Source organism: Jaculus jaculus, chromosome 8 (genome assembly GCF_020740685.1).
Source record: "Jaculus jaculus isolate mJacJac1 chromosome 8, mJacJac1.mat.Y.cur, whole genome shotgun sequence".
Lineage (NCBI taxonomy): Eukaryota > Metazoa > Chordata > Mammalia > Rodentia > Dipodidae > Jaculus > Jaculus jaculus.
This window is the reverse complement of record NC_059109.1, coordinates 129,111,670-129,253,139: the sequence shown is the minus strand read 5'-3', so window position 1 is coordinate 129,253,139 and position 141,470 is coordinate 129,111,670. Positions and strand designations below refer to the sequence as shown.

At 48.8% G+C, this 141,470-nt stretch overlaps 4 protein-coding genes and 1 non-coding gene across 7 annotated transcripts in view; 1 reads left to right on the top strand and 4 right to left on the bottom strand.

Moving 5' to 3' along the window:
- Positions 1–349, bottom strand: part of Snai1 (snail family transcriptional repressor 1) — a 4,681-nt gene extending 4,332 nt beyond the window's left edge. The window contains exon 1 of the mRNA XM_004663869.2: positions 211–349. Coding sequence (XP_004663926.1) covers positions 211–292 — 82 coding nt within the window. The 5' untranslated portion in view covers positions 293–349. The remainder of the gene's footprint in view (positions 1–210) is intronic.
- A 27,718-nt stretch (positions 350–28,067) lies between these two features.
- Rnf114 (ring finger protein 114) lies at positions 28,068–40,092 on the bottom strand. The gene is made up of 6 exons (XM_004663803.2): positions 39,926–40,092; positions 35,810–35,960; positions 32,517–32,623; positions 32,129–32,243; positions 31,014–31,121; positions 28,068–29,787 (listed from the first exon to the last, which is right to left on the bottom strand). The coding sequence occupies exons 1-6, from the start codon at positions 40,090–40,092 to the stop codon at positions 29,722–29,724; spliced, it is 714 nt and encodes a 237-aa protein (XP_004663860.2). The 3' UTR covers positions 28,068–29,721.
- A 13,761-nt stretch (positions 40,093–53,853) lies between these two features.
- Spata2 (spermatogenesis associated 2) lies at positions 53,854–69,326 on the top strand. Of its 3 annotated transcripts, XR_006638549.1 has the most exons (4): positions 54,075–54,214; positions 59,558–59,992; positions 60,829–63,865; positions 66,849–69,326. XR_006638549.1 is itself a non-coding variant. In XM_045156900.1 (3 exons), exons 2-3 carry the CDS (start codon positions 59,657–59,659, stop codon positions 62,032–62,034), a joined length of 1,542 nt encoding a protein of 513 aa, XP_045012835.1. In that variant the 5' UTR covers positions 53,854–53,990; positions 59,558–59,656; the 3' UTR covers positions 62,035–63,982. The 3 variants fall into 3 exon arrangements, 2 of the variants coding, with proteins under 2 accessions (XP_045012835.1, XP_012805412.1); XM_045156900.1 differs by lacking the exons at positions 54,075–54,214; positions 66,849–69,326 and adding an exon at positions 53,854–53,990 and having other exon boundaries at positions 60,829–63,982; XM_012949958.2 differs by lacking the exon at positions 66,849–69,326 and having other exon boundaries at positions 60,829–63,982.
- Positions 66,818–131,345, bottom strand: Slc9a8 (solute carrier family 9 member A8). Its single transcript, XM_004663870.2, has 16 exons — positions 131,232–131,345; positions 126,590–126,768; positions 117,104–117,184; positions 107,999–108,057; positions 104,575–104,658; positions 103,202–103,303; positions 101,725–101,759; positions 94,992–95,135; positions 89,161–89,299; positions 87,030–87,135; positions 80,314–80,430; positions 77,743–77,825; positions 75,635–75,746; positions 72,409–72,629; positions 71,009–71,155; positions 66,818–69,814 (listed from the first exon to the last, which is right to left on the bottom strand). The coding sequence occupies exons 1-16, from the start codon at positions 131,255–131,257 to the stop codon at positions 69,707–69,709; spliced, it is 1,743 nt and encodes a 580-aa protein (XP_004663927.2). The 5' UTR covers positions 131,258–131,345; the 3' UTR covers positions 66,818–69,706.
- On the bottom strand, positions 118,672–118,793 carry LOC123463212. Its single transcript, XR_006638803.1, has one exon. It is a non-coding gene; the product is annotated as a small nucleolar RNA SNORA36 family (small nucleolar RNA).
- Positions 131,346–141,470: the final 10,125 nt, after the last annotated feature.

Sequence of the window (141,470 nt, the reverse complement as noted above, 5' to 3'; positions counted from 1 at the left end):
ATCCGGGGCTCTGGATCCACCTGCCGCGTCCTCCGCGGAGCCTTCCTCTCACCCATCTCCTTACAACGTCCTTCGATTCTCAGCTAGCTCGGCCCCGGACCTCCTCGGGAGGTTCACCCCCCCAAAAAAAAAATACGCTGCCTACTCCCGTGTCCCCGTCTTACCCCCGCCCCCCAATCCTCCCCGAGGTCCGGCATCCCCTCCACTGACCCAAAGAAGAGTCCTGCAGCTCGCTGTAGTTGGGCTTCCGGCGGGGGTCGGAGGGTTTCCGAACGAGGAAGGAGCGCGGCATGGTGGCCGAGGAAGCCGGTGGGGTCGCCGGGTCGCGCAGAGAGCTCTACCCGCTAGGCCGGACGACGGCGCTGTGAGCCGAAGGGGCGCCGCCAACTCCATTAAATACGCCGACCTGGAGAGGGGGCGTGGCGCTGCGCGCGGGCCCCGCCCCTTTGTCAACGCCGAGCCAATCGCAGGCTCGCCTCCGCCGGAGGTCACGCCCCGAGCAGGTGCGCCCGGGGGGTTGGCGGGGGCCCGCGCGCCGCGTGGCGCTGGGAGCCGACCGCGGGCTCCTCCTCCCTTCCCGGCTGGGAACACAGCGTGGCTGGTCTCCGCAGCTGGCTGGCGGGGGCCCGGCCCGGCCCGGCCCGGCGAGGACGAGGAGGAGGGGGGATCCCCGCCCCCCGCGCCACCCCGAGGGACACCCGGCGCTGCCCGGCTCGGCTACCCTCGTCTGAGCGCCTCTGGTGCCCCCTGGCGGCCGCGCTGTCCGCGGCGGCTTTCGACACCTGACCTGCAGCAGCCTGAGCCTCGGCTTGGGGGGAGGCGAGGACGTGTCCTCGTGTGTGGCTGGCGGGCACAGAGAGGGGACGAGACAGACGCTGGGCTGGGGAGGACGCGAGGAGATGGACAGCCTACCTGGCCGCTGGCGACATAAAATGCTTTTTTTTTTTTTTTTTTTTTTTTTTTGCAATGCAGTCTGGCATAGCAAAAACACACACACACAGAGCATCGGTTGATTCACGTTGCAGATGTTTTCCGAGCTCCCTGGACGATCTGGGGGCTCGGAGTTCCTGGAGCTGGCGGTGGGGGAGGCAGCCGAAGTAAGCACGATTATAATGCAAAGGGAAGTGCCCTTTGATGGAGAGGTGCTGGGGAAGACGCTGGACGCTGTGACAGTCGAGAGAAAAGAGGCGGGTCACCTGACGGGGTCGTGGGCGACTTCCCAGAGGAAGTGCCACACCGAGGGGAAGACCCGAGGGAAGAAATCAGTAACGACCACAGAGCCTCGGAGAGCAGCTCGGGCGGCGGGGGGCGGGGAGGAGGTGGCGTGGGCAGGCCCGGAGAGAGAGGATTTGCGGTGGGGGACTTTGGACTTTGTTTCAAGGGCACTGGGGACCCACGGAAGGGTTTCACCTGTTTAGAAACCCCACTTCGGGCAGGTGGGAGAGAGAAGCAGCGAAGGGCAGGGCTGTGGCCCAGATCTTCACTGAGAACAGTGTGTCCTGTGTTGGAAGAGTCGCAGGTGTCGTGGGCGGGTGGGTCCAGGGAGGCCTGCCAGGCCCCAGAGTGACCACAGAAGTCAAGCCCACAAAACTGGATTTCATCTGCAACTGGGGGACTGTCAAAACCTCTGCGTCCCACTGACCAAAAAGAGCACCTGCGGGACTTATTGTCAGTCTTGGTCACTAGGTGCTGGGGAGAACAGCAGTGAGTAAAAAATCACCCTGTCCACAATCTAGCCGGTGAGTGGGTGGTCAGACCACAGGTGGCTGATAGAACTGATAGAACATGCTACCCTCCAGGTCAATTTAGTTCAATCATGGGTTTCCATCAGAGGGCCCCCTCAGAATCTTCCCATATCCCCTTCTCCCAAGTAAAAGCCGAAGTCCTTGCTTGCCAACTGTCCTTGCCCCCACTCCCCCACGGCGTGATGACACCTCCATTTCCTCTAGATTCCTCCAGCGCCACAGTCCCTTCCCACCACAGGACCATGGCACCTGCCCTCCATCTTCCTCTCCCCTTAAGCCGCTCTCCTAGATCTTCACCTGGCTCCTTTTCATCCTTTGTTGCAGCGGTAATTTCACGGACCCCTCGGCCTCATTAGAGAAGGGAGAAATGCAAATGAAAGCCCCAGGGACACGCCATTTCACACCTGCCAGAGGGGTCCAAAAAGAAAAGCCTGGTGACTGTCAAGTGCTAATGAGGATGTGAGGAACGGGGAGAGTGTGAATGGGTGAAGGCGCAAGGCCACTTGGCTGTGGCGTGACTAAGCTACCAACAGGTGACTCTGCTTTCAGTCCGTCTGTTCTTCCCAGGCTGACGGCCGCCCAGGGGTGCTCGGCCTGGTGCACGTTAGTTGTCCCCTGAGAGCTTCTAAAAACATGAAGTCTGCCTCCCCTCCCCACCCACAGAGGCATCCTGATTTAATTATCTGGGGTGGGGATGCTTCCGCATTAACAACAACAAAAAAAAAGCTGGGTGTGGTGGCACACGCCTTTAATCTCAGCACTGGGGAGGCAGAGGTAGGAGGATCATCATGAGTTCTAGGTCACCCTGAGACTCCATAGTGAATTCCAGGTCAGCCTGGGCCACAGGGAGACCCTACCTCGGAAAAACAACAACAACAACAACAAAAAAAAAGGACGGGCTTAGTGGCACAAGCCTTTAATCCCAGCACTGGAAAGGCAGAGGTAGAACAACCACCTTGAAACTACATAGTAAATTCTAGGTCAGCCAGGGCTAGAGGGAGACCCTACCTCAAAAAACAAACAACAAGCCGGGCGTGGTGGTGCACTCCTTTATTCCCAGCACTGGGGAGGCAGAGATAGGAGGATTGGGAAGAGTTTGAGGCCACACTGCGATTACATAGTGAATTCCAGGTCAGTCTGGACCACAGTGAGACCCTACCTTGAAAAACCAAAAATAAATAAATAATTTTAAAAAAAACAAAGTGGTACATGTATCTGGAGTTCGTTTGCATGGCTGGAGGCCCTGGAGTGTCCATTCTGTCTCTTTATATCTCTCTGCTTTCAAATAAATATTGAATAAAAAAATTTAGGAGCTGGGCGTGGTGGCGCATGCCTTTAATCCCAGCACTAGGGAGGCAGAAGTAGGAACATTGCTGCGAGTTCGAGGCCACACAGACTACAGAGTGAATTTCAGGTTAGCCTCGGCTAGAATGAAACCCTACCTTGTAAAACCAAAAATAATAATAATAATAAAAAAGGGAATAAATAGCAGGGCATGGTGGTGGCGCACACTTTTATTCCCAGCACTTGGGAGGCAGAGGTAGGAGGATCGATATGAGTTTCAAGTCAGCCTGACACTACATTGTGAACTCTAAGTCAGCCTGAGCTAGAGCAAGACCCTACCTTAAAAACAAAAACATTATTATTGCACACAAAACATTTAACATCAAGGAAGCCCCAGGTCTGATTTCCAACACCACCAAAAAAAAAAAGAGAGAGAGAGAAAAGTCACCCCTTCAAGGTAGCTTAGCCCAATGGGCTCAGCGCCACCTCAGCAACCCCTTTCCACACCAGGGAGTAAGGAGGTAGCCCAGTTTTTTTTTTCCGCTGAATGACTGTTTCCAGCTCCACCTCTTCTGGGTGAAGACCCCAGCTTCTCGGAGCTACTTTCCTCCACTGTGAAAACGAAGCCTGTAACCCCAGCACTTAGGAGTGAAGGCAGGACCCAAGAGGTCCAGGCTAGTTGACTGTTGGTGGTTTAGTTGTGATCACAGCTGCGTCCCAGAGTTCAAGGCTACAGCAGCAAGTTCCAGGTCAGGTTGCATGAGACCCTGCCCTGGAGATGGTAGACAGGTAAGCCCAGAGCCTCCACCTGTTGAAAGCATTTCTTACTCTTTTTCCTCACATTTGGGGCACCTGAGCCAGGCAAAGCAGCCTTCTCCCATGCGGGCTGAGATCTGACTGAGTTATTCCGGCAGTACCCCTCTGCTGTTGAGGCTGCCTCACTGGTTCCCTCCCTCTTCCTTGCCAGCTCCAGCCTCAGGTGCATCCCTCTCCCAGGGCTGTGGTCCTCCTCTGCCCTCTGGTGGTCAAAATGGCTCTCTGCGACTGTCACCAGCGCTGTTTGCACTGATAACAGGTGCACCAGCTGCACCTGACTTCTACATTATTTATTTTCTTTACTTTGGGGCATTTTTTTTTTTCTCAAGTCATGGTCACACTCCAACTCAGACTGACCTGGAATTCTTTCTGTAGCTCCAGGCTGCTGTCAAACCCATGGTGATCCTCCTCCCTCAGTCTCTCAGGTGCTGGGATTAAAGGTATGTGTCACCACGCCCAGTTTGCACCGGACTTTTAGATGGGTGCTAGGGATCCGAACTCAGGTTATTATGCTTGAGTTAAGTTATCTCCCCAATGCCCCATCTTTTTACTTATTTTAAGACTGTGTTACCCAGACTTCCCTTTAAATTTCCACTCTCCTGCCTCAGCCTGTCAAATAGCCAAGATTTTAGGCCTTTGGCCCCAGGCCTAACTCCATGAATCTCTGTGTCTTTTATTGTGGGGTTTGGGTTTTTGTTATTTAGCTGTAACAAAAAATATTTTATTTGTATTTATTTATTTGAGAGAGAGACACACACAGAGACAGAAAGAAAGAGAATGGGCGTGCCAGAGTCTCCAGCCACTGCAAACAAACTCCAGATGCATCCGGCTTACATGGGTCCTGGGAAATCAAACCTGAGTCCTTTGGCTTTGTAGGCAAACACCTCAATCATTAAGTCATCTCTCCAGCCCAACTTTTTTTTTTAAAAATATACTTTTAACACTCTTTATTTCATTATTTATTTATTTGAAAGAGAACCAGATAGCAGGGTGTGGTGGTGCACGTCTTTAATCCAGCACTTGGGAGGCAGAGGTAGGAGGATCACTGAGAGTTCAAGGCTACCCTGAGACTACATAATAAATTTCAGGTCAGCTAGAGTGAGACCCTACCTGGAAAAGCCATAAAGAAAAAAGAATGAAAGAGAGGCAGATAGAGGAAGGGAGAATGGGTACACCAGGCCCTCTAGTTACTCGAGGTTTTTTTTTTTTTGGATGAGCTCTAGATATATGCACCACTTTGTGTGTCTGGCTTACATGGGTCTGGGGAATTGAACCTGGGTCCTTTGGCTTTGCAGGCAAATGCCTTAACTTTGAGGGTAGGGTCTCACTCTAGCCCAGGCTGACCTGGAATTCACTATGTAGTCTCAGGGTGGCCTTGAACTCTCAGCTATCCACCTACCTCTGCCTCCCGGGTGCTGGGATTAAAGGCGTGCACCACCACGCCCGGCTGTAACGCTCTTCTTGCCTCAACTTCTCAAGTGTTAGGATTACAGGTTTGCACACCTAGCACCTGATTTATTTTGTTTATTTGTTTTGGGTACTTGGAATTGAACTCCAGGCTTCATTAACATGACCTATACCACCAAACTTCACCTCCAGCCCTCCCTTAGGACTCTGTTAGGCTGCAGGATGTTTTTTGTTCAAGGTAGAGTCTCCCTCTAGCCCAGGCTGACCTGGAATTCACTATGGAATCTCAGGGTGGCCTCGAACTCATATCAATGCTCCTACCTCTGCCTCTCGAGTGCTGGGATTAAAGGCATGCACCACCATGCCTGGCCTAGGATTTTTTTAAATCATTTTTTAAATACTTCTGTTGTTTTTAATCTTTTTTTTTCTTTTTCTTTTTAGTACTGGGGATTGAACCAAGAATCTCACACATGGTAAACAAATGATTTGCCACTGAGCCGTATCCCCAGTGCTTTCTTTTTCTTTTCTTTCAATTTTTATTTGTTTGCACACACATGTACATTTGTATGTGGACAGGGAGAATGCCAGGGCTTCTTGAAAACAAATGCCATACCCTTGTGTCACTTTTTTAGCACTTAATTTAATTAATTTTCTTTTTCGAGGTAGGGTCTCACTCTAGCCCAGGCTGATGTGAAATTCACTATGTAGTCTCAGGATAGCCTTGAAATCATAGCAATCCTCCTACTTCCGCCTCCAGAGTGCTGGGATTAAAAAAGTGTCACCACGTCCAGCTTTAAATATATGGATATATAATATTGCTGTGGTGCCGGGTGTGGTGGCGCATGCCTTTAATCCCAGCACTTGTGAGGCAGAGGTAGGTGGATTGCTGTGAGTTAGGGGCCGCCCTTGAGACTACATAGTGAGTTCCAGGTCAGCCTGGACTAGAGTGAGACCCTACCTCAAAAAACAATATTGCTGTGAATTCCAGGTTAGCCTGAGCTAGAGCAAGACCCTGCTTCAAAGTATATATATATATGTTATTGAGAGAGAGAAATGGGCATGCCAGGGCCTCTATCCACTGCAAACAAACTCCAGATGCATGTGCTATCTTGTGCATCTGGCTTTATGTGGGTCCTAGAGAATAAATAAAACTCAGATCTTTAGGCTTTGCAGGCAAACGCCTTAACTGCTGAGCCATCTCTCCAACCCCCTCCCTTTTCTTTGAAGACTGGGCTGACGTGGAACTCACTTGTAAAAGGTGTGTGCCACAATGCCCAACTTGATCACAATTTTTTTAAAAAACATATTTTACTTATTTATGGATGAGAGAAAGAGCCTGATAGAGAGAGAATGGGCATGTCAGGGCCTCCAGCCAATGCAGATGAACTCCAGATGCATGTGCCACCTTGTGCATCTGGCTTATGTAGGGCCTGGAGAATCAAACCTGGGTACTTAGGCTTCACAGGCAAGTGCCTTAACCATTAAGCCATCTCTCCAGCCACAACTTTTTTTTTTGGGGGGGGGGTTCAAGATAGGGTCTCACTCTAACCCAGGTTGACTTTGGAATTCACTCTGATGGCTTAGCAGTTAAGCGCTTGTCTGCGAAGCCTAAGGACCCCAGTTCGAGGCTCTATTCCCCAGGACCCACGTTAGCCAGATGCACAAGGGGCCGCATGCATCTGGAGTTCGTTTGCAGTGGCTGGAAGCCCTGGCGCGCCCATCATCTCCCCCCCCACTCCCCCCTCTCTGTCACTCTCAAATAAATGAATAAATAAAAATGAACAATAAAGGCCTGTGCCAGCATGCCTGGCTATGTAGCTCTTTTGGTGAATGACTTTGTACTGCCCACCCCAAAGTGATATTGATACATTTGTCTCAATGTCCTCCAGAAGAGGTTGTTACGGTAGCACCTTCTTTCAAAATTTAGCCGAAACAAGTTATTGTCTAACTTTTTGTTGTTGTTGTTGTTTTGAGGTAGGGTCTCACTCTGGCCCAGGCTGACCTGGAATTCCCTATGGAGTCTCAAGGTGGCCTCGAACTCATGGCAATCCTCCTACCTCTGCCTCCCAAGTGATGGGATTAAAGGCGTGCACCACCACGCCTGGTTAATTTTTTTTTTTTTTTAATTCTTGTCCAGCTGATAAGGACAATCTGTTTTCCTCTTTCCAATTTCTCATTCTCAAGAACTGTCTGTTTTCCCAGAGCAGTTTTTATATATTCTAAAAACCACTTCCGTTTCAGTGTATTCTAAACTGTTTGGCAAGTCCTGTTGGTCTCCAAGTTGATGAACTTCTTTTTTTTTTCCCCTCTTTTGGGGAACTGGGATTTGAACTGAGACTGGGGTTACAAGCCTAAACCAGCAGGACTAACTATGAACTTCTAGTTTCCAAAATCCCCATTTATTTGGCTAACTGGCCTCTAGATGATTAGCTCGTGAGTCAGAGAGGAAGTCAGTGAGAAGGGAAGAGCTACCCTTGACTGGAAGGACATATTTATTGTCTCTGGAACTTTCAGGGACTGAGTCAAGCCTCAACTTCCCCCTTCATCCTAGATTGAGAGAACAGTCTGTCCTCCAGTGTCTCACACTTGCCTTGCCCAGCAGCCTCTGGCCAGGGATACAAACTGCTCCCAAGGGAGGCTTTGGGGTCAGGGTCCATGTGCTTTGGGCCTGGCCCAGAGCAAGGAGAGCCAAGATAAGATGGATCAGCCATTCCCATTCCCTGTTTCTCAGCACCTGCTATGTGGAGGAGGCCCATTCTCGGCAGGTTCCTAGAACATTCTAGAGAAGTTCCAGGGGGATCAGTTACCGCAGGACAGAGCCACCTGCCAAACAGGAGGAAGCTCAGCCAGGACGTCATCCCAGTAGGCCACAGGCCGCATGAGTATCAGGATAGCCCAACATGTTTGTAGATGACGTCATGTCGTACTGGCAGACTGTTGGATGTCCCGGAGGAGTGTCCAATAATGAGTTTAGATATAATGAATATGCAAGTATCAAAGTTCACTTAAAGACAAAAGGAGGACTGAGGAGATGGCTTGGCGGTTAAGGCACTTGCCTGAGAAGCCTAAGGACCCAGGTTGGATTCCCCAGTACCCATGTAAGCCAGATGTACAAGGTGGCACATACATCTGGAGTTTGTTTGCAGCAGCTAGAGGTCTTGGTGTGGCCATTCCCTCTCAAATAAATAAATAATTTTTTTTTTTTTGTTTTTTTTGTTTTTCGAGGTAGGGTCTCACTCTGGTCCAGGCTGACCTGGAATTAACTCTGTAGTCTCAGGGTGGCCTTGAACTCACGGCGATACTCCTACCTCTGCCTCCCAAGTGCTGGGATTAAAGGCGTGCGCCACCACGCCCGGCTTTTTTTTTTTCATTTTTAAGTACTTTATTTGCAAGCCGAGAGAGGGGAAAAAAGAGATAAAGAAGGAGAGAAATGGGCACATCCCAATTGCTTTTTTCAAGATAGGGTCTCACATTAGCCCAGGCTGACCTAAAGCTTACTCTGTAGTCCCAGACTGGCCTCAGACTCAAGGCACTCCTCCTACCTCTGCTTCCCAACTGCTGGGATTAAAGGCACATACCTAACACACACACACACACACACACACACACATATGTTTTTCAAGGTAGGGTCTCACTCTAGCTCAGGCTGACCTGGAATTCACTATATAGTCTCAGGATGGCCTTGAACTCACGGTGATCCTCCTACCTCTGCCTCCCAAGTACTGGGAAAATATTTTTTTAAGAGGAGAAGGACTGGGGAGATAACTTAGCAATTCAAGGCACTTGCTTATAAAACCTACCAGCCCTGGTTCAATTCCCCACTATCCACATAAAGCCAGATGCACAAAGTGACACATGCATCTGGAGTTTAAGGTGGCAAGAGACCCTGGTGTGCCCATTCTCTTTTTGTTTCTCTCTATATATATCTTCTTGCAAATAAATAAGTAAATTATTTTTTTTCTTTTTTTGGTTTTTCGAGGTAGGGTCTTAATCTATCTCAGACTGACTTGGAATTTAGTATGTAGTGTTAGGGTGGCCTTGAACTCACAGCAATCCTCCTGCCTCTCCCTCCCAAGTGCTCAGATTAAAGCTATGTGTCACCATGCCTGGCTTAAATAAATAAATTTTTAAAAATTAAAAAAAAATTATTTTAGTTTTTCGAGGTATAGGGTTTCGCTCTAGGCCAGGCTGACGTGGAATTCACCGTGTAGTCTCAGGGTGGCCTCCAACTCAGGGCAATCCCCCTACCTCTGCCTCCTGAGCACTGGGATTAAAGGCGTGCACCGCCACACCCAACTCACAGTGTTAATTTTTAAGAGGATAACAGAAGTCCATCCCAGAGTGCTTGTTAAATAAGTAACAATTGATGAATGGAATTTTTATCTTTTATTTATTTATTATTACATATGGACACATTTTGAATGTAAGCATCACATGTTGGTATCATCCTTTCCCTCCTCCCTGCCCCTTTTCTGAAGAGGTCTTCCTCATTGGGGATGCAGGTCAACCCCATGGGATTTTGGGTCATGCATTATGGGATCACCAGTCAATTATGGGGGAGAGGCAATGTCTGTGCAAAATGGATGTAATCTTTTTAATTTTTTTAAATTTTATTGTTTTGTGTTTTTCAGGTAGGGTCTTGCTCTAGCCCAGGCTGACCTGGAATTCACTGTGTAGTCTCATGGTGGCCTTGAACTTACGCGATCTTCCTACCTCTGCCTCCCAAGTGCTGGGATCAAAGGTGTGGACCACCACGCCCAGCACCCAGGCCAATTTCTATCTGGATGATTGCATTGTAAGCAGTCCTACCCTTCCTTTGGCTCTTACATTCTTTCCATAACCTCTTCCACGATGGACCCTGAACCTTAGAAGGTGTGATAGAGATGTTTCAGTAATGAACACTCCTCTGTCACTTCTCAGAACTATGGTGCCCTTTAGGTCATCCCAATGGTCACCACCATCTGAAAAGAGAAGCTTCTCTAACCAAAAGTGAGAGTAGCATTAATATATGGTGTGAACATTAAGTAAAGTGCTTACAGGGCAGTTTGGTGAGCATAATACATGCATTTAGCCAGACAAGAGCAGGTGTTACACTCCTAAGGCTCATGACCTCCCCCCACGATAGGCTTTTGGTTAGGTTTTCAGTACCAGGCATGTATTCCCTCCCATAGAATGGCCCTCTAGTCCAGTTAGAGAGCAGTTGTTTTCCTCTGTAGCAGACATGTCACTACTACACCCTTTCGGTCACTTAGCCTAGCTGGCCAATCTTAAAGCCTGCAGTTTCACAACTTTTTTTTTTTTTTTTTTTTTTTTTTTTTTTTTTTGCCTGGCTTAAGACACTTTTCTTTTTTTCTTTTTGGTTTTCCAAGGTAGGATTTCACTCTAGCTCAGGCTGACCTAGAATTCACTCTGTAGTCTCAGGGTGGCCTCAAACTCACGGTGATCCTCCTACCTCTGCCTCCCGAGTTCTGGGATTAAAGGCATGTGCCACCATGCCAGGCTCACAACATTTTTAAAAAGATTTAAAAACAGAACTGTCGGGCAAATCCTGGAGGCTGAGGAGACCTTTGCGAGAGCCCTCAGAACCTTCTGAGGAGGGCAGTAGACCGGGTGGGGAGGAGTAAGCTTTTTCTGAGGAATGCAAACATTTTACTTATATATGTTTATATCACCATTTCAAGTGATAGGTTTTTTCAAAACCTATCTTATTTACTTACCTATTAGCAAGAGAGAACGAGGCAGATAGATGAGACAGAGAGAGAGAGAGAATGGGCATGCCAGGGCCTCCAGACACTGAAAACTAACTTCAGATGTATGCGTCACCTTGTACATTTAGTGCTATATGGGTACTAGGAAACTGAACCAGCACCCTTAGGCTCTGCAGGCAAGCACCTTAGTGGATGAGCCAGCTCTCCAGCCCTCAAGTGGTATACCTTCTTTTCCTTAGTGTTATTATTGTTATTTTGTTTTTCTTTTCAATGTAGGGTCTTGCTGTAGCCCAGGCTGACCTGGAACTCCCTATGTAGTCTCAGGGTGGCCTTGAACTCACAGTGATCCTCCTACCTCTGCCTCTTGAGCGCTGGGATTAAAAGTGTGCACCACCATGCCTGGTTTGTTTCTTGTTTTTACTAAGTAGAAAGTTGTATGGCTACATCATATGTTAGTACCATCAAAGTGATACTCTTTTTTTTTTTTTTTAAATTTTGAGGCAAGACCAATAGACTTGTCTTTTTTATGCAAGAGAGAGAGAAAAAGAGAGAGAATTGGCACACCAGGGCCTCCAACCACTGTAATAAAACTCCAGACACGTGTGCCATCTTGTGTGTATGTGTGACCTTGAACACTTGCATTATGTTTGTGCATCTGGCTTACATGGGACATAGAGGGTTGAACATGGTTCTTAGGCTTCAAAGGTAAGTGCCTTAACCGCTAAGCCATCTCTCCAGTCTCTTGAAATGCTTTTAAAAAATACTTTTAAATTTTTGTATTGTTTTATTTTTATTTATTTGAGAGACAGAAAGAGGCAGAGAAAGAGAGAAAAATAATGGGTATACCAGGACCTGTGGCTGCTGTAAACAAATTCTAGATGCATGTGCTACCTTGTGCATATAGCTTATGCAGGACCTGGAGAATTGAACCTGGGTCCTTAGGTTTCATAGACAAGTGCCTTAACCACTAAGCCATCTCTCCAGCCCCTAAAATACTATTTATTTATTTGAGAGAGGGAGAGAGAGAGTGAAATAGAGAGACAGAGAGAGAATAGGTGTGCCAGGGCCTCCAGCCACTGCAAAGGAACTCCAGACACATGCACCACTTTGTGCATTTGGCTGACATGAGTCCTGGGGAATAATCTGGGTCCTTTGGCTTTGTAGACAAGTGCCTTAACCACTAAGCCATCTCTCCAGCCCTTAAATACTTTTTAAATTGGTTACTTTATTTGCACATGTTGCAAACTGGCTGATAGCACCTTGGAGAAAAGGAAGGTGTCCCAGCTCTAGTGGAGCATGTACCTGCAGGATACGACCTCCCACCTGTGTCAACTGGGAGGGCCCAGAGAGGCCACCTGGATGTCGCTAAGGTACACAGTGCCCTTCCCCCAGTCAAGCTGGGGACAATTGCATGGCGGCCTCTTGGTACTGGCTCCCGCATGCTATCTCCAACCAACCCGAAGATGCTCACACCTGGGCCGCCTGGTCCTCAGCCTGGGTGGGTACAACCCTCCCCAATGTTCCTAACAGAAGGCTGAATCTTTCCAGGGGTTTCTTTCTCCCCCTCAGACAACCAGCTTTCCAACCTTTAGACTGTTGCACAGTTCTGAGCCACAGAGGATATGAGCTACTAGCAAGGAGGAGATGCCAGGAGGAGCCAGAGCTCAGCATGTCACTCACAGGGTCGTGGTCAATCCCCAGACTCCTCTCCTCACCACCACCCCGCCCAAAAGACGACAAAGTTGAGCAGCGTGTGGTCGCTCACCTATATAATCCCACCATGTACATGCAGGAGCATCAGAAGTTCAAGGTCATCCTTAGGTTCATAGTCATATGAGGCTAATCCTGGCTACATGAAACTTTGTCTCTGGGGGAAAAAAAAAAACCAGAAAGAAGGAAATTAGGGCTGGAGAGATAGCTTAGCAGTTAAGGCGCTTGCCAACAAAGCGAAAGAACCCAGGTTCGATTCCCTAGGACCCATATAAAGCCAGATGCACAAGGGGACGCATGCATCTGGAGTTTGTTTGCAAGTGGCTGGAGGCCCTGGTGTGCCCATTCTCTCATTATCTGTCTCTCTCTCTCTCTCTCTCTCTCCCTCTGTCTCTTTTTCTTCTCTATCAAATAAATAGATGAAATTTAAAAATTGTAAAAAGAGCCAGGTGCATGCCTTTAATCCTAGCATTTGGGAAGCAGAGGTAGGAGGATCACTGTGAGTTTGAGGCCACTCTGAGACTACATAATGAATTCCAGGTCAATCCTGGGCTAGAGTGAGAACCTACCTTAAAAAATAACAACAAGGGCTGGCTTAGTGGTTAAGCACTCACCTGTGAAGCCTAAGGACCCCAGTTCAAAGCTCGATTCCCCAGGACCCACATTGGCCAGATGCACAAGGGGGCGGACGCGTCTGGAGTTCATTTGCAGTGGCTGGAAGCCCTGGCATGCCCATTCTCTCCCTCTCTCTCTGTCTCTTTCTCTCCCTCTCTCTCTCTGCCTCTTTCTCTGTCACTCTCAAATAAATAAAAATGAACAAAAAAATTTTTTTAAAAAGAAAAATAACAACAAAAAAAATTTTTAAGGGCTGAGGAAATGGCTTAGTGGTTAAGGCACTTGCCTGTGAAGCCTAAAGACCCAGATCTGATTCCTCAGGACCCATGTAAGCTGCACAAGGTGGCACATGCATCTGGAGTTCGTTTGCAGTGACTGGAGGCCCTGACACACCCATTCTCTCTCTCTCTCTCTGTCAAATAAATAAATAAAAATAAAATATTTTTTTAAAAATTTAAATAAATTATAAAATCTGAGCTGGAGATATGCAGGCACATGCCTGCAAAGCCTAACAACCAGGGTTCGATTCCCCAGTATCCACATGAAGTCAGTGGCACATGTATCTGGATTTTATTTGCGGCAGCTAGAGGCCCTAGCATATTCATTCTATCTCTCTCTGCTTGCAAATAAATTAATGAATTTTTGTTGTTGTTGTTGTTCATTTTTTATTTATTTAAGAGTGACAGAGAGAGAGAGTAAAAGAGGCAGATAGAGAGAGAGAGAATGGGCGCGCCAGGGCCTCCTGCCACTGCAAACGAATTCCAGACACGTGCTCCCCCTTGTGCATCTGGCTGACATGGGTCCTGGGAAATCGAGCCTCGAAGAACTGGGGTCCTTAGGCTTCACAGGCAAATGCTTAATCACTAAGCCATCTCTCCAGCCCCTAAGATTTTATTTATTTATTAGAGACAGAGAGAGGGAGAGAGAGAGAGACAGAATGGGTGCACCAGGGCCTCCAGCCACTGCAAATGAACTCCGGACACACGTGTCACCATGTGCATCTCTGGCTTACATGGGACCTGGAGAATCGAATCTGGATCCTTAGGCTTCACAAGCATACGCCTTAACCGCTAAGCCATGTCTCCAGCCCCCCCCCCCACAAATTTCCAAAGGAAAAATAGTGGCTTTGCAAGGGACAACCGTAACACACTGCATTTCAGCCATTCATCACGGGACAAACCGCTCCTAGGACACCACACCCCGTGCGCTTATCCTGCAAGCTGAACTGAGCCCAGAACAGCCCAGTGTCTTCCAAAGAGTCAAGCTCTGAGTAAAGGTGACCAAGGGCAGCCAGGCAGCTCTAGGTCCCACTGGTCATGGGCGTGGCCACGCCTCCACCGTCTCTGGCCAGCCAGGTGGAGGGATCAGTTGGGTTGTCATCCACGTCTTGCGGTCCAGCAACTGTACTCCCATGAGTCCTTGCACACGGGGCTCTGGCCTCACCTTCAGCCCTATCTGCAGGGTGTTTTCCTCGAGTTTCTTAGTCGTCTTCCTGCCTGGATTCCTATGGTCTGGCTGTTGGGGATTCTATGGACAGCAGCTCCCTAAGTGTCTTATGCCTCCCTTGGGCCTGGCCCTCTTATCTCTCTCTCGGGCCCTGCCTCTGGGTATCTTCCTGACCCTCACTGTCCCTCTTCGGGTGTGTGACTCTGGCTATCTCTGCAGACTCTCTTATCTGTCTGGCTCTTAGTCAGCCAGATGCAAAAAGTGGCACATGCATCTGGTATTCATCTGCAGCAACAAGAGACCCAGGTGTGCCCACACACACGCACACAAAATAATTTGTTTAAGTGTTCTAGCCAGGTGTGGTGGCACATTCCTTTAATCCTAATGCTTGGGAGGCAGAGGTAGGAGGACTGCTGTGGGTTTGAGGCCACCCTGAGACTACATAGTGAATTCAAGGTCAGCCTGAGCTAGACTGAGACCCTACCTTGGAAAACCAAAAAAGAAAAGTGTCTTAAGCCAGGCATGGTGGTGCACGCCTTTAATGCCAACACTTTGGAGACATAGGCAGGAGGATCACTGTGATTCCTGAGACTACATAGTGAATTTCAGGCCAGCCTAGGCTAGAGTGAGACCCTACCTACCAAAAAAAAAAAAAAAAAGAAAGACCAGCACTCGGGAGGCAGAGGTAGGAGGATCACTGTGAGTTCGAGGCCACCCTTAGACTACATAGTGAATTCCAGGTTAGCCTGGGCTAGAGCGAGACCCTACCTCGAAAAACCAAAAACGAAAACAAAAAAAGAAAGAAAGAAAAAGTATTTATTTTAGACAGATAGAACAGGGCAGAGAATGGACATGCTGCCAAGGCCCCTTAGCAGTACAAATTAACTCCAGAAACAGATGCCATTTTGTGCATCCAGCTTTATATGCATATTGGGGAGTTGAACGCAGGCCGTCAAGCTTTGCGAGCAAGTGCTATTAACCGCTGAGCTGTCTCCCAACCCCGAGAGGCCTCAGCATGCCTGGTATGCCCATTCTCTTTTTGTCTTCCTCTGACTGCCTCTCTTTCTCTCAACTAAATAAATTAAATTTAAAAAATATTTTTATTGCTGGGCATGGTGGCACACGCCTTTAATCTCAGCATTCAGGAGGCAGAGGTAGGAGGATCGCTATGAATTGAAGGTCAGCCTGGGACTCCAGAATGAGTTCCAGGTTAGCCTGGACTAGAGTGAAACCCTACCTCAGAAAATAATTTTTTAAATATATTTCATCTCTTTATTTATTTATGAGTAGACAGAGTGAGAGATAGAGAGACTGAGTATGAATACACCAGGGCCTTTTGCCACAGTAAACAAACTCCAGATGCCTGTGCCACTTTGTGCAGCTGGCTTTATGGGGATCCTGGGGAATTGAACCTGGACGAGCAGATTTTCCAAACAAGCACCTTTAATGAATAAGCCATCTCCCTAGCCCACATTATTATTACTATTTTTAAAATATTTAATTAATTATTTATTTGAAAGAGAGAAAGGCAGATAGAGAGAATGGGCGCACCAGGGCCTCTAGCCACTGAAAATGAACTCCAGACGAATATGCCACCTTGTGTATCTGACTTATGTGGGTATTGGGGAATCAAACCCGGGTCCTTAGGCTTCGCAGACAAGTGCCTTAACTCCTAAACCACTCTCCAGCCCACTATTTCTTTTTAAGGTAGCATCTCACTCTAGCCCAGGCTGACCTGGAATTCACTCTGTAACAAACAGTCTGAGGCTAGCCTTGAAGTTACAGTTATTCTCCTGCCTCTGCTGGGATTATAGGTGTGTACCTATTGGCCAGCTTTTATTTATTTATTTTTCTTTGAGAGAAACAGGGGGGGAGAGAGAGAGAGAGAGAGAGAGAATGGGCGCGTCAGGGCATCCAATCACTGCAAATGAACTTCAGATGCATGTGCCCCCTTGTGTATCTGGCTTATGTGGGTCCTGGAGAATTGAACCAGGATCCTTTCGCTTTGCAGGCAAATGCCTTGACTGTGAAGCCATCTCTCCAGGCCCATGCCCAGCACTTATTGAATCCTGGCTTTATAAACAAGTGCCTACAACCGCTGAGCCACCTCCCAGCCTCATGTTTGTTTTTATTTTTACTTATTCTTTGTGTGTGTGTGTGTGTGTGTGTGTGTGTGTATGCATGTGACACAGGGTCTCATGTAGCTCAGGCTGACCTCCAACTCCCTAAATAGAAGAGTATAACATTGAACTCTGACCCTCCAGCCTCTGCCTTCTGAGTGCTGGGATTACAGGTGTGGCCCACCATGCCTGGCCTGTTATTTTCTTTGATGTATGTGTGTGTGTGTGTGTGTGTGTGCAGAGGTAATTTCCCTGTGTGCATGCAGAGGCCAGAGGAAGAGGTCAGCTCTCCTCCTGGTCTCTCCTCTGCTTATTTCCCTGAAACAGAGTCCTTCACTGAATCAGGAGTTCCTCATTTTTTGGTTAGACTGACTGACCAGATTGTCCCAGCAATCCTGTCTTTGTCCCTCTTCAGTACTGGGCTTACAGGTATATGTGGTTGTGTCCAGGTTTTGATCCCGTGTGGAGATAGAACTCGGTCTTCTTCAGTCTTCCTGCCACAGCCAAGCCACCATGCCTGGCTGGCTGATAATTTTTAGAGCTGCATCACCTTTTTGCTCTTTTTTTTGTTTTGTTTTGTTTTTTTGTTTTTCTAGGTACGGTCTCGTTCTAGCTCAGGCTGACCTGGAATTCATTATGTAGTCTCAGGGTGGCCTCGAACTCATGGTGATCCTCCTACCTCTGCCTCCCGAGTGCTGGGATTAAAGGTGTGGGCCACCACGCCCAGTTACATCACCATTTTTTATTTATTGGTGTATTTGAGAGAAAGATAAGAGAGAGAGAGAATGGGCACATCAGGGTCTCTAGCTATTGCAAGAAAACTCTAGACACATGCATCACTTGTACATCTGGCTTTACCTGGGTACTGGGTAATCAAACCTGTGTCCTTACATTTAGCAGGCAAACACCTTAACCATTGAACCATGTCTCCAGCTCTACATCACAATTTAAAAAATATATTTTATTTGCGGCTGGACAGATGGCTTAGCAGTTCAGGCACTTGCCTGCAAAGCCTAAGGACCCAGGTTCAATTCCCCAGGACCCATGTAAGGCAGATGTACAAGGTGATGCATGTGTCTGGAGTTTGTTTGCAGTGGCTAGAGGCTCGGGCACACCCATTCTTTCTCCCTCTCTCTCTCCTTCTCTCTCTATCTGCCTCTTTCTCTCTGTCTCTCAAATAAATTAAAATGAAATTTAAAATTTTTTAAATATTTTATTTGGAGGCTGAACATGGTGGCCCATGCCTTTAATCCCATCACTCAGGAGGCAGAGGTAGGAGGATTACTGTGAGTTCAAGGCCAGCCTGCGACTACAGAGTGAGTTCCAATTAGCCTGGGCTACAGTGAAACCCTGCCTTGAAAAAACAACAACAACAAAATATTTATTTGACAGAGTGATGGACAAGGAGAGAGAATGCGGGCATCAGGACTTCCTGCCTCTGCAAACAATTGGCAGGCACATGCGCCACTTTGTACATCTGGCTTTTTGTGGGTATTGAGGTATCAAACCCAAGCTTGCAGTCTTTTCGAGCAAGTACTACTGAGCCATCCAGGTGGCACAGAACTTAGTATGTACCCTAGGATGACTTGGGACTCCTGTATCAACTTCCAAAGTGCTGGGATTAGCCTGGCATGGTGGCGCACACCTTTGGGAAGCAGAGGTAGGAGGATCACTGTGAGTTCAAGGCCACCCTGAGGCTACATAGTGAATTCCAGGTCAGCCTGGACTAGAGTGACACCCTACCTCGAGAAACCATAAAAAGGGCTGGAGAGATTGCTTGGTGGTTAAGGCACTTGCCTATGAAGTTTGAGGACCCAGGTTTAATCCCCCAGAACCCACATAAGCCAGATGCACATGGTGGCACATATGTCTGGAGTTTGTTTGCAGTGGCTAGAAGCCCCGGTGTGTTCTCTCTCTTGCCCTCTCATAAATAAAAATAAAAATAAAAATAAAAATAAAAATAAAAGCCAGGCATGGTGGCGCATGCCTTTAATCCCAGCACTCGGGAGGCAGAGGTAGGAGGATCACCATGAGTTTGAGGCCACTTTGAAATTACATAGTGAATTCCAGGTCAGCCTGGGCTAGAGCGAGACCATACCTTGGAAAAAAAAAAAAAAAAAGAAAGAAAAGAAAAAGAAAAAGAAAAACCACATATACACACACGCACGTGCACAAAACCACCTCAACATGCTGGGATTATACCATGACCAGCCATATTATAATTTAGCACTGGGAATATTTGCCTCACATCCTGTTTCTGTGTGTGTGTGTGTGTGTGTGTGTGCGTGTGTGCACATATTTCATACACATACCCCTGCACTGCTTTTCCTGAACCAATTGGGAGTTAATTAAGGAGCTCAAGGCCTTTAAACCCCGCTGGGATAGCCTCACCCATATAGCTGCTAAAAACAAGGCATTCTGTTACGTAACTATAATATAATTTCTACCACAGTCCATTCTTTCTCTCTCTCTCTCTCTTTTCCTCTTTGGTTTGTTTTCAGCGTCTCATGTAACCCAGGCCAGCCTAGAACTCTCTCCGCATCTCAGAACGACCTCCTGCCTCAGCATCCCAAGCACTGGGTTTACAGGTGGAAGCCACCCATAACTCGTTGGAACCAGTTTCTGAGCAAGGCCCAGCATGAAACAAAGAACCTGCCAGACCGGGTTCTGGTCGGATTTCAGATACGGTGTATGCTTGGTGCAGTCTTATGCTAAAATTTATTTATCTCAAATTCTAATTTCATTGAGAAACTGTATTTTAATCTGGCAAGCCTATCTCTAAGATAAGTGAGGAAAGAAAGATGTAGTCTGGAAAGGGGCTCCTCCTGAGGGAGGCAGCCCAGAGCAGATGGGTGTATTTTTCTTACACAGGAAGAGACTTCCCTGGGATCACACAGCCAGTGGTGGCAGGGATAGATGCCACCCAGGCTATGTCTTGAAGTATTTCTTTTTTTTTTTTTTTCTTTTTTTTTTTATTAAATTTTTTTTTAAATTTTTATTAACATTTTCCATGATTATAAAATATATCACATGGTAATTCCCTCCCTCCCCACCCCCACACTTTCCTGTTTGAAATTCCATTCTCCATCATATTACCTCCCCATTACAATCATTGTAATTGCATATATACAATATCAACCTATTAAGTATCCTCCTCCCTTCCTTTCTCCGCCCTTTATGTCTCCTTTTCAACTTACTGGCCTCTGCTACTAAGTATTTTCATTCTCACACAGAAGCCCAGTCATCTGTAGCTAGGATCCACATATGAGAGAGAACATGTGGCGCTTGGCTTTCTGGGCCTGGGTTACCTGACTTAGTATAATACTTGAAGTATTTCTTTTTCCTCAGGTAGGGTCTCATTCTAGCCCAGGCAATTCTTCTTCTTTTCTTTTTGAAAAATATTTTAGAGAGAGAAAGAAGGAGAGAGAGAGAGAGAGAGAGAGAGAGAATGGGTGTGTGCAAACTCGAACTCCAGGTGCATGCACCACTTTGTGCATCTGGCTTTACGTGCGTAGGTATTGGGAAATCAAACCAGGGTTGTTAGGCTTTGCAGGCAAGCACCTTAACTTCTGAACCATGTTTCCAGCCCTTTTTATTATTATTATTATTTTTTTAATTTTTATTTATTTTTTAATTAATTATTTATTTATTTATTTATTTTTGGTTTTTCAAGGTAGGGTCTCACTCTGGTCCAGGCTGACCTGGAATTAACTATGTAGTCTCAGGGTGGCCTCAAACTCATGGTGATCCTCCTACCTCTGCCTCCCTAGTGCTGGGATTAAAGGCATGCACCACCACGCCCAGCATCTTTTTATTATTTTTGTTTTGATTTTCCAAGGTAGGGTCTCACTCTAGCTCGGGCTGACCTGGAATTCACTGTGTACTCTCAGGGTGGTCTCGAACTTGTGGCAATCCTCCTACCTCTGCCTCCCAAGGGCTGGGATTAAAGGCATGCACCACCACACCTGGCCTCTTTTTCTTTTTCTTTTCTTTTTTTAATTTTTATTAGCATTTTCCATGATTATAAAAAAAAAAATCCCATGTTAATTTCCTCCCTCCCCCCCACTTTCCCCTTTGAAATTCCATTCCTCTTTTTCTTTTTAAACAATTTTTGTGCATCTCCTGGCAAATTGAACCTGGGTCCTTTGGCTTTGCAGGCAAATGCCTTTACCGCTAAGCCAGCTCTCCAGACCAGGGGTAGGAAGGATTTTTTAAGGGAGGGTCTTGCTGTAGCCCAGGCTGACCTGGAATTCACTCTGTAGTCTCAGGCTGGTCTTGTTCCTTCTACCTCTACCTCCCTAGTGGTGGGATTAAAGGCCTGTGCCACCACTCCAGGCTTTTTTTTTTTTTTTTTTTTTTTTTTGAGACAGGTTCTCACTATGTCGACCAGGCTAGTCTTAAACTTGTGACATTCCTGCTTCTGCCTTCCAAGTTCTGGGATTATAGGCACATCTCACCATGCCCAGAAATAATTTGTTGTGATCTTCACTAAAAAATATGAAAAACACACTCTTTTTTTTTTTTTTTTTCAATTTAGGGTCTTGCTGTAGCCCAGGCTAACCTGTAATTCACTATGTAATCTAGTCTTAGGGTGGCCTTGAACTCATGGCAACCCTCCTACCTTTGCCTCCCGAATACTGAAATTAAAAGTGTGTGCCACCACTCCTTGCTTTGATTTTAGGGTCTCATGAACGCTAGGTAAGCTCTCTACCACTGAGCTACATTTCCCAGACCTCTGTTATTTTATTAATTATTGGTTCTTTTCCACGCAGGGTCTCTCTCTAGTCCAGGTTGACCTCAAACTCATGGCATTTCTCCTACCTTGGCTTCTCACATGCTGAGATTAAAGGTGTGTATAATAACCACATTTGGGTCCTCCTCATTTCTTTCTTTCTTTCTGTTTTTAGACTGACCTGGAATTCACTTTGTACTCTCAGGGTAGCCTGGAACTCATGGAAATCCTACTTCTGCCTCCCAAATGCTGTGATTAAAGGCATGTGCCACCACACCTGGCCTACCTCATTAAAAAAAATATATATATATCTTTTGGGCTGGAGAGGTGGCTTAGCAGATAAGGTGCTTGCCTGTGAAGCCTAAGGATTCAGGTTCAATTCTCCAGGTCCCATGTAAACCAGATGCCCAAGGTGGCATCAGGAGTTTGTTTGCAGTGGCTGGAGGCCCTGGCACACCCATTCTCTCTCTTTGTCTTTAATAAACAAAAATAAATATTAAGCTGGGCGTGGTGGCGCATGCCTTAAATCCCAGCACTTGGGAGGCAGAGGTAGGAGGATTGCTGTGAGTTCGAGGCCACCCTGAGACTACATAGTGAATTCGAGGTCAGCTTGAACTACAAGTGAAACCCTACCTCAACAAACCAAAAAAGAAAAATAAATAAAAAGTTGTATATTAAAAACATTATTTATTTTTACTTTTGGTTTGTTGAGGTAGGGTCTCACTCTAGCCCAGGCTGACCTGGAATTCACTGTGCAGTCTCAGGGTGGCCGTGAACTCATGGCGATCCTACTTGTGGCTTCCTTAATTCTGGGATTAAATCGTATGCCACCACACGAGGCTTCTATTTTTTATTTATTTGAGAGAGAGAGAGACAGAGACAGAGACAGTGAGAGAGAGACAAAGAGAATGGGTGCACCTGGGCCTCTGGCCACTGCAAATGAACTCCAGATACAATGTGCCACATTGTGCATCTGGCTTATGTGGATCCTAGGGAATGGAACCTTGGTCCTTTGGTTTTGCAAGTAAAAACTCCTTAACTGCTAAGCCATCTCTCCAGCTGCCACCTCATTTAAAAAATTATTTATTTGAAAACAGAGAGAAAGATAGAGAGGGAGAGACAGATAATGGACACACCAGGGCCTCTAGTCGCTGCAAACTAACTTCTGATGTATACACTACTTTGTGCATTTAGTTTTATGTGGGTGCTGGGGAATCAATCCAGGCTGTCAGGCATTGCAAGCAAGCACCTTAACTACTGAGCCATCTCTCCAGCCCCAACTCTTTTTAAAAAGTTATTATTTTTTATTTATTTGGCAGAGAAAGAGGGAGAGAGAGAAAATGGGTGCATCAAGGCCTCCAGCCACTACAAATGAACTCCAGACACATGCGCCCCCTTGTGCATCTAATGTGGGTCCCTGGGGAATCAAACCTGGGTCTCCTGGCTTCACAGGCAAACGCCTTAACTGCCAAGTCATCCCTCCAGAACTCCCCCCCACCCTTTTTGAGACAGGGTGCACTGGACTTATAGCTCACTGATGTCAGCTACTCCTAGGCCTGTCTCAGCCTCCCCAGGCAGCGCTGGGATTGCGGATAAACACCATCATACTTGGCTTCCTCCCCACTCGCGCCAGGGAGGATCTTGCTCTAGCCCACCCATCAGCATCTCCAAGGGTGGAGCCTGAGGATTCACTTTGCAGCCAGTGCCTCCAAGCTAGTCAGCTCTCCAGGCCTAGCCTTGGTTAACACCTCACTTAAGAGCCGTGTTTACCTCTCAAACACCCATAAGCCAGCACCAGAGGTTCCAGCAATGGATGAGACTTGCCGGTGGTGACCGGGTGGTTCTAATCTGTGGTGCTGGTACTGGGGCCCCCCTGCCCCCTGCCTCCTGCTTTCAGAGTGCCAAGATGACAGGTGGGCACCACACCTGGTTTACACAGCGCTCGAGGTGAGGTCAGACCCAGGGCTCTGCGCATGCTTGGCAAGTTCTTTACCAAGAGCAACATCCCCAGCCTTTTCTTTTTTTCTTTTTTTTTTTTTGGTTTTTCGAGGTAAGGTCTCACTCTGGTCCAGGCTGACCTGGAATTAACTCTGTAGTCTCAGGGTGGCCTTGAACTCATGGCGATCCTCCTACCTCTGCCTCCCGAGTGCTGGGATTAAAGGCGTGCGCCACCACGCCCGGCTCCCAGCCTTTTCTTTTTCTTTTTTTTTTAAATATTTTTTTGTTCATTTTTTATTTATTTATTTGAGAGCGACAGACACAGAGAGAAAGACAGAGAGAGAATGGGCGCGCCAGGGCTTCCAGCCCCTAACTCCAGACACGTGCGCCCCCTTGTGCATCTGGCTAACGTGGGACCTGGGGAACCAAGCCTTGAACCGGGGTCCTTAGGCTTCACAGGCAAGCGCTTAACCGCTAAGCCATCTCTCCAGCCCATCCCCAGCCTTTTCTGTGTGTGGGCACAAGCAGGCCACCATGGGCATGCGGAGGTCAGAGGACTCGTGTGCAGTAGCTGGTCCTGGCCTTCCACCTAGCCTGAGCCAGGGTTTCTCTTTCTGGATTTTCACCATTGATGTCACCAGGCTAGCTGGCCCGCAAGATTCCACTTGTCTGTAGATGCCCTGGCATTATTACAGATGTCCACCACAGCATCTGGCCTTTATGTGAGTTCTGAACTCAGGTACTCATGCTTACACAGAAAGCTCCTTTTTTCTAGAAAATTAAGATAAGGGTTTTTTTTACTACAAAAATATTGAGGAGCCAAACTAATTTTCTGACCATATCACTCCTTACTTTAAAAAAATAAAAAGTTTTATTCTATTTTATTTATTTGAGAGTGACAGAGAGAGAATGGGCACGCCAGGGCCTCCAGCCACTGCAAACAAATTCCAGACACATGCGCCCTCTTGTGCATCTGGCTAACATGGGTCCTGGGGAATCGAGCCTCGAACCAGGGTCCTTAGGCTTCACAGGCAAGCACTTAACTGCTAAGCCATCTCTCTAGCCCACTTTTTTTTTTTTTAATACTCCCAGTATATTTTTGTTGTTTTTGGGTTTTCAAGGTATGACCTGGCTCTAGCCCAGGCTGACCTAGAATTCACTGTGTAGTCTTAGGCTGACCTTGAACTCACAGAGAATTTACCTCTGCCTTCCAAGTTCTGGGATAAAAGGTGTGCACCACCACTTCTGGTTTTTCAGTGTACTTTTGTCTTTTTATTGGTTTTTCAAGATAGGGTCTTGTTCTATCCCAGGCTGACCTGGCATTCACTATCTCAGGGTGGCCTTTATCTCACAGCAATCCTACTATCTCTGCCTCCCGAGTGCTGGGATTAAAGATGTGTGCCACCATGCCTGGCTTTTCAGTGCATTTTTAAAAATTTTTTTGTTTGTTTGTTTATTTATTTGAGAGCGACAGAGAAAGACGGGGTTAGGGGGAGAGAGAGAGAGAATGGGTGCTCCAGGGCTTCCAGCCACTGCAAATGAATTCCAGACGCGTGCACCCCCTTGTGCATCTGGCTAATGTGGGTCCTGAGGAATCGAGCCTTGAACTGGGGTCCTTAGGCTTCACAGGTAAGCACCTAACCACAAAGCCATCTCTCCAGCCCTTTCAGTGTATTTTTAACATGCAGGTCTCTTATGATGAATAAGGCTTCATAAATCACTTTTTTTTTTTTTTTTTGGTTTTCCAAGGTAGGGTCTCTCTCTAGCCCAGGCTGACCTGGAATTCACTATGGAGTCTCAGGGTGGCCTCAAACTCATGGCGATCCTCCTACCTCTGCCTTCCGGGTGCTGGGATTAAAGGCGTGCACCACCACGCCTGGCAAAAATAAAGTGTTTTTTAAAATAAAAAATTTTGAAAAGATAATTTGCAGAAAAAGTGATTTATGCTGAGCATGGTGGTGCACGCCTTTAATCCCAGCACTCAGGAGGCAGAGGTAGGAGGATCACTGCAAATTCGAGGTCAGTCTGTAGTCCAGAACCAGCCTGGACTAGAGTGAGACCCTATCTCAAAAAAATATTTGGGGCTGGAGAGATGGCTTAGCGGTTAAGCGCTTGCCTGTGAAGCCTAAGGACCCCGGTTCGAGGCTTGGTTCCCCAGGTCCCACGTTAGCCAGATGCACAAGGGGGCGCACGCGTCTGGAGTTCGTTTGCAGAGGCTGGAAGCCCTGGCGCGCCCATTCTCTCTCTCTCCCTCTATCTGTCTTTCTCTCTGTGTCTGTCGCTCTCAAATAAATAAATAAAAAAATTTAAAAAAAATATTTGGAGTGAGTGCAAGAGGCAGGCAGACAGAGAATGGGCACACCAGGGCCTCCAGCCACTGCAAACGAACTCCAGACACTTGCGCCACCATGTGCATCTGGCTTACGTGGATTCTGGGGAGCCGAACCTGGGTCCTTAGGCTTCACAGGCTAGGGACTTAACCACTAAACCATCTCTCTAGCACTTTTCTGCGTCATCTTCAACTCAGTACTGGGATGAAACTGTGACAGGGAGCCTCACTTAAACTGAAGCTGACCACACCCTCCGAACCCCCATGGCTTATGCCTCACCGAAAAGAAAGGCAAGTCCTGCCGGCTGCAAGTCCTCCCTCACCGCCTCCCTCAGCCCACGCCTCCAGCTGCAGAGAGAGAGGGAGGGAGAGAGAATGGGCATGCTAGGCCTCCACCACTGCAAATGAGAACTCCAGACGCATGCACCCCCTTGTGCATCTGGCTTACGTGGGTCCTGGAGAATTGAACCAGGATCTGTTGGCTTTGCAGGTAAATGCCCTAACCACTAAGCCATCTCTCCAGCCTCTTTCTTTTTTTTAATTTATTTTTTAATATTTTATTATTATTATTATTTATTTATTTGAGAACGACAGACACAGAGAGAAAGACAGAGGGAAAGAGAAAGAATGGGCGCGCCAGGGCTTCCAGCCTCTGCAAACAACTCCAGACTCGTGCGCCCCCTTGTGCATCTGGCTAACTTGGGACCTGGGAAACCGAGCCTCGAACCGGGGTCCTTAGGCTTCACAGGCAAGTGCTTAACCGCTAAGCCATCTCTCCAGCCCTCAATTTATTTTTTATTAACTTCCATGATTGTAAATAATGTCCCATGATAATTCCCTCCCTCCCCCCACTTTCCCCTTTGGAACTCCACTCTCCATCATATCCCCTCTCCCTCTCAGTCAGTCTTTTATTTTGATGTCGTGATCTTTTCCTCCGATTATGATGGTCTTGTGTAGGTGATAACGTCATGGATACCCAGGCCATTTTGTGTCTGGAGGGTCTTTTTAAAAATTTATTATTTACTTATTTTTTTGAGGTAGGGTCTCCTCTAGCCCAGGCTGACCTGGAATTCACTATGCAATCTCTCAGGGTGGCCTCAAACTCACAGCGATCTCTACCTCTGCTTCCCAAGTGCTGGGATTAAAGGTGTGCGCCACCATGGCCAGCCCTGATGCCACTTTAAAAAAATTTTATTTGAGGGCTGGAGAGATGGCTTAGCGGTTAAGCGCTTGCCTGTGAAGCCTAAGAACCCCGGTTCGAGGCTCGGTTCCCCAGGTCCCATGTTAGCCAGATGCACAAGGGGGCACACGTCTGGAGTTCATTTGCAGAGGCTGGAAGCCCTGGCGCGCCCATTCTCTCTCTCTCCCTCTATCTGTCTTTCTCTCTGTGTCTGTCGCTCTCAAATAAATAAATAAGAAATTTAAAAAAAAAATTTTGAGAGACAGAGAATGGGCATGCCTGGGTCTCCAGCCGTTGCAAACAAACTCCAGACACATGAGCCACCTTGCACATCTGGCTTACATGGGTCCTAGGGAACTGAACCTGGGTGCTTTGGTTTTGCAGGCAAGTGCTTGAACTGCTAAGCCATCTCTCCAGTCCTCTGTGCCACTTTCTTGACCTGCTCTGGCACTACCAGGTATTTCCTTCCCGGAAACAGCCTCAAGGAGCCAGGCACAGACTGCAACTTCCTGACTGGGAACTGGAGTGCAGGGCTCGACACGTGGCAAAGGTAGGCCTTGTGGGAGTGGCGATGGAGAAGAGTGACTGTCAGCCGGGAGGTCGGTAGTTTTTCCTGGTCCCTCCATGACGGAGTAAAACGACAAGGCAGAGGCCCAGGCGGAGAGCAGAGGCAGTGGGTGATTGGGCCGTGTGTGGGGACCAGAGCATCCCAGTGTACTAACACAGTCCTGGGGTCTTACCAGACATCAGTGGCCCACCCCAGGACAGTGCAGCCCCGACTGTGCCTGGACTCAGGGCCGCTAATGGACCTCTGAGCAACGAGCACAGGGCCGAGGCCTCCACGGGCAGCACTGCCGCCCAGCCCGCCGAGGAAGGGCTGTACGCAGTCTCCAGAGGAGGCAGGCTGGGCGGCCCAGCTGGTGGAGCTTAAGGGCTGAGAAGGCAAGCTGACTCAGGGCAGACAGGAACTTGCCACTGGAGTAACCACACTGGCCAACTTCAGCGAGTGTTCAATGAAAACACACGACAGCCTAGCAGCTGGTAAATTAGGAAATTTATTTATATTTATATTTCACCTTTAAACCCAAAACATAAAAATCTCACTTTCTGGAAAATCATCGTATTAGAAATACATGAAGTGCACTTAACACGAGGATCTATGCTTTAGGTGCCCCCGCAAGATGGGCGTGCTCTCCTCCTCAAACGAAGGTTTGGGCAGACTTCCCTCCAAGCTCCTATCGAGACATGATCTCAACTCAGGGAGGCCTGAGCAAACCTGTTCCAGAAATTAGAGGAAGCGACCTTAACATCTGACTCCTTCTAAATAATATTACACGAGAAAAATCTTGTGCCCCGCATGGGCCCAGCCTCTGGTGATCAGTAGGCATCTGACCTAGGTTTTCCCTGGCAGACAGACAGACAGAAGCCCACTACTGCTGGCAGTCTCAGGGAAAAAAAAAAAAAAAAAAAAAAGCCTCCACAGTCAGACTAGACACACAGGGCATGAAGAACAGGGTAGACCCATCAGAGGACCATTGAGTACAGACGGGTGGACAGCTGTGCCACGGGCTCTGTCAGTGTTGGTTAAACACAGGGAGGGAAGGAACATCAAGCCTCCTGAGCTATCGCGGAGCTTGTCACTGCTGGTGGGAGAGGAAAACGGTGTGAGTCTCGCTCTCCCAGAGCCTCTGCGCTGCAAGGCAGTGTTTTAAACGCAGACCTACACACTGCAGCGTCAGAAAGAATTCACATGTGACAGGAGAGTAATGTTCAGCTTCATCCATGTCACCAAGCAACAGATGAAAGGACCAGTGGTCACCAGAGCCCCCAGCCTCCTTAGTCCCTTGAGGCCTCCTGATCACCCTTTCGAACAAGAACATAAGCAGGGAAAAAAAAAAAAAAAAAAAAAAGAACATAAGCAGAATCCAGTAGACACACACTCACACTCGACCCTAAAAACCTGAAAACACATTAGTTTGAAAATCAGAACCAGAAAGTTGTGGCCCTCCACCTCTGAGCTGATCTCTCCCTACTTACAGATAACGCATTCCAACTCCTAATACTTCTAATAGAAATACATGCTGATAGTTTGTCCTAAAAAGGCACCTGCAGGCATTTCAGATGGAACCGGTTTATTCTACGAGTGTGCAGGAGGCATGGGAAAATACGACTCAGAACCTCAGCACTGCTACGGAAAACCACACTGTCTGCTCCAGAGGACTCGTGAAGTGTTCCTGGAATGCTGCCAAAGGCCCAGACAGCGGCGCAGCAGAAGCCCTGGAGAGCTGACTCCTGGGGGACAAGGGCAGGAGACGCCACCATTTCCTTGTGCTATCATGACCTAGTGAAGGTCCCGATGGCTCAGAGGATCTGAGAGGAATACTGGACAGGGAAGAACAGGAAACAAGGACACGTGGAGGTCGGGGCTGGAATCTCTTCCAGAAGAGGCAGCGCAAACTCTAGGAAGTGCCTGAGGACCAGACTAGACCATGTGAACAAACAACTAACAGTGGGGAAGAGAGCCCAAAGGGAAACAGGGTTCTGACTTAGGAGCCAGTTCCTGTGTGGGGTGACCCTGTCCCGTGCCACGACTCATTTCCAGGTCTGCAGCAGGGTGAGGCATAGCTGTCAACGGCTTCACACTTAATGCGCGCGTGCTGGAAGCTCTGGAACATGGGCGGGGGCGGCGGCTCACTGGTCGAGGATGGAGCGCTGGAGCACCTGGTTCATCACGTCCTCTTCATCCACGTCGTAATCCTAAGGCAGAAAGGACACACATATCTCAACAACTGGCAAGATTCACCTAGAAATGGGGTCTGAAGAGGGCTGTCAGGGGTCCCAGCCCATGCTAACAGTGTAGCTGGCAGATTACCTCATGAGTGACTGTCACCTCATCCTTAAAGCACAATTCCTCCCTCCAATGGGCACTAGGGGGCCAAACAGTATGTGGCGCCTCACAGCCCAAGCACTCAGCAAGCTCAGTTTAGCTCAAACACAGACACACATGTTCTCAGCTGGCTAAGCACTGGCTTCCATGCCCAGGGAAGACCAGGAGGCACAGCAGACCACAGAGAAACTACACTTCTCTAATAAGGCAAAGTCATCCATCTGGGCCATTTTACCAATTACATTCACCCTTATAGCATTAGTGAAAAGGATAATTATCCTGAAGTCTGAGTTTCAAGCACTGAGAATATTCTCTACTTCTCTACTATTTATTTAATTTATTAGCCAGGATTGGCCCCAAAGTTCTGATATTCCTTGCCTCCACCTCCTAAGTGCTGGGATTACAGGTGTTTGCCACCACACCCAGCTGAGTATAAACATTCTTTTTTTTTAATTTTATTTTTTTAAATTTTTATTAGCATTTTCCATGATTATAAAACAATATCCCATGGTAATTCTCTCCCCCCCACACACACTTTCCCCTTTGAAATTCCATTCTCCATCATATGACCTCCCCATTATAAACATTCTTTTTGTTGTTGTTGCTTTGTTTTTTTTTGAGGTTCGGTCTTGCTCTAGCCCAGGCTGACCTGAATTCACTATGTAGTCTCAGGGTGGCCTCAAATTCGGCGATCTTCCTGCCTCCCGAGTGCTGGGATGAAAGGCGCGCGCCACCACGCCCGGCGGTTGTGATTTCACTGTGTGTGGTGCTCAGGCGTTCCACTAGCCACACCCCAAGCAGTGCCTTCCGTCCACCTAACAATCAGCATGCTGTGTCAGCTGGTCAATTCTTGTAAGGGTCATCTGGATCTGTTGTCTGGTCTTCATGGAGCCAAGGTGAATTCAAACTAGCTCCGTACCAGGCAAAAATTACTTATGCCAGACGAAGGGGGCCAATTTACACAGAACAACAGCTCCCCCAGTCTGTCTAGAAGACTGTCAGGTCATCTTAGGTCCCACCCTGGTACCTGCCCAGTCACAAAGACACACAGTGCACAGCTACGTTCCGGGAACAGGGCCACCAGGCCCCAACTCACCACAAAGGTGTCGTAAGAAAACTGGTGGCGGCGCTGAATGTGCTCTATGAAGTTGGCGCTGCGGTAGTCGGGGTCTCCCCAGGGCATCGAGGCGCATATTGGACAGACCTTTCAACGAGGAAACAAGGCGTCAGGTATCCGATGCCTGAGCTTGTCCAGCTTTCCGTGGCTGCTGACCTCCTTTCTCCCAGAACAGCTTTCCTGACCCCCCAGTACAGGTCCTGGTCACTTGCTATGCACGGGAAGCATCCCAGAACAAGTCAGATGACACCTGGGTGAGGCTCTGGTGCCCCCTTCTGAAACCTACTGCAGCCACATGGTCCACTGTGTGAGAGCCTGCACTAACAAGAGGACCCCGGAGCTGACAGTGACTACGCACATGATGGGGCTTGGGCCAGAAAGGGACCTCGCAAAAGCTGCTCTGAGCCCAGCAAGGAGGGGCGTGCCTGCGCGCCAGCACCGGGCAGCGGCGGCAGCGGCCCTGCAGTGCAAGGCCCGCTGGGGCTGCACAAGCCTGGGCGCGGGCTCGGCTCAGCGCAGGATGCCCTGCGTGTCGCCCATCCCATGCCCCCCAGCTCCACAAGGCAGCCCACGGGAGCCGGCACGGCTCAGATGAGGACCCTGGGAGCTCGGCAGCAGCTCCTCCCACGCTGGGGGTGAAGCTTCCTTTTCCTAAGCTGGTACGGACTTCCCAGGTGCCTCAGGGCAGATCCTGAGCAGTGGTGCCTGTAACCTGACAGAGCAAAGGCTTATGGGAGACTTGGTCACGGTGGCTGCATCTCATTCCCAAATGACCCCCAAAGAAGTGCACATACAGAATATGGTGACGTCATCTTGGCAAACATGTCACCTTGTGAATCTAGGTGGACACGTAAGACTATACTGTTCTTTGTCTCTTTTTTCCCTAAGTTTGACTTTTACCCATTCAAAAAATCAAAATAAGCCAGGCATGGTGGCACACGCCTTTACTCCCAGTACTTGGGTGGTAGAGGTAGGAGGATCACCATGAGTTTGAGGCTGCCCTGAGACTACATAGGGAATTTCAGGTCAGCCTGAGCTAGAGTGAGACCCTAGCTTGAAACTCCAACAAAAATAAAATAAAAACAAGTTCTTACCACAGACTTGGTATCTGTGCTGTGAGACAATCTGCAGTGCTCCACAAGTCCTTCCTGGTCAAAGTTCTTTTCGGGACAGTAAGGACAAGGAAAGGTGTACCGGTTTGGGACGTTTCTGGGAAAGGAAAGACTTCAGGAGTAACTCCCCAGTGCCCTCCCGGGACTCTCCCTCATGAGGACAACTCTGATCATCAGAGTTCGACATTGACTCAGGCCTGACACAGCAGGCTGAAGAGCCTCCCCCACCCCAAATGCGTGCCACGTCTAAGCAGCATGACAAACTGCCCACGTACTTTCGCCAGCGCCTGCGCCTAGGCCCTTCAACATGCGTGCCCAGCACCCTTCCAGCAAAAAATGAATCCCAGCCACGGGGTGACTGACGCCTCACCTTGGCTGAAGAGACGCATCCTTGGTGGTCGCCTTCACGCCCTCCATGATGTAATTCTGATACTTGGCACAGGTAGCCACGTGGGCCCGGATCTTAGACAGGAAGAACTTGAAGAGAAAGAGAGGTGCCTGAAGTTAGTGAGGAGCTTCTAGCAAGCAGTCCCAAAGGCAAGATGAAAGCTAATACACGTCACCTGCTGAGCAAGCCCACCCTCCTGACTGCACCAGTGGCAGAAGCACGGCTGTTGAAAGCTCCTCACCAATGCCAAATAAAACACAAGCTTTATTTCCGTATGTTGGGTGTCTAAAGTAAAAAGCTGCCATTGGGTATGGTGGTTCATGCCTGTAATCCCAGCACTCAGAAGACTGAGGCAGGAGAATCACTGTTCCAGGTCAGCCTAGGCTAGAGTAAAACCTTGCCTTGGATAAAAAAGAGCTGCAGCGTTGTTTCTGATACTTCACTCAACCAAATCTCACCTGTGTCCACTCTAATAGACCTCTCCTAGAGGTGCACTTAACAAGCTGGACATGACAGTGCACACCTTTAATCCCAGCACTTGGGAGGCAAAGGTAGGAGGGTCACTGTGAGTTCAAGGCCAGCCTATGACTACAGAGTGAATTCCAGGTCAGCTTGGAATAGAGTGAGACCCTATCTTGAAGAAAAAAAAAGTGCGTCAGGCGTGATAGCACATGCCTTTAATCCCAGCACTTGGGAGGCAGAGGTAGGAGAGTCACCATGAGTTCGAGTCCACCCTGAGACAGAGTGAAACCCTACTTCAAAAAAAAAAAAAGGGGGGGGCAACAGGAGGTTGGGAAGATGGCTCAGCATTTAAAAGGTGCTTGCTTGGGAAACCTGCTGGCCTGGGTTCAGAAAGTGGCATAAACATCTGGTGTTAGTTTGCAGCGGCAGGAGTCCCTGGCATGCTCACATACACACATACAAATAGGTAGAAGTGCAACAAAAATTTCAAAAAATAAAAATGCAGGGTCGGGTGTGGTGGTGCATGCCTTTGATGCCAGCACTTGGGAGGCTGAGGTAGGAGGATCATTATGAGTTCAAGGCCAGCCTGAGACTACATAGTGAATTCCAGGTCAGCCTAAACTAGAGTGATACCCTACCTCGAAGAAAAAGGAAAAACACAGAAATATAGTATTATCCCAATATACAAAATAATACTATATATTTGTATAAACCTTACATCTATGTTTGACTAAGGCTAGAAAATGTCAGGCAGCTCTTTAAATTTAACCACTTAAAAAAATAAAAGTAAAGCCAGGCGTGGTAGCTCACACCCTTAATCCCAGCACTCAGGAGGCAGAGGTAGGGGGATCACTGTGAGTTCGAGGCCACCCTGAGACTCCATAGTGAGTTCCAGGTCAGCCTGGACTAGAGTGAGACCCTACCTCAAAAAACCAAAAAATAAAAATAAAAATAATAAAATAAAATAAAAGTAGCCAGGCGTGGTGGCACACACCTTTAATCCCACCACTCGGAAGGCAAAGGTAGGAGGATCACCAAGAATTCCAGGCCATTCTGAGACTACATAGTGAATCCCAGGTCAGCCTGAGCTAGTATAAGACTCTACCTTGAAAACAAAACAAAACAACAAAAAGTGGGCTGGGTGTAGTGGTGCATGCTTTTAATCCCAGCGCCTTGAGACTGCAGTGAATTCCAGGTCAGCCTGGGCTAGTGAGACCTTACCTTGAAAATCCAAAAAATGGACTGGAGATGTTAATGTGCTTGCCTGCAAAGCCAAAGGACCCAGGTTTGATTCCCCAGGACCCACATAAACCAGATGCACAAGGTGGCACATGTGTCTGGAGTTCATTTGCAGTGGCTAGAGGCTCTGGCATGCCTATTCTTTCTCTCTGTCCCCACTTTTCTCTGCTCAAATACTATTTTTAAGTGATTTTTCTGCCTAAGCCTCCTGGTGGGGATGTAAGTGTGCAGCGCTGTGACTTGCACTAGCAAACCAGACTTCGGAAGTGCTGTCTGGGCAGCTTCATTAGTTTATATTTCTGAACAACCTGGAATCAAAATGGTAATGGGGGAGGCTCACAAGGCCCCGCCCTCCTGGCAGCTAATATACTTGGTGTTGCCACTTGGGGAATTGTCTGTGCTCAGGGAAATACGCCTCACTCATGCAAGCAAATCTACTCATGGGGTCACCAAGAAGAGAAGAGAGACATGAAGTCGAAGCGGGACTAGCTGGGAAGTGGAAGGAGTCACCAGGAGTGGGAGGGAACAGGAGGTAATGGGAGATGAAGGATTGAAATACACTTTATTTATATATACACACACACACATATATGCAAGACATCGTCGAAAAATAGTAAAATTGTGCTGCAACAGATCTAAAAGTTTCAAAAAGAAAGTAATGATTTTAAAACCAGTTAGGGGTGTGTACATCTGGAAAATGTAACTTGTACAGTAAATACAGCTGACCATATGGTGACCGCCCCACATGAGGCACTCTAGATGTCGGTGCTATTATCACCATCACAGGAGTTCAGGTTCTCCTTCCTATCATGACCCCTGTCAAGAGCTAAACACTGAACCATCACACTTTCTAACTCTCATGACAGATGCTGAAGTTTCCTGTTGACTTCACTGTGGAAGATGTTTGCTGAGTACATGCTAAGACAACACCCCGGCTCCCAGACAGTGACTGAGTCAATGACTATATACTTAAATAATAATAATAATAAAAAAGGCTGAAGAGATGGTTCAGCAGTTAAGGTGCTTGCCTTCAAAGCTAGTGACCCAGGTTTGAGTCCCCAGTACTCATGTAAAGCCAGATGCACAAAATGGCACATGCGTCTGGAGTTCGTTTGTAGTGGCTGGAGGCCCTGGCATGCCCATGCTCTCCCTCTGTCTCTGACTCTTTCAAACAAATAAATAAAAATAAAACTTTTTAAAAACTATACCCAATGTTTGAGAGGAAAAAATAAGCTATGGAAGGCCTTGAACTCTCTTATCTTGCTTCTACATCCCTATCTTTGCTGAGATTACAGGCAGGAGGAGCCACCATACCCTGAGTCTTTCATAGAAGGAAAAAATAGGTTAATTGATTTCTATGGCTTTCCAAAGTAAAATATGTAATTCACTAAAGCAACTCATGAAAGAAAGCAACATAAGCCAGTAAGGTTGCCACCAGAGCAGCCAGCCATGGGCACAGGTAACTGGCATGCACACACGCCTTCTCTCGCCATGCTCTAGCTGCAGACAACAAGCCAGCAGCTCTGCAGCGCTCACGGGCAAAGACAGGACTCGTCCGGGTGACTTCCACATACATCCTTACGGCAGCCATGGCAAGAAGTCTCTGTGCTCTCGATCTGCCGCTCGAGCTCCACGGCTCGGACGCCAGGTGCCAGAGCGCTGCGGCACACCCCACAGACAGGCTTCTTCGGCTTCAGACACTCCTGCAGGCATGCAGAGCAAAAGCTAGAACAAGACACGGAGAACCTCGTCATGCATCGTGGGGACAGGACGACCACTGACAAGCAAGGTTTCAAGGGACACGGATGAACAATGGATTATAACCTTCTCTTCCCTGCCCCCAACTCCAACAGGCAGGCCTCCTGGGACAACAGGCTGAGGGTGTGCAGAACACACAGGTCCAGCGACACACACCGACTACCGTGCCGCACAGCGAGGGGCTAGGGCTGAGCCCTCCATCTTGGCCCATCACTGAGGGGCTGTCTTCTCCCCTGGGGCTGCGGATATTAACTCTCACCTGGAGGACTATGGTTAAGTATGAGGCACAGTGTTGAGTGCACACCTAATACCCGGTCCACACAAAGTGCTACCAGTGGAGGGGAGGCAGCCAGTGAGGGGACACAAAGACAAGAGAACCAGCTGTGAACCAAGACCAGGGTTGGTAGCCTTCAGAGACAGCCTCCAGCATCAGCCTTCAGAGTGCAGTTGGCAGAGGAAGGGAAGACTATTCATTCCAGGCCCTCAGGCTTAGCCCCGGGATGTACTCCAGGAAACAAAAATCCACCCCTTTTCCTCAAAAGCAGTAGCCAGAGGATGTGGAAAAGTAACTATGGCATGTTCTAGTAGGGAAAGAGTGACAGGAAGATGCAGTGAAACCTCACAAATGACAGACAAGGCACTGTGAAGCTGACAGACTGAGGCAGTGTGACTTGCTCAATTTGGAGAAGTCAAAGGTGGCAGTTTCCACCCTGAAGGCTAGGCAGGTGGTGATGCTGAGAAAACGGTATACAGAAGGAATGGGTACCAGGCATGAAGACCCCTTGGGCTACTTACCCAACCTAACAGTTTAAGGCAGGATTAACAAAATCGGCCAGAAGAGCTCTCAGAATATATAATTAAGGGTCATCTGCAGTTGACTAAATTTTTACTTTCTCTAAGATAATTTTTCTTCATCATTAAATTTCAGACCAGGTTGGGAGCTCTGAGGGCAGAGTCGAGAGCGACGTCTCTGTCCTCATGATGTCATTGTCAGCTGAGGAAATAAAAGCTGTAAACTTCATAGTGACAGCTTCTTGGAGGAGGTAACACCAGAGACCTGATTATGAAGAAAGTCACAGGCCTGGAGGCGGGATGCTACAGGGAGATGAGCCCAAACTCAAAGGAGTCTCCCAGGGGCAGAGAAGGCCTTTGGGGCTGTGCAGCAGGCAGGCAGACCACACAAAGACAACAGCAATGGGGTAGGGCCTTAGGTCATCATTGCCTCACCTAGATCCTAAGAGCCAGGTATGGTGGTGTGCCCAGTTAATCCCAGCACTTGGGAGGCAGAGGTAGGAGGATCTCTGTGAGTTCAAAGCCACCCTGAGACTACATGGTAATTTCCAGGTCAGCTTGAGCTAAAGTGACACCCTACCTCCAGGGGAAAAACAACAACCCCAAGGGGCTGGAGAGATGGGATGGCTTAGCGATTAAGGGGCATGCCTGCAAAGCCTAAGGACCCAGGTTCAATTCTCCAGGTCCCACGTAAGCCAGATGCACATGGTGCACCCCCATTCTCACTTGCTCTCTCCCTCTCTGTTTCAAATAAATAAAAATTTAGGGGCTGGAGAGATGGCTTAGTGGTTAAGTGCTTGCCCATGAAGCCTAAGGACTCCAGTTCGAGGCTCGACTCCCCAGGGTCCATGTAAGCCAGAAGCACAAGGTGACGTATGCATCTGGAGTTCATCTGCAGTGGCTGGAGGTCCTGGTGCACCCATTCTCTCTCTCTCTGCCTCTTTCTCTGTTACTCTCAAATAAAACAAAAATAAATCTTTTAAGAAAAATCCCCAGAGTAACACTAGAGAACACAGAGCATGTCAGACAGGCAATGGGACCAAAGCAGCTCCTATCGTACATCATTCTTCGCTGTCAGTGTATCTGGGGTGGACTTTCAGTTTCTACTTCCTACTAATGGGCACACTTCTGCTCAGCCTTCAGATGCTCCACCCTGTCAACGCTGTGGTGAAATCCCCTGTTCTTAGGAGAGCTTCCCAGCCCTTCCCCAGCTGTATACACTTGACTGGGCAAGCTGCAGCCACTCAAGGATTCGAAGTTTTATAAAAGTCAAATGTGAGCTGGAGAGATGGGTCAAGTGGTGCAAGCTTGATGACCTGGATTCAATTCCCCAGCACCAAAATAAAGTCAGATACACATGGCAAATGTGTGTGGATTTCATTGCAGTGACTAGAGGCCCTGGAGCTCCCATATCCTCTTTCAAATGAATAAATGAAAATACTAAAAAATAAGTCAGCTGGGCATGGTGGTGTATTCCTTTAATCCCAGCACTCAGGAGGCAGGGGTAGGAAGATCATTGTCAGTTTGAATGCACCTGAGACTACATATTGAATTCCAGGTCAGCCTGGGCTACAGCGAGACCCTACCTCGAAAAACCATGTCAAACGTCCCAGTCAGGGTTTCTCAAGTTTCCCAGGACAAATGTAATGAATTAAGCAGGTTGGGGCTGGGAAGATGGCTCAGTGGGGTTAAAGACATTTGCTTGCAAAGCCTAATGGCTGGGGTTTGATTCCAGACTCAAAATATGGTAGGAATGTTTGCAGTGGCAAGCGGCCCCGGCATGCATGTCAAAACATACACACACACACTCACACAAAATCAAGCAGGAAGAGCAGAAATCACCTGGCTGGGGTTAGGGAAGACGTCTGTGACCCTTACCAAAGAGTCTCTGTCCCCCATCCTTCACTCTGCTCTGCAGGGCTGAGCAGAGAAAACGAGCAAACTTCAAGCCCAGTACTGCTTCTTGCCCTCTGAACTAGGAATGTTCAAGCAACTTCCTATGTGGCTGCTGTTTACTAAAGTTTTTTTTTTTTTTTCCGACGTAGGGTTTCACTCTGGCCCAGGCTGCCCTGAGATTCACTATATAGACTCAGGGTGGCCTTGAACGCAGGGCGATCCTCCTACTTCTGCCTCCCAAGTGCTGGGATTAAAGGGCATGGGCCAGCACGCCTGGTTTAAGAGTCAAGTCTTTTTACAAAATGTTCCTACCCCAACCACAGAGAAGGGCTTCATTCCTGCTACACACTCCCCAATGAATATTCATTGGTACTTATAACCAATTTCCTGAGTTGTAAATGCACGCTGAGGGCAGAAATCACCCCTGTCAAACCCTGCAACGTAGAAAGCGTGCAGGACCCCCCCCCCCCCCAGTCAGTAGACGGTGGGGCAGGAGGAATATGGACGCACCCTGCGCTGGGCACTGGGGCACACTAAGGGGTCCCTGGTGTCACAGCAAGGGCTGTTGTTCCAGGAAAGCGACGATGCCTCAGAGGAGAAGTGAAAGAGGTCAGTGAAACTGGGACTTGAGCTTGAGAAGGATCCGGGAACGGTGGTGGGGGAGGTGAGGATGAGTTTCTTCGGGCTGAACCACGCTGGAAGGAGTTCAGAAATCAACAAAACGCCACCAGCAGCGCGGCTCCAGGCAGTGTCCCCGGGCTGGAGCAGATGACACTGGCGATGCCAGCGGGGACAGTGAAGGCCTGCACCAAGCGGGCCTCAGTCCTCGCTTCTGCACCTGGAAACAAGTCCAGGGACCCGAGGAGCCCACAGGGGGCCGGCGGTGGGGGTCACCACGCACGATGCCAAGGTGACAGGAGATGACAACTTGCAAGAAGCGGGTGGTCAGTGACGTCGGGCGACGGAGCGCGGGCTTCCTGCCGAGGTGCCTGCGCTGGGAAGCGGCCACCGTTGCCCCCGGGCTCTGGAACGGCGGGGGTTCCGAGGACAGCCTTCCGTTGCCCCGGGGAGGCGCACGCGGGCAAGAGCCAACCGCGGCCGCCGGACCCGGGACCCGATCCCCGGACGCAGCCGCCGCGGCCTGGGCCGAGAGCCGGACCGACGCACCCGGACCCACCGCGGCCCCGCTCCTCCGGCGCCCGCCTCCCCTTCCCACCCCTGCCAGGCCCGAACCCGCCACTCACACGTGTCCGCACGGCACCTGCACCGGCTTCTCGTACACCTCCAAGCACACGGGACACGTGAAGCGGCTCAGCGGGTCGGCGGCGTCCGCAGAGGACTTCGCCGACTGCGGAAGGCCCGCGCCCGCCCGCGGATGCTGCTGCTGCTGCTGCTGCTGCTGCGCCGCCATCTTGCTACCGAGCGCCGCGCGACGCCGCAGGAAAAGGCGAAGGGGCGGGGCTGGTGGCTGCGGCGCACGCGCGAGGAGGCGGGGCCAGGGCTGGGGCGGGTCTTGTGGGCGGGGCTAGATGTAGAGGCTGGTGGGCGGGGCTTGCCGCTCTGCCAACAAATTTAACTTATTGTCACCTTTCCGGGTTCTTTTGGGGGGGCTGGTTTCCAGGTGGGATCTCACTCTAGCTCAGGCTGAGATGGGATTCATTATGGACTCTCAGGGTGACCTAGAACTCATGGCGATCCTCCTCCCTTTGCCTCCCGAGTGCTGAGATTAAAGGCGTATAACACCATGCCCTGCCCATTTTTTTTTGACACCTGAGTCTATGGGGGACACACATTCAAACTACCACAGCTAGCTTTCTTCTCTGAAATTATTATTTTATTTATTTATTTATTTATTAGAGACAGCAAGAGAGAGGGAGAGAATGTGTGCTCCAAGGCTTCTAGCCTTTGCAAATGAACTTCAGACGCATGCACCACTTTGGGCACCTGGCTTATGTAGTTCCTGGAGAGTTGGGTCCTTAGGCTTCCCAGGCAGGTGCGTTAACCACTAAATCATCTCTCCAGACTCGGGGTTGCTTTTCTTTTTTGGCGGTGGGTAGAGGGGGGAGCTTCGAGGTCGAGTGTCTCTTTAGCCCAACCATCTCTTTTTAAAAAGAATTTAAACCAGGTATGGTGGTCAGCACGCCTTTAATCCCAGCACTTGGAAGGCAGAGGTAGGGGGATCATGGTGAGGTGGAGGCCAGCCTGAGACTGCATAGTGAATTCCAGGTCAGCCTGGACTAGAGTGAGACCCTACCTTGAAAAGCAAAACAAGAGAAAAGAATTTAAGGCTGGAGAAATGGCTCAGCGGTTAAGGCATTTACTTGCAAAGCCCAATAGCCTGGGTTCAGTTCCCCAGTAACCACTTAAAGCCAGATGCACAAGGGGCACACGCATCTGGAGGTCCTTTGCAGTGGCTAGAAACCCTGACATACCCATTCTCTCTGTCTCTTCTATTTCTCTGTACTTGCAAATAAATTTTTATTTATTTATTTATTTATTTGAGAGTGACAGACAGAGAGAGAAAGAGGCTGCTAGTAGAGAATGGGTGTGCCAGGGCCTCTGGCCACTGCAAAGGACCTCCAGATGCATGTGCCCCTTGTGCATCTGGCTAACGTGGGTCCTGGGGAATCAAGCCTCAAACCAGGGTCCTTAGGCTTGACAGGCAAGCACTTAACTGCTAAGCCATCTCTCCAGCCTGCAAATAATTTTTTTAAATCTTATTTTATTTTTTCTCAATTTTTTAAAACATTTTCCATGATTATAAAAAAAATCCCATGGTAATACCCTCCCTCCCCCCTTTTCCCCTTTGAAATTCCATTCTCCTTCATATCCCCCCTCTATCTCAATCAGTCTCTCTTTTATTTTGATGTTGTGATCTTTCCTTTATGTTGGTCTTGGGTAGGTAGTGTCAGGCACTGTGAGGTCATGAATATCCAGGCCATTTAGTGTCTGGAGGGAGCACGTTGTAAGGAGTCCTACCCTTCCTTTGGCTCTTACATTCTTTCCGCCACCTCTTCTGCATTAGACCCTGAGCCTTGGAAGTTGTGATCAAGATGTTACTTGGTACTCTGGTCACTTCTTTCCAGCACCATGATACCTTCTGAGTCGTCCCAAGGTCACTGCCATCTGAAAAGAGAAGATTCTCTACCCAAAGTGAGAGTAGCATTAATATAAGGGTATGAATATTAAGAGAAGTGCTTACTGGGCAGTTTGATAAGCATAGTATATATATACTTATCCAGACATCAGCAGATGTTACACCCCTAGGGCTCATGACAACCCCTGTTTTAAGTTTTCAGTATCAGGGATGTATTCTTTCCCTTGGAGCCGGCCTCCAGTCCAAGTAGAGGGCAGTTGGTTTCTACCATGACAGACATGCCACTATTGCACCTGTTGGCTCATTTGGCCTGGCTGGCCAAATATAAGGCTTGCAGTGTCCACTGTTGAGTATCTTCACTGGTGGTATCTCTTTCTCCCATTGAACTGCATGCAGAATGGCTTCTTCCAGCTTTCTGTCAGCTGGTCTACATGGAGGAGGTTATCAGCTCAGTTCCAGCAAGATTTCTCAGTGGCCTTGCAGCCCAAATATGTGGAGTCTTCAGCAATAGGGTCTTACCATCTATTCCTGGTGGGAAACCAAGGACCTTGGCAATGGCCTATAATGTTTTGGGGGCATCAGGGACCTCCCTGGCCAACAACTCACTGGAAGGTATCCCATCTCTGGCACTGAAAATTTTCTGGCAATGATCTACGGCTCCTGAGTGTTCCATTGTCCAAAATTGGAGGATTCCATATGATTTATTTATATCCTCTTAGATTTTGATTAGTCCTCCCCGCAAATAAATTTTTAAAAGGCCAGGCATGGTGGTGCATACCTTTAATCCCAGCACTTGAGAGGCAGAGGTAAGAGAATTGCTGTGAGTTCGAGGCCAGCTTGGTCTAGAGGGAAACCCTACTGCCTTGAAAAACAAAACAAAGCTGTGTGTGGTAGTGCATGCCTTTAATCCCAGCACTCACTCAGGAGGCAGAGGTAGGAGGATCACCATGAGTTCGAGGCCAGCCTGAGACTACATGGTGAATTCCAGGTCAGCCTGGACTACAGTGAGACCTTACCTCCAAAAACAAAAACAAAACAAAACAAAAAAAAAACCAAACAACAACAATAAAAGGAGCATACACCCCTGGGTTTACTTTTCAGGCTAATAGGGAGATGAGCCAGTGGTTAAAGGTGCTTGCTTACAAAGTCGGCTTGGCTTGCATTTCATTCTTCAGCATTCATATAGACGAGGATTCACTTCCCTAATGTGAACCTCATAAGCCAGAGTTCAATTTCTTAGTGTCCTCAGAAGGTCAGATACAAGTAGTGCATGCATCTGTAATCCCAGTGCACCTCTAACAACAGGAGGTAGAGCCAGGAGACCCTGGAGCCCATGATCCAGCTGGCCAATACTGTTCTTTGCAGTGGCAAGACACCCTTTCTGAAAGACAGTGGAGTACAGACACCTTGACCTTGTCCTCTGACTGCCACATGTAGGTCCATGACACATGTCCCCCCCAAACATACACACAAGATAAATGAACAAAACAATTGTTTTAAAGCGGGGATGATGGCGCACGCCTCTAATCCCAGTACTCGGGAGGCAGAGGTAGGAGGATTGCTGAGAGTTCGTGGCCACTCAGAGACTACATAGTGAATTCCAGGTCAACCTGAGCTAGAGTGAGACCCAACCTCGGAAAAACAAAAAGTAAAAAAACAAAAAACAGCCAGTATGAGGGCTGGAAGTATGGCTTAGCAGTCAAGACGTTTGCCTGCAAAGCCACAGGACCCAGGTTCTATTCCCCAGGACCCATGTTAGCCAGATGCACAAGGGGACACACGTGTCTGGAGTTTGTTTGCAGTGGCTGGAATCCCTGGTGCGCCCATCCTCTCCCTCCCTCTCCCTCTCCCCCCCCTTTCTCTGTCACATAAATAAAAATATGTATGGTGGCACACAATTTTGTTTTGTTTTTGAATTCACTCTGTGGTCCCAGGCTGGCCTCCAACTTACAGTGATCCTCCTACCTCTCCCTCCTGAGTGCTGGGATCACAGGCTTGGGCCATCATGCCTGGCTCCTTTTTACTTTTACAAAGTTGTTATTTTAGGGCTGGAGAGATGGCTTAGCATTTAACCACTTGCCTGTGAAGTCTAAGGACCCTGGTTCAAGGCTCACATTCCCCAGGACCCATGTAAGCAAGATGCACAAGGGGGCGCACGTGCCTGGAGTTCGTTTGCAGTGGCTGGAGGCCCTGGTGGGTCCATTCTCTCTCCCTCTCTCTCTCTCTCTCTTTCTGTTTGTTGCTCTCAAATAAATAAATAAAAATGAACAAAACAGATGACAAAGTTGTTATTTTATTTTGTTTTCTTTTTGTTGTTGTTGTTTTTTTGAGGTAGGGTCTTGTTCTAGCTCACGCTGACCTGGGATTCATTATGTAGTCTCAGGGTAGCCTCCAACTCACAGCGATCCTCCTACCTCTGCCTCCTGAGTGCTGGGATTAAAAGCACGTGCCACCATGCTCGGCTTTGTCTTTTTTTTTTTGTTGTTTGTTTTGTTTTGTTTTTCTTGAGACAGAGTCTCACTCTGTATTCCAGGCTGGTCCTGAACTTGTGGAGAATTCTGCCTCAGCCTCCTGAATACTGGGATGGATTAGAAGTGTGAGCCATCACACCCCACTTGCTTTTTATTTTGAGGCAAGGCTAAACTGAAATTAACTCTAGTCCCTCGCTGGCCTCGAACTCACAGTGATCCTCCTATTTCTGCCTCCCAAGTGCTGGGATTAAAGGCATGAACCACGGCGCCTGGCTGGCCTTGATCTTTTGGTCCTCCTGCCTCAGCTTTCCGAGTAGTTGGGATGACAGACGGACCTGCATCACCAAGTTCAGCCAGATACTTTCATCTTGATTTCAGCAGGTTCTTTCCACTGGCCAATATAATGGGGAGTGAGGAAGGAGAAGTTCCTACCTGTTCCACTAGGGGGCACACAGGTATCACACAGATGCATCTCAGGTGTGGACACCCCCTCCTTTCCCTTTCTCTTGAAGCAAACGAGCACCTTTAACGGCTGAGCCATTTCTCCTCTTGTTTTGTTGCTTACTGTATTTAGTCTGGAAATAAAAATAAATCAGTCTTGGCTGGGAAAAAATTTAACAGGAAGACGCTGATGTGTTGATGTCCATTCAACCAATAACCTCCAGAAGCCAAGTACCCAGGCTCTCCTGGGAATGTTTCCAGCACTGAGGGGGGAGACAGAGGGAGACACATTACCCGACATGCAGCTTCTAGGGCTGGAATGGTGTTTGCCTGGCATGCACCAAGCTCCGGGGGAACTGTTTGTTATTTGCAAGTAGAGAGAAAAAACGAGAACGGGCATCTGGCTTCATGTGGGTACTGAGGAATTGAACCTGGGACTTCAAGTCTCGCAAGCAAGTGCCTTTAACTGCTTGTCTCCAACCTGGGCCTTTGAAACTAAGCATTGGGACCCGCACTGCAACCTTAGCATTTGTGAATTGGAGCCAGTAAGATCAGGAGTTTGAGGTTACCCTCTTCATCTACATAGTGAGTTGGAGTCTAGCCTGAGCTATGTGAGATTGTCTCAAACCAACAAAAAGACAACTTCAAAAAAGTCAGGCATGGGGCTGGAGAGATGGCTTAGTGGTTTTGGTGCTTCCCTCCAAAGCCAAAGAACCCAGGTTCAATTCTCTGGTACCCATGTAAAGCCAGATGCACAAAGACGGTGCATGTGTCTGGAGTTCATTTGCAGTGGCTGGAGGCCCTGGCATGCCCATTTTCTACCTGAGTGTCTCTCAAATAAATAAATAAATACATAAATGAAGGGCTGCAAAGATAGCTTAGCAGTTAAGGTGTTTGCCTGCAAAGCCAAAGGACCTTGGTTCAATGGTGCACACCTTTAATCCCAGCACTTGGGAGGCAGAGGTAGGAGGATAGTCATGAGTTTGAGGTTATATATTCCAGGCCAGCCTGGCCTAAAAATGAAACCCTACCTTAAAAAAACCAAAATAATAGTAATAAATAAATAAATAAAAAATAAGCTGCTTCTTGCTAGATGTGGTGGTATACACCTTTAATAACCATAGAGTGAATTCCAGATCAGTCTGGCCTAGAGTGAGAACCTACCTCAAAAAAAAAAATCAAAAAATAAAATAAAATAAACTATAAAATTGCATTTCATTTGGGCTGGGGGATGTGGCTCAGCATCCATGAGGCCCTGGGTTTGAGCCTCAACCCTGAAAAACCAACCCTTGATAGGTAGCTTGTGTTGACAGTTCATTCCATACTACGTATTAGATCATCCAACTGTGGATGTTGACCTGAGATAGCTTGTTACACAGATGGGAAATGACAGAGCTGGTATCTGAACTCAGGCCCTTATGCCCCAGAGCCTGCTTTGTCTTCCTGGCCCTGCTGTAGAACAAAGAAAGCCTGAGTGTAGTTTCCCCCTGCTTGCTTCCAGAGGCTGGGAGGGTCAAAGGTGCTTGTTCCTGCCAAAGGCCTTTTTGAAACCCAGTGTTTGAAGAGACTGCCCAGCACACACCAGGAACCATGAGCTCAGGGTACAGTTTCAGGGCAATAAAGTACCTTACAAGAGCGATCCAAGCATGTGGGCTGTGACTCCCTGGAGGTGGGTTGGGCAGGGTGGGTCCCATTAATAACAAGCAGGAGTTAGTTACCTTTGGACTCATGGGTGGAAGGAGGACAGCAAAGGGATCGGCAGGTGGGTTTATATTTAGGGAAAAGAAGGGAAGAAAACCTTTCTTCCTGGTGGTGCAGAAGTCTGACAGCTGCTTTCTTTGGGGTGAGGAGCCTTCCCCAAGCCCTGCCTCTACCCATGGGGAGGGTCAAAATTAATGCATACTTTGAAGCCAGATAGACTCCCTGGCCTCTGGCAAATTTGGTTGCAGAGCTATAAAGCTAATGGAAATGACTACAGCCTGCAGCTGGCTCACTCCTTCACATGCAATGGGCCAAATTCTTTCCTCGTGTTATCTCACAGTGTGCCAAACAACATTATAAGGCCTGGAGTATGGCCCAGTGGGTAGAGTGTTTGCCTAGCGTGTACAAGGCCTTGGATTCAATCCATGCACTGCCTACAAACCTGCCAGAAGGGCTGGGAAATGGCTTAGTAGGGAATCTGCTTGCCTCATAAGGGTGAGGACCTGAGTTGACTCCCAGAACCTACGTGTGGTGATTTGATTCAGGTGTCCCCCATAAGCTCATGTGTTCTGCATGCTAGGTCCCGAGCTGGTGGCAGCTTGGGAATTAGAGCATTCTGGAGGTGATGTATTGTTGGGAGTGGGTTTATGGGGTGTTATATAGCCAGCTTTCCTTTGCCAGTGTTTGGCACACTCTCTTGTTGCTGTTTTCCACCTGGTGTTGGCCAGGAGGTGATGTCCACCCACTGTTCATGCCATCATTTTCCCTGCCATTATGAAGCCTCCCCCGAGTCTGTAAGCCAGATGTATAAGGTGGCAAAGGCACCTGGAGTTCATTCTTAGTTTGTTTGTTTTTTGTTTTTTCAAGGTAGGGTCTCACTCTAGCTCAGGCTGACCTGGAATTCACTCAGGGTAGCCTCGAACTCATGGCAATCTTCTTACTTCTGCCTTTCAAGTACTAGGATTAAAGGCGTGTGCCACCATGCCCAGTATAAATAAATATTTTAAAGGTGTTTTTGTTTGTTTTGTTTTATGATGTAGGGTTTCACTCTAGTCCAGGCTGATCTGGAATTCATTATGTAGTCTCAGTGTGGCCTTGAACTCATGATGATCCTCCTACCTCTGCCTCCTGAGTACTGGGATTAAAGGCATGTACCAACACGCCTGGCTAGCCATAGGCTAGTACCAGGCAAGAATTCCCTCCCGTGGGGTGGGGCTTTTGCCTTGGACTGCTTTCTTCTTTCTAGCTGGAAAGAAACTCACATGTCCACATCACTTGACAGGTCTCCTCCACATGCACTGTAAGGGACCACATCTCGTGCTCTGAGCTCTTCCACTTCTCATGTGCTTGGGACCTACTAGTCCGAATGATAAGGCTTCAGTTATTTTTAAAATTTTATTCTCTCTTATGCTTACCTACTACAAATATTTTTATTTATTTGCAGGCAGCGGGAGATAGAAGACAGATAGAGAGAATGGGTGCGCCAGGACCTCCTGCTGCTGCTAATGAATTCCAGATGTGAGGTTTTATCAAGTCCAGGCTGACCTGGAATTCAATCTGTAGTCTCAGCATGGCCTTGAACTCACGATGATCCTCAAAGGTAGGGTTTTGATCTAGCCCAGGCTGACCTGGAATTCACTATGTAGTATCCCATGCATGGGTCACCTGGCTTATGTGGGCCCTGGGGAATCAAACCGAGGTCCTTTGGCTTTGCAGGCAAGTACCTTAACTTGCTAAGCCATTTCTCCAGCCCAGGGACGTCTTATTAAAACTACCACATGCTGTTTTAACCTAACATTCAATTTGACTTGATCTTGGGACCATATCTCTGAGGAAGAACATTTGCATGCATGAGATTCTGGATTGAATCCTTGGTATTGTCAAAAAACCATACCCCACCAATGAAATAGCACTCAGAACCAAACATGGTGGCTCATGCAGTTAATCCCAGTGCTGGGGAAACGGAGGTAGGAGGATCACCATGAGTTCAAGACCAGCCTGGGTTACAGAGAGAGTTCCACGTTAATTTGGACTAGTGAAACCATAACTCAAAACAAAACAAAAACTCACAAAAAAACTCACAAAACGAAACAAAACCCTGACACTGCTAGCCATGGTGATGCGCCCCAGGGCTACACCTCAGCCTAACGGTGGAGCTCAGTGGTAGGGTGTTTCCTGAGCACGCAGGAGGTTCTGGGTTCAATCCCCAGCACCACAAAAACACAATGAATGAGTGAGCAATCAACCAGTCAGTCAGTCACTTGGCATGTTGTATGTCCTCAGCGGAGGCTCTGGTCAGAAGCAAGCATCACTGAGCCAGGCATGGTGGCACACACCTTTAATCCCATCACTGGGGAAGCAGAGGTAGGAGGATCAACATGAGTTCAAAGCCACCCTGAACTAGATGGAGACCATTCCTCAAAAAAAAAAAAAAAATGGGGGGGCTGGAGAGATGGCTTAACGGTTAAGTACTCGCCTGTGAAGCCTAAGGACCCCAGTTCAAGGCTTGATTCACCAGGACCCATGTTAGCCAGATGCACAAGGTGGCGCACGTGTCTGGAGTTCGTTTGCAGTGGCTGGAGGCCCTGGCGTGTCCATTCTCTCTCTCTCTCTCTCTATCTGCCTCTTTCAAATAAATACATTAAAAAAAAAAAAAAAGAGGCCTGGAGAGATGGTTTAGTGGTTAAGGCACTTGACTATGAAGGACCCAGGTTCACTTCCCCAGTACCCATGTAAGCCAGATGCACAAGGTAGCACATGTGTCTGGAGTTTGTTTGCAGTGGCTGAAGGCCCTGGTGCGCCCATTCTCTGTTTCTCTTTCAAATAAATAAATAAATAAAAGATGGAGAAGGAGAAGAAGGACGAGGAGGAGGAGGAAGCAAGCAGGCATCATGGAGCTCTGGGGCACAGGGTGGTGTCATTGTCAGGCTGTAGATGTTAGTGTGCAACAAACAGATTCCCTCCTGTCTTCCTGGTAGATTTCTATGTCCTTTGCAAGTGACGTAGACTGCTTACATGTCTCTCCCACTGCAACACGAGTCGACTGCATGTTGCATTAGGGACCGTGATGCAACGTGTGATTCTGTGCACTTTGCATGTTTCTCTGACAGACGCCAAGAAAGTCGATTGCTGGGCCACGGGGTAGCTTTTCTATCTCCGTCACTTTTTGTTCTGTGTACATCTATATTGTTGGAAACATGTGCTACTTTTCTGACTTAAAAAAAAACACACCTAAAAAATAGAAAGAGGTAGGTAGACTGTTGGCTCTTGGAACGTGGAGGTGCCTGTCACTGTCACATGACTGTTATATAATCTGCCAACCATTATGTAATAAAAGCTGGAAAAGATGCTCCCATGGTTTCCACATCAGCAAGCAGAGAAAGTCTATGTTTAAACGATGAGAAACAAGCAGCAGGCGTGGTGGCGCACGCCTTTAATCCCAGCACTCGGGAGGCAGAGGTAGGAGGATCACCATGAGTTCGAGGCCACCCTGAGACTCCATAGAGAATTCCAGGTCAGCCTGGGCTAGAGTGAGACCCTACCTGGAAAAACTAAACCAAATAAAATAAAATAAAAATAAAAGATGAGAAACAAGCAGCTGGGTAAGGTGGTTCACTTGGGAGGCAGAGGTAGGAGGATCACTAAGCATCAAGGCCAGCCTGAGACTCTATAGTGAACTGCAGGTCAGCCTGGGCTGGAGTGAGACCCTGCCAGGAAAAACCAAAGGGGGAAACAAAACGATGAGAAACAAGATGAGCTTGGTGGTTCACACTGGTCAGCTCAGCCCCAGGGAGGCTGAAGTAGGAAGAGAGCTGAGTTCCAGGTTCCTCTTGGATAAAGCCCTGCCTCAAACAATAAAAAAGATGAGAAATAAGGCTCTTTTTGTCAGACTTTGGTTCTTTTCTTTTTTTTCTTTTGATTTTTTGAGGTAGGGTTTTGCTCTAGCATAGGCTCACCTGGAATTCACTATGTAGTCTCAGGCTGGCCTTGAACTCACAGCAAACCTCCTACCTCTGGCTTGTGAGTGCTGGGATTAAAGACATACACCACTATGCTCCTGGTTCTGTTCTCTTTCCTTTCCTCTCTTCTCCTCCCCTCCCTTCCCTTCCCCTCTTCTTTCTTTTTTTCCCTTCCCTTTCCTCCTTTTCTCTCTCCTCCCCTCCCTTTCTTTCTTTCTTTCTTCCTTTCTCCCTCCCTCCCTCTCTCTCTCTTTCTTTCTTTCTTTCATTTTTTCCCCAGGTAGGGTCTTACTCTAGCCCAGGCTGACCTGGTTCTTTTGATAGAAAATGTCACTAAGTTTCTCACTACCAGGGCTCTCCTCCTGGTTATTACAGAACCTCACGTGAAAATACAAGCTTGTAATACTTGCTTAGAGATTTTATTTATTTATTTTTTGAGGAGGGCGGATTTTTGGGACAAGGTCTCAAGTAGCCCAGGCTGAACTTCTTATATAGCTGAGGCTGACCCTGCTTTTTCTTTCTTTCTTTTCTTTTTTTTTTTAAATTTTTTATTTATTTATTTGAGAGTGACAGACACAGAGAGAAAGAGAGAGAGAGAGAGAGAGAGAGAGAGAGAATGGGTGCGCCAGGGCTTCCAGCCTCTGCAAACGAACTCCAGACACGTGCGCCCCCTTGTGCATCTGGCTAACGTGGGACCTGGGGAACCGAGCCTTGAACCGGGGTCCTTAGGCTTCACAGGCAAGCACCTAACCGCTAAGCCATCTCTCCAGCCCTTTTTTGTTGTTTTTGAGGAAGAGTCTCACTCCAGTCACCTGGGACTCATTCTCTAGCCCCAGGCTGGTCTCAAAATTGTGGCAACCTTCCTACCTCAGCCTAGGACTACAGGAGTGAGCTGTTCCCCCTGGCTGACTGAGAACTTAGGATTCTCCTGCCTCCCCACGCTGAGTGCTGGGTTCTGACGCATACAACACGGCTTCGTTTTGTGATGCAGACATGGTCCAAGTGGGGCACTCAACTGGGAGCCACGGATACACAGCGCCCTGAACTTGGGCAGTGACAGGTACGGATTGCTAGTTTCTCCAGCGCTCTTCCCAAAGTACTACCAGGGTGGTGGCCACTCAAGGGGCAAACCTTGCAGTCAGAGACATCAGCTGGGAGCCTCCAGATCAGACATGCCCTGGCTTCCAGGCAGGCAGAGATGAAGAGCCAGGGTCTGGTGGGGTGTCGGCACGTACGCGTGTGTGATCTGCCTCGCTGAGGCAGAATTGTAACAGTGTTGTGGGGAACCGGAAGAAGAACGATCTTGACCTTCGCCTGGAGGAATCAGAGGACTTCAGCAGGAAAGCCAGGAATGCAGGAAGAGCGAAGGCATGGGAAAGACATCCGCATGGAGGCCTGGGGTGTGCAAGGGCAGCATGGTGGGAGGGGGAGGAGTGAGTAGGTCAGTCTCTCGATCTAGTCTAATTTATTTATTTATTTTTTCCTGAGGTAGGGTTTCATTCTAGCTCAGGCCGACCTGGAATTCACTATGGAATCTCAGGGTGGCCTCAAACTCATGGAGATCTGCCTACCTCTGCCTCCCGAGTGCTGGGAGTAAAGGCGTTCACCACCATGCCCGGCCTTTTTTTTTTTTTTTTTTCCCTTCTGTTTTTTTTTCGAGATAGGGTCTTTCTGGTCCAGGCTGACCTGGAATTAACTATGTAGTCTCAGGGTGGCCTCGAACTCATGGAGATCCACCTACCTCTGCTTCCCGAGTGCTGGGATTAAAGGCCTGCGCCACCACCACACCCGGCTTCTTTCTCTCTCTCTCTTTCTTTCTTTCTTTTTTTTTTTTTTTTTTTGGTTTTTCGAGGTAGGGTCTCACACTATTCCAGGCTGACCTGGAATTCACTCTGTTGTTTCAGGGTGGCCTTGAACTCACAGTGATCCTCCTACCTCTGCCTCCCGAGTGCTGGGATTAAAGGCGTGCGCCACCATGTCCAGTTTCTTCCCTTTTTTTTTTTTTGAGACAGGGTCTCCTGTAGTCCAGGCTGGCATGGAACTCAATATGTAGTCAAGGATGGCCTTGATCTTCTGGAAAGGAGCTACGCTCACGTCTGTACCACCCACGTGACCTTGAACTGATTGATCTTCCTGCTTCCATCTCCCAAGTACTGGGATTTACAGGTGTGCCATCACCTCGCTTGGTTTATGCACCGCTGGGCACGGGGGGGGGGGGGGGGACCAAACTCAGGCTTTCAAGCATGTTAAATAGGCCCTATCTACACAGCCTGGACCTCGGTTTTCAAAATTTATTATTTGTAAGCAGGGAAAGGGGGGGGGGTTGGGGGAGAAGAGAAGGTAAGAAGGCAAGGGCCTCTTGCTGCTGCAGATGAAGTATAGAGGCCAGTGCCACTTTGCATTTGATTTTAGTACTGGGAGAATCGAATCCCCGGATCTGCTGTTGCAGGCTTTGGAAGCAAGCTCCTTAAAGCTGAGCCATCTCTCCAGTCCCATTTTTTAAAAAAATATTTTATTTATTTATTTATTTATTAGAGACGGGGGGGGGGTAGAGAGAGAGAATGGGCACTCCAGGGCTTCCAGGCATTGCAAACGAACTCCGGATGCAATGTGCCACCTTGAGCATCTGGCTTACGTGGGTCCTGGAGAATCGAACCTGGGTCCTTAGACTTTGCAGGCAAGTGCCATCTCTGCGAGAGTCCCGTGGTTTTCTCGAGGCAGGTTCTCACTCTAGCCCAGGCTGCCCTCGAACTCACAAGTGATCCTCCTACCTGAACCTCCCGAGTGCTGGGATGATAGGAGGGAGGCGCCACGCCCATGCACAACCCTCTCTTTCTCCTTCCAGTCTCGCGTGATCTCGGCATCACACTTGCTCTGCCTGAGCCTCGGCCTTTCCGTCTGTAAAATGGGGGTTCTGAGGACCCGCCCCGCCGCGCGCCGCCGGGAAGCTCAGCTCGCCGACCCACAGGACAGCCGGCAAGTGTCGGAGGTGGAAAACCAGCCGTCTCCATGACGACCCAGCCCGCCGCGGGCTCGGGGCCGACGGGCGCGCGTCACTTCCGGCTCGTTCCGTTCCGGGTTCCCCGGCCAGTCCTCGGCCTCGGGCTGCTGGGGTGGCCGCGCGGCTTCCGCGGCCCGGGCCTCCCGCGCCCTCCTCGCCGGCTCCTCGCCGCCCGCGGGCCCCGGGCTCCCCCGAGACCCGCGCGCAGCCGCCGCCCGGACTCCCTTCGGACCCGCCTTCCCGAGCGGCGCCACTTCCGCACCGAGTGCTTCCGGGTCGCTCCCCGACGACTCCGGCTACTGGTCTCGGTCCCGAAGCCGGCGGCGGCGGCGGCCAGAGCCCCGGGCCAGGCTCGGGCGGCGGCCGCGCTCCCGCTCGTTTCTCCAGCCGCGCGTCGGGGGCCGCAGCCCGGAGAGCGGCGGGAGGCCGCGGAGGAGCCGGGCGGCGGCTGTCTCCGGGCTCGGCGGCGGCGGCGGGGACCCCTCGCGGCCCGCCAGGCCCCGGCGGAGCCGAGCTCTCGGCGCCCGAGCCGTACTCCTCCGCGACCGCGTCCCGGGAGCCTCCGTCCGACCCGGGAGGGACACGCCCTCGTCGGCCGCCTGCCCAGCGGGAGGACACCCGGATCTCTCCGGGAGGCAGGTACCTACCGCGCAGTGACCACCCCCCCGGGCTCGGTCCACTCCCGAGTGACCTTGGACAAACGTGACTTCACCCAGGAGCCCCAGGATGCAGGGCACCGGCTGGCGAGCGCCGACGGGCGGGGAGGGGACGAGAGGACGCAGGGGATGCTCGGTGCCCGGCTTGCAGCAGGTGTCCGAGAAATGATAAATGCTGGGTCCTGGCACCTGGGGCGGAACACCGTGGTAGGTAGAGCTTGCCTGGCACGGGCGGAGGCCCTGGGTTCCGTCCCCAAGCAAAAAAGACCCCAGGCCCTACGTAGCCATACGGCTTTTATGTTCACCACCGATGTGGCTTAGAGCAGCAGAGAGACCCACCTGCGAATGTCCCCCGTGTCTTGCTGGGGGACCCAGCTCCCTTCAGAGGCCCCACCGCACCCCCAGAGGTAGCTGCAGTGTTGGGTGGCGGGGAAGCCTGCTGCCATCACGGCTCAGGTTTATTTTTTCAGAGCTTTGGAAGATGTGAGTGGACCGTACGGGTGTTGATGTCTCTGCTTGGAACGAAGGCATTAGAGATGGGGCAGGGGGTTGGAGTTGTCTCCCTCTCCCTGTTTTGGAGGCTGTTTCTGGACCAGGGATGTGTAAACCTGTAGAATGGGGCCCTGGGACCAAAATAGCACCTGCCTGTGCAGGGAGGGGGCGCTTCAGATGCTGGCATGGGGAGCATTTCCGCCCAAATGGGCCAAGCAGAGGTAGGTAATGCCAAGCTAGTGCTTTGCTCCCTGAAATCATATTCCGGTTCCACTCTGCGGAACTGTGAGATGTTTAAACATAATGCTTGGAAAAGCCCTTACCTTCCTGACCGCACGCAGCCTATGTCTTCGTTGGTTTGCTTTACAAAAGGTCCAGGTATGGGTGCAGGAGGTGCCACCAGGACCGTTGGCACTGGGCATCCGCCTGCTTTATGTATTCAGAGTATTCTCAGAGCTGTTCTTTCCCCTTCCCTCCCTGCCCCCCCTGCCCCACCTCCCCCAGGCTGGCACAGCTTGGCGTTCCAGTCTTTGGGTTGCTTGGAGAAATTCACAGCTTCTGTTGCTGAGCTGTCTTGCTCTCCTGTAACCAGGCTGTGTTTTGCAGAGAACGTGTTTTTTGTTGTACTTGCAGTGTGCTGGGAATAAATTGCTGGCTGTGTTCAGAAAAGACACCAGCTAGGACCAGCCACAAGGCAGCCTGTGTGCTCAGGAAACGTATTCAGGAGGGATGATGTAACTCCTCACTGTGGGCCAGTCTCGGGCCAGCGTCTCTCTTTGGCCCACGAGGCTTCATCACAGAGAGGGCGGCTCTGCCCAGCCCATTTGGTGTGGGAAGATGGCAGTTTTGTTAGAACCGAGCTCTGCTCCTCAGGCGCAGGGTGTTTTGACTGACCAAGCCTTTCTAGTAGCCCTACCCAGTGAATGCGGCAGGATGGCTTTGCCTAGGGGCAAATTCAAGTTCAGGTCCCAGGTCCTTCCTAGCCTGGTGACCTGGTGCAGCTGATGTGCCCTGTGCCTCCTCGGTTTCTTCTTTAATGTTGGGCTTGTCTCATGGATTTCATTGATTTTTTGTTGTTGTTGTTGTTGTTTTTTAAAGCAACAGTTAGCAGAGGGCCCACACATTCTAATCCTTTGGTAAATGGTGGCAGTAAATGAGTGAGTAGGAGAAAGTTGTTGCCCAGGGCTATCGGCCCATTAGGCTCTTCTGGGGAGATTACTCAAAAGCCCACCCTCAGTTTCCTAAACTGGTGTGAGCACGAAATTAGAAATGCAGTTGAAGTGGGACCCCTGAAGCTTAGCACATTGCAGGGAGGCCCCTCTGTTATATTTTAACTTTTTCTTTCTTTTTAAGTTTGAAGAGACTTTATTAGATTAAGAGAGGGAGAATGAGAGTATGAAGAGCTCTTGCCCATGAGAAGGCAGGAGGGGGGCAAAGTTTCCTCTTTCTTTTCCTTGAGTTTTAAAAAAAAATTATATTTTTATTTTTTGAAACAGAGACAGAGTGAGTATGGCTGCGCCAGGGCCTCCTGCCACTGTAAATGAACTCCAGTTTGTGTATCTGGCTTTATAGTGGGTATTGGGGAGTTGAACCTGGGCTGGCAGGCTTTGCAAACAAGCACCTGTGTAACTACTGAGCCATCTTTCCACCCATCCACCCTTTTTTATTTTTGGTTTTTCGAGGTAGGGTCTCTAGTCCAGGCTGACTTGGAATTCACTCTGTAGTCTCAGGGTGGCCTTGAACACTTGGTGATCCTCCTACCCCTGCCTCCTCTATGCTGGGATTAAAGGCGTGCGACACCATGCTGGGCTGTAACCCCCCCCTTTTTTTTTTTGTAACCCCCTTTTGAAACAGGATCTCCCTCTAGCCAAGGCTGGCCTTGAACTCCAAGAACCTTCCAATCCAATCTTTTGATGCTGAACAACCACTGGAGCCTTTCTCTCTCTCTTGTTCATTTCCTTTCTTTTCTTTTTTCTTTCTTCTTCTTTTTTTTGGTTTTCTGAGGTAGGGTCTCACTCTAGTATAGGCTGACCTGGAATTCACTCTCTGCCTCGTGAGTGCTGGGATTGAGGTGTGCGCCACTACGTCTGATTTCTTTCTTTTCTTTTTTTTTTTTTTTAAACATATTTTATTTATTTGAGAGAGACAGAGAAAGAGGCAGGAAGAGAGATAGATAGATAGAGAGAGAGAGAGAGAGAGAGAGAGGGAGGGAGGGAGAGAGCAAGCGAGCGAGCACCAGGGCCTCCTGCTAGTACAAATGCACTCTAGATACAGACATCATTTTGTGCATCTGGTTTTACATGGGTACTGGGGAATTGAACCTGGGCTGTCAGGCTTTGTATGATTTCTTTCTTTTTTGAGAGAGGGTTTTGCTCTAGCCCAGGCTGACCTGGAATTCACTATATAGTTTTGGGCTGCATGTGAGTATTGGGGAATTGAACCCAGGCTGTCAGGCTTTGTAAGCAAGCACCTCTAACAAAGTGAGGCATCTTTCCAGCCCCTGTGCTCCCTCCCCTTTTTTCCCTTCTCCCTTGAGTTCCTAGGTCAGTTTGAGATTTTGTTTGTTTGTTTGTTTGTTTTGGAGATGGGCGACTCTGCAGCTCTAGCAAACAAAAAGAATCTTCTTGCCTGCTCCAGCCTCCGAGAGCTTCATACCCAGCTTCAAAGACCCATTTCTGCATGAGAGTCCCACACTCCTTATGGTTGTGAGCAATAAACAGAGGTGTGTGGAGTGTGGTAAGATCACATCACCAAGCCACACCTCTGAGCTGGAGGGTGGCTCACTTAAAAAATGTCAGCTGCAGGGTCTGGAGAGATGGCTTAGCAGTTAGGTGTTTGCCTGCAAAGCCAAAGGACCCAGATTCGACTCTCCAGGACCCACGTAAGCCAGATGTACAAGGGGGTACACACATCTGTAGTTCATTTGCAGTGGCTGGAGGCCCTGGTGTGCCCATTCTCTCTCTACCTACCTGCCTATTTCTTTATTTCTTTCATGAATAAATAAATAAATAGTCAGCTGCAGCTGGGCGTGGTGGCACATGCCTTTAATCCCAGCACTTGGGAGGCAGAGATATAAGGATTGTCGTGAGTTCGAGGCCACCCTGAGACTACATAGTGAATTCTAGGTCAGCTTGAACTGGAGTGACAACCTACCTTGAAAAGCCCCCCCCCCACCTCTCCCCGCAAAAAAAAGGTCAGCTGCTTTGAGCTCAAGGCCAGCTTCCTTGGAGAAAAACTGAAGAGTCCTTGAGGAGAGGCATGGGATTCTGGGATTAAAGGCATGGGTTATCACACCCAGCTAAAATAGACTTACATGGTTCTTAGATGTACTAAAAACCAATCTCTGGGACAGAAGCAGGAGGGAGACTTCTCTTGGCTCAGTAGAACAGCAGCAGATGCATGTAGCATTGCTTATCAGAGCTCTCGGGAGGCAGCGTGTGTCTCTTGTTGGAACAGGCAGATTTCCGTAGCTGCTGAGCTATTACGGTTTATCTGAGATTGGTCTGTCTTCTCCACCGGCCCGTCCACCTCCCTGCCTGTTCCTGATCATACACTGGCCAGGCAATTGGTGGGTGCTGCATAAACACGTGCCAGAAGACTCACGGGTTGGTCAGAGGTGCACAGGCTGACCTGGAACTCCAGGTAGCCCGTCACGCTATGTTTAAATCCCTGACCTCGCTCCTGGGAGTCCTGGAGGCCTCAGTGAGAGTTGAAGGTTGCCACCAGCTGTGTCAATCCTTTTGTCATTCATTTCACTGACTGTATGACATAGTGTTCTGCACCCTAGCCGGACCTGACCCTAGGAAGAACAAGGCAAGACAGACCTGGCTTTGACCTTGTGGAATATCCAGGTTATGGGGAGACTGAGGCACCTAAAAACTGATAGTCAAGTTGATGACAGCAGGTGCAGCTGTCCCAGGAGAACATGGCAGTGAGGGACTGGGAAGGTGGAAGGTGTCATGATGAGATGTCAGAGTGGCTCCCTGAAAGGTGACATTGGAGCTGAGGTAAGCCAGCGATGGGAACATGGGAGAAAGAACATGTGCAGAGGTCCTGGGGCAGCGCATGCTCACCACAGTTGAGGCAAAGGTTCGTGTAGGTGGAGGGAAGACTTAGGCGTAGAGGTGCGCAGGTGAGTCACCACAGCTCTGTGGTGACCTTGAACAGGAAGAAGGTGGACGTTCATCTGGGTGGCCTTGCCTGGTGCTGTGCTCTGAAGCCAGGGTGGCCTGCAGTGTGTAACGGGTGCCTCCCATGGGCTACACAGCTGTATGAATTTTGGCCACCTCCAAAACTAGCCCAGCGGGCTGTGGACCTCCAAGGTAGAGGGAAATGCAGGCCAGCAAAGCCCTGTGGAGGGGACAGCAGCCAGTGTGGTCCCTGTTCCCCTGGCTTCAGCTGTTCAGTGGCTCCACTGGCTTCTGAAAGAAATATGAAGGGGGGTCTGTGTGGTGTGCAGGCACGTGTGCACGGAACCCGAGTCCCACACGCGGAAGTAGACACTCTTCACTGTGCAACACTTCCAGTCTCCCACCTCCCCCCACCATTGCCCCTGCGGCACATCTTGCTGCCTGGGCCTTGTCAGCCTCCTTTTGTTAGTGCCAGGCTCCTTCCTGCCTCAGGAAAGCTGGGTGTGGGGGGTGGACATGGGCTCTGGCCTCAGCTGTGGTGCTGGGTGACGTTCTGAGTGGTTCTGTCTCTCCGCTCATGGTAGCTGTTAGGGAGTAAGCCAGTTTGAAGCACTCTGCTGCCAGCTCGGCCCCTCGGTCTTTCATGTTGAACTCTGCTTGCAGCTCCCCTAAGCTTCCCTTTTCAGAACCAAGGGCCCCCACCCTGAACTTTGCCCCCAGGAATGTCAGCTGTGATTTCATCTTGAGCTTAGGGCCAGGCCTGGCTTGTTTTTGCCGTCAGCTTGTCCTTGTATGTGGTCACAGCTGTGCTGGGCATGAGAGCACACATGGGGTCCCGGGCCAGCTCTGGTCATCTTTCTGCCTCGGTGGGCAGAGTCTGGGTTGTGGACCACTCAGAGTAGTGATGGCTTCTTGTTTCACCTTCCAGAGCATTCCACTGGCCCATGGGCAACATGCTAGTGCTTTGCTTGCCGTGCCCACCTCCAGCCCTGGAGCCATGGGAGAGATAAGGTAGCCCCTGGGTCCGATGGGGAAGCCCAATTCAATGGATACGAAGTACAAGGATGACTTATTTCGGAAGTACGTGCAGTTCCATGAGGGCAAAGTGGACGCCACCCCCGGCAAGCAGCGGCCTGGCAGCGATGAGTACCTGCGCGTGGCAGCCGCCACCCTGCTCAGTCTGCACAAGGTGGATCCCTTCTCCCGGTTCCGGCTGATCCAGTTCTATGAGGCTGTGGAGAGCTCCCTGCGCTCACTGAGTCGCTCCAGCCTGCGTGCCTTGCACTGCGCCTTCAGCACGCTCGAGACGGTGGCCATCAACCTCTTCCTGTACCCTTGGAAGAAGGAGTTCCGTAGCATCAAGGTGAGCTCCACCACCTTCCTGCCTCTCCCATGCCTCCTGAGAGGGCTCATGCCCCTCTGCTCGCAGAACGCCCCGACTCTGAGCATCTGGCAGCTGGTGTGGACTAAGGTCCCAGTGGAGGGTGAGGAAAGGCAGTTATAGGGAAGATCTGAGCCCTCCATGGAAGGGAGGGAGGACATAGAAACTGCATTAAAATAGGCCAAAGGTTGCCATGTTCCTTTTTTTTTTTTTCTTTTGTGGTGCTGGGGACTCACACGTGCAAGGCAAGTACTTTACCACTGAGTCACATTCCCAGCCTTCGTGTGTTCTTGAGACCTTCACAGAAGGCCAGAAAGAGATACGACCAGGGGTTATGGGGCATGTTGTCCACAACCCCACCCCCCAGCCCTGTACTCCCCACATTCACCCATTTCTTTGTGGAGCAGAGCTCTTGCACAAAAAGCTGGTTGTCCCTCCCTAGGGGCAAATGTGTTTCCTTGCATGGCACTGAGCTTTCAGGGTACTGTCACCTCAGAAGCCTGTCTGCTTCCCATTCCCTGTCTGCCTGCCTACCCTGCCCCATACTGTTTTTTATTATTTATTCATTTGGGGGAGAGAGAGAGAGAGAGAGAGAGGGAGGGGGAGGGGGAGAGAGAATGGGCACGCCAGGGCCGCCAGCCACTGCAAACTCCAGATGCGAGTGCCCCTTGTGCATCTGCCTTACGTGGGTCCTGAAGACTAGAATCGGGATCCTTTGGCTTTGCAGGCAAACGCCTTAATGCTAAGCCATCTCTTCAGCCCTCCTCCATACTGCTTTAACAAACAAGCCCCTCTCTCCTGTCTGCTTCCTCCCCTAGACCTACACAGGCCCTTTTGTTTACTATGTCAAGTCCACATTGCTGGAGGAGGACATCCGAGCCATCCTGAACTTCATGGGCTATGTGCCTGAGCTGGGGACTGTGTACAGGCTCAAGGAACTTGTGGAGACCCTGCAGGTGAAGATGGTCTCCTTTGAGCTCTTCCTGGCCAAGGTGGAATGTGAGCAGATGCTGGAGATCCACGCACAGGTGAAGGACAAGGGTTACTCAGAGCTGGATGTGGTGACTGAGCGCAGGAGCAGCACCGAGGATGCACGTGGCTGTTCAGATGCTCTGCGGCGGCGGGCCGAGGGCCGGGAGCACCTGACCACTTCCATGGCCCGTGTAGCACTACAGAAGTCAGCCAGCGAGCGGGCAGCCAAGGACTACTACAAGCCCCGCGTGACCAAGCCCTCCAGGTCAGTGGACGCCTATGACAGCTACTGGGAGAGCAGGAGGCCACCCCTGAAGGCCTCGTTGAGTCTGCGCAAGGACTCCCTGGCCACAGATCTGGGAGACGAGCTAAAGGACGAGATCATCCGCCCATCCCCCTCTCTTCTGGCCATGTCCAGCTCGCCCCATGGCAGCCCGGATGCCCTCCCATCCACTTCCCCAATCAATGGCCTGGGTCTGCTGCGTAGCACGTACTTCTCTGCGCAGGGTGACTTGGATCTGTACACAGACCCAGAGCCCAGGGCCACGTGCCGGAGGCAGGACGCTCTGCGGCCAGATGGGTGGTTGGTCAAAAATGATGCCCACCCCTTCTACCACAAGCGCTCACCCCCTGCCAAAGAGTCTGCCCTCTCCAAGTGCCAAAACTGTGGCCTGGCCTGTAGCTCCTCCCTCTGCCAGCGCTGTGATGGTCTGCTCGCCTGTTCCTCGGCCTCCAAGCCCAGCGCCTTTCCCAGCAAGGCCTCTGCTCATGACAGCCTGGCTCACGGGGCACCTCTGCGGGAGAAGTACGCGGGCCAGACTCAAGGCCCCGAGCGGCTGCTGCCTGCCCACTCTAAGGTCAAGCCGCCCTCCACAGCCACCTCCCGCTGTGGCTTCTGCAACCGCGCAGGTGCCACCAACACCTGCACCCAGTGTTCAAAAGTTTCCTGCGACGCCTGCCTCAGCGCCTACCACTACGACCCCTGCTGCAGAAAGAGTGAGCTGCACAAGTTCATGCCCAACCACCAGCTCTCCCACCTTGTGTACAGATAGACCCACCTGGCCTTCCGCTACAAGGGCTACACCGCTGATGGCTGGGCGTTGACCTGAAGCAGAGAAGGGAAGGGCACTGTCATGCTCACGTGGGAGTTCACGTATACTTCATCTCAACCAGTGGCGGCTTTGTCATGTGACCAGGGACAGGGTGGCACTTTCATTCAGATTCCTTTCTGCTCATCTCCATGTCTTATTTGGGTTTGGTTTCCTGTAGAGGATGTTAGTTTCTGGGGCTCTTGCCACACCTACCCTTCTCACTGGACTGGGAAGGACCCTTTGGGTCTCCTCCACATGCCCATGCCCATGCCCACTGGGAGTGGCGAGCAGAGGCCTGTTGGCTTGTGAAATGAGCCCTCCTGCCACACTGGGTCTCTGATGGCTCACCTCTGTCCATCCTGTTCCCAAATACAGGGGATCCCCAGTGAGATGCCCCACTCCAATTCTGCCCCTCTGTGTGTCGGGGGAGCCAAGTCCAGTATTAGCTGGGTGCCATCTTGCCAATATGGCTCCGTGAAGCCAGCCCATGGCACTGGAGAGTTTCACTCTGCACATTGGAAAGGACTCCACAGCAGGACCACTTCCTCCTGCTGTCTGTTTGCACACGCCCATCTGCTGTACTATAGAGATTTTGAGATTTATTTTTTTTCAACCTGCTATATGTCTCCAAGTGGTTAAAGAAATTAATGATGCAGCTATTTATAAAGATGCCCTGGGTTCTTTAGTCTCCCAGGGAGGCCTTGTGCCCTAGGGTGTCCTCCACTAGGGTGGAGTGGAGAGCTTTGGGCTGGGGACTAACAGAGCCCACGTCCCTCTTTTTTGTCAATGGAGAGCTACTGTCTTCCCTACAGTAAATACTATACACCTACCTCCAGTGTGCACGCGGGGTTAGCACTGGCACCTGCAGATTGATGATCCGGTGACCGTGTGGGGCTGTCACCCCTGGGATCTATAGCCCTGGTCCTTGGTGCCTGCTGAGCGTGAACCTCACACTCCAAACCTCAAGTCTCGATTCAGAAGAAAGATCAGGCAGGGTTCCCACCTCCTATCTCAGCCCTCCTTACTGGCTTCCAGAACTTGTTGGCAGTCATTTTGCACTAGGAGTGGGCAGAGATGGCTTCGGCCTATCAGACAGATGCCCCTCCAGTACTCAGCGAGAGCCTCCATCCTTCCAAACCGGAAGGCCCCCATCTCTTCATGTAAATTACCGACCTCTGGATTTTCCTTTTTGGGGAGCAGAGTAGGAAGAATTTGAAAATGCTGCTTCCTGTGAACTGATAACATTTAGCCATAAGTGTTTGTGATGTACACTGTTAAGGGATTTATGTGCAAGTGGATTTTCCTGAGAAAGAGGTGTTTAGCTCTTGAGCGGGTTTGAATCTGGCTGAATCCTGAGGCCACTGTGAATTTGCTGATGTTCTTCCAACTCACTTGAGTGATTTTAAGATCTCCAAATCTTCTATGGCTGTTTTATATATCCCTGGTAGATCACATGTAGATGTACAGTGTGTATATATAAGGCTGAATTTCAACCACCTTTATTACTGAGACCAGCCTATGGGGCCTTCATCTCACATTTCCAACCTGGCAACACCTGGCCCACTCCCAAGAGCTCTAGTTTTCTAGTTTTCCATTTCCAGATTGCTCCAGCATTACAGTAACTTACCCAACCTGATGCCACGGAGTTTAGCGTGGGCAGAAGCAGGAACGGCCGCGTCGTCCTGGGAGGAAAGTGCAGTGTACTTAGGACGCAAGATGCTGTGTGCACGCTGGAACGGGAAGTGCTGCCCCGCTCACGAGGTGTCTGATCGCAGGGCCACCGCTGATCAGAGTTAAGTATTAAGTATACGCTAACTTAAATGCTGGTGTTTTGCATTTGATTTCTACAGAGTTGAGATGTTAAGAGATGATTTTAAATAATAATAAAGTGTCTTCCATTGTTACCTGAGGTGCTGACAGTTTTGTCTTCTGTCCTCACTCCCCTTAGGCTTGCCTTGCTCTGGCTTAGGGCTTTACTAAACAGTTCATTTTTAATTCCTTCAACCCACTTAGCTGCTGAGGAGGGAGGTCGGGGCAGAGCATCCTCGTGTGCGCAGTGCTGGGTGGAGCTCGGGCCTGGCACGGGCTTGTGGATTGGCAGGTTGCCTGGCAACACGCTAGGCCAGTGCTCACGCTGAGCTCCAGCCCAGCTCCACTGCCTTGTCTTTAATGAAAGGCACAAGGGCAGTGTTCAGCAGGCTCTTTCCTAGCTTTCATTTAACTGCTTTCTAGCAAGCCATACCACTTTACTGTCAACAGCAGTGAGATCTCTTTCAAAATTGATCTGGGCTGGGCGTGGTGACGCACGCCGTCGACCCCAGCACTCGAGAGGCAGAGGTAGGAGGATCACTTGTGTGTTTTGAGGCCAACCTGGGACTACATAGTGAATTCCAGGTCAGCCTGGGCTACAGCAAGACCCTACCTTGAAAAACAACAAAACTTGATGTGGGAGTAACTCTGTGGTAGAGTATGGCGGGGATGTGATCCCCAGCACCAAAGGAAAAAACGTCGTCAAATCAGCTTAAGGGACTTTGTGTTTGCTTTGGTTTTGGAGGCAGGGTCACTTGTAGCTCGGGTTGACTTGGAATTCACTGTGTAGCCAAAGTTGGCCTTAAACTCAATCCTGCCTCCATCTTCCAAGTGCTAGAATCACAGGCCAGCCTATGGCTGAGGTCTTGAGGGTGAGGAGGGCAGCTGGGGCTTGGGCTGGCCTTGCTTTCTGTACCACTGGGACTTTGGTGTCCACTGCGCTGACACTGTCGAGGCAGCCCAGCTGTTGGGAGCTGTCAGCTCTCCCTGAGTACTGGCTGAGCAAGTGAGCACCCAGGCCCTAGCAGACCCAGACCCAGACGTTTAGCTGTGTCCAGCAGATGGCATGGCCAAGAAGCCGAGCAGCTCAGGATCCAGAGGGGTGGATGGAGCAGATGGCTTCATTTGTGTATGCAAATGACAGGCATGTTTAACCATCACCAGACTCACCAGCTGTGTAGCATCCTGGGCTGGCAACTTGAATGCCAGTCTGTGGCACCCACATGCCTGCTTTCCATTTTGGAAGGCTGGGAGCTGTGGTTATAGATGTGAACCCTTCTCCCATTTAGTTTTGTTTTTTTGAGGTAGGGTCTCACTCTAGACCAGGCTGACCTGGAATTCACTATGTTGTCTCAGGGTGGCCTCAAACTTGGCGATCCTGCTACCTCAGCCTCCCGAGTGCTGGGATTAAAGGTGTGCTACACCACTCACGGTTCACTCTGTAGTCTTGAACTCATGGAGGTTCTCCTACCTTAGCCTCCCAAGTACTGGGATTAAAGACCAGCCTCAGGCACACAGCAAGTTCAAGGCCAGAATGGGCTATATGTGACCAAAAACCAAACTACAGTCTAGTACTATTGAGCTACCAGCGGTGATAGCATAAAATGGTGGCATGCATTCTTAGTTTTTCCTTTTTTTTAACCTACAATGAGTTGATGCCTCAGAATCCAAAAGCGTGTGTATATAATCACACACATGTACATATAGCCAGACATGGTAGCACATGCCTTTATTCACAGCACTCGAGAGGTAGAGGTAGGAGGATTGCTGTGAGTTTGAGACCAGCCTAGGACTACAGAGTGAGTTCCAGATCAGCCTGTACTAGTGAGATTTTACCTCAGAAAAACAAAACAAGCCAGGCATGGTGGTACATGCCTTTAATCCAAGCACTTGGAAGGCAGAGGTAGGAGGATTGCTCAGAGTTTGATACCACTCCAAGACTACATAGTGAATTCCAAGTCAGCCTGGGCTACACCAAGATCCTACCTCGAAAAACCAAAATAATAATAATAATAAACAAAAAAAATGTTTGGGTTTTTTTCTTTTTTTGTTTTTTGAGGTAGGGTCTCACTCTAGCCCAGGCTGACCTGGAATTCACTATGGAGACTCAGGATGGCCTCAAACTCACGGCGATTCTCCTACCTCTGCCTCCCGAGTGCTGGGATTAAAGGTGTGCGCCACCATACCTGGCTCAATCTTTTTGTGACAGAGGGTCTCATAGTTCAAAATGACCTTAAACTTGCTATGTAACTGGGGATGGCCCTCTTGCACCCACCTCCTCCATGCTGGGAGCACAGGCGTGCGCCACCATGCTGTTTGTGTGGTCCTGGGGATTCAACTCCAGGCTTCCTGCACGCTAGACTAGCACTGTACCAACTGAACCAGCCTGTGTCTCTTAAAAAAACATTGTTTTTTACTTGAGAGAGGGTGTGAAAGAGGCAGATGGACACACCAGGGCCTCCAGCCACTGCAAATGAGTTCCAGATGCATGTGCCACTTTGTGCATCCAGTTTACATGGGTTCTGGGGAATTGAACCTGGGTCCTTCGGCTTTGCAGGCAAGAGCCTGAACAGTAAAGCCATCTTTGCAGCCCATCTTTTCTTTTTTTTGAGGTAGGGTCTTACTGTAGCCCAAGCTGGTATGGGACTATGTAACCTGGGCTGCAGGCAGGCAGCACCGCACTGGCCTTGGGGTGAGCACATTTTATAAGTTGCAGGTGCTGCTGAGGCTACGGGGCTCTCAGCCAGCCACAGCTGTGGGGCTTGGAGGTCTCCTGGCTGTGTGTGTGTTCCAGCTAGGGCCCTTGGAGCCTGCGGGAAGCAGGGGTTTCCATGGTCACCATGCAGCAGGAGAAAAAGAATGCTGAGGCTGACAGAATTCCTGTCATGAAGCTGAGCCTATCACCTGGGGTTTGCAAAATCATCTGACACACAGACCAGCTGATCCTGTGACTTTATTCCTTACAGTGACACGACTTCTTGTCCAGTTCTGAATGCTCAAAGACCAGAATGACAAGCAGGAGCTCAGCAACAGCAGCACAGGCCCCTCCAGGGCCACTTCCACACCTGGAAAAGCAGCAACGGCTCTTAGAGCCCAGGGGCCTCACAGGAGCTTCTCAACCATGCTGAGTCTCCCTCAATTGGAACAGAAGACCAGCACTTAAAAAAAACTTCATTTTTAGAGGAAAAAAGACAAAAACAAATGCAAGGCTCAAATCAGACTTGTGAAGAAACTAAGCCTTCACAAGATACCATGAGGGAGTCCCTCTAGCTTGCACAAGCATGGCTCCAGAGAGTGCCTCGGTGGCTTCTTGCCACCATCACTGCACGTCTTCCCGTGGAGCCCCTGCCTGCCCACTGGTGTGTAGGCTCGATGCAGCATCAGGAAGGGGGAGATAGCGCCGGAGTGGGGGGGGGCCAAGGCACTTTCTACTCTGAAGCTGGGAGATGGGGCAGCAGGGGGTTATCACAAAGTCTCCCTTCCTTCCCAGCCTACAGGGCCTGCTTTGAAAGGAGAGCCAGCCTGCTCTCCAGGCTTTGATGCAGTGCCTGGGCTCTGGAGAACAGTTCTGGAGATGGCCCCTGCTGCTCCACACTTGAATTTGATTTCCTTGGCACTGCCAGTGGCGGAAATAAGCTTCACATTTCTGAGGGAATGGAGAGGGGACCCTTTCTTTGTCCGAACTGGTGACAGAAAGCTGCTGTTGGGATTTATCCCCATAGGCCTCAGGGAACAGCTGAGTGCAGGGCCACCCCAGCCTTGTTGGCCACCTCTAGGTGAAGGGGATCCTGCAGCAGTCACTGAGGTGGCTTTTAGAGCAGGGTCCCTGCTTACTGGTCTCCGTACCCATTGCATACACAAGAACCTCTGGCCAGACCCAAATGTGGAAAGCTTCACATTTGGAGAGGTTTCAGCACATCTGACTTGACTGGCTAAAGGGCCAGCTCACCCATGGGGACAAGCTTCGTGGCTGTCACCTCACCAGTTCTGTCGCTTGGCCTAGACCTTCAATATACAGGAAGGTGGATGGCGCAAAATAGAATCCTTTTCTATCTTTCACACATTCACTTCCCCAAATAATAGTTACTGGGCAAGAAAAATCTAGACAGCAGCAACCTTCTTCAGCAGAGGCTTTATAAAACCCATAAAAAGGAAATTCCTCCAGTGCTGCTCCTCAAAGGCAGGGGACCCAAGACCTCTGCTAGGGCTGCTTTTCCAGGGTGCTAAGCCCACACTTGACAGCAGGGGGCAGACAAGGCCCACAGGAGTTCAGGAAACTGGTGCCTCCCTTCCCCCAGCAGCACTTTGCAGCCCTCGCAAGCTCTGCTACTGTGTCAAGTTCAGGATTCAATTAAAAGTAGGCGGCCAGGCAAGATGTGTCTGAGACATGAGACCTGGTGACAAGGGGGCAGTCTGAATGAGATCCTGACTCTTTCTTGCTTAATCTATGAGTTTTTAGATTTAAAAAGAGAAATCGTGGCAAGCCATTGAACCTACATCTCTGAGCTCAGACAACCTCAGGAGGAAAGATCTGAACTGGAATAAGGGAGCAAACTGCTCTCAGGCTCGGCCTCCCTCAAAGTTACACAAGGCAAAGGAGTGGATCCAGTTACAGGACTCAGGTGAGACCAGAGGAGAAAGGAGCGTACTTTGGCTCTGTCAAGGGCAGATGAGCCTCTCCCACGCAGAAGCCAATCATGCTTCCAGCTTCCAGCACGACAGCCCCTGCTCTGCCAACTTCTGGAGCAAGTGAGCTGTCAGGGCTGTGGGTCACCCCAAGTGCCTGGCCAGATCCTAGAGCTGGAGCTCCATCCTTCCTGACATCAGGGTCACAGCCACTGATAGGGAGAGACATAACTCTACCTACTGCCAGCCCAGTTGTGCCTACTCTGACCCCAGTGAGAGCTAAGGCATATGCGTGAATATTACCCACCCAGGGGCATGGGCAGGGTCCCCAGGCTACACGTGGGGACGGGCAAAATCCAGCAGTCATATAAAGGGCAGGAGGAGAGTATGTAGGTCAGAAACTCCACCGTCTATGGACACGAATGGCAGCTCCTCCCCCCGTGGTATGTGGGGGAAGGGAGAGCGGGATCCCTGGTGTTGAGGTCAGATGGGAGAGAGGCAGGAGCTCAGAGTGACAGCTAGGCTGGCACAACAGGCTGACACCACCGGGCCTGGCAAGAGACTGACTAGAGGACAACAGAGACACAGTGGCTCCCAGGCTCACACACTTGGGAAGGTGACCTGACGCTGCCCCCAAGAACCCTCTCCAGGGGTCTCCAGCCCCACAGGCTAGTCCAGCACCCTTCCAAGTGGCTCAGGAGAGGGCTGCCCTGGTGCCATTGTAAACATCTGCACTGTGCTCCAAGGAGGCATGCTGGCAGTTCCAGGTAGAGAGATCAGGCCAGTCAGTTTTCTCTCGGGGGGGGGGGGGGTGCGGCCTTCAGGAAGGGGGTGCGGAGTGCTTTGGGTCTCTGGCTGGAGCTGCTATAGCTGACGTGGCCCCTCAAGGGCTCAGAGGCAAATGGCAGCTGCTCCTTGGGGTGTGAGGAAGGCAAGGCCCAGGCATGGTGTGGCCCAAGCAAGAGGGTGTCAGTGAATCCTCAACTCTTCCGTCCACCTGCAGAAGAAGGCGTGTCTACCTGGAACACTGGGCACTCCACTCTCTCTGTGGGCCCAAAAGCAGCATTGGTATTTCCAAAGCCAGCTAGCTCCAATGGCCTGGAAAGTTCCACACTAAGAATGCAGCCTTCACTTTCAGGAAGCTGCACAAGGCTGCACCTCTGGGCCCTGGTCTCCCAGACACCTCAGTGCCAGTGGGTCAGAACAGCTCCTGCTCATCGTCCTCGGAGCCAGATGGGCCCTGGCGCACCTCCTCATACCACTTATTGGTGAGGCTTTTCATCTGGATGCGCCCGTGGTGAAGGTCCTGCAGCAAGAGACATGAGGAGCCTGTCAGTGGGTCTGGGTCAGGAAGATACGGCTGCTGTGTACCAACAGGGCAGAGGGACCAGGAAGGACCACTGAGAAGCAGGAGTTAGATGGTGGGAGGTACGAATGAGGCCGTGGGCTGTTCCCGGCTCTGCCCGTGTGGTTGCCGCTCCTAAGTGCGCCTGTGTACATGTCGTGGCCATCATGTGGCCAAGGAAAGGAATTCAGCTCTAAAGAAAGGAGGCAGCAGCAGGGAGAGCCCATGCCTCCCCAAGGTGCCTGAGGGATGGAACCACTGCCTGAGACCTAGCATGCCAGAAACTTGGTGCTCAGCTTTGGGAACTGATCACGTCTCCAGAGGACCGTTGAGACAACTGTATTAAAGTCTTGAAGGACATAAGGGCATACCCTTAATCTCAGTACTCAGGAGGCAGAGGTGGGAGGATCGCCGTGAGTTTGAGGCCACCCTGAGACTACATAGTGAATTCCAGGTCAGCCTGGGCCAGAGGGAGACCCTACCTCGAAAAACCAAAGTCTTGAAGGGTTGAGCGTGGTGATGCCCGCCTTTGACCAGCTCTAGCCTGACATTACATACTGAATTTCTGGTCAGCCTGGGCTAGAGTGTGACTCTACCTAAAAAAAAAGCTGGGGAGATGGCTTAGAGGTTCAGGCACTTGCCTGCAAAGCCGAAGAACCCAGGTTCAGTTCCCCAGAACCTATGTAAGCCAGATGCACAAGGAGGCATATACATCTGGAGTTCATCTGCAGTGGCCAGAAGCCCTGGCATGCCTATTCACTCTCTTCTTTCCTATTTCTCTCTCTCAAAATAAATTAAAAAAATAAATATTAAAAATTTTTTTTTGAAAGCCAGGTGTGGTGGTGCACTCCTTTAATACCAGCACTCGGGAGGCAGAGGCAGGAGGATTGCCTTTAGTTCGAGGCCACCCTGAGGCTCCATAGTGAATTCCAGGTCAGCCTGGGCCAGAGTGAGACCCTACCTTGAAAACAAAAACAACAACAACAAAAATTAAAAAATAAATAAATGGGTGCTAAGCGTGTAGGGAGGAAAGAGGACGAGCCCCCGCGCACGAGGAGCCGAGCAGGTCCCACGGAACCCGCAAGCTTCTGACAACGCCCTTCTTCCACCCTTGGCCACTACCATGCCTGGAGGCAATGGCTGAGCGTGTCCTACCTCCTGCGTCAGCCGCCTGGTGAAGAAGGGGTTCAGGTACTTGGCATCCAGCCACATAAAGCCCTTGAGGTCCTGCTGCCGGATGTAGTGGGCCTCGTATTCCTCCTCCGTGAGCTCCGACAAGTGCTCTGACTCAATGGTGTTGCCCTGTGTGACGGAGCCGGACACTTGTCAGCTGGCAGTTCACTGGACAGCCGCAACACAGCCCAGGCACTCATGTCCCTACCCCTAACACTCTATTCCAGTGTGGGTGACTGTGGGCACAGACAATATCCAGGGAGCCTGCAGGGAGACGGGAATGTTTGCAAATACAATGGATGCCCAGGCTTTACCTGGTACCTGCACCTGGTAAGGCTAAATCAGTTTTGGCTGCAGGTGGGCAGGCTTCTGCCAAGCAAGTCAGTGCAGGGGCCCGGTGGTCTGGAAGCCAGGCTTGCAGCCCAATTCTTGGGAGGAAGGCCCAAAGGCAGCAGGATGTCAACACAGTTGTCATCCGTCAATAACCTCTCAGCTTGGCCTGTCATGGAAGGTGGTGGGGAGGAATTCCTTAGCTTGGAAATACTTGGCTCACCCATCTGAAGTTTCCACCCAAGGTGGTTCTGAGTGTTACGTGTTCCTACAGCCTCAGGTGTTTGTGATGAAATTTCCTACTTCGCTCTCAGCTGCTGGAAGTGGTGTGACACCAGGGGTAGACCTTTTAATTGAGGCCAGCCTGCAGGTGTTCTGAGCCAGCCTGGGCTGTGGCTGCTCTTTCTCTCTCTGCTATGGACTGGACATGTGATAAAGTGGGCCAGCTTCCCCTGCCATGGAGAAGCTTCTCCTGGAATCCGTAAGCCTGAACGAAATCCCCTCCTCCCATGAGCTGCTTCTGCCCACCAGCCTTTGTCCGCTACTCTGACGTGGGCCATATGAGGGTTCCTGGATTCGATGACTAAAGTCACTGAAGGTCCTGAACAGGGGAACTGGAAGTAGCTTCAGTGATGTTGTAGGGGTGGAGCAGAAAGGAGGGACAGCCCTGCCAGTATGTAGGCCTGAGGGCATCCTGGCAGCAGGAAGGTGGCACAGGAGCCTCAGCTTGCACTGCAGCCAGGCCCTGGGGATATCCAGCCTCCTCTGTCCTCTCTTGTGACCTTACAGTCACGGCAAGCTACCTCCCCTCCTTGTCTCCATCAGGAGGTTTAAGGCATGCTGGGAATGACGTGATTATAGAACTCAGTCCTTGACTACCTGAGGTTCAGTTACTGGCAGACAAAGGGAGTTGTGACCCTGACCCAGGCTCTACCTAGAGGGCTTTGAGCTTTAGGTCTCGAGGCTGGACGACGCGCTACCGGAGAGCCACACTCTCCTTCACCCCTTCTCAGTGGCCCCGCCCTCCCCGTGGTGGCCCTCGCTGCACTCACCATCTTCTCGGTCTTGCTGAGGTTGACGTCCTTCTTGCTGCGGCGGCGCACGCGGGCATCCTCGATGTCCACGAGGCGGATGAGGGGCATGGTGCCGCCACCCAGCAGTAGGATGGTGAAGAGCACAATGACAATGGTGGTGGTGCCGATGAGCTGCCGCTTCTCCATGGGCTCCAGGCCCAGGTGCAGGCTCAAAGCATATGGGATGGCACCCCGCAAGCCTGGGGGACAGCAGGGCGTCAGGACACAACAGGGAGGTGAGGTGGGGGTGGGGAGGCAGCCACTTCCTGGTTCTGGCCCAGCACCATGGCCAGCAGTACCTGTTTCAGACCCCTGGAGTGGCTCAGGGTGTGAGAGGGCAGGAGGCAGAGGGGCCTGGGCACATACCTCTTGCACATACTACACAAGCTGGCTGAGCCACTGGGTGAGGTGACCTGGCCAGGCTTAGGTATGGCTGGTGCATGTGGGGGTCTATCAGGACTGCCAGATGACAGCTGTATGGGGAATCCTCTCTGGGTGCCCCAGGTTCTGTGCGCAGCGTCACCCTGCATCACAGAAAACCCACCCCCACATTGCTGTGGCCCTCCAGAAACAGGTGAGGCTCCAGACAAGGAAGTCTTGTCCAGGGCCAGCTGCAAGGCTCGAATGGCTGCTCCTGCAGTGTGGCAGTGCATGACCAAGGAGAGGACAGAGTTGAGAGACAGCCTGCCTCTGCAGTGCCATCCTGGCTTCCTGTGCCACAGAGCTACCACAGGCAGTCCCAGCCTTGCCCTCAGCAGCCCCAGAGCAGCTGGGAAGAGACAGCAAATGGGACACTGGGGGCTAGGAAGAGAAGTGGCAGCCAGGAGAGCAGGGGCAGCAGTGGGGTGGCCCAGGCTTGGAAGTGGGGTTCTTTGACGAGGGGCTGGATTCAGAAACTTGGGCAGGGGTGAGCAACTGCTCTGGCTCTTCAAACCCATAAGGGACACAGGGTGAACTGACATGTACTACTTTATACACTGGCATAAATGAGCTTTAGGGGCTGGAGAGATGGCTTAGCATTTAATTTGCCTGTGAGGCCTAAGGATCCAGGTTTGATTCCCCAGAACCCATGTAAGCCAGCTGCACATAGTGGTGGTACATGCATGTGGAGTTCGTTTGTAGTGGCTAGAGGCGCTGGCATGCCCGTTCTCTCTCTCTCATAAATAAATTTAAAAAATGTGCTTTAAAAAGAAAAGGAGTTGAGATTAGGGAGATGGCTCAGTGGTTAAAGGTGCTTGCAAGGCCTTCTGGTCTGGGTTTGCTTCCCCAGTACCCACATAAAGCCAGATATCCAAAGTGGCACATGCATCTGGAGTTTGTCTGCAGTGTCAAGGGCTTGGTGCACACACACACACACACACACACACACACACACACATTTTTAAAAATATTTCTCTCACAACATGCATATGTACATGTCTAGGCACATATATGCATATAAAACATACACAGTTTGTTGTCTGTGTGACAGGACTTCACTATGTAGCCCAGGCTGGCCATCAAGTAGCAATTCTCCTTCCTTGTCATCCCAAGTAGATAAGATTATAGTCATGGGCCACTGTGCTCAGCTCACATATGTAGTTTTTAACACACACACACACACATATACATACATACATATATATATATGTATGTATGTATGTATGTATATACATGTGTGTATATATGTATGAATGTGTGTATGTACATATATATATATATATATATATGTATATACACACACACATACACATACATAATTATTTTTGTGGAAGGGTCTGGCTCTAGCTCACGCTGACTTGGAATTCACTATGCGGTCCCAAGCTGGCCTTGAACTCACAGCAATTCTCCTACTTTGTCTTCCTGAGTGCTGGGAATTAAAGCCATGCACCATCATGCCTGGTTAGTATTTTTATTTTATTTGAGAGAGAGAGAGAAAGAGGCAGATAGAGAGAGAATGAGTATGGGCACACCAGGGCCTCTAAACACTGCAAAAGGACTCCAGACACATGAGCTACTTTGTGCATCTGGCTTTACATAGGTGCTGGGGAATTGAACTCAGGCCTTGCAAGCAAGTGCCTTTAACTGTGGATCCATCTCTCCAGCCCACAAATGTACTTTTTAAAACAAATCCTTTTGGAAAAAAAAAAAAAAAAAAAACAAAAACGAGAACATCATGAAGCACACTAACATTTCGACCCACATGGAGATATTTCAGTTACATATTTAAGGAAGAAAGCAAACGAAAAAAAAAGAAAGCATAAGGAACTCTATGCATTTCTTAAAACTAAATTTAAAGCTGGGTGTGATGGTGCACATCTTTAATCCCAGTACTTGGGAGGGAGGCCAAGGTCAAGATTGAGGTCAGAGGATCACTGTGAATTCAAGGCCAGTCTGAGGCTATATAGTGAATTCCTGGTCAGCCTGAGCTAAGGCAAGACTACCTCAAAAAACTAAAAAATAAAAATAAAAATAAATAAATATAAAGATGCCAAAGGGTTCAGTTGTTTAGGAGCGAAGAATTTTAAGGATAATTTCTGGCCCCAAATATGTGGAGAAATAGGACTGACAGAAGCTGAATCAATCAAACTATCCACAGGGTTCTTATGACAGAAGGAAAAATAACCAGCATTAGCAAGTGGGGCTGGGTATAGCTCGGCGGCAGGGTGCCTGCCTAGCATGTGGAGGCCCTGGGTCCCATCCCCAGCACCACAAAACCAAACACAAAACAACACGCAGGTGAGAGGTGTAGCTGGGCAGTTGGCCTGCCAAATGGGTGGATGGAGAGAGGGCAGGTCCTGGCTCTGCCATCTGGGTCACAGACTTTTGGGCATGTCCTCCTGAAACCCAAGCTTCTTCATCTTAAAAGGAGACAAGGCCGGGCATGGTGGCACACACCTTTAATCCCAGCACTCGGGAGGCAGAGGTAGGAGGATCGCCGAGAGTTTGAGGCCACCCTGAGACTACATAGTGAATTCCAGGTCAGCCTGGGCTAGAGTGAGACCCTACCTCGAAAAACAAACAAACAAACAAAAGCAACAAGGACCACCCACTTCATGGTGTTGCGGTGCCATCTGTTTGGGGCCTGGCTTACACTCGTGCAGGCACCTGATCTGTGACCTTTACGTGGGGTTTCAAGGGCTTGAGCAGATCACCACTGGTGCTCTGATGACGTGGTGTGGGCCTTTACCGCAGATACTCCTCCTCCTGTTATGACCAGACTCACCACTAAACCACATGATAAACATCATCTTTGGTGTGATTTTATGATCCCGGAAGAAATTCAGCAGGTAGGACAGCGGGAAAATGTTGACTGCTCTGCCAAACAGCACGAGAACCTGTTAAGAGCAAGGAAGCAAGTCTGAGGAGGAGCTGCCGGGTCTTCTCAGGCTGAACCTCGTCATGGGTAAAGGAGCATGCCCCACCCCAGGCTCACACAGCCCTGTCCGTAGTCACGTAACAACAGAGGCTGTGCTGCTGGCGACATCCCCCCTGCCATGGGACTGCCCTTCGTCCTCAAAGCTGGATGGGGGCACTTCGAGCACCACCCAGGGCTTTAGTGCTGCAGAACCAAGTCCAATGCCAAGGGGCCAGGGAGAGGCACCCAGAGGTGAGCTCCAGGGCAGTCTGACTCAGCCGGGACAGGCTCGCTTGGTGCCTTTACCTTTCCTCAGGGTGAGAAGGGAGGATTGCAAAAAGCCCACTGGGAGCAGTGAGGCAACTCTGTGCAAAAGAAACAATGGCAGGTCCCCAAGGGGGTGACCCGCCCAGCCTGGCCAGCTGCTGCCACAGCTCTTTGTTCCTACCACCTGCCAAGGCAGGGCAGTCTTATAAAATACAGCTTCGGGGCTGGGGGCAAAGCTCAGGGGCAGAGGTCTAGCCTCACATGTGCAAGACCCTGGGTTAGATCCCAGTGCTGTAAAACATAAAAACAAAGCAAAAATAGCTTCATGCAAAGCTTAAACTTTATCCGAGTGGCAGCTTAGAGCTATTTATTTACTTCCACCATCACCCTGGCTCTCCCTGCCAGGAAGGCGCAGGCGCCTCACTCCCGTGGCCAGGTTGATGACGACTGCTATTCCAGTCACCGCATCGCTGCTAGAGAAAACGTGCTGACGGCAGCATGTCCTCATAAATTGCAGCCTTGCTGTTATTGCGCAGACTAGGAAACGGACCTAGAGGGGTAGCTGTTCCAAACTGGCCAGGCAGGAAGAGGTGGGTCCACAGTTCACAGCTGGCTCAGTCCCCAGAGCTCCTGCTCTAGACCACTGGGCAGAGGCTGAGGGAAACTGAGTTACCAGGGCAGGGAATCCTCTCAGCTTTTGCATTACCCCTGGCTGAGTCCCCTCCTGTTTTACCCACTGAAATCTAATCTCCATTCTCCGCTTGTGGTTCAGGGTTGATCAATCCAGCAAAAGCCAGACTACCAGACTATCTGCAGAAGGCCTTTGCTGGGGTCTCTTGTCTTGAAGCCTGAGTTCGGAGGACAGATAACTGGCCGACAGCAGAGTCTTGCCAAGTAGGCCAGGAGGTGAAGTACCTAGGTGGCAGGGGAGCTTCTTTTTCCTGGGGACTCTTAGTTTCCCTATGTGCTTTCCTAGTAGGTGACAGTGCCTACTGACTTTGAGTCACTATGCTTTGTTAAGGCCATGAATGGAGCTGAGGAGCTCAGATGAGGGACAGGAGAATGAATGAGCAGGAAGCCTCAGGTCAGGCTCACACTGACGGAACAGACTGGAGAGGAATGCAGACACAGGACCTGGCACGCGAGGTGAACTCCCAAGAATAAGAAGCTATTAATGTCACCTGCATCAGAGGTCTAGGGAACCGTCTTTTAAATAACTGTGTAAGCTTCCCTGATTCTATTACCCAAAGTGACTGGGGTCTCCAGCAGATAACGCATTTCTCCCCCCCCCCATTTTTTTTTTTTTTTTTTGAGACAGGGTCTCATGTAGCCTAGGCTGGCCTCAAACTTGCTATATAGCTAGCCTTGATCCTCTCTTCCCCCGGCCTCCATCTCCCCTACGCTGGGATTACAAGTGTGTGCCACCACATCCAGCTAAACTTGCACTTTTTTTATAAAAAGACCATGACCTTCATTCAGGACAGTGAAAATTCAAAATTGCCAAATTCCTTTGCCTAGGACCATGCCTCACTACTTCCCTCCTGTGGCCCTTGCTGTCTGCTTGTGATTTTCTTAACAAAAGAAACTTTAAACAGAAGGGTGTCTATGTAGCTGTTGACTTTGAACTATTAATAGTTACATAAATTAATCCAGAACATGTGGCTATTGATCTAAAAATGAGTTAATTAACAAAAAGAAGAAATACTTACTATGCACCAGATGACAAAGGAAATTTCAAACTTGTGAGGGAAACTAAAAATGGACAGGCCAAGAAATGCAAAGACACATGTTTCTGAAATAAACCAAAGAGTGGATTATTTACCCCAGTGCCTTCTTCCAGTTCCATACCAAGTTACGCAAGCAAGCATTTAGAAGCACATTACATAGGACATGTAATTTTCTTGAAAAATCCTGCTACCAGTATTCTAGTCAGACATTGTACTTAGATTCTCTCTCAATATTTTTTGGGGGTGGGGTTGAGACAGGGTCCCCAGGGTGGCCTTGAACTCACAGCAATCCTCCTGCCTCACTGCTCAAATGCTTCTCTTTCTTTTCTACAACACAGGCAACAGGTCTGTTATTTCCAGATGTACTGAGCCAGCTGTCAGCTACTTAGACAAATGCTCACTGCTCACTGTCCCATCTACGCATCTGTCCATTTTTTTTTTTTTGGCATGCTGTGATTAGCAAAGGACCTCACAGCCGCAAAGTGGTGAGAACAGAGCCAATAACCCAAGGTACGCATGACAAGTGAAAAAGGACCTTTTGTTAACTTCTGGCTGGCGCCAACATGCTGACAACACCAAATGACTGACTTAATGTGTTAATGCTGCCAGCCGGCCCAGGAGGCAACTTCAACCCCGCAGACTCTCAGGAAGAGATCCGTTTCCCGTCCTGGCTCTGCTCTGCAGACCTTGGCCTCTCCTCTCCATGTACAGGCAGGCACTTGTGTATTTTAAGAAAAAGTGCCTCATAAACTTCTAGGCTTCCTGATTAAACTATGGCGCCCCCAAGAGTAACCTACTACCCAGCGAGACAGGGCCTGTATTTTAAGGTTTTGAACATAAAACAAGCAAAGCTGGCCCTCAAACATTCAAGCTGTGTTTTTACTGTGGTCATGTATTCTTTTAAAACAAGTCCACCAGCTGGACAGTCTCCTCACCTGTCCCTCTGTGCAATGAATCTCTGTCCTGAGTACCTGCGACCCTTCCCGCCGTGCGGAGCACAGTTGCATCTGCTGCGCTTTTGCCGGGGCAGCGCAGCCTCTGGGGCAGAGCTACGTCACCCGCACGTTACCACCCTGTGCCATGGCTGCCTGCATTTCTGACAGGACCTGGCACACTGGCTGAGATGCTGAGTAAAAGACCATGTTCTCAGCTCCAGAGCCCAGGATTTGTAACCCTGAAGTCTGCTCCAGTGGCAACCAAAGGGAAACTGAGGGGTGCTTTGTTCCTGGCTCCCCTGACTGGCAGGGTCAGAATTGAGAGCTGTGGACCAGATGGCCACCAGCACGGGATAGAGGCCTGGCCTCTGCCTGCTTCTTGGCACTGGGCCATCTGGCCTCTCTCACTGAGCCTCCCTGTCAGATCTGAGTGGGCGGCCTAGGGCCGGCCCTCCTAACCAGAGGGTGGACCTGCTGCTTCCCAGTGAGACCAGCCCTGAATAGCGGGGGCTGCTGATGAGGGCAGCTGAAGCTCAGTCTTCATTCCAGGTGGAAACTGGGAAGAAGATCTGTGGGAAGCTGGGGGTGAGAAAAAACCCAGTTGAAACTCTTGAAAAGGCAAAAACAAAACAACAATGAAAAACAAAAAAACCCTCCACTGGCAGTGGTGCATGCCTTTAATCCCAGCACTTGGGAGGCTGAGGTAGGAGGATCACCATGAGTTCAAGGCCGTCCTGAGACTACATAGTGAATTCTAGGTCAGCCTGGGTTAGAGTGAGACCCTACCTCAAAAATACAAACAAACAAACAAACAAAAAAGCCCTCCCCCAAAAGAAAAAGCCCCATCCCAGCAGAGATAACCCCCTGGGAGAGAGCTCCCCAGTTATGCCCATCAGGATACTCCTTCCAACAATAGGCTGTAAATAAGCTTGGGAACTGTTGGGGTAATTTCATCTTTTAGAACTCAGTATCAGCTGGGCGTGGTGGCGCACACCTTTAATCCCAGCACTTGGGAGGCAGTGGTAGGAGGACCACTGTGAGTTCGAGGCTATCCTGAGACTACATAGGTAATTCTAGGACAGCCTGAGCTAGAATGAGACGGCACCTTGAGGAAAAAAAAAAAAGAAGAGAAAAGAAAAGAAAAGAAAAAATGGCTTAGTGGTTAAGGCACTTGCCTGTGAAGCCCAAGGACCCAGGTTGGATTCCCTAGTACCCACTAAGCCAGATGCACAAGGTGGTGCAATTGACCAGAGTTCATCTGCAGTAGCTAGAGGCCTTGGCAGGCCCTTTCTCTCTATCTGTCTCTTTCTCTTTCTTTCCCCTTTCAAATAAATAAATAAAATACTTTTAAAAGCACAAGTCTCAAATTCTCATAATTAGCAGTTCTGTCTTTGGTCTTTAACTGCACCATTCTAAGGATCAGTCTCTTAGCTGTTTCTTAGGAGTCCTTTATGGAAGCACAAAGCCAGAGGAGCCAGCACAAAGAAGGGAGCTTGGCATCTGGTTCAGAGGGGCAGTGGGCCCTGCTGCCAGGGAAGACCCTAACCAATGCCCACAGGAGGGTAGAAAGCCTGATCTGTTTTGGCACACCCATCCCACGCACGGTGGCAAGACTCACCGCACAGGAAGGCCACAGTCCGGAGGGTCTGTTGCATGAGGATCTGGGTGACTGGCGAGAGGTTATGGTGCGTGTAGTGAGACATCACGATGCCTGAGAACAGGATGGCCATGATGCCTGGGGAGGGAGAGAGTAAGGTCCACAGATGTGAGTAGCACAGCACCACGTGACACCCAGGTCAGATGGAGCACTTCCTACAAGGCCTGGCGTACTAGGGGTTTTAAGGAAAAGAATGTAATGCCAGCGGTTATAGAGAACAACCAGAACCAGGTCTCTCTTGTTAGCAGCTCAGTGGCCTTGGGCTGGGTTACTCCCCGTCCAGACCACAGCGCTCATCAATACAGTGGAAGTAACAGCGCCCGCTCACGGCCAGCCAGGGAGTGAAGGAGTCAGATAAAGTGCCCCTCACAGTGTGAGCTATCACTGAACACTTGATCTGAGCCAAGGGCTGAGGAGTACAGAACTGTCACTGTCATCCAGGGGCTCCAGGAGACAGGTGATGCACTCTAGGGGACAGAATAAGCTTAAGCATCTGGATACAGAGAATGGGTAAATTTAGTGAATTTAAATGACTTTAATTTTGAATTTTCCTACAATTATACGTGAAGAGTGCAGCATTGCTGAGGAAGGTCACAGACCATTGCTTCCAGCCCTGGCAGTGCAGTCTTCAATCACCCAGGACTGAAGGTTCCATGGCAGGAACCACGGCCACACCACTCCCGAGGCTCCACGTGGGATCTTCCCAGCAGAGGCCTGTCTGGACAGCAGCAAGCTGGTTCCTTGTGTTGTTTTGAGGCAGGGTCTTGCTCTAACCCAGGCTGACCTGGAGTTCACTATGTAGTCTCAGGGTGGCCTCAAACTCACAGCAATCCTCCTACCTCTGCCTCCCGAGTGCTGGGATTAAAGGCATGTGCCACCACGCCCGGCTCCCCCGCCCCCTGCCCCCATTAGGTAGGGTCTTGAAGTAGCCCAGATTAACCTGGAACTCACCCTGTAGTCCCAGACTGGCCTCAAACTCACAGTGATCCTCCTACTTCTGCCTTCCAAGTGCTGGAACTAAAGGCGTGCACCACCACGTATGGCTCTTTTTATTTTTATTTTAAAATCATCAAATAGATGCCAAAACACACAATTTGAAGTCAAAATTTATAAGCCACGTTTCAATTCACTTTTGCTGGGTTGGAGAAGCGGGGTTTGCCCAGCTGCCTTTGCCCTTGCACAAGGAGATCAGAGCAGCATCGCATACCCAGCTGCTAGGCTAAGGCTAACGCAGGTGGCCTGCAGGATGCACTGCTCAACTGCTCAAAGGTGTCTGCTGTGGGTGTGACAGTTGGGACCCTTCTATCTCCCACCCTCCCAGCAAGGAGCACATTCCTTTGCTCTTCCATATTCCTTACAAAGGAGGGCCCACAGGGAGCAGAGGGGAAGGGAAGTGGAGGCAGGAACTCAGAGCTCAGGCTCCCCCACCCCCGCCTCAATCACAACACGGGACCAACAGCCTCTGGGGGCACCTGTCCCTCCACACTTGCTGTGAAGCCTCCAGGAGAGCTGCCCTCCCTATCCTGCAGCAACATGAAGACAGGACAGCCATTGAAAGGTGACATCCAGGCTGGGGAGATAGCTCAGCGGATAAAGCACTAGCAGATTAAGTCTGAGTAGCTGAGTTCTATCCTCAGACCACACAGAAAAAGCCAAAAGTCATGGCATGTGTGTGCCGACACTGACAAATAAACGAAATCTCAGCCGGGCACGGTGGCACAAGCCTTTTAATTCATGCACTCTGGAGGCAGAGGGTTTGTCAGAAGGGGGGGGCCTCTGGTCCTGGCTGAGTCCAGAACTCACACAGCCTGACTTCAGATCTTCGAAAAGGGCCATCAACTCAGCAGCAAGACCTTGACATGCAAGTCAGCCTGGAGACTGAGCCATGCTGAGCTCTTCACATGAGTTACCTTCTACCCAGTCCATACAGAGAGGCCGCCATGGCCAGAGGAGGGGGTGGAAATACCAACTCCAGAGAGCAGTGCTCCCTGAGGTCTGAGCACCATGGTCCCTAGGGCCTCCCTGCCTCTACACTTTAGCAGGGGACAATCTTGGTTTAGGGCTTCAGCTGGTCAGATTAGCCCACTGCCTGGACCAGGGCCCATTCAGTAAAGATACAAAGACTGAGCATCAGTGGGGGAGGGGAGAGGAGGGAGGGACTGGGGAAGAAAGGCAGGCTATCCACAAAGGCTGCTGCACCCCTATGGGCTTGGGCAGTCTTCCTGCTGGGTTTCTGAGAGATGCCAGGAATCTGTTTCTTACTGGAAATTCCCAAACCTCTGACAGCAACTGACGCAAATGTTAACATTGTTCTCTGTGGATAAACACACGGATGCTGAGTATGTCCAGCTGCCACCTGGACAGACCGAGAGTGCTTCATCCCAGGCCAATACGGGGAGCAGGCACCTGACCAGTTCTGGGCAGAGGAAGCGGGGGCAGTAGGTTCTTGTAGGAGTCTGCCTCTCATGCACCTGTGTCCTCCCTCCCACCGCCCAGACCACCCCATCTACTGCAACTGCTCCCTGCACAGGCCCCACAACCTCTGAAGGGGTAGAGCGGCGCCTGGGTTCACTTCCATGTAAGGAAACAGCGTGGCTACTTAGAAAAACACCCTTAAGGAAAAATTTATGACATACTTTTTTTCCTCCTCTTTGGTGCTTTTGGTCTTGTAGCCCAGACTGGCCTCAAACTTGCTATGTGGATGAAGCTGTCCACCTTATGTTGGCCAGGGGGTGATGTCCACCCTCTGCTCATGCTGTTGTTTCCCCTGCCATTGTGGGGCTTCCCCTTGAGCACGTAAGCCAAAATAAACCTCTTTTCCCAGAAGCAGTGTGAATGTTTTTTCTGTGCCATTATAGGTTTTTTGAAGTTATTTTTTGGTATTATGGCTCAGTTAAAAGATCTTGGACTATGGGAATGTATGAACATCACTGGAATTGGATAAAAACTACGGGGAATGTTTTTTGTTGTTGTTTATTTATTTGAGAGCAACAGAGAGAGAGAGGAGGACACAGAGAGAGAAAGAGAATGGGCGTGCCAGGGCCTCTAGCCACTGCAAACGAACTCCAGACACGTGCGCCCCCTTGTGCATCTGGCTAACGTGGGTCCTGGGGAATCAAGCCTCGAACTGGGGTCCTTAAAGGGTTTCACAGGCAAGCGCTTAACTGCCAAGCCATCTCTCCATCCCTTTTTCTTTTTTTGGTTTTTCAAGGTAGGGTTTCAATCTAGTCCAGGGTGACCTGGAATTCACTATGCAGTCTCAGGGTGGCCTCAAACTCAACAGCGATCCTCCTACCTCTGCCTCCCAAGTGCTGGGATTAAAGGTGTGCGCCACCACGCCTGGCTAACTACGGGGAATTTTAAAGCTGGATGAATGCATTGCATTTTATATCACATATGGTTATGACTTTATGGGGGCCAGGAGCAGAATGTGGTGGTATGATTTAGGTGTCCCCAATAAACTTAGATGTTCTGAATGCTAGGGTCCCAGCTAATGGAGATTTGGGAATTAATGCCTGCTGGAGGTGGTGTATTGTTGGGGGTGGGCTTATGGGTGTTACAGCTAGTTTCCTCATGCCAGTGTTTGGCACAGTTTCCTGTTGCTATTGTCCACCTGATGTTGGCCAGGCCACCCTCTGCTCATGCTGTCGTTTTATTTTTGTTTGTTTGTTTGTTTGTTTTTTGAAATCGTGGAGCTTCCCCTGGAGCCTATAAACCAAAATAAGCCTCTTTTTCCCACAAGCTGCTCTTGGTCAGGTGACTTCTACCAGCAATGGAACCTGACTGCAACACACGACAACACTTTAACACGTGGGTTACCAGTTAGTACACACTTATGCCGAGTGAGCTTCTGAACGCCTCCATCTCTCCCCTTTGCTCCTCCACTGGAAGCCTACAGTGAGATGGCCACAGGGTCTGCCCCAGCTTACCCAGGGCACCTGCAGTTGGCAGAGCTGCCATAGGGAGTGCCTCTCACACACAGGTCCTGACTACACTGTAGGGCCCCACGCTATCACAGAACTCTTCACTTCCCACTTTTCACTGTAGGAACTTGGCATGCATTGGTTTAAATTCTTTCTGAGGTAGGGTCTCACTGTAGCTCAGGCTGACCTGGAGCTCACTCTAGTCCCAGGCTGGCTTCAAACTCAAAGTAACCCTCCTACCTCTGCCTCCTGAGTGCTAGGATTAAAGGCTGGTTTTTTTTTTGTTTGTTTGTTTTGTTTTTTGAGGTAGGGTCTCACTCTAGTTCAGGCTGACCTGGAATTCACTATGTAGTCTCTGGGTGGCCTTGAACTCTCATCGATCCTCCTTCCTCTGCCTCCTGAGTGCTGGGATTAAGGGCATGTGCCAACCATGCCCAGCTACAAACTGTTTTTTAACTTACTTCCTTAAAATTTAATGAGCTAGTTGTGGTGGCACACATTTAATCCCAGCATTTGGGAGGCAGAGGTAGGAGGATCACCTTGAGTTTAAGGCCACCCTGAGAATAAATAGTAATTCCATATCAGCCAGGGAAAGAGGGAGAGCCTACTCCAAAAACAAAAACAAAAATAAAAACAAAAAAAAAAATCCAATGAGAGTCAGGCATGGTTGATGCACACTTCTAAGCCCAGCACTGGGAGGTAGAGCGAGGAGATTGTCCCGAACTGTACTGGGCTACCTGACCTGTCTCGAACAACCAAGAAGTTAACAGTACATCCTGTGGTTCTTCCCATGGCAGTGCAAACCAGCCAAATTCCCTTCTAAAGTAGCTGTATGATACTCTGTGGTGGGAATGGGCTGGAACTTGCATTTTCCTGTGACTGGTGACCATCTACAGTTATTTCTAAGTTTCCTCAAATGCATTACCTGCCCCAAGATTCGTTACAGACACACCTGGGCACATGCATGCAATGTAACAATCATCTTTGGTCAGTATCATGTCAGTGTTTCAAGAAGGCTTTTCGGCACCCCTGTCAGATTGGCCACCATCATGAAAACAAATGATCATAAATGTTGGTGGGGATGTGGAAAAAAGAGGAACCCTTCTACACTGCTGGTGGGAATGCAATCTGGTCCAGCCATTGTGGAAATCAGTGTGGAGGTTCCTAAAAGCTAAAGGTTGATCTACCATATGACCCAGCTATAGCACTCCTAGGCATATATCTGAAGGAATCATCTCATTTCCTTAGAAGTACGTGCTCAACCATGTTTATTGCTGCTCAATTTATAATAGCTGAGAAATGGAACCAGCCTAGATGCCCCTCAACTGATGAGTGGATAATGAAGATGTGACACATTTATACAATGGAAAAATGGATGGACCTGGAAAGGACTATACTAAGTGAGGTAACCCAGGCCCAGAAAACCAAGCGCCACATGTTCTCTCTCATATGTGGATCCTAGCTACAGATGACTGAGCTTCTGCGTGAGAAGGAAAATACTTAGTAGCAGAGGCCAGTAATTTAAAAAGGAGTTATAAAGGGAAAAGAAAGGAAGGGAGGAGGGTACTTAATAGGTTGATATTATATATATGTAAGTACAATGATTGAGATGGGGAGGTAATATGATGGAGAATGGAATTTCAAAGGGGAAAGTGTCAGGGGGGAGGGAGGGAATTACCATGGGATTTTTTTTTTATAATCTTGGAAAATGTTAATAAAAATAAAAATTAAAAAAAAAAAAGGCTTTTCGGCCTGACCAATCTTGCCATTCCACCCTTCACTCCCAGAAGTACCCTCTGCCATGGCTCCTCTGAACAACACACTATTCTGTCTGCCTTAGGGCAAGGGTGGGTTTACTCAATTTTGAAACTTTAGCACCCAAAGGTAATCTAAAAACTGCCTTGACCAGACAGTAAAAATAGCTAACACAAGCCCGGCATGGGGGCACACACCTTTTAATCCCAGCACTCAGGAGGCAGAAGTAGGAGGATCACCAGTGATCTCAACTTCCAGGTCAGCCTGGGCTAGAAGACCCTACCTTGAAAAACCAAAAAAAGAAAAGAAAAAAGAATGTATAAATTACTGCTATGTGCAGAAATGAGACCCTAGAGACAGCACACCATGTGACTCCACTTAGTGTTACCTGGGAAAGTTGGACTACATTGATACTACCCAGTTGAGAGGGACCAGGACTCAGAGGCCAGTAGAAGGTCCTCCTAATATGAAACTACATACTTGTCAGAGTGGGTGCATCCACTATCAGGAAGTCAACCTCAATGCACTTTAAAAAGGAAATCTTCCTATGACTGAGATCAAACCAGCCCTGCATGGTGATTTTTCTCCTGAACTGGGCCTCTACATGACCGTTACCCTAGTGAGGTGGGATCAGGGTGTTAGGGTAAAGCCCTCCCAACCAGGCCACACCTACACACAGGGTACACGTTTTCTTTCAGCAAAACAGGGCTTTAAGCCGGATGTGGTGGCACACGTCTTTAGCACTTGGGAGGCAGAGGTAGATGAGGATCATTCTGACTTTGAGGCCACCCTGAGACTCCACAGTGAATTCCAGGTCAATCTGAGCTAGAGTAAGACTCTACCTCGAAACAAACGAACAAGCAAACATACAAACAACAACAACAACAAAACCAGGGCTCTTCCCAGTACCTCTGTCTTGGGTGACTGAACCATACAATCAACAAAACTCTTTGATCAGGGGAATAAGCCACGGCCACAGCCTGGTCGGGCTGCCCTTACCTGAGAGTGAGATCCCTTCTGCGAGCCCGTACGGCAGGTAGGCAAAGATGATCATCATGCCAAACTCCAAGGAGGGCGTTCTCCTCAGGTCAATGTGCTTCAGCACGTGGAAGCACATGTCATGGAAAAAGACGCAAGGGGCACAGGATGGGACACATGGAGAAGCCATGAGTACTTAAAGCTGATGGGGAACACAAAAGATGCCAACCACCCTGTGGTTACAATCATAAAGTTCTTGGAATGAAATGTTTTCTTTGTGGGGAGAGAGGCTGCTGCTAGAAAATTGAGAATCTGACAAGACAGAAAGAAATGCTGACTCCAGGCTGAGCTGTGTCAGGGATGCAGACATCGGGCTACTCCACGACGGGCATCTTCCATCTTGCTCTCCAGGCCTCTGCCTCCCGAGTGCTGGGATTAAAGGCATGTGCCACCACGCCTGGTTCTTCACTTTGATTTTCTATTTTTTTTCTTGGTAGTTCTTTTTTTCTTTTTTGTTCATTTTTATTTATTTAGTTGAGAGAGACAGAGAGGGAAAGAGGGAGAGAGAGAGAGAGAGAGAGAGAGAGAGAGAGAGAGAGAATGGGCACGCTAGGGTCTCCAGCCACTACAAATGAACTCCAGATGCGTGCGACCCCTTGTGCATCTGGATAATGTGGGTCCTGGGGAATTGAGCCTTGAACCGGGGTCCTTAGGCTTCACAGGCAAGCACTTAACTGCTAAGCCATCTCTCCAGCCCCCTTTTTTTTTCTTTTTTGAGTCAGGTCTTACTGTGGAGTCCAGGCTGGTCACACACTTGTGGTGATCCTCCTGCTTCTGCTTCCCAAGTGCTGGGATGGTAGGTGGGTGCCACCATGTCTACCTCTGCTACTTGCTTGCTATCTTTCTCTCTCTTTCTTTCTTTCTTTTTCAGGCAAGGTGATCTCACTTTGGTCTTGGAACTCACTCTATAGCCCAGGCTGGCCTCTAACTCATGGTGAGCCTCGTACCTCAGCCTCCCAAGTGCTAGTATTAAAAAGGCAAGTGCCATGACCAGCTACATGCTTTTTTAAAAATTTTTATTTTTTTGCAGAGCGAGAGCAAGTGCATGTACGAGAGAGAAAGAATGGGAGCACCAGGGCCTCTAGCCACTGCAAATCAAATCAAACCTGGGTTGTTAGGCTTTGCAAGAAAGCATCTTCATCACTGAGCCATCTCTCCGGCCCTGGCTATATGCTTTCTTAAAGCAAAAGAACTATGGAGGAAAACAGTGCGCTGCAGTGTCCTCTTTTCCGTCTGTCTATTGGTACAATATGAGAAGCTGACAGCCAACTCTGAAGAGCCTGTAGATGTCTGGACAAAGGAGCCAGAGGAAAACACTCCAAGAGCCGGCAAGAGCTTTCCGGCCATCTGGGAGACAAACTGTTCATGGAGAGGGCCAGGTGGCCATTCTGGGGATGTGGGCTTGGAGGCTGCTCCTATTTCAAACATGACAAACTGTCACTAGCAACAAAGGGGCCACTGCTCATCAAGCCTCTTTGTTCCTCAGCAACCAACTCAGTGCCAGTGACATGGGTGGCGCTGACAGGGAAAGGCCCTTGGCCCTTCTACAGAAACACTGCGGTGGGGGATTTTCTCAAGCCCACTTTTCAAAGACAATTGATTTCCACTTTTCTGAATATGAGGAATGAGGCAGTAGAGAAGGAAGGTCCTGTGCACGTGGTCACCCTCCACCGATGGAAGAGCCCTAGGAGCGTAGCTAACGGAGCAAGTGACCACCTACCTACAGAAGGGCCATGGCTGGGCAAGCACAGGGTGACACCTCACTCCCTGACATTCTGCCCAGCATGCTGGCGCAGGCCTGCAATCCTAGCACTTGGGAGGCATGGGCTGGAGGATTGCTAGTCTAGGGCCAGCCTGGGCTACACAGTGAGACCCTGTTGCTTAAAAACAGAAAAAAAAGTGACTCTGTATACTACATAGGTTAAATTTAGGAATCCTTAAGTTAGTACTTCTCAAATTGTAATTCAGCATAAAAATCTTCCTGTGAACAAAACCTTAGATTAAAATTGGCCCCTTAAAGAGGAAGAAAATAGCGAGAGGACGCCATCAAGGGCAATCTTGGTGCCTCATGCTCCCCACGTTGAAAGGATATTAATGCAGAAATTAAGCCAGTGAGAGTGCCGAGTGCTGCGGAGCCAAAGAACATTTTGAGGAAGTAGCCAAGGGCTTGTAAAAACGTTTGCCACCCACTGACATCTGACATGTTTTTTCTTGTTAAACCTTCAGCTGTGCTAGGAAAGAGAACAGAGAGATGTTAAAATGTTACAGATGAAGGCTCAGGAAGTGACTTACTTGCTTCTTCCCTTAGTCTTGCATTCCTCAGTCCATTTGTCCCCCTCCTGAGTCCCTGTCCTCAAGGAGCTACCCCAGCATAAGCGGGGAGTGGAAACATAAGATGGGCATCTATTCAGATGGTGTGTGGGGGGGTGTCAAGGGAGGCTCCAGAAGCATGTGGGCTGGGCTTCCTTTTAGGATAAAGGGGAGTTCACTTCATGAAGAAATGAGGGAGCCTGTGTGTCCCAGAGCTCACTGTGGCAACATTCAAGGGCATATCCAAGTATATGGAGCAAGATGCAGGTGGTAGGAGACGGGACAGTGGCAGAGGATGGCAGGGCCAACAGAATGCTGGATGGTTGGCATTTTACCCTGAAGACCATGTGTCATTGGGAAGTGTTCCAAGTGCAGGAATCTTGCCATAAAATCTGAAACTGAGGCTTTGGCCGGAAGTCAGGTTGGAATGAAGGACTTGAGGTTTCAGAATGACAGGGAGGATGTTGGAGCTATGAGAAGGAACCAGGAGACCCTCTCTTTCACTGTAGCAGAGTCAAGTTCGAGGGCTTGGGAAGCATCCAAAAGTGGTTTTATCCCCAAGGGAAAAGCACCTTGCCACCAGTAACATAGAGTGGCTTTCATTAACATCAGACTCTCAAAGCTCATCCCTTCTCCTTCCTCTTCCTCCTGCCATCCAAGACCACACATCTGTATTTCATTCCAACCAGGTCTGCAACAGCAGCCTGAGTGATCCCTTTAAAACACACATCCAGGGCTGGAGAGATGGCTTAGTGGTTAAGGCACTTGCCTGCAAATCTAAGGAACGCCGGTGCAATTCTCCAGGACCCATGTAAGCCAGATACATCTAGAGTTCATTTGCAGTGGCTGGAGGCCCTGGCACACCTATTCTCTCCCCCCACCCCCGCCCTGCCTCTTTCTCTCTCTCTCAAATAAATAAATAAATAAAATATGTTTAAAAAAATACACCTAAGGACTGGAGATACAGCTCAGTGGTTAAGGTGCTAGCCTGCAAAGCCAAAGGACCCAAGTTCAACTCCCCAGGATCCACGTAAGCCAGATGCACAAGGTAGCACATGCTTCTGGAGTTTGTTTGCAGCAGCTGAAGGCCCTAGTGTGCCCATTCTCTCTCTATCTGCCTCTTTCTCTCTCTCTCTCTCAAATAAGTAAAAATAAAAATAAAACAAAAACATATACCTAATCTAGGTGTGCTGGTGCATACTTTTAATCCCAGCACTTGGGAAGCTGGGCTAAGAGGACTTCCGTAAGTTCAAGGCCAGCCTGAAGTTATAGAGTTCCATGTCAGCCTGGGCTGGAGTGAGACCCTGCCTCAACAAAAACAAAAACAAAAACAAAAACCAAAAAACTAAAGCAATAAAACACCTGTCCAGGTTACCAGCCGGCTCAGAACCATCAGCAGTCTCTTTACTTCTCAGCACGACCTGTCTCCCCCATTTCGGGTGGCCGGCACCGGCACCGGCACCGGCACTTCGCTGCAGGTCATCCTCGTCATCCCTCGGGGCCCAGGGTCAGGCTTCCCATACCTTACTTTGCTCTGCTATAATGAAAAGAAAGTTCTGGCTCCCGCCAACACCTGCCCTGACACCACTGTACAGCCAGCCTATTCCCAGACCCTCTCAGGCCCAGCGTCCTCACAGCAGGGGCCACTACAGTGGGTCTCCATGAGCACCAAGCTCTGCCCATCCCATTCACAGCCATACATCCGTAAAACCGGTGAATACCTAGAGCAATATCCAGCCCCATGAACCAATCAACTCCCCTGTGAAAGGGGACTAATGTCTGGCAAAAGGGCAGCTCAGATGGACGAGCCCAGGAAGACTGCGGGGAACTTAAGGCAGGGAACATGATCAAGTTCTGAAACACCTTTCAAAATAGACACTTGGGGCTAGGGAGACGGTTCAGTGGGTGACAGTGTTTGCTGCAGAAGCATGAGGACTGAGTGTGATCGTCAGAACTCATGTGAAATGGCACGTGTGGGTTGGAGAGATGGCTCAGCAGTTAAAGGTACTTGCCTGCAAAGCCTGGCAGCCCAGGTTCAATTCTCCAGGACCCACATCGGCCAGATACAGAAAGTGGCACATGCGTCTGGAGTTTGTTTGCAGTGGCTGGAGGCCCTGGAGTACCCATTCTCTCTCTCTCTCTTCCTCTCTCAAATAAATAAATAAAAATTAAAAAATAGTTTTAAAAAAGAAAATGTCAAGTGTGGTGGCAACACTTGGGAGGCAGAGACAGGAGGATCCCTGGGGCTCAATGGTCGGCCATTCTAGCTACGTGGTGAACTTGAGACCCTGTCTCACAAAGAAGTGAATGCACACCTAAGATTGTCCTCTTCCCTCCATTTGCACCCACACCCACAAACACGCACATACACATACATTTAAAACTAAGTCATTCATTTAAGATAAAAGCATCTGATTACTTTGGAAAGGACTCTGTATAAGTCATGCCATAAACAACAAAGTGTGATTCTATCTCATAACCCGGGAGAGTGACAAATGCTCCCAGAGGCTGGGGATTTAGATACACCGAACAATAGCACCCTTCCTCATGAGTGAGTGACTGTGTGTGTGTGTGTGTGTGTGTGTGTGTGTGTGTGTATGTGTATGCGCGCGGGCACATGCATGCAGAGGCCAGAGGTGAACGTCAATGTCTCCTCTCTCTTTCTCCTCATTTCCTCAAGACCAGGTCTCTCCTTGAACTTGGAGCTGCTGTTTTTCAGTCAGACTGGCTCACCAGCAAGCCCCAGTGATTTTCCTGTCTCTCTCCCCCTCAGCACTGGTGTGTGTGTGTGTGTGTGTGTGTGTGTCTGTGTGTGTGGCCACGCCCGGCTTCTTGGTGAGTGCTGGAGATGGAACTCAGTCTTCATGCTAGCACAGCAAGCCCTCTTCCCAGCCCTTCCTCAGGCTTCTGTCTGAAAATCCCTTCACATCTGTGAAGCTCTCCAAGGGCCTTCGTGTGCCTTGCACGTCACAAGCAATCTGTGCCGATAGTGAAACAAGTTCATCAAACAAATTCCACTGGCCTCTGAGCAGTGTCCAGCACACAGAGGGCCTTGCTGGCCACTCAGGCCAAGCCGGAGGCAGCCTTTATCTTCCCAGTGGCAGTGGTGGCAGTGGTGACAGAGGACACTGGACACTCACACAGGCCTTCCACACGTGCACCAATAAGAGCAGCCACTAGGTGCTCTTGGCTTTCCAAGGCACTTTTCCAGTAGGAAATCCAGCCCTATATTTTTTCCTCAACATGTCTCCTACTCTTTGGCTGTTTTACAGCAGAGACCTGGGAAAGCTCAGAAAATTTTCCTATAGACAGATTTTTTTCCCTTCAATTTAATCAAAGACAAAGTAATTGTGTTTAACTCCTACGTGTATAAAATAACTCACAATGTTACTTGCAAGTTGGGCAAATTGCTCATCACAAATGCTCAGGGTGCGCTCCAGAGTATGAGAGGAAAGTGAAGTCCAGACCTGAGCAGCCTTCAGAACAGGCCTCCCGTGAGCAAAAATGGTGCTGTCAGGTGCTGGAAAGATCTTGAAGCAGGATATATGATCATTTCCTAAATAAAGTAGAAATTTCTTCTGACAGAAATGGGAAAAAGCCAGCAAGAGGGAAATGGCTAAATATACCTTAGTAAATCCAAAGAGAGCGACAATGTGCGCCCAGTAAAATGCGTTAGAGAAGACAGCGCAGCTCCGCGCAAAGGGAGCAGCTGCAGGACGGGCGTGTAAGTCTACTCCAATACAATGTATATCAAGTTGTTAACTGTGATTATCACCACGTAGTAAAGATGTACCAAGTTTTGCTCTTTGCATTTTCCAAACTGTTCATTTGTGTGCATGCGCATATACACATGGACACGTGGGCACACCAGGGTCTCTTGCTGCTGCAAATGAATGCCCATCCACTTTACATGGGTGGCTGGAGTACCGAACCCAGACCTACAGGCTTTGCAAGCAAGCACCTCACTGACTGAGCCATCACCCTAGACCCTTGTTTTGCTTTTGCTTTGTTTTTTGAGACAGGGGTTCGTGTGGCCCAGCCTGGTCTCAAAGTCCCTTTGTAGCTGAAATGTTCTTGAACTCCTGACCCTCATGCCTCCACCTCCCATGGGGGTGCCACCATGCCCTGCAATGTCTTCTAATTTTTTATTTTCAGGTAGGGTCTTGCTCTAGCCTAAGCTGACCTGGAATTCCCTATGTAGTCTCAGGGTGACTTCACACTTACAGCAATCCTCCTCTGCCTCCCAAAAAGTGCTGGAATTAAATGTGAGCACCATCATGCCTGGATGTTTTTAATTTTTTTTTTTGTTTGTTTGTTTTTGAGGTAAGTTCACACTCATGTCCAGGAGGATCTGGAGTTCACTATGTAGTCTCAGGGTGGCCTCAAACTCACGGCAATCATCCTGCTTCTGCCTCCCGAGTGCTGGGATTAAAGGTGTGTGCCACCATGTCTGGCTTTAAATTTTATATGAAGTATATTTACTATGTTTGGAATAACAAAAACATTCATAAGTTTGGGTTTCTCTTCTTAGTTGTGAGGAGTACTGCTTACTTAAGCAGCTCCTGGTAGACTCTGCCTGACAAGGTGTGACATGGCAAGAACTGGCACAGGCTGGCAGAGGAAAGGATGTCTTATTCATGAGTCCAATGGACACTTAAGCACTCACTCCTTCAGTCTGACCCAAGGCTGAGACCTGGCCACTCTTGCTTTATGGCTTTTATAGCTCAGCAAGAAGCAGGATCTGAGCTAGAGTCACACAACCGAGTGGTCAACAGGACTAGAACCCAGGTCATCTTGACTGAAACCCTGGGTCCTCTGCACTGCAGCATGCCATCTGATTCCAACAGAAGAATCCTGACACTTTTGATTCATCTCTAATGTCTTAGACCCCATCACCAAGGGCAGTACCAGGGAACTCATGACAAAGGTTTGCAGTTTCAAGCTGGGCGTGTGGTCTAACTAATTGCAGACCTTGGGACGTGGAGGTGAAGGATCAGAGGTCATTCTCAGTTACAGAAGGGAGGGAGGGAGGAAGGAATGAAGGAAGGAGGGAGGGAGGAAGGGAAGGAGGGAGGGAGGAAGGGAAGGAGGGAAGGAATAACGAAGTCCAGAACATAAAGGACACTTAGGAGGCTCAGGGAACTTCTGAAAGTCACAAGGTCAGGAGCCCTGTCTAAGGCTACGTAGGCATAAGCAGTAATAGTGGCTGGGGAGAGGGGACTCCAGACATACAGTCTCCCTCAGCTGTCACCCATGTTGGGGTCAGCTTTTCAGTGTCAGCTGCCTTTGAGTCACCCATGCACTTCTGAGTACCCTCCGGTTTGCTGAGCTAGGCTTGTGACATTTCTGCACTCTGCTCCCATCTGCTCAGGACAAGTACCACAGAAGCTAAGCACCCCCAGAGATGTGGGAAGCCACAACCAACAGGCAGGTGTCAAGCAGCAGAGTCCTTGTCCCTACGTGCAGTCCTGACACATTCCTGAGGGACAATGGGTGGTCAGAGCAGAAAGCAGCAGAGGGACAGTGGTGAGCCAGTCACCCAGAGAACACAGCACAGGCCTGGCAGCTGAGCAGGGACATCTAACTCTCCGGCTCTCCCTGTCCTGCACTTACTTGGTCAGGACAATGGAGACAGCGTCGTTGAGGATGCTCTCTCCAAACACAAGCATGTTGAGCACGGGGTCCACGTGCAGAGCATTGAAAATCGCAATGGTGGCCACGGGGTCGACGGCAGAGATCAGGGAGCCAAATGCGAAACTGGAAGGAGAAAGAAAGAAGGGCAGATTGTGCAGTGCGCGTGGCGCCGGTCAGCAAGCGTGCTCACCATGGCGCTGCACGCTGTGCTGCAAGGCCAGTGGAGATGGTGCCCTCTTCCCACTGGATGAGTGCCTCATGTTGTGGGTGGTACAGGGCAGGCCTGCTCTAGGAGGAGGTGCTGGGAATAGCCTGGCTTTTCCACCAGCAGTACAGAACAAATTTGACCAATGGCTGGCCTTCCTGGTCAGGGCCGCAGTGAGCTGTGAGCTACTCTGTTCTACCACCAGGCTGGCGGAGTGCCGCCTGCAGCCAACCCCAGCTTCCACTCATATCATCACATCTAAGAACGTGCCTGAAAACCCAGCCACTCAAGGATGCCTTGAGGATGGGCAGCCTGGGCTCACTGTAGGTCCTCATGTCTCACAGACAGCACTCATCAACGGTGGCCACCTGCCCATCAGGTTTCAGCCCATGTGGCTAATCCTTCTTTTGAAAATATTTTATTCATTTATTTATTCATTCATTTATGAGCCAGAAAGAGGAAGACAGAGAAAGAGAGAGAGAGAGCAGGGTGTGGTGGCGCACATCTTTAATCCTAGCACTTGGAAGGCAGAGGCAGAGACGCGAGGCAGAGGCAGGAGGAGAGAGAATGGGCGTGCTACGCCTCTAGCCACTGCAAACGGACTCCAGATGCGTACATCCCCTGTGCATCTATACTGAGGAATTGAACCCAGCCTTAGCTGCCGAGCCATCTCTTCAGCCCCTCTGTGGCCAATCTGAATGGCAAACATATTCATGGCATTTAGCACATGCTGGGCACCGTCCCAACCACTTTACACAGTGCCCAGCCACGCACGTGGCCCTAACCAGCAGCAGAGCCAGGATTCAAACATGGGCGGGCTCTCATGGCTCACAGCCGGTGCTCTTGCCCAGGGAGCGGCGATGGCAATAACCAGAGTCAAAGTCAAACAGAAAGGTGCAAGTGCTCACAGAATGGAAACACGGTGATGGGAGAAAGGGTGAGCTGGTGGGAACCCACTTATCAGGGGCCAGAAAGGCCTTTCTAAAGACTGGGGGTCTGCATGGCCAGGGGCAGAAGTCACTTAGTATGCCCCCTAAGGTAGGAGCATAGCTGCCTGAGAAACTAACATAAATGCACGGGGGGGGGGGGGGAGGTGGTGGGCAGGGGATGGTGGAGACCTGCAAGAGATAGCCCCAGACCACTTGCTGGCCTGGAGGTCACAGGAGGGCCCTGGATCATTCCTTCCAGGCACGTGTGGTCCTCCTTAGCCAGGTGACTCGTAGGCTCTTCTGTCCCTCAATGGCTGCCCTGGCCACTTTCTGGCTCTACAGAAGAGTTAGGCTTGACTTTTTACTATATGGTTCAGGGACAAACATGCAGCCACAGGCCACATGGGTTCACCTGACTCTGACGACCAGGATCAATCTTGGGAGAGAAGTGCTGACCAGTGAAAGCACCAGTCACACTCCCACTCACAAATCCTAACGTGGCTTCAGGTTTCCACAGCAGCTAGTGAGTGATGAATCTGAACAGAGCCTGCAGATGCTGGGTGAGGGGTGGGTCTCACTGGATAACCTCCACTCAGATCTGTCCCCAGACTGTCTACCACAGAGGGACCACATGCACATGCCCTGCCTGGCCCCTCTCTGTGAGTTCCCGGGGGTGGATGCTGTTTTCAATGAAGCTGTGTTCCCAGGACTGTGGTAGGGAAAGACAGAAGGGCAGGCTAGGAAGGAGGGTAGAGGCAAGGCAGCGCTACCCGGCAGCCTGGAAGTGAGCAGGCAGAAGGCTCTGTGTGGTTGGTGGTGGCACTCAGGACTGCACTCAACCTAGAAGCAGAGCTGGCCTCTGTCTTCATCCTCACACTCATTACTGATTGTGATATTCCATCTGTAGTTGTCCGGAAAGGACCAGAGGCCACGGCAGGTCTTTCCCTCCATGCTTAACAGAGTGCACTGGAGGGACAGCCACGTCCTTCCCACCTAGCACCTACAGCCCATGGCCTCGGGAACAGCCCCGATTTTCCTGAGGAGTTGTCCTTCCCACCATACTTCCCTGTGCTCACATAGCGCTCTAGACATGAGCACAGGTCACAAGCTTGGACCAGCACTTTACCAAGTCACTGGGGGACAGGGAACCTATTCGGCAGGGATGGCTAGGGTGAGTGCAGTGAGCACGGAGCCATCACTGTCACGTGAGCAAGCATGTGGAAGTGGATGCCAACTACATGAGAACCAGGCTGACTCTGTGAAGGGAGAGTTTCCTGCGTTCTTGACACACAAGGGTGTGGTTCCAGAGCCATTACCCCAGGCACATGTCACAACCTTTCTTTTTATTTCTCTCTCTTTTTCAAGGTAGGATCTCATTCTATCCCTGATTGACCTGGAATTCACTTCATAGCCCAGACTAGCCTCAAACTCACTGCAATTTTCCTACCTCAGCCTCCCAAGCACTGGGATTAAAGGCGTGCCCACTATACCTGGCCTTCCTTCCTTTTTGCTTACACTAGTTTGTGTTGAAAATGATCTGGATGAAGTACTTTCAGAGGTTAGGATCCACAAGAGACTGACGCATGGCGAGGAAGGAAGGAAGAACAGAAGGAGAAAGTGCAGCAACATGGTGGCAAAGTGTAGGCGACTGAGGGTGCTGGCTGTGTGGCATCAGAACAGAGCTGGGTAATGCTTCTCTAGGTCAGACAGGGCCCTAACTGAGCAGAGAACTTCTGACATGAACTGGAAAAGCCAAGGCATGAGCTGCCCAAGGCCCTTGAGAAGTCTGTGTCTCAGGACGCGTGGCCCGGCCAGCAGAGGCTCTATTGTGCTCTTGTGGCCCAGATTTTTAAAAAATTTTTGTTTTATGTTTATTTATTTGAAAGTGACAGAGAAAGAGGCAGAGAGACAGAGAGAGAGAATGGGCACACCAGGGCCTCCAGCCACTGCAAACGAACTCCAGATGCGTGCGCCCCCTTGTGCATCTGGCTAATGGGGGTCCTGGAGAATCGAGCCTTGAACCGGGGTCCTTACGCTTCACAGGCAAGCACTTAACCACTAAGCCATCTCTCCAGCCCTGTGGCCCAGATTTTTAAAAGACCAAAAAATGATAGGTTCACAAAAACCTGTTCTTGCCAGGTGTGGCGGCGCACGCCTTTAATCCCAGCACTCGGGAGTAGAGGCAGGAGGATGACTGTGAATTGGGGCCCAGCCTGGGACTGCACAATCAGTTTCAGGTGAGTCTGGGCTCGAGTGAGACTCTACCTCAAAAAAGCAAACAAAAGAAACCCTGCTCTTCCATCACTTCAAAAGTCAGCACACCAACAGACGAGAAAGGAACAGATGGGGGTGATGGAACGATTCAGAGTCGCAGGCAAACCCTCCCCGGGGGAACTGGAACTGGCCCTACGACGCCCGTGTCCGAGCACACGCGACTCCCGACTAGAGGAGGCTGGCACAGGCTCTCTGCGGGCTCCTCTTCGGCCTGTGCAGTGTTCTTCAAAACTGGTACGACTTCTTAACTGGAGCCAGGAATGGGGACACACTCCTATGAGCCCATCATCATGAGGATTAGAAGTTCAAGGTCATCTGTAGTTACATAGGGAGTTTGAGGCTAGCCACAGCTACATGAGACAGTGATTCAAAATAACAACTCTTCCCTGCAAACAATACAAAACTGGAAAATCCCCTAAAAGCACTTTGATCCTTGGCCTCTTGACCTTTTTTTTTTGGTCACTTTTGGCCATTTGATCAAGAACAAGTATAAAAATTCTTGTTTTTTATTTGTTTGTTTGTTTGTTTTTTTGAGGTAGAGTCTCACTCTAGCTCAGGCTGACCTGGAATTCACTATGAAGTCTCAGGGTGGCCTTGAACTCACGGTGATCCTCCTTCCTCTGCTTCCCTAGTGCTGGGATTAAAGGCGTGCACCACCACACCCAACAAAATTCTTGTTTTAATGATGGCATGAAAAGGACCCAAGTTCAATTCCCCAGGACCCACATAAGCCAGATGCATAAAGTGGAGCATTCGTTTGGAGTTTGTTTGCAGCAGCTGGAGGCCCTGGCGCTCCCATTCTTTTTTTCTCTCTTAAATAACTAAATAAAATATTTAATGAGGGCATAAGATACAGCACTTGCCTAGAACACATGAGGACCTGGGTTCCATCCCCAGCACCATTAAAAATAAGGCATTACAGCCAGGCATGGTGGCGCATGCCTTTAATCCCAGCATTCAGGAGGTAAGGGTAGGAGAATCACCATGAGTTTGAGGCCACCCTGAGACGGCACAGTGAATTCCAGGTCAGCCTGAGCTAGAGTGAGACCCTACCTCAAAAAATAACAACAAAAAAAAATTCTTACACATCTAGTGATCTCCGGCTACCTGTCCAAATAGCAGTTAGGAGGAGCTGCAGGACACTGTCCCCTTCACACAGGTGTGCTCACCTCCATCATCCCTGACAGCTTCCCTCTGTTAAAGGTTCACCAACTCTGGGGTCCAGCAGTCCCTGTGATTTGTCAAGCTGATCTAGATTCATCCAAGAAACAGATCTCTGGTCATGTCTAAGGGGGTGATTCCAGATTAGGGTAATGGAGGTGGGAAGGCCCTGTTTACTGTGGGTGCCATTATCTCACAGGCTGGGGTCATGGGCTGACAGTGAAAAGGAGAAAGAGAGCTGAGCAGCAGCATTTGCCACCCTTTGCTTCCTGACTGAGGAGGCAAAGTGACTGACCAGCCACCTCCCACAGCTCGCCTCCTCTATCACAATGGACTGGAGCCTCTTGAACCATGAGCCAAAAGAAACCTTCCCTTCACTTGCTTCTTATTAGGTATCCTACCACAGAAGAGAGAAAGTACTATCATTCCCATCTGTGGGACAGTGTCTCTCCAACAGGAAGGGGCATCTATCTGAAAAGGGCAAGAGGAAGGCTACTTGGCTCTTACTCACTTGACCTCAGGTAATTCCTTCCCTCTCCCCCACCTCAGCATGGTTCACTTCTGTTTCAGACATTGAGCCCAGCACCACTAATCTCTCAACTCAGGTGCCTCCCAGACTGGCTGCAGTCTGGAACATGGTGACAGTCATTTCCTTTTGCTTGCAGAACACCCAGAAACATGGCAGCCATCTCGCCTTTACTGCTGGCTCCTATGATGTAGGAATGCGACTCAGAGTGTGTGTGTGTGTGTGCGAGAGAGAGAGAGAGAGAGAGAGAGAGGGAGGGAGACTGAGCGCACTTTCTGAGCTGGGTGTGGTGGCGCACACCTTTAATTACAGCACTTGGGAGGACAGTTGAGAGTTTGAGGCCACCCTGAGACTACATAGTGAATTATAGGTCAGCCTGAGCTAGAGTGAGACCCTACCTAAAAAAAGAAAGAAAGAAAAGATTTAAAGAACTTTCTGAGCACGGGGCTTATACATGTGATCCCAGCATTTGGGAGACTAAGGCAGGAGGACTGCCTTGAGTTTGGGGACAACTTGGAATATATATTAAGTTTCTGTTGCAGAAAGGGCCACAAAGTAAGACTCTGTCTTGGATGGATGGATGGGTGGATGGATAAATAAAAACAAAAACCTTTTTTACAACAGGGCTTCCCAAAATTCATGGGGGAGACGGGTATGGTAGGATCAGACTAGCTGTCAGGGGCATAATTCCCATGAAAGGGCTCCAAGGTGCAAGGCCCAAGGTACCACAGTGCAGCTCAACCCTGGACCTCTTGGCTAACCCACAGGAAGGTCTAGGGGCTGCACTCTTGAACCCTCTCCCCAGCTGTGGCACAGGACCACACCAGGCACTCAGAGTGAAACCAGGGGTATGAGCAAGGCTGATGTGGACACGTCTCAGGGAGAAGACATGGGGCTGCACCAGGTTAGGTTTGAGTCCTTTTTTTAGCCCACCTTGATGTGGCCATTTGCTTCTTGCTAAGCAGGTTAATACAACTTCCAGGCAGCAGCTCTAAGCACTGCTGAGGGCTCACAGGAGGGTGTCCCACAAGTCCTGGGCCTGCCTGTCTCTCCATCCTAGCCCTGCTCAGGCTTGGTGGGAAGCCCAAAGTCAAGACTCTTCTCACCACCCTTACCCACCCGTCCCCACACAGGCATACTGGGAAAGCAACCTGCCACAGTGGCTTTAAAGAAGACTAAGAAATTAGTTGGAGATCATTTTTATGGGGATGAGAGTTGCTGGACTGAACCGGGGACTCATGCATGCTAGGTAAGTGCTCTACCACCAAGCTCCATGCCCAGCCCTTGAAGGTGATTGTAGTAATCAAAGGACCATGCTGCACAGACTGTAGGATATGGCTGTAGACAGGTGGGCAGTTAGCTAATCACTTACTCCCTCCAAAGCTCAATGGAAACAATCACTTCAATCAGCAATGCCCGACTAAGGCTCTTCAAAAGCCTCTGAATAATGCTGATTCATTTCAGAGACAAGGGAACTCAGAATTGATTCTGCAGTAGAAACACCAGCACACAAAGGGGAGCAGGAGAAGGACAAGGACCACACTCAGGAAGCAATGTACAGAAAACGGTCTGGGCCCAAACAGTAGTCACATGGGGGTTACAATGTTAAGAATTTACCTGTCTGTCATGTTGAGTTTAGAGATTACATCAGCCTGTAAAATAAAACACACAAACACACAGACACAGAATAATCCCCTGGAGAACAGCCAAGAAGATTCAAATGCCCATTAGTGCTCTATTATCAACTAATAAGGACATTAATCTTCAGACCCCAAACCACTGGAAAATAAATGAAAGCCTAAGCGGTAACGTAAGCATGCGGTCAAGCTTGTGGACAGCGCATGGGAAAGAATGCTACATTGCTCAAGCCCCATTAACTGACAATTTCTTCTCTAAAATGTACCCCGTTAGCATGGGGGGGGCAGTTAAGGGAAGCTGAGCAATGGAGGGGGCATGACAGACAGATATGTTCTGGGCTGTCCAGGCAGCCATGAAGGTCAAAGTCAGGGGAGCACACTACAGTGATCTGCTGGGTGCCTGGACATCTACTTGGTTTTCAGGCAGCAAGGCTTCCGCAGAGAATGAGGTGCAACATGCACGGACACATACAATACACATCTAGATGCCACCTTCCTGGGCACTGGGTCTCAGTGATGAAAACGGACTAGAAGCTCAGAGTACAGAGCACCTGATGATGCCACTTGCAAGGGCTTTATAAGGCAGACATCAAGCACTCAACTGGACAGGTAGGCAGCTTGGGATTGAGCGAATGAATTTAGGGCCATCTTTGATTTAAATGCCAACTTTTATTAAAAAAAAAACCTTTTGGTGACTGGGCATGATGATGCCTTTAATCCCAACAATAGGGAGGCAGAGGCAGGAGGATTGCTGTGAGCTCAAGACCAGCCTGAGACTACATAGTAAATCAATTCCAGGTCAGCCTGAGCTGAGATTGAGACCATACTTCAAAACAAACAAACAGACAAACAAAACACACAACTTTTGGGGCTGGAGAGGTGGTTCGGGGCGAGAGTGCTCAGTGTGAAGCATGAGGACCTGAGATTGACCCCTAGCACGCACGTAAAAGGCAGGCACGGATGCGCAAGCCTGTGGCCCCAGCGCTGAGGGGCAGCGATAGAGGGTCTCTGGAGGTTGCTGCTCAGCAAGTCCAAGTTCCTTGCGAGACTGTCTCAGGGAAATGAAGTGGAAGAGTGACACAGGACACCTGACATCCTCCTCTGGCCTCTGTAAGCATGCACGTGGGCATGTCCATCTGTACACACATGCATATACCACATGCACACACACACACAACACATACTAAACACACACCAAAAAAGCCCCTAACTATCAGCCCCACTTGAATTTTGAGGTGTTCCAACCCAAATTAGTAATGGTTTGCAAATAAAAATCAAATATTCAGGGTAATTTCAGAAAAGATTCGCTCAATTCCATATACCACAGTTCTTGGAAGGCACTGAGAAACAGTGGCACATGCCTCTGTCATCCATGAGCAGGGATTCCCTCCAGGAAGGGTGACCTCCACTGGGAAACCCACCCCCAATAGAAGATCTTTCAGGGTTGCTTTTCTTACCTGACCCAGAAAATAAATTCCTCCACCTACTACAAAAGCAGAAATGGCAGTACCAAAAACAGCAAAAAGGGTGATGGAGCCAATATTCTGAAAGAAGTTCCCCTGTGAGAAAGACAGAGAGACACAGAAAGAGAACACCCAAATGAAAATCAGAGGCTGCTGTCAGCCAGGCGGGGCCCGTACCAGTCTTCCTCCTACCCAGCCTCAAGGCTGGATTCTCACACAAGGGCAGAGTAATCCCATCACCCTTCTTCCCCTCCTCACGTGGTCTCTCACCCTGACCCCTTGCCAACAGCTTACCAGTTCCTCAACTAAAAGACAGCCTGGGCTGGAGAGATGGCTCAGAGGTTAAAGGCACTTGCTTGCAAAGCCTAAAGGCCCAGGTTTAATTCCCTAGTATCCACGTCAAGTCAGATGCACAGAGTGGCGCACGCATCTGGAGTTCGTTCGCAGTGGCTGGAGGCCCTGGTGTGACCGTCCTCCCTCTGCCTACTGCGCTACTACATTCAGCTGCGTAACATTACTCAAAAACTTAAATGTCTTCATGTTTATGTTTGGTTTTTTTTTTTTTTTTTTTGGTTTTTTGAGGTAGGGTCTCACTCTAGCCCAGGATGACCTGGAATTCACTATGTATTCTCAGGGTGGCCTCGAACTCACGGTGATCCTCCTACCTCTGCCTCCCAAGTGCTGGGATTAAAGGCGTGCGCCACCACGCCCAGCTACGTTTATGTTTAAAGAAAATCCACAGGAGGAAAATCACAAGCACACCCACAGACTCAAAAGGAGACACTCCCTGCTCAGCAGAAAGTGTGGTGTTGGGAGCTGGAGGACCAAGCTGGCCACAGCATGGAGAAGCATGGGGAGGAGAGAATGGGCAGCAAAGGCCTGAGGAGCTGAGGACATGCGGGAAGGACACGAGCGGCCCAGTCTTACAGGCGAAGTTGGAGCAACAGTGGATGTGGAGATGGAGAGTGATGGACGATGGGGAGGAGGGGGAAGACTGAAGCACATGGCAGGGCCCAGACGAGACAAGCAAGGATGGACCTAAGCAGGGAGAGAGGCCTCAGAGCACGTGACCTTATAGTACTCTGAATCATCACCATGCCCATTCCAGCCAGAAACATCAATGAGTCATTGGAATGTCACTTAAGCCTTCTTCTGGGGCAAAGCCTCCCTCTGAGGAGCAACCAGCTGCACTGCCTAAAACCATTCAGCAGCCCCACTGTGCCAGCTCCTCTCCAGACGTCAGGTGTGGAGGTCCAGCTCCACTGTGCTCCCCAGGGAGGCGTATGGCTAGCCACCACTGCTAAACAGTCCCCACCAGATAAGAGGAGGCATAGCCACCAAGAGCAGGGGTGTCTGCCCAGGCCTACCTTGTGCAGTGAGTATCCTGACTCAAAGATAATGGGTGGAAGCAGGAGGAGGAAAAACATATTTGGACGAAACATTTCTTCTTCCTGTCAATTCAAAGTGAGGATGTTCAGAGGCATGGGAAATCAATTCATCAATAAAGAGCTGAATTCACTCTTCTCTCAGATACGGTATCCTGAAATGACTACCTGGGATAAAACCAAGCAGACTCCACCCCCGAAAACAACTGCAATTACAAATGTGATCCAATGCTCGGAGTGGTGGTGCACAACTTTAATCCCAGCACTCAGGAAGCAGAGGTAGGAGGATCGCCATGAGTTCGAGGCCACCCTGAGACTACATAGTAAATTCCAGATTAGCCTGGGCTAGAGTGGGACCCTACCTCGAAAAACCAAAACCAAAATCAAAACAAAACAAAAAAATGTGGTCCAAAGCTGGGCATGCAATCCTTGTTCCCAGGAACCTGAGGCGGTCAGACTGTCGTTAGTTCAAGGCTACCCTGGGCTACATATTGAGCCCCAGCCCAGCCTAGGCTATAGTGTGAAATCTCTCAAAAAACAAAAACAGGCTGGAGGAATGGCTTAGCTGCTAAGGTGTCTGCCTGCAAAGCCAAAGGACCCAGGTTCAATTTCCCAGGACCCACGTTAGCCAGATGCACAAGGGGTGTATGTGTCTGGAGTTTGTTTGCAGTGGCTAGAGATCCTGGAGTGCCCATTCTATCTCTCTCTCTCTCTCTCCTCTCAAATAAATAAATAAAGTATTATTAGAAAAAATTTTTTTAAATAAAAACAAAGGAGGCTGGGGAGATGGCTCAGTGGTAAGAGGTGCTTGCCTGCAAAAATCTGCTGGTACAGGTTTGATACAAGTTCAAATCTCCAGTACCAATGAGTCATCAGAGTGTCACTTAAGTTCACTTCAGCCATCTTCCACAGGCTAAAAGCCAGATGTACTTAGTGGTGGGGGAAAAAAAAAGGCTCCAGGTTGAGGAGATGGCTCAGTGGGTAAGTGCTTGCCCTGAGCCTCCCATGCTAGGGAGGCAGACGGGGGGCTCTCTGGGATTCACAGGCCAGCCAGTGCAGCCTAGTTGGTGAGTTCCAGGCAAACAAGAAAGCTTCTCTCTCTCTCTCTCTCTCTCTCTCTCTCTCTCTCTCTCTCTCTCTCTCTCTCACACACACACACACACACACACACACGGCTATAACATACCATATGTTAGGACTAGAGCGAAATATTTTTTTAAACTGTTAAAAATATACATTCACTAAGAGTAAGTTGGTATAAAGGGAAACACTGACTGGAGGTACAGCCAGGCAGGAAAGCACTAGCCTAGCATTTGCTAGGCCTGGGCTAGATCCCAGTGCTTAAAAGTCAAACAGGAAGCAGATGACAGTGCCTGTGGGAGACAGGAAATGGCATCAAAGGGAAGGAAAACATCAGCTTCTCACTACTTCCTCATCCTGTCACTCTGGGTGCATCCAGGGTTTCTGGGTGGGTGTACTGTTTCCTGTTCAGCCTTCCCAGAGGCCTGCTTCCCCAGGAGCCCTGCCCACCATCTCTCCTAGGAGCCTCTGCAAGACAGAGGGGCACTGGCTACCAGGAGGGCTCTTGAGGCATGAAGCCCACCGGTCTCCTATCCACTCAGCCCCTGCACTGTCCAAAGTACCTTTCCTTGGGAAGTAAGTCTTCTGGAAGATGAATTTCCTGACCCCAAAGCACATGAAATGGAAGGTGACACCGCCCCACCCTCCACTATCCAGAGCAGGGCTCTCCAAGGCCAAGACTTCCCAGGCCCACAAGGTGCAACCTGAAGAGCAGCCCGGGTGTGGCACCCTGACCTGACAGCTGCTGGGCTCAGTGCTAAGAAAACTGCTTTCATGAGAGAAGCCAAAAGCTCAAAGTCTGTATGTGAAGCCTCCAGAATTTTATTAAGATTGGTCATATTTTTCAATCACAGTAACAATTTGTAACTTTTTTTTTTTAAGGTAGGGTTTCCCTCTAGTCCAGGCTGTCCTGGAATTCACTACGTAGCCTCAGGCTGGCCTCGAACTCGTAGCAATCCTCCTATGCTGCCACCCAAGTGCTGGGATTAAAGGTGTGTGAAACCACACCTGACCCAATTTATAAATACTTTTAAATCAATTCAGGCCTTAAGTCCCAGCACCTGGGAGGCTAAGGTAAGAGGATTGCTGTGAGTTGAGGCCAGCCTGAGACTACATAGTGAATTCCAGGTCAGCGTGGGCCAGAGCAAGACCCTACCTAAACAAAACAAAACAAAACAAAAAGGTACTTTGAGAGTTACTGTCACCCCTGTCAGAATGGCTTTGATCAAGAAAACAAAACCGGACTGGAGAGATGGCTTAGTGGTTAAGCGTTTGCCTGTGAAGCCTAAGGCCCCTGGTTCGAGGCTCGATTTCCCAGGACCCACGTTAGCCAGATACATAAGGGGGCACGTGCGTCTGGAGTTCATTTGCAGTGGCTGGAGGCCCTGACGCACCCATTCTCTCTCTCTCTCTGCCACTTTCTCTCTGTGTCGCTCTCAAATAAATAAAGAAAAGTAACCCCCCCCAAAAAAAAAAACCCACCCTACTCTCTGTAGGTGCAAGTGAGTGTGAGCCGGTGTAGGGTATCAGAAAGCTAAGAACTGAGTTTACACTATAATACAGCTACACCCCCCTGGGCATATTTCCAAAGGCCTCTGCCCTCTACTACAAAGACACTTGTCATCCACGTTTACTGCTGTGCTCTTCACAACAGCACAGACGTGGACTCAGCACAGTGTCTGTCAACTGCAGAACAGGTAAGGAAAATGTAGCTCAAATACACAAAGGAATTCTATTTCACCATAAACAAAAATGAAGTTTGCTGGAAAATGGGCAGAATCAGAAAATATATTGGGGTATGTTAGTAATAGAAAGCCAAACATGACATGTTCTCTCTCACATGTGGATCATAGTTTGGAACCCTTATATCTGTGTTTGTGGGAGACAGAGTATTGTAGATGCCAGGAAATTAGAAAGGAGCCCATGAGAGGGGCAAAAACGAGGCTTCAAGGGAGAAGAGTACGGGAGGCATCAGATGCTTAAGTAACCTGAACGTGGAAGGGGGAAGCTGGGAGGGGGGGAGCGTGAAAGCTGGGGGGGGAAGGGGAGAGCAGGGAGATGGGGCCAAGAGGAGAGCTAAGCAAAACTAAGCATGGGTAACAATAAAGAATTAAAAAAAAAAAAAAAAGCTCTCACAATACTGAGAGCTTGCATGTGCACTTGGGACAGTGTGGGATTCATGTTTTTTTGTTTTTGTTTTTCAAAACCTCAGATGTAAGAATGATTAGAAGCTAATGGGACAACAGGATCACATCACTGGCAGTCTGGTCACGATAAGGAAGCCAGCTTACAGACCAAAGCTATTACCTGTGATTGGCATACCCACCTTCCAGTTTGCCAGCTTTTTAAACTCTATGATTTTTATCACCGCTCCCATGAGAATACCTGCAAAAGAAAACAAGTTGAACACAATTTAAGATGTGACACAAATTAGTCAGTGTGCCATTCTAGAGAAACAGTGCCGTCCACCGTCTCCACAGGACACTCAGACAGTCTGCAAGCTCCACAGAGGAAACCAAAGATTGGTGAGTAGTGGGCGCTATTAGGAGTCTCGTGGCTCTCGCTTCATCTCGGGAAACACTACGATGAAGTCGATGGGGATGTGCAGGGAAGAACTGTGTTGCAAGGATGCACTGCTCTGACTGTCCTGGCAGACTACCACCTACCATGCCGATTATACCACCATGATCACTGAACACAGGCACACAGCCAGCCACTGGAGCCAGGTCGGGCTCTGCCCCGCTGTTCCCACCATTTCATGAAAGAGCCTGAGATGGAGTTCCCAGACTCAGGTGGCAGCTGGCTGGGCATGGCGATGAGCACCTTTAATCCCAGCATGTGGGAGGCTGAGGTGGAAGGATCACCATGAGTTTGAAGCCAGCCTGGAACTACAGAGTAAGTTCCAGGTCAGCCTGGGCTAGAGTGAGACCCTACCTCAAAAAAGCAAAATGGGCTGAGGAGATGGCTTAGTGGTTAAGGTGCTTGCCTGCAAAGCCAAAGGACCTAGGTTCGATTCCCCAGGACCCATGTAAGCCAGATGCACAAGGTGGCACATATGTCTGGAGTTCGTTTGAAGTGGCTGGAGGCCCTGGGGGTGCCCATTCTCTCTGCATCTCTCTCTCTCAAAAAAAATAAACAAACAAACAAATAAAAAGAATATATAACGGATCCAACAGACATAACAGGTAATAAAATAAAGTGGTTTTCCAGGCGGTGCCTTGCCCTGGCAGACTCCATTTTACAAGCAGCCCTTCAGTCCATTCTGAGTGCAAACACAGAGGCAGGTTCCCTCTGTGCCATGCTGGGCGAGTGAACACCACCATCTGTCCAGCACCACTCACGAGCACAGATGAACTCATGACTTATTTTTTTTTTTTTTTTTTTTTTTGGTTTTTTCGAGGTAAGGTTTCACTCTAGCCCAGGCTGACCTGGAATTCACTATGGAGTCTCAGGGTGGCCTCGAACTCACGGCGATCCTCCTACCTCTGCCTCCCAAGTGCTGGGATTAAAGGCATGCGCCACCATGCCCGGCTCATGACTTATTTCTAAAAGTAAAAAGGATGCCAGCCTATAAAATTTTCAAAGTAAACCGGGACCATATGAGCACATGGCATATTAAAATTCTATCAGGAAGCTGGGCATGGTGGTGCACGCCTTTAATCCCAGCACTGGGGAGGCAGAGGTAGGAGGATCACCATGAGTTACTTTTAATTTTTTTCTTTGTAACTTTTTTTTCATGTAACTTTTCGAGGTAGGGTCTTTATCTGGTTTTGGCATTAGGGTAATACTGGCTTTGTAGAAGGAATTTGGTAGAATTCCTTCCTTTTCTACTTTATGGAAAAGCTTGAGAAGCATTGGTGTTAGTTCTTCTGTGAAGGTCTAGTAAAATTCACCAGTGAATCTATTTGGGCCTGGACTTTGTTTAGTTGGGATTTTTAAAAATTATTTTTATTTATTTATTTGAGAGAGTGAAGAGAGAATCAGAGAAAAAGAGATAGAGAATGGGCACGACAGGGCCTCCTGACACTGCAAACAAACCCCAAATGCATGCACCACCTTGTGCATCTGGCTTACATGGGTCCTGGGGAATCAAACCTAAGTCCTTTGGCTTTGTAGGCAAGGGCCTTAACTGCTAAGCCATCTCCTCAGCCTGGATTTTTTTATAACTGTGTGTATATATATATATATATATAAATTATATATATATGGTTGGATCTCCATACTTGTTATAAGTCTATTTAAGTGGCTCATCTCATCTTAATTCAATTCTGGTAGGTCAAATAAATCAAGGAAATCATCCATTTGTTTCAGATTTTCAAACTTAGAGAAGTATATGGTTCTTAAAGTATGTTCGTATGATTTTCTGAATTTCTTTGGTATCTGTTGTGATGGTGCCTTTTTCATCTCTAATTTTATTAATTTGTGTCTCTTCTCTCTTTTGGTGAGACTTGCTAAGGGTTTATTAATCTTATTTATCCTTTCAAAGAACCAACTCTGTTTCATTGATTCTTTGGATTTTTTTGTTTTGTTTCTATTTCATTAATTTTTGCCCTAATCTTTACTATCTCCTCCCATCTACTGATTTTTGGTTTGCCTTGTTCTTCTTCTTCTAAGGCCTTAAGGTGAAGCATTAAGTTGCTTATTTGTGACCTTTCTAATTTTTCCTTTTTTTTTTTTTTTTTTTGGTTTTTCAAGGGAGGGTCTCACTCTAGCCCAGGCTGACCTGGAATTCACTATGGAGTCTCAAGATGGCCTCAAACTCATGACGATCCTCCTACCTCTGCCTCCCGAGTGCTGGGATTAAAGGTGTGTACCACCATGCCTGGCTCTAATTTCTTTTTTTAAAAATATTTTATTTTTATTTATTTACTTGACAGAGAAAGAAAGAGGGAGGGGAGGAGGGAGACAGAAAGAGAGAGGAAGAGGCAGAGAGAAAGACAGAATGGGCACGCCAGAGCCTCCAGCCACTGCAAACAAACTCCATACACGTGTGTCCCCTAATGCAACTGACTAACATGAGTCCTAGGGAATCTAGGTCCTTTGGCTTTGTAGGCAAATACCTTAACTGTCAAGCCATCCCTCCAGCCCTCTAATTTCTTAATATAGACACTTAAAGATACAGATTTCCCTCTAAGACTGCCTTCATTGTGTCCCAAAGGTTTTGGTATGTTGTGTTCTCATTATCATTTGATTCTATGAATTTTTTTATTTCCTTCTTGATTTTTTTCATTGACCCAATCATCATTTAGTAATGTACTATTTAGCTTCCATGATTTTGTGTATGGTCTATAGCTTTTCTTGCCGTTGAATTTATAGTTTAATCCCATTGTGATCAGATAGAGTGCAAGGAATGATTTCAGTTTTCCTGTACCTGTTAAGGGTTTCTTTGTGTCCTAGTATATGGTCTGTTATTTATTTATTTTTTGAGGTAGGGTTTTGCTCTAGCCCAGACTGACCTGGAATTCACTATGTAGTCTCAGGGTAGCCTCCAACTCATGGTGAGTCTCCTACCTCTGCCTCCCAAGTGCTGGGATTAAAGACTTGCACCACCATGTCTGGCTATCTGGTCTATTTTAGAGAATGTTCCACATGCTGCTGAAAACAATGTATATTTTGTACCATTTGGATGAAATATTCTGTAGATATCTGTTAAGTCCATTTGTTCTATGACTTCATTTAATCCAGAGGGATGACCTGTCAACTGGTGAGAGTAGGGTGTTGAAGTCACCACTACCACTGTATTAGAAGTTACCAGTGACCTTAATTCCAGTAGTGTTTGTCTGATGAAGTTGGGAGCCCTTATGTTCGATGCATATGTGCTTAGGATTGTAATGTCCTGTTGGAGTGTTCCTTTGATCAATATAAAGTGACCTTCCTTATCTTTCCAAACTAATGCTGGACTGAAGTCTACCCTGTCAGATTATTAAGATAGCAACACCTGCCTGTTTTCTAGGCCCATTTGCTTGAAACCCTGTTTTCCAACCTTTCACCCTAAGATAGTATCCTTCTACTAGTGAGATTTTCTATAGAATTTTCTATTTGACTTACTCTGTTTTTCATTTCTAACATTTCTGATTGGTGTTTTTCATTATGTCTATTTCCTTACTCATGTTGTATATTGACGTCCTTATCTCATTAAGCTGGTTTCCAGTGTTCTCCTTCAGGAGTTGGTTTTCTCCTTTGATTCCTCTGAATACAGATATAATCATTTTTTTTCAAATCGTTGTTAGGGATTTCATCTAAAACAGTCTCACTGAAGGTCATTTCTAATGGATTTATAGTTTCTAATGGATTATATTGTCTTGATTTTTTATGTTTCATAATGTAGATATTTTTGCATCTTGAGTTAATTTGACGCTTGGGTTTCCTAATTATCTGCAGTGTTCTTAGCTGTGTAAATCCAACTTTATATATCTTTAGGGTAGGAGTTTAAGGTGCCAACTATAGCTCTTATGCTCAAAAACAAACAAACAACAACAACAAAAAATACCCAGCAGAATTGACCCTAGGTATTGAGTTTGCCTGCTATTCAAGAGCAATTTACAGGCAAAATCTAAAATTCAACTGAGCAGTATATACATTCAACCCAAACCAGCCAGCACAGAGTATGTATGCAGTAGTAGGGATCGAAACAAACATAATCTAATAAAGCCAAAGTCCCTCGGGGTGTGTATTGTCCCCACATCCTCAATTGTGTCAACTGGGAGGTTGAAATTTCTGATCTGAAATGGGTTCCAGGGCTGCCTGGGAGCAGAGTCAGACCCTGCCCCCAATAATGACAGAACAAAAGACAAAGGCCCTATGAAATCAGGGACCATCAAAGGCAACAATAGTCAACACCAAAATACAGCCTATTTGAGAGTGGTAAAGCCAGGTTGGAGAGATGGCTTAATGTTTAAGGCACTTGCCTGCAAAGCCAAAGGACCCAGGTTCAATTCTCCAGGACCCACATAAGCCAGATACACAAGGTGGTACATGCGTCTGGAGCTCCTTTGCAGTGGCTGGAGGCTCTGGCATTCCCATATTCTCTCTCTCTCTCTCTCTGCCTCTTTCTCTCTAACAAAAATAAAATAAAGTTTTAAAAAGCCAACTAAGAATATGTAATACAAGCTGGGCATGGTGGTACATGCCTTTAATCCCAGCATTTGGAAGGCAGAGGTAGGAGGATCACTGTGAGTCCGAGGCTACCCTGAATACACAGTGAATTCTAGATCAACCTGAGCTACAGTGAGACCATCTCCATGTACTTGCCTTTGTGTAAGTAGGTCCTGTTACCTTTTGGGATGGTTTCCAATCACACCAATACTGAATGCCCACCTCTATCCCTCTGTGTTGCACTGTGGATCTACTGTTCTGATTGGCTGTGCTGGACACCACGTGGCCAGGACAGTTGGGATGATGGGAGGCTGTGCAGGATGCCTGGAGTTGTTGTACCAGAGCTGCTCAGCTGATCCTGTGTGCGCTCTCCTTCAGCAGCTGCTCAGCTGGTCCCTGCTGTCTTCCCCTTCAGGTTTCTTGACTTTGCGAGGAGGCTGATGGGAGTGGAAAATCCCTCCACCTGGTTCCTGCTCCTGCTGCTCTGCGCCAGCGCCTCAGTGGATTCCGGCTGGTCTCTTCTTTTCTGGAAGCTCTTAGTCTCTCCTTTTCTGCTGTGATTGGTAATGACTTACACACCTCTTCACTTTTCAGTAGAAGTATTATTTTGCTGTTTTTCTGCTTATTTCCCTCCCTAGGCTGCCTTGGCCTGGCTACTATGTCACTCTCTCACCCGGAAGCCCCTCTACATGTCTGGTAGAGAGCTCACGACAGCATATAAAAGGGGACCAGGTACTTCTGTGTAGCTGATGGCCGTGCACGGGTCCCGTGTTCACAGGCTGCATGGATATGGCCCCCCAACCCCTGCAGGGCATGCAGGCTCCCATGGTAAAGATGCCCCTTCTCCCCCATGAAAGTGTCTGTAGGAAAGCACCCAAAGGTGGGAGGGCTGGCCCTGGCCCTGGCGTTTCTCAGGGAACAAGTCCACCAGCTGCCTGCTATAGGAGACATGTGACCCTCCCTGGCCTCTGATGTGCATGTTGGTTGGTATGTGCTCACAGCTGCCATCCCTTTAGAAAACTGTCCCATGCTGTGGCAAAACCCTCATGGAAGCTATGTTTGCCTCACGCAGCTCACAGCCAATGACCACTGATAGGTATGGAAGCCAGCCTGGCTTTACAGAGGCTTCCTCCTGCCCTTAGGCAGCTGAAATCCTCCTGAAATCTGAGTATGGAAAAGGCCCCTCTTCCATCACCCATGCTGAGTCAGGCTCTTCACGCTACAGGGACTTTAGCCAGATCAATGAAGAAATGAACCTTACACTTGAAGACTGTGGCTGACCCCCAACCATCCTCTCTACCTCCAATTTTGAAGTAGGCATACAGAAATCATCCTCCAACCTAGGGGGTCACAGGGAAGACGTGGCCATCTTTCCTGCTGCTTCCCACGGAAAGCCTGCCTGCAGTAAAGTCAGATAGGGAGGGGGTGGGGCGGGGCAGGACAGAGTGGGGAGCACGCTAGGCACGGGACCTGAGGTGGAAGAAGCCTTGCTCAAACCCAGGCAGAAGCTAGCACAGTGAATTTCTGGTTACCTGAGGAGGTGTGCGACCCCCCTCCCCATCTTATGCTTGAGGTGGCTGCCACTGGGTTTTATCCCCTGTATGGAAGGAGTTCTGATTAGTGAAGAGAAGGGCCTCTGACAGATGTCATCCATGGAGCACAAAGCATTAGACAGGCGGCTTTGGAGCCAGCAATTCAACAAATACTTGGAGAACTGGGTTCCTAGCGCCTCCCCTTGGCAATACTTAGCACTCTGCCAGCCTTTGATCCACGTAATTGCAAGAGGGTAACCAGTGCTCCTGGCATCACATCCTCTAATGACCACATCAAAGAAGGGAGGGGGTGACTGCTCCTTCCTGTCTGGGAGGAAAGTATTTTCCAGGGCCAGCCCCTCTCAACCAATCATCAGACAAGGGCGAAACCAAATATGACCAGAAGGGACTCCTCTTCCTAACCACACTGTGCCAAAACACCCAATCAAATCAGGGTTCTGCTTCCAAGGAAGAAGGGGAACTACTCTGCCAGGCAACCAGTCATGTCTACTGTAAGCCAAGGCCCAGCCCTGGCACTGTGAGCCACTGTTACCCACACTCAAGATGAGGAGGAACTTACACAAAGCAGGGTGTAAGGATCATTTCATTTTCATGTGCAAGACATTTAAACAAGCAACTGTAATTGGTCACAAAACTAAATTCTTTCCTGGGAAATGGTTTTGTTTTGAGACAGGGTATTATTCTAGCCTAGGCTGACCTGGAACTCACTCTGTAGTTTAGGCTAGCCTTAAGTCAAGGCAATCCTTTCCTACCTCAGCCTCCTCCAGTGCTGAGATTAAAGGTCATCACACCCAGCTTAAAACTGTACTTTCTTTTTAAAAAAAAAAAATTTTTTTATGCCGGGTATGGTGGCTCACACTTTTAATCCCAACATTCGGGAGGCAGAGGTAGGAGGATCACTGTGAGTTCAAGGCCACCCTGAGACAACAGAGTGAATTCCAGGTCAGCCTGGACTAGAGTGAGACTCTACCTTAAACCCCCACACACACCAAAAAAAATTATTTTGGGCTGGAGAAGTGGCTTAGAGGTTAAGGCATTTGCCTGCAAAGCCAAGAGACCTTGGTTCAATTCCCCAGGACCCCCTAAGCCAAATGCACAAGGTGGCACATGCGTCTGGAATTTGTTTGCAGTAGCTGGAGGCCCTGGCACACCCACTTTCTGTCTGTCTCTCTCTGTGTGTGTGTGTGCTCTCTCTCTCTCTCTCTCTCTCTCTCTCTCCATATACATATATATGCGCAGGCCTGTGAGGTGCGCGGAAGACATGGCCTGCACCATGCAAGCAGGAATCAGATGGTGAGGAGGGAAGGGAAGGTGATGAACAGAGTCTGAATGTTCATTTATTAACTTTTTATTTTTGAGGAAAGGGCTCATTCCAGCACAGGCTCACCTAGAACTCATGCTGTAGCCCAGGCTAGTCTTGAATTCACAACAATCCTCCTACCTCAGCCTCTGGAGCGCTGAGATTATAGGCACGTGCACCACACCTGACAAAACAAATTAACTTATATAGCATCAATGATGATAAATAAAATTCAGTGTCAGTAGCAAGTGGAAATGAGGGAAAGTAATTACAGGATAATAAACTAAAAAAGGCTTTGGTGACCTCACTGTCTACCATGTTTTAATGTCCCTAACCACAGTTTAGTTTTAAATTTACTACTTCTTAAATTCCCTTACTGGGTGTGGTGGTGAATGCTCGTAATTCTAGCACTTGGGAGGTGGATACAGAAGCATCAGGAGTTCAAGGCCAGCCTTGGCTACATAACCCGTCCCAAGCTAGCCTGGGCTACATGAGAGCCTGATCCAAAAATGAAAAACTAAAAATAGTAAGTATCTGGGCATGGGCATGTAGCTGGGTTGATAGAGCACTTGTCTGGCACACAGTGAGCCCCAGATCTGATCTCCAGCACTGCATAAATCTGGCATGGAAGGAACACCTGGAACACTAGCCCTCAGGTGCTGAAGGTGGGAGGATGAAAAATGCAAGGTCATCCTTAGCTACATTTCAGAGGCCAGCCTGGGATACATGAGACCCTGTCTTAAAAAGAAAAGAAAAGAAAAAAGATAAACTGGGTGTGGTGGCGCACACTTTTAACCCAGCATTCAGGAGGCAGAGGTAGGAAGATCACATGAGTTTGAGGCCAGCCTGAGACTTCATAGTTAATTCCAGGTCAGCCGGGGCTAGTGAAACCACCTACAAAAACAAGTAGGCTAGAGTGGAATGCTCTCAAAGAGTGCAGATCTGACCTGACATTACAAAACAATTTCTTTTCTCCCCCCTCCCCTTCTTGTATGTGCACACACTGCTCTCTTGCTGCTACAAGTGAACTCCAGATGTATGCATTGCTTTCTGCTTCTAGCTTTACATAGGTACTGGGAACTGAGCTCAGGCCAGCAGACTTTGCAAGCAAGCACCTTTAATTACTGGGCCATCTTCCAAGCCCCACAAGAGCCATTTCTCTTTTCCAAACTGTAAAGCCCCAGGGCCCTCTGGCTACAGGATGGTGACTGACCTTAGTGGGTTTGGTCATCAGCATAGTTTAGCAACAGATATCAGTGGGCTTTAAGGGTGATAAGCAGGAGACCACAGAAAGAACTCTTGAGTGATGGATAGACTTCTTGGTGACTTCTGATCAGCACCCTTCCCAGAGACCCAGTGACCCATAATCCCCCATGGTAGGCTGTAGGGAGAAGGAAACAACTGGGACACAAGCCTCTCCAGTGCTCCCTGGTTGGAAGAAGGTACCGGAAGAAATAGTTCCGTGATGGCCTAGAGCACTTACCTAGCGAAACAACGGCCACGCTCTCAGGCAGGAAGTGCAGTCTGTATCGGATGAGCAGATGTACCAGTATGATGCAGATAGCTGGGGAACACAAGACACTTTTTATTGATTTACTTATTTTTCTTTTTCTAGGGTAGGGTTTCACTCTAGCCCAGGCTGGCATGGAATTCACTATCATCTCTGGGTGGTCTCGAACTCACAGTGATCCTCCTACCTCTGCCTTTCAAGTACTGGGATTAAAGGTGTGTGCCACCAAGCCAGAAAGACACTTTAAAAGGCCCAATTCTGAGAGCAGCACCTGGCGTCAGGCAGTGCTATTTCACAGGCAAGTGGCCATGAAACAGTGTCCTTAGATATAGTTCACTCTTCTTTCTTTTTTAGTATTTACTTATTTATTTATTAGAGTGTGAGAGCATGTGCACACGTGAAGGGGGCAGGGAAGATGAGCACTCCAAGGCCTCCAGCCGCTGCAAACAAACTCCAAACGCATGCTCTTCCTTGTGCATCTGGCTTATGTGGATTCTGGGGACTCGAACCTGGGTCATTAGGCTTCACAGGCAAATACCTTAACCACTAAACAATCTCTCCAGCCTTCACTCTTCTTTCTTAAGCAGAAGGGACACTTTGAATTTGGTTTTCCCTGTTTTTTTTTTTTTTTTTTTTTTTGCATTCCAGACAACTTTGTTTTCCAGTGGTTAATGTTTTAAAGTGCAAAACCTTATATAACCATTCAAAATTCTTCAAATTGGGCTGGAGAGATGGCTTAGCGGTTAAGCGCTTGCCTGTGAAGCCTGAGGACCCCGGTTCGAGGCTTGATTCCTCAGGACCCACATTAGCCAGATGCACAAGGGGGCGCACACATCTGGAGTTCGTTTGCAGTGGCTGGAGGCCCTGGTGCGCCCATTCATTCTCAATCTCTCTCTCTGCCTCTTTCTCTCTCTGACTGTGGCTCTCAAATAAATAAAATAATTTTTAAAAAATTCTTCAAATTTTCCTGATTATGAAGAAATGACCCTACTTTCTTCTTTTTGCACACACACACATATATATATATAATTTAGCTCATATATATATCGTATATATATAATTTAGCTTCTATTTTTCTTTAATTTTTATTTATTTGTTTGAAAGAGAAAGAGGCAGAAACAAGAGAGAGGGAATGGGCACATCAGGGCCTCTAGCCACTGCACACAAACTCACTCCAGATGCATGTGCTACCTTGTGCATGTGGCTTACATGGGTACTGGGGAATCAAACCTGGGTCCTTAGGCTAGGCTTTGCAGGCAAGCATCTTCACCATTAAGCCATCCCTGCAGCCAGCTTCTAATTTTTTTTATTAATTTACTGAAAATCTGAAAAGCAGCCAAGCATAAAACTAATTGTATCTCAAATATCCATCAGATCCCCCCCCCAAAAAAAAAAACTATTTAGAACTCTGTAATTGTTGTTACATTAGATTTAAGCAGGCACTCATTTCTTTTTTTCTGCTCCTGGGAATAGAAGCTAGGCCTCTGCATATGACAGGCACATGCTCTACCACTGAGCCACACCCAAGGCCCAAGCATGAATATTGTTGGCTGGAAGGCAAGTGAACAGAAGATTCAGTCCTCTCCTTTAGCCAATTTCAATGTCCCAAAGTTTAATTAACAGACCAGGGAAGTTTCCCTGACCTGAACTCAACACTTTGGAATATATATATATTTGAGGCTTTTGAGACAAAGCCTCATGCAGCTCAAGCTGGTCTCAAACTTGCTATGTAGCTGAGGCGACTCTGAACTCCTGATCCTCCTGCTTGGAGTTTGTAGCCATAAGCCACCACACCCAACTGCTTGGCTCCTTACTAGGCACCTGTAGGTTGGATTCCAGCTCATCAATCACAGTATTACTTAACAGTACACACACACACACACACACACACACACACAAAGAGAAGGTGCATGCTGCTGCTGGCCTGGCACTCATTTGGTAGTTCCTAGGGTGGCCTCATTGCAATTCTCTTGCCTCAGCCTCCCCAGGGCTGCGACTACAGACATGTGCCACCCACCATGCTCAGCTATAAAAATAATTCTTTAAAGAAAATGCTTAAATATCTGCACAGCTCTTAAGGGCACCCTCAGAGGCGGCACTGGCATATGTGATTTTTTCAATTCCACCATAAAGCACCAGGTGGCCAAAGAAAGGAAATACTTGCAAAGTTAGAAATGTCTGCTCTTCATTCTGCACTGTAGCCTGTCAATCTATGATGCAATAGTTTTTCTTTTCAATTCTTTTTTATTAACAACTTCCATGATTATAAAAAATATGCAGCCGGGCGTGGTGGCGCACGCCTTTAATCCCAGCACTCGGGAGGCAGAGGTAGGAGGAGCGCTGTGAGTTCGAGGCCACCCTGAGACTACATAGTGAATTCCAGGTCAGCCTGGGCCAGAGTGAGACCCTACCTCGAAAAACCAAAAAAAAAAAAAATATCCCATGGTAATATCCACCCCCCCACACACACTTTCCCCTTTGAAACTCCATTCTCCATCATATCGCCTCCCCAGCTCAATCAATCTCTTTTATTTTGATGTCATGATATGATGCAATTTTTAAAAAATATTTGGGGGGGGCAGGTAGAGAGAATGGGCACGCTAGGGCCTCCTGCCACTGCATATGAACTCCAGAAACATGCACCACCTTGTGCATCTGGCTTATGTGCGTCCTGGGGAATCAAACCTGAGTCCTTTAGCTTTGCAGGCAAGTTCCTTAACTGCTGAGCCATCTCTCCATCCCTCTAGATGCTTTTTAAAAAAATATTTTGGAGCCAGGTGTGTTAACACACACCTTTAATCCCAGCACTTGGGAGGCAGAGGTAGAAGGATTACCAAGAATTCAAGGCCACTGAGAGTACATAGTGAATTGCAATCTAATCTGAGTTAGAGTAAGACCTTACCTCAAAAAAACAAAATAAAAAAATATTTTGGGGCTGGAGAGATGGCTTAGCAGTTAAGGTGCTTGCCTATGAAGCCTAGGGACCCAGGTTTGATTCTCTAGTACCTACATAAGCCAGATGCACACGGTGGCACATGCATCTGGAGTTGTTTGCAGTTTCTGGAGGCCCTGGTACACCCATTCTGTCCCATTCTCTCTCTCAAATAAATAAATAAAATATTTAAAAAATAATTTGTTATTATAGTCAGTGACCTGAGATGTAGTTCACTTGGTGGAACACTTGCCTAGCATGCACAAAGCCCAGGAGCCCATGCTCAGAACTGCATAAATTAGGTATAACAGTGCCTGCCTATGACCTTCTCAGGAGGCAGGGGCAGGAGGATCAGGAGCTCCTGGTCATCCTTGACCACAGAGGAGTCCAGGGCTGCAACAGATTCTGTCTCAGAAGAAAAACAAAGAGAGAAGGTGTTTATTATAGAAGAGGCTCACCCAAGCATTACAAGAATAAGGGTGGGTGGGAGAGATGGCCATGGTAAATGTGCCCGCCTGCACGCCCCGATGGCCTGGGTTTGATTCCCCAGCACTGTGTACAGCCAGATACAGAGTGGCACTAGAGTCTGAAGCTCATTTCAGGGGCAGGAGGCCTTGGCATGCCCATACTTAATTTTTCTCTCTCAAACAAATATATATAAAGTACTTATTTTTTAAAAGAAATAGGTCTGAAAAGACAAACAGTCAGGGAACATTACTGAGAGCCCTGGTTGTGATGGAGCTCTGACACCCATGGAAAAAGACCTCTTCCAACTCAGCAACGAGAAGTTAACACAACTTCAAACAAAGCAGAGGACTTGGACAATTATCCCAAGTGGTCTGAAGCATAGAAGTGGCGAGAAGACTCTAACATTAGGCAGCAGTAGGGAGGCGCCATCCGACATGGCCGGGAAACCAAGCCACGCACTCCAGGAGCTGAAACTAAAACTACAGGGAAAGTAACAAGCCTCAGGAAGAACAGAGACACCGAAACCTTAAAAGTAACCTTATTCCATCTTCCAATTCCCCTCCTCATCTGTATCCAAGAGGAAGACAAACACCCACCCACATAGAAACCTGTACACAAATGCTCTTAGCGACACTCCTCACAATAACCAGAGCCTGGAAACCACCCAGAGTCCCTCAACTATGGGTGAATAAACAGAGCGAGACACTATACACACAAAGGAATGGATTCTAACACAAGTGACAACACAGGACCTTGACAAGTGACTAAGCTAGCTAGTCACAAAAGGTCACCTCCTGTATGAGTCCACTCACAGGCGTGTTCTGAATGGGAAGTTCCCAGAGGCGAGCAGAGCAGTGACTGCTAGAGGGGGCTGGGGGGGGCTGCTCTCAGCGCTTTCCTGGGTCTGTGGGCTCATTCCGGACTGAGGAAAGCATGGAGAAGGCAGACAGGGAAGGCTGCCTAACACCACTGGTGTCATAAACACTTGAAAGTGGTCTAGATGGGGAATTTGATGTTTGGTTCATGACAATAAAAGTCTGAGGCAGAGCCGGATATGGTGAGGCATGCCTGTTGTACTAGCACTTGGGAGGTGGAGGCAGGAGGATCTCCCTGAGTTCGATACCAGCCTGGGTTACATAGGTTCAGGCTAGTCTGGACTTCAGAGTGATATCCCATCTCTGAAAGGTTAAAAAAAAAAAAAAAAGTCTCAGGAGGGCTGGGAAATGGTTTAGTGGTTAAAGACACTTGTTTGTCAAGCCTTCTGGCCCAGGTTTAATTCCCCAGTACCCAGGTAAAGCCAAATGAACAAAGTGGTGGATGTGTCTGGAATTCAAGATGCTCTGGTGCGACCATATTCATTCATTCATTCATTCATTCATACTCTATCTGCTTGCAAATAAACAAACATAATATATTTTTTAAAAGGTACAAGGAGCAGCTGAGTGTGGTGGCACATGCCTTTAATCCCAGAACTCCGGACGCAGAGGGAGGAGGATTGCTGTGAGTTCGAGACCACCCTGAGACTGCATAGTGAATTTCAGGTCAGCCTGGGCTACAGTGAGACCCTAACTCAAAAAAACAAAATAAATAAATAAAATGTTTTTTTTTTTAAAAAAAAAAAAGATGTATAGCCTGTGGTATTACCATTTTCTGGGAATCTCACCAATTATAAAAATAAATAAATAAATAAAATAAAAAGATGTACAGCGAGGCCAACCTGGACTATACAAGACCCTACCTCAAAACAAATAACACCCAGATGAGGGAGATACAAAACATATTAACATGAAAAGGTCGTAAGACATTCTGCAAAATGAAAAGACAAGTTATAAAGCAGGCCATGGCGGCACACACCTTTACTTTCAGCATTCAGGAGGCTGGTTAGGAGGACTGCTATGCGTTCAAGGCCAGCCTGGACTACACAGGGAGCTCCATGTCAGACTGGGATACAGTGAGACCCTGCCTCAAAAGGGCCTGAGGAGGCCAGAGAGACCACAAGATTTTGAACCCTGGAACCCATAAACAGCTGGAGCCCCTGGGGGTGGAGGTGACAAGCACTGGGGTGAGAGACTCCAGTGCTGAGGAAGCAGGAGAGCAATGGTTAGGACACCTGACATGGAGCTCAGGCCACCATGGGCAAGTGCATGCAATGGCACATGGGAGTTCACAGGTACACACACCAAAGCAAATTAACAGGGTTGGGGAGATGAGTCAGCAGTTGAAGGCACACACCTGTAGAGCCTGATGGCCTGGGTTCAATTCTCCAGTACCCATGTAAAGCCAGATGCACAAAGTGGCACATATGTTTGAAGTTCTCTCCTTCTTTCTCTTTCCCACCAGGGCCTCTTGCCACTGCAAACTCCAGATGCATACCACACTGTAAATCTGGCTTTATCTGAGTACTGGGAAGTTAAACCCTGGCCAGCAGTCTTTGTCAGTAAGTGCCTTCAATTGCTGAGCCATTTCCCTAACCCTCTCTCAAATTAATAAAGAGTAAGGGCTGGAGAGATGGCTTAGCAGTTAAGATGCTTGCCTGCAAAGCCAAAGGACCCAGGCTCGCCTCTCCAGGACGCACATAAGCCAGATGCACAAGGGGGCACATGCATCTGGAGTTCATTTGCAGTAGCTGGAGGCCGTGGCATGCCCATTCTCTCTCTCTCTCTCTACCTGCCTATTTCTGTATCTCTCTCTCAAATAAATATATAAAAATAAAAATAAACTTTTAAAAGAAAGGAAATATTTTTTAAGTAAAATAATAAAAAAAAAACCCTCATATTTTCAATTATTCCTAGGGGAAAAACAGATCAAGGGATGAAAACTTGGGTGTGAATGGAGGAAGGGTACACCATAAGTTATGGGACACATTTAAACAGATGTGTCAGTTTTAGTGACTCTATTAAGTTTAATGGGTCATAAAATGTGTGGACGACAGGAACTGCTCAAACCAATGACTCACCTCACCACTGCTTCCCGAGGAGTCAGAGGTGAGCTGGGGTCAGTGAGAGTCTGCTGATTTCAAGCTTCTGAAAGTCAAAATACACTAGTACCTTTCTAGCATGGGACATGGCATCCTGTGATGGCAGCTATGATTATATGTGACGTCACTAAAATAGTGAGCTGAGGTGGCGAGTGCTCCCGAGCTCCAGAATATGCTCCAGTGCAGCACAGTTCACGTGCAGGCTCTGCACAGTTACTGCTCTGACCCTCTGGGCCTCATCACGTTAGACCCCCCCATTGCACACTCACCTACCAGGTATAACTGACATGCCACATCAGAAGGCCGGCTTGGATCCCAGCACTCCAGAGATAGAGGCAGGAGGAGGATCAGGACTTCCAAGTCATCCTTAGTTACACAGCAACTTCGAAGTCAGTCTGGGCTACACAAGACCCACATCTCAAACAAACAAAAAAAACCTCTGAAAAAGAAAGTGTCGTTTCATTCCACTCAAACAGGCTAATGAGCACACAGTAAGTGGAGATACCAACTCACAAGCTGTCAACCTGGGCATGGAGGTCAGTCGAGTTTGTCATCAGCCAGCACTGCAAAACCCCACCCCCAGCCCCATGAGCATGGACAAGGCGCAGCCCCTTCCTCCTAGAGGGACAGCGAGCTCGGTGCCCTCCAGACAAACTCACCCTACCTGTGCCACACCTTGCAAGTCACCTTCAAAGTGGCCCTGCTTTTTTCTTCACTGAACAAAGGACTACAAAAGGGTTTTGTAGGTGTGCCTTTGATTTTCTCTGACAGAGCTATTTGAGAGCAATGTAAATCAAGTAATACTCTTCAAAGGAGACCTCACCTACTAAAGATTTCTTAATCAGAAAAAGAACTGCTTTTCCTCATGGTAGCCAATTAGAGAAAAAAAGAGCTTTGTCTGTGGCCACACTGCCCTGACCTTTGGCACATGGTAGCCAAAAGAGAGGAAAGTTGGGTCAGGTGTGGTGGTGCGCACCTTTAATCCCAGCACTCAGGGGGCAGAGGTAGGAGGATCACTAAGAGTTTGAGGCCACCCTGAGACTGAATTCCAGGTCAGCCTGGGCTAGAATGAGACTTAACCTCAAAAAAATAAAATAAAATAAAAATAAAAAAAGAAAGAAAGAAAGAAAGAAAGAAAGAAAGAAAGAAAGAAAGAAAGAAAGAAAGAAAAGGAAGTCAAGCACATGTGTGTATCCCATCTCACAGGAGGTGGACACAGGATTCAAAGTTATTTCTGGCTACTAGGGAGTTTGAGGCCAGGTTGGATTACATAAGACCTTGTCTCAAAAAAAAAAAAAAAAAAAAGCAGGAAAGAGAGAGAGGGGGAAGGAAGAAGGGAATGAGAAAGAGACAGAGAGATGAGGGAGGGAGGGAAGGCAGGCAGGTAGGCAAGGTGGCCCACATCAGTAATCTCGGCCCTGGGAAGGCTTAGTCAGCAGGTGGATGGTGTTTGAGATCAGCCAGAGGTACATAGTAATTTCTAGGCCAGCCTGAGTTATATATAAGAGTTTGTCTTTAAAAAACCAAAAGTAGAGCCGGAAGTGGTGGCGCACACCTTTAATCCCAACACTTGGGAGGCAGAGGTAGGAGATCACCATGAGTTCGAGGCCAGCCTGACTACATAGTGAATTCCAGGTCAGCCTGGGCTAGAGTGAGACCCTACCTCAAATAAACAAAAACAACAACAAAAAAGAGTTAAAAATGGTGATGAACACCTGTAATCCTAACACTCAGGAGACAGAGGGAGGATCACAGACAGTTCAAGGACAATGTAGACTACTTGGGAAGACCCAGTCTACCATCTAAGAACTAACCAGGTGGAGCCTGCGTAGCTTCTGAGAGCATATGAAATCAGGCAAGGCCAGGGCGGTGTGGCCACAAAGCACTCTGTTTGAATGGTTCAGTGTGTGCTACCAGAGACGGGACCCAGGGCCTAACACACAGGAGGTAAGTAAGTACTCACTCCCAGCTAGAGCTCAGCCCTCTTTCCACTCTTTTTTCACTAAGTCACAAAAGCTAATCTTGAACTTTTGATCCTTTTGCCTCAGGCTCCTGAACAACTGAGATTACAAGCCTGGACCACCAGGCCCAGCAGGGAAACCCTCCTCTACAATCAATCAATCATTTCTATGTTGAATTCTTTTTTGTATGCATATGTATGTGGTATGCCAGCATGTATGTATACATGTATATGTGTATGTGAGCATGCATGTGGAGACCAGAGGACAACCCTGAGTCTCATTCCATCTCTTTTCCAGACAGTTGAGGCTGGGGTTCACCAAATAGACTAGACTGGCTAACCAGCAAGCTTCAGGGAACTGCCTGTCTTCACCTCCTTAGCACTGGGATTACAGGCATGCACCATCATGCCCAGCATGTATGTAGGTTCTAGGGATCAAACTCAGGCACTCATGATTTCAAAGCAAGCACATTAACAACTGGGCCATCTCCCCAATTCCATGTTAAATGCTTTGAGCATTTGCTGCAGTCTGAATATAAATTTTTTAAATTTATACTTGTTTTCAGAACCTAGTGGGTGGTGGTTTAATTCAGGTGTCTTCCATAAACGTAGGTGTTCTGAATGCTAGGTTCCCAGCCAATGGAGATTTGGGAATTAACACCTTCTGGAGGGAGTGTATTATTGGGGGTGGGCTTATGGGTGTAATAGCCAGTTTCCCCATGCCAGTGTTTGGCACACTCTCCTGTTGCTATCATCCACCTATGTTGGCCAGGGGATGATGTCCACCTTCTGCTTATGCCATCGTTTCCCCCTGCCATCATGGAGCTTCCCCCTCAAGCCTGTAAACCAAAATAAACCTCTTTTTCCCACAAGCTGCTCTTGGTCGGGTGATTTCTACCAGCAATGCAAACCTGACTGCAACCTAGTTCTAATAGACTTGAGAGAAAAACTCAAAACCCAGTTCCAGTCAAGCATGGTAGTACATGCCTCTAATTTCAGCACTTGGGAAGATGAGGGAGGTCAGCCACATTCGCCAAGTGCACACAAACACTATCAGTTCCCACTCAGCTAGCATACAAACACACTCCCCCAGCACACACATGCACCCCAGTCTGCACTCACCTAGCACGAGGAGACTAAAGAAGATGGTCATGCCGCTCGACTGCTCCTCCTGCTGAGCCTGCTCCCCTGTCTGCACGGGAAGGATGGGCTTGGCAGGGGTTGGGAGCACCAGCTTTGTGGTGATGCCCAGGGTGGTGTGGAGGGTGACATTGAAACCATCATGAGTGGCATTGGAGAACCTGGTACAAGACCAAAAGAAAAAAGCAGCAGTCAAACAAAGGAAAAGGGCCCCAAGTGTCAAAACCAACACCTGACACCAGAAAGCAACCTGGCAAAGCTGTAGATCTGTGGACAGCAGGCAGGTCTTGGAGAAAGAGGATGGGGTCCCTGCCTGACCAGCACCTGGGAGGCAGAGGAGTATTGCTGTAAGTTCAAGGCCACCCTGAGACTACATAGTGAATTCCAGGTTAGCTTGGGCTAAGGAAGCTAGAGGAAGACCCTACCTTGAAACCCCCACCCCCTAAAAAAAACTTATTGGGCTGGAGAGATGGGTTTATGGTTAAGGTGCTTGCTTACAAAGCCAAAGGACCCAGGTTCACTTCCCCAGGACCCATATAAGGCAGATGAACAAGGTGACACAGATGTCTGGAGTTTGTTTGCAGTGGCTAAAAGCCCTGGTGTGCCTATTCTCTTTCTCTGCCTCTTTTTCTTTTCTCTCAAATAAATAAAGTTATTTAAAAAAATAAAAATAAGCCGGGCATGATGGTGTACATCTTTAATACCAGCACTTGGGAGGCAGAGGTAGGTGAATCACCATGAGTTTGAGGCCACCCTGAGACTACATAGTTAATTCCAGGTCAGCATGGGCCAGGGTGACACCCAACCTCAAAAAACCAAAATAAATAAATAAAATAATAATGATAATAATAATAAGGGCTGAAGGGACAGCTTAGTGGTTAAGGTGCTTGCCTGCAAAGCTAAAGGACCCAGATTCAATTCCCCAGTACCCAAGTAAGCCAGATGTACAAGGTGGTGCATGCGTCTGGAGTTCGTTTGCAGCAGCTGGAGGCCCTGGTGTGCCCATTCTCTCCCTCTCTTTCTCTCTGCCTCTTTCTGTCAAATAAATAAATTGATAACATATTTTTTAAAAAATAAAGCCTGGCATGGTGGCACACACTTTAATCCTAGCACTTGGGAGGCAGAGGTAGGAGGATTGCTGTGAGTTCAAGGCCACTCTGAAAATACAGAGTGAATTTCAGGTCAGCCTGGGCTAAAGTAAAACCCTACCTCAAAAAACACAAAAACGAAATAAATAAATAAATAAAAATTACGAAGATGTCTGACAATGTGGTTCAGTGGCATAATAGCATGCACAAGACCCTGGATTCAATCTCACCTACCTCCTCCCAGAATGCTGCCTGTTCTTTGAATTTAAAGAGCATATCTGGGGCTGGAGAGATGGCTTAGCGGTTAAGCGCTTGCCTGTGAAGCCTAAGGACCCCAGTTCAAGGCTCGATCCCCCAGGACCCACATTAGCCAGATGCACAAGGGTGTGCACGCATCTGGAGTTCATTTGCACTGGCTGGAAGCCCTGGTGCACCCATTCTCTCTCTCTCCTTTTCCTCCTCTCAGTCTGTTAGTCTCAAATAAAAATAAAAAATAAAAATAAAGAGCATACCTATAATCCCAGCACTTGGGAGGTAGAGGCAAAAGGATCAGAAATACAAGGCCAGGGCTAGAGAGATGGCTTAGTGGCTAAACGCTTGCCTGTGAAGCCTAAAGACCCTGGTTCGATTCCCCAGGACCCATGTAAGCCAGATGCACAAGGTGGCACATGCATCTGGAGTTCATTTGCAGTGTGGCTGGAGGCCCTGGCGCGCCCATTTTGTCTCTCTGTGCTTCTTTCTCTCTATGTCTGTCTGTTGCAAATAAATAAATAAACAACAACAAAAAGAAATACAAAATACAAAAAGAAATACAAAGCCAACCTGGCCACACAACACAGTAGAAGCCAGCCTAGGCTACATGAGACCCTGTCTCAAAAAAAAAAAAAAAAAAGAACTGGGCATGGTGGCACACACCTTTAATCGCAGTACTCAGGACAGGTAGGAGATCACTGTGAGTTCGAGGCCAGCCTGGGACTACAGAGTGAGTTGTAAGTCAGCTTGGACTAGTGTGACACCCTGCCTCAAAGAAAAAAATGAAAAGGTCCGGTGCTGTGGTGCAAGCCTATACTCCCAGCACTCAGGGAGGCTGAGGCAGGAGGATCAATGTGAAGTAGAGGCCAGCCTGGGCTACAGAGTTCCAAAGTGCCAGGTCAGCACTGGCTAGAGTGAAACCCTGCCAAAAAAACAAAACCAAGCCAGGCGTGGTGGCGCACGCCTTTAATCCTAGCACTCGGGAGGCAGAGGTAGGAGGATCAACATGAGTTCAAGGCCACCCTGAGACTACAGAGCTAATTCCAGGTTAGCCTGGACCAAAGTGAGACCCTACCTCAAAAAAACAACAAAAACAAAACAAACAAACAAAAAAACCTTCCATGGGCACAGAGTGGAGGCTCATCATGTCTCCAGGTCCAGTATTATTACCAGAAGCTGTTATTTCCCGGTTACATTCTGTGGAAGGAAGCCAGAGCCCTGTGTACGAGGCAAGCTCTCTACCACTGAGTTCGAACAGCAGCCCTTCTTAGATTACTTCTGCAATCTGAAGAAGTTCCCCGAGTTTGCCCCGTAGAACTGCTCAGAATAACCTTGCCTACCTTACAAAATCTGTCCTGAACGTCAAAAAGCTGTTACCACTCTCTTCTGTTTGTGCAGGGAGAGTCAGTCCACCAGCGCAGCCCTGACACTGACTGTAACTGTGATGACGTAGCTGCTTTTATGAAGGACTATTCATCCCCAGAACCAGGTAGCACGTCTCCTACTTTATAACTTGACCAATATCTATTGGCCAATGGCAGAATCAAACCTAAAACCACTGGGGAGCTTGAGAGATGGTTCAGCAGTTAAGGCACTGGCCTGCAGAGCCTAACAACCAGAGTTCCGCTCCCTAGTACACACATAAAGCCAGATGCACAAAGTGGTGCATGCACCTGGTGTCCATTTCAGTGGCTGGAGGCCCTGGCATGTCCATTCTCTCTTCTATTTCTTTCTGTTTACAAATAAATAAAAGTATTTTTAAATATTTTATTTTTATTTATTTATTTGAGAGAGAGAGAGAATGGGATACCAAGGCCTCCAGCCACTGCAAATAAACTCCAGACACGTGCCACTTTGTGCTTCTGGTTTTATGTGGGTCCTGGAGAATTGACCCCAGGTCCTTAGACTTTGTAGGCAAGTGCCTTAACCACTGAACCATCTCTCCATCCCCTCCCCCACCAGTTTTTTTTTTAATTGGGTTGAAGAGATTGCTTAGTGGTTAAGGCACTTGCCTGCAAAGCCAACGGGCCTCGGTTCGACGATTCGCCAGGACCCACATAAAGCCAGATGCACAAGGTGGTGCATGCATCTGGAGTTTGTTTGCAGTGGCTAGAGACACTATGGCTGGAGACCCATATTCTCTCTCTCTCATATAAACAAATAAATAAAATATGTATTTAAAAAAAAAAACACTGGGGCTCAGTGGCTAAAGGCGCTTGTTTGTAAAGCCTACCAGACCAGGGCTCAATTCTCCAGTACCCACCTAAAACCAGACACACAAAGTGGTACATGCCTCTGAAGTTCATTTGCAGTAGCAAGAGGCCCTGGTGAGCCCATTCTCTGTGTCTCTCTCACAAATACGATTATTAAAAATAAAAAAAAAACACATTGGACTAGGTCACGTGTTATGGCGCACACCTTTAATCTCAGCACTCAGGAGACGAAGAAAGGAAGATGGCTATTAAGTTTGAAACTAGCCTGGGCCAGATGGTGCCCTTTAATAACTGACGACCATCAAGAGTGACACAGGCCCAGAAAAACCTGGAGGGCAAGCCCGTCCGGTCCTCTTCCAGCCTGCATCCCCAACTCTACGCTCCACCGCCCCCCAACCGCCTTTGTCACTCCGAGGCGCCAAACTCTTAAGGCTTCCTGAACTTGTGACCCTCCTTCTGTGCATTCAAGTTTCAGTTCAGATGTCTCTTCCTCCAGTCCGACCCCTCACACTGTTCCACTTCCTCCTGAGTGCCTGGCACGACCTGAAGCCATCTCGCCTGTAGCCTCTCTCGCTAGAATCTGAGCTGCCTGCGGGCAGGCCCTGGGCCGCCTCTTTCGCTAGCACGCGCCCAGGGCCTGAGCAGTCAGCCAACAGTTAGAGAATGAATGAATGAATGAATGAATGAAACGGAGTGGAGACACACACGAAAACGGACGGCCAAGGAGGGGGATGTGATTGGCCAGAAACGGCCGTGAGCTGGGTATCGGGAGGACTTCCCGGAAGAGGAGGCGGGGCGCTTGGTCACCCTCAGATGACCGGAAGTCGGGGAAAGGCCAGTCTGCGGTCGGGGCCTGCGCTGGGCAGCGGGTACCAGCCCGAGCATCCGACTTCGGGGAGACCGCGAGGCCCCTAGGGGGTCCAGAAGGCCCATCCCGCCCTCCTCGCAGGCCCCCACACGGTCAGTGCCAGCCGGGCACGAGGAGCTCCGCCCTGCCGGGTCAGAAGCTTCGCTTGTCACCCGTCGCGGCCCAGCCCTGCCGTTGCCGCCACCCCGGAAAAGCCCACTCACTCCTCTTCCGCCATCTTGTCCCCCATCCGGCCGTGCCTCCGAGACCACCGAGGTCGGAGTCTCGGGGCTAGCGGGGCTCGCAGCGGCTTCCGGCTTCCGGCGGGCGGGGGCGGGGCCTGGCGTCGTCTGGGCGACCCTCTGTCCCTTCGTCTCGGTGGTCCGAGGTGGGGGGGAAGCGCGTAGGAGGACCGTCCCGGCTCTCTGGGCGTTCGGGGTTGCTTCGGGCCACGTGACAGCCTGGCCCTGAGGGAGTCCGCCTATTTCCGGTTACATGGCTGGGAGGATTTGAGGGGAACCCGTGTGAGGTCACTGTGACCCACCCTGAGGCCCGGCACCCTCCAACCACTGTGCTGGAATCCGCTCGGCTGAGAATCCAAGAGGAAGCGTGCTAATCTATCGAGGATATACCAGGGGGCACTTCCGAATCTTTTTACCATTTTAAAAATATTGATACATTTTTATGTTGAGAGAGAGAGAATGGGCGCGTCAGGCCCTCCAGCTACTGAAAACGCACTCCAGATGCCTGTGGCCCCTTGTGCATCTGGCTTACGTGGGTCCTGGAGAGTTGATCCCAGGTTGTCAGGCTTTGCAGGCAAGTGCCTTAACCACTGGACCATCTCTCCAGCCCCAGTGCACATCTTTTTTTTTTTTTTTTAACTTATTTATTTATTTGAGAGAGGAAGAGGCAGATAGAGAGAATGGGCGCGCCAGGGCATCCAGCCACTGCAAACGAACTCCAGACGCGTGCGCCCCCTTGAGCATCCCGAGGCTTCACAGACAAACTCCTTAACCGCTAAGCCATTCCCAACCCTCCCACCCCCAGTGCATGTCTTAAATGTTGGCTTTGGGGCTGGAGGGATGGCTTAACGGATCCCGTTTTGATTCTCCAGGACCCACGTAAGCCAGATGCACGAGGGGCCACATGCATCTGGAGTGCGTTTGCAGCGGCTGGAGGCCCTGGCGAGCCCATTTCTCTCTCTCTTTCAAATAAATAAACAAATAAATAATATATTTTTGTAAAATGTTAGTTTTGGGATGGAGAGATGGCTTAGCGGTTAAGGCGCTTGCCTTGCAAAGCCAAAGGACTTCGTTTAGATTCCCCAGTATACACCTAAGCAGATGCACAAGGGGGCGCATGTATCTGGAGTTCGTTTGCAGCGGTTGGAAGCCCTGGTGCGCCCATTCTCTCTCTCTCTTTCCCTCTCTCAATTTAAATAAATAAAATAATGTTAGTTTTGAATGTATCTAGTGTAAAAATGGACTGGGGCGATACCTGAATGGGTAAATCGCTTAACTGCCCAAGCATGAGGATCTGAGTTCAGATCTTCAACATCTATTTAAGATGCTAGGTGTGGCCACCCATGGTGATCCTCACCTTCAATCCCAGCACTCGGGAGGCAGAAGTAAGAGGATTTCTGTGAGTTGGAGGCCAGCATGGGACTACAGAATGAATTCCAGGTCAGCCTGGGCTAGAGTGCGATCCTGCCTCTGAAAAGACAAAAAATAAAATGCCAGGTGTGATGCCTCTCTGTTCTGTAACCCCAGTGGAGGGGAGAAAAAAAAAACAAAACAAAACAGGGGATCCCCTAGCCAGAGTTACAGGCTCAGTGAGAAATCCTATCTCATAAAAATAAGGTGGTGGGTGGGGCCTGGGGAGATGGCTCAGCAGTTAAAGGGCTCAATTCCCCACTACCCACATAAAGTCAGATACAGGCTGGAGAGATGGTGTAGCGGTTAAGGCACTTGCTTGCAAAGTCAAAGGACCTAGGTTCAATTTCCCAGTAACCATGTAAGCCAAATGCACATGATCACACGTGTCTGGAGCTTATTTGTAGTGGCAAGAGGCCCTGGTGTGCCTATTCTCTCTCTCTCCGCCCTCTCTCTCTCTAAAATAAATAAATAAAAATAAAATAATTTAAAAAATTTAAGCCAGATGCACAAAGAGGCACATGTGTCTGGAGGTTGTAGTTGCAAGAAGTTCTGCATACCCATACTGACTGTCTCAAGTAAATTTCTATTTTTTATTTTTTTTGAAGTATGGTCTCACTCTATCTCAGGCTGACCTGGAATTCACTATGTAGTCTCAGGGTGGCCTCAAACTCACAACAATCCTTCTACCTTAGCTTCCTCTCCCGGGTGCTGGGATTAAAGGCTTGCACCACCACACCCAGCTAAAAATCTTTTTTTTTTAAATAAGGTGTCAGGGCTGGAGAGATGGCTAATTGGTTAAAGGTACTTGCTTGAAAAGCCTCCCAGCCTGGACTCAATTCCCCACTACCCATGTCAAGCCAGATGCACAAAGTGCACGTTTGTGTAGAGTTTGTAGTGGCAAGAGGCACTGGTGCACCCATTCTCTCTGATTGCAAATAAATAAAATGCTTATTAAATAAAAATATGTGCTTAGAATCTAGGCATGAATCTTTTATTCATTTACTTAAAAAAAAAATGTGGGGCTGGAGAGATGGCTTAGCGGTTAAGCGCTTGCCTGTGAAGCCTAAGGACCCCGGTTCGAGGCTCGGTTCCCCAGGTCCCACGTTAGCCAGATGCACAAGGGGGCGCACGCGTCTGGAGTTCGTTTGCAGAGGCTGGAAGCCCTGGCGCGCCCATTCTCTCTCTCTCTCCCTCTATCTGTCTTTCTCTCTGTGTCTGTTGCTCTCAAATAAATAAATAAATAAAATTAAAAAAAAAATGTGCTCCTGAGCTGGAGAGCTGGCTTAGTGGTTAAGGTGTTTGCCTGCAAAGCCAAAGGATTTCAGTTTGATTCTCCAGGACCCAAGTAAACCAGATGCACAAGGTGGTACATGCCTCTGGAGTTTGTTTGCAGTGGCTAGAGGCCCTGGTGTGCCCATTCTCTATCTCTCTCTTTCTCAAATACATAAAATATATTTTAAAAATAGAAAAATAAATAAAAAAAATTGTGCTCCTGAAGGCAGGCGTGGTGGTGCACCCTTTTAATCCCAGCACTTGGGAGGCAGAGGTAGGAAGATCACCATGAGTTCAAGGCCACCCTGAGACTACATAGTGAATTCCAGGTTAGAATGAGCTAGAGTGGGAGTCTACCTCAAAAAACCAAAAAGTAAAATTGTGCTTCTGGGCTGGAAAGATTGCTTAGTGGTTAAGGCGCTTGCCTACAAAGCCTAAGGACACATGTTCAACTCTCCAGGTCCCACTAAGCCAGACTCAAGTACATAAGGTCGCACATGGGCACTAGGTGGAGCTTGAGTCTGGAGTTTGATTACAGTGGCTGGAGGCCCTGGCCCACCAATTCTCTCTCACTCTTGTTCTCTTTCATTTAAAAAAAAAAATGTGTTTCTAGCCAGTTGTGGTGGCTCATGCCTTTAATCCCAGCACTTGGGAGGCAGAGGTAGGAGGATCACCATGAGTTCAAGGCCACCCTGAGAGTACATAGTGAATTCCAGGTCAGCCTGGGCTACAGTGAGACCCTACCTCAAAAAAAGAAAAAAAAAAAACTGCTTCTGTCGGGTGTGGTGGCTCATTCCTTTAATGCCAGTACTTGGGAAGCAGAGGTAGGAGGATCACTAATTTCGAGGCCAGTCTGAGACTATAGTGAATTCCAGGTCAACCTGGGGGCCTAGAGTGAGACCCTATTTCAAAAAAAAGAATGCGCTTCATGGGCTGGAGAGATGGCTCAGTGGTTTAGGCACTTGTCTGCAAAGCCTAAGGACCTATGTTCTACTCTCTAGATCCCACATAAACCAGACACACAAGGTGACACAAGCATGCAAGGTTACAAATACGCACAAGTCTAGAGTTTGAGTGCAGTGGCTGGAGGGCCGGACAAGCCCAGGTTTTCTTTTACTCTCTTACTCTCTCTCTCTTATAAAAAAAAAAAAAAAACATACAAAAAATGTGCATCAGTAATTTAAAAAATATATTTTATTTATTTATGTGGGAGAGAGAAGGAGAAAGAGAATGGGCATGCCAGGATCTCCAGCCACTGCAAACGAATTCCAGATGCATGTGCCACTTTGTGCAACTGGCTTCCATGGGTATTAAGGAATCAAACCTAGGTATTGGAGACTCAAACCTGGGTCCTTAGGCTTCACAGGCAAGTGAAGCTCTCTCTCCACCCCTCATTTTTTTTAGCTGTTTAAAACATGTTTTCTAAAACATATGTTGCTCTCATATTTTTTATTTATTTATTTGAGAGAGAGAGAATGGGCACGCCAAGGCCTCCAGCCTCTGCAAACGATCTCCAGATACCTGCACTACATTGTACATCTGGCTTATGTGGGTCCTGGGGAATCGAACCTGGATCCTTTGGATTTGCAGGCAAGCACCTTAACTGCTAAGCCATCTCTCCAGCCCTCATTTACTTTTTTTTTTGCTTTTTGAGGTAGGGTCTCACTCTAGCCCAGGTTGACTGGGAATTCACTATGTAGTCTATGTAGTCTCAAGGTGGCCTTGAACTCATGGCAATCCTCCTACCTCTGCCTCCCAAGTGCTGGGAGTAAAGGCATGCGCTACCATGCCTGGCTCTCATTTATTTTTTTCATTTGTTTTTTGGGGGTAGGGTCTCACTCTACCTCAGACTGACCTGGAACTCACTGTGTAGCAGGCTGGCTTCAAATTCATAATGATCCTCCTACTTCAGCCTCCCAAGTGCTGAGACTAAAGACCTACGCCATTACTCCCTGTTCAAAACTGAAGTTTATTTTTACTTATTTATTTTTTAGTATTTGTGGACTGGAGGGATAGTACAGTGGTTAAGAGGCTTGCCTGAGAAGCCTAAGGACCCAGGTTCAATTCCTCAGTACCCACATAAGTCAGATGGACAAGGTGGCACATATGTCTAGAGTTTGTTTACAGGGGCTAGGGGCTCTGGTGCCCCCATCATTCTCTGTCTCTCTCTCTCTCTCTACACACACACACACACACACACACCTGCCTCTTTCTCTCTCTCTTTCTCAAATAAATAAAAATTAAAAAAATTGAAAGCAGCTAGGCGTGGTGACTCACACCTTTATTCCCAGCACTTGGGAGGCAGAAGTAGGAGGATTGACATGAGTTCAAGGCCACCCTGAGACTACATAGGTCAGCCTGAGCTAGAATGAAACCCTACCTCGAAAAACAAAATTGCCAACAGAAAGGCACGCACACACACACACATGGACAGAAAGAGAGAAAGAGAATGGGCACACCAGGGCCTCCTGACACTATAAATGAAATCCAGATGCGTGCACCACTCTTGCATCTAGCTTTATTTGGGTACTGGGGAGTTGAACCTGGATCCTAAGACTTTGTAGTCAAGCACCTTAACTGCTGAGCCATCTCTCCAGCCTAAGACTAAACTTCTGTTCACAGTTAAAGCATCAGAACTTCCCCTACAGCCCTTGTGACCTAGAGTTTTCCTTTGTGAGCTGTAATCCCACCCAGTACATCTGCTGGACTATCCTATGAGTTCATTTACAAAAGAGAAAAGATTCCCTAGCACCCTTTGGAAATGTAACTTCAGAAACCACCAAAATCATACATATGGCTATTGTAAATCACATAGGGTTATTGTAAGTCATATATATGACTGTTATAAATCATACATGGCTATTATAAGTCATATATGGTCATTATAAATCATATGTATAGCTATTATAAATCACATATATGGTTATTATAAATCATACATGGTTATTATGTCATTCACATGGCTAGTATGTCACATATAGCTATTAAAAATCATATATGTAGACATTATAAATCATATATATGACTGTTATAAATCACATAATGCTATTATAAATCATATATGGCATAAGTCACATAGAGCTATTATAAACTATATATATGGCTATTATAAATCATTTAAAGCTACTATAAGTCATATATATGACTATTATAAATCATATACAAGTGCAACTCTCCATTGAAAAGTCCACATTTTTTGGGTCTGTTTTATTTTTTCCCTGTACATCTATTAATCCATGGGCTGCTTAAATCTATGTTTTAAAAAATTTCTTTTTAAAAATATTTGTATACTTATTTTTATTTATTTATTAGAGATGGAGAGAAAGGGAGAGAGACAGAGAGTGAAAATGGGCTCTCCAGGGCTTCTAGCCACTGCAAAAAAACTCCAGACACATGTGCCACCATGTGCATCTGGTTTACGTGGGATATGGAGAATTGAACCTGGGTCCTTAGGCTTCGTAGGCATGTACCTTAACTACTAAGCCATCTCTCCAACCCCCCCCCTTTTGTTTTCTTTTGGTTTTTCAAGGTAGGGTTTCCATTGTAGCCCAGGCTGAGCTGGAATTCACTCTGTAGTCTCAGGATGGCTTTGAACTCATGGTGATCCTCCTACCTCTGCCTCCTGAGTGCTGGGATTAAAGGTGTGTGTCACCATGCCTAGCTTTTTAAAACATTTTATTTTATTTTTTATTTATGAGAGAGAGAGAGAGAGAGACAGAGAGAGAGAGAGAATGGACATGCTAGGGCCTCCAGCTGTTGCAACTGAACTCCAGATGTATGTGCTACCTTGTGCACCCAGCCTACATGGGTCCTGGGGAATGGAGTTTTGGTCCTTTGGCTTTGCAGGCAAGTGCTTTAATTACTAAGCCATTTCTCCAGTCCTTTTTTGTTTTTTTTTTTTTCAAGGTAGGGTCTTGTTCTAGCCAAGGCTGACCTGGAATTCACTATGTAGACTCAAAGTAGCCTCAAACTCACAGCCATGCTCCTACCTCTGCCTCCCAACTGCTGGAATTAAAGTGTGAGCTACTGTACCTAGAAACCCCCACCTTGTTTTAAAAAACCTCTTTAGGGCTGGAGAAATGGCTTAGCAGTTAAGGCACTTGCCTGCAAAGCCAAAGGACCCATGTAAGCCAGATGCACAAGGTGGCGCATGTGTCTGGAGTTTGCAGTGGCTGGAGGCCCTGGTATGCCCATCCTCTTTCTCTCTCTCTCTCTCTCAAGTAAATAAAAACAAAATATTAAAAAGATAAAATAAGGGCTGGAGAGATGGCTTAGCAGTTAAGGCACTTGTCCTTGAAGCCTAAGGACCCATGTTCAATCTCTCTCCAAATCCCATGTAAGCCAGATGCGCAAAGGTGAGGCAAGTGCAAGGTCACACATGCCCTGTAGGTGGCAACAAGCTTCTGGAGTTCAATTTCAGTGGCTAAGGCCCTGGCGTGCCAATTCTCTCTCTGTCTCTTTCTCTCACTTGCTCTCACTCTCTCTAAAAAAATTAAAAATTGGAAAAAAAAATATAAATCTCTTTAAGCTGGATGTGGTGGTGCATGTCTTTAATATCAGCACTCAGAAGGCAGAGGTAGGAGGATTGCCGGGAGTTTGAGGCTAGCCTGGGACTACAGAGTTCCAGCTCAGCCTGGGCTAGAGTGAGACCTACCTCAGGAAAAAAAAAAAAATCATCTTTAATAAATTCCATCTCTGCTCCATATTGGCTAATCCTGAAATTCCTTTCTGCCATGAAATCAAGACTCCTGGATCACTCAACTGGAGGCCTCTGGAAAGCACTCCTTGGACTGCTGCAGGCAGTAGCCTGGAACTGTGTCTTCAGCCAGGACCCAGTGCTGCTGACACTGGTGATCTTACCACTCAGGAGATTGAGGCGAAAGGCTGGCTGGAGAGATTGCTCAATGGTTAAGATGCTTGCCTGCGAAGCCTGAAGACCTTCATTAGACTCCCCAGTTCCTACATAAAGCCAGATGCATAAGGTGGCACATGCATCTGGAGTTCATTTGCAGTGGCTGGAGGCCCTGACCGTCCATTCTCTATCTGCCTCTTTCTCTCTCCTTCTCTGTCTGTCTGTCTCAAATAAATAAATAAAAATAAAATTATTTTTTAAAATAGTAAAAAAAAAAATTGTGGGCTGGAGATACAGCCCAGTGGTTAAGGTACTTGCCTGCAAAGCCTGATGACTTGGGTTTAATTCCCCAGTATTCATGTAAAGCCAGATGCACAAGGTGGTGCATACATCTGGAGTTTGTTTGCAGTGGCTAGAGGCCCTGGTGTTCCCATTTTCTCTCTCTCTCTATTTATCTATCTAGCTGCCTTTCTATCTCTTTTCATTCATAAATAAGTAAAGTAAAATAAAAATAAATCTGGCGCAGTGCTGCACACCTCTAATCCCAGCACTCAGAGGCAGATTACTGCTAGTTTGAGGCCACTGTGGTCTATACAGCAAGTCACAGACCAGCCTGGGCTTCAGAGACAGACTCTGTCTCAAAACAAGAAGCCGGGTATGGTGGCGCACGCTTTTAATCCCAGCACCTGGGAGGCAGAGGTAGGGGGATCACCATGAGTTCGAGGCCACCCTTAGATTACGTAGTAAATTCCAGGCCAGCCAGGGCTAAAGTGAGACACTACCTTGAAGCATCAAAAATAAATAAATAAATTAGTTAATCCAATGGGACCTATCACTCACCTGATCAAGAGACCACCCCATAATACCTTCCAGTGAGTTGTTGGCCAGGGAGGTCCCTGACACCCTCAAAACATTACAGGCCGTTGTCAAGGCTCTTGATTTCCCACTAGGAATAGATGATAAGACCCTATTGCTGAAGACGCCACATGCTGGGACTGCAAGTCACTGGGAAGTCAAGCTGGAGCCGAGCGAGCGGGAGGCCTGCTCCTTGTTGACTAGCTGTCGGGAAGCTGGAAAGGGTTATGCAGTCCTTCGGGCGAGAGAAGTTCCCAGTGGTGTTAAACATCTGCGGATCCTGTAAACATTAAGACCGGGTAGTCAGAGCCAAGCATGGTGGCGCATAAATTTAATCTCAGCACTTGGGAGGCAGAGGTAGGTGGATCACTGTGAGTTCAAGGCCACCCTGAGACTCCATAGTGAATTGCAGGTCAGCCTGGGCTAGAGAGTGAGACCCTATCACCAAAAAAAAAAAAAAAAAAAAAAAAAGCCACAGAGGTGGCAGGAATGTGTGAGTTCTGCCTTCTGGGTACAGTTTGACATCAGGGTTTGGGCCCCGAGGAACTGAGAAGAGACTGGCTGGCTGAAACTGACCTCTCCACCCTCAGGGCTGTTGTCAAAACTCACTGTGACATTTGCCAGGCTGAGGCCCCTCCTGTAGGTGCAGCACTGGCTTGTTGCTTCCTTAATTCCTCACTTGTTTTTGCATAAGACCTGTATTTGCCAGCTGGACAGAATGTTTCTTTTTTGTTTGTTTTGTGTGTGTGTGTGTGTGTGTGTGTGTGTGTGTGTGTGTAGGCACACCAGGGTCCTGATCTTTTTTTGTTGTTGTTTGTTTGCTTTTCGAGGTAGGGTTTCACTGTAGTCCAAATCGACCTGAAATTCACTATATAGTCTCAGGGTGGCCTTGAGCAATCCTCCTACCTCTGCCTCCCGAGGGCTGATATTAAAGGTGTGCGCCACCATGCCCAGCCCTAATCTATTTTTAAAATTTTTTTAAATAATTTTATTTTTAACTATTTACTTGAGAGAGAGAGAATGGGCACTCCAGAGCCTCCAGCCACTGCAAATGGACTCCAGATGCATGGGCCACCTTGTGCATCTGGCTTACATGGGTCCGGGGAATCAAACCTAGGTCCTTCAGCTTTGCAGGCAAATGCCTTAACCACTAAGCCATTTCTCCAACACTAGACAGTATGGGTTTTTTTTGTAATATTTACTTATTTGAGAGGGTGTAGGCAGATAGAGAGAATAGGTGTGCCAGGGCCTCTATCCACTGCGAACAAACACCAGACGAATGCACCACCTTGTGCATCTGGCTCACGGGGTACTGGGGAATCAAACCTGGGTCCTTAGGCTTCACAGGCAAGCACCTTAACTGCTAAGCTATCTCTTCAGCCCAGAGTATGGGGTGTTAACCAGTATCCCCACTACTTAAGATAGTCTTAGTTGCTCTGGCTGTTAAACTGGGCCTCCTTCCATCCTTTGCCTCGTTGGTCAGTGGGAAATGCATTGTGCAGGCTCTCTCTGGACACCCCTGTGAACGGAGGGCTTTGGGGCCATGGCTCTTTCTAGCTCCAGAGAGCCTAGCCTGGCTGGAATTCACAATGGAGCTCTCGTCTCTCTGCCCACTGTCCTCACTGCAGAGCCTGAGCTCTTCTAGCCAGGCCTGCTCTTGGCCCGATCCCAGCCTCAGGCAACACTGGGGCTGCAGAGCACCTACCTGCTCTCAGACCTGTGGGCGAGTCCCGGGCTCTCCTCCCTTACTGCTGGGAATGGACTCACACTGGGTCAGCGACCCAGGAAGACAAACAAAGCCGATTGACTCACGGTTCCTGCCTGTGCCG

What these genes read in the sequence shown, in the direction of transcription:
- Rnf114 (XM_004663803.2), bottom strand. Translation starts at nt 40,092, where the DNA reads ATGGCGGCGCAGCAGCAGCAGCAGCAGCAGCAGCATCCGCGGGCGGGC. An exon ending in CAGGTGCCGTGCGGACACGT is followed by an intron (nt 35,961 to 39,925) that starts GTGAGTGGCGGG and finishes GTCTTGTTCTAG; the next exon opens with CTTTTGCTCTGCATGCCTGC. An exon ending in GCACAGATACCAAGTCTGTG is followed by an intron (nt 31,122 to 32,128) that starts GTAAGAACTTGT and finishes CCTCGTTGAAAG; the next exon opens with GTCTGTCCAATATGCGCCTC.
- Spata2 (XM_045156900.1), top strand. Translation starts at nt 59,657, where the DNA reads ATGGGGAAGCCCAATTCAATGGATACGAAGTACAAGGATGACTTATTT. An exon ending in AGGAGTTCCGTAGCATCAAG is followed by an intron (nt 59,993 to 60,828) that starts GTGAGCTCCACC and finishes TTCCTCCCCTAG; the next exon opens with ACCTACACAGGCCCTTTTGT.
- Slc9a8 (XM_004663870.2), bottom strand. Translation starts at nt 131,257, where the DNA reads ATGGGGGACAAGATGGCGGAAGAGGA. An exon ending in GAATTTATTTTCTGGGTCAG is followed by an intron (nt 101,760 to 103,201) that starts GTAAGAAAAGCA and finishes TTTATTTTACAG; the next exon opens with GCTGATGTAATCTCTAAACT. An exon ending in AAACTCAACATGACAGACAG is followed by an intron (nt 95,136 to 101,724) that starts GTAAATTCTTAA and finishes TTCTCCTTCCAG; the next exon opens with TTTCGCATTTGGCTCCCTGA.